This window comes from Pteropus vampyrus, unplaced genomic scaffold (genome assembly GCF_000151845.1).
Source record: "Pteropus vampyrus isolate Shadow unplaced genomic scaffold, Pvam_2.0 Scaffold541, whole genome shotgun sequence".
Taxonomy (NCBI): domain Eukaryota; kingdom Metazoa; phylum Chordata; class Mammalia; order Chiroptera; family Pteropodidae; genus Pteropus; species Pteropus vampyrus.
Window position 1 is genome coordinate 723,745 of NW_011889322.1, and position 144,179 is coordinate 867,923.

The window sequence follows — 144,179 nt, forward strand, 5'->3', positions numbered from 1 at the left end:
GCCATCTGCACTCCATCACTATTAATTTTATGTGATGGTTTGACTGGATCAGCATTTGAATCAGCAGACCAAGTAAAGCAGACAGCTCTCCCCAGTGTGGGTGGGCCTCGTCCAATCAGTCAAAGGCTGGCGTAGACCAGAAGGTGGAGGAAGGAGGACTCTGTGGACTTCTTGCCAGACAGTTTGAGCTAAGACATCAGTCTTTTCCAGCCCTCAGACTGAGACTTATACCATCGGCTCTCCTAGTCCACAGGCCTTCAGACCTGCCAAACTTTACTACCGGTGTTCCTGGGTCTCCAGCTTGCAGGCAGCAGATCGTGGGACTTCTGTCTCCATGACTGAGTGAGCCATCAATCAATCAATTATACATATATACATCCTGTTGTTTCTATTCCTGACTTACCACTCCTCTCTGGCACTCAGGATTTCAAGAACACAGTCTTGTTCCCCCTCAGGACCAGATGTACATTTGTGACTTTAGGGCAGAAAGAGGGCAGCAGAGTGTGAAATGCCTAAATGAACCAGTTGCACCCCTCTGCGCTTCCCCAGGCTCTCGGCATTTGCTGACCATTGCTGTTTCTGCTTTTCCACTTTGGAATAGACTCATCATATCCATCCTTTGAGACTCAGTTCAAAAATCACTTCTACTCAAAGCATTCCCAAATGTCACCAAGCTGAAGTGGATTTCCACAGAGCTTTGTCTACATAAACCTTCTAGAACATCTCATTTTACAAGGGACACTGTACTCATGGGTCTACAGCATCTTCCAGACCTCATGCCAGTGTGCCTGGAGGAAAGTCCTCCATCTGATGCAGGGGCATCTGCACACAGTGGCTACCCAGTGACATCGTGTAGTTGACAAGACTCGACTCTGTTCTCTGCAGCATGAGACCAGGTGTGCCAGCTTCCCTTCCTGGAATCTGGGAATGCTAATAGGTTCCAATCCTAATCATGGCAGACTTAATCGTTTGGACCCACCCTTCTAAAATTGTGCTAGGAATAGAAGGGGACTTCCTTCATTTGACACAGAAATATACAAAAAAAAGAAAGAAAGAAAGAAAAAGAAAGGGCTACAGAAAAACATCATAGTAATGTACTTACTGTTAAAATACTGAAGGCTCTATCTTCTGAAATTAGGAAAAAGACAACTATGCCCACTATTACCACTTCTATTCAACATCTTACTGGGGCCTTAGTCAGCCCAAATGGCCAGAAAATGAAATATTTAAAGATCGGAATGGAAAAAAATATTCCTGTATTTGCAGGTGTCATGATTGTGCTCACAGCATGTCCAGAAGCACTACAGATATTAGAATTAATAAGAAAGATGGCAAAGTTGCAAAAATAAAATCAACTTTATTTCTATATGCCAGCAACAAACAAAATAAATGTGTTTTAAAATACTGCTTAGAATAGCACCAAGAAATGTCAAGTACCTGGGAATACAGAGAATAAAAGATGTATAAAACCTGTATGGAGAGAAATATAAAACTTGGTTGAGGGAAATTTAAAGAAGATCCAAATAAATGGAAAGTAACATGTCAGAAAAGTTAATCTTACTTACAAAGATGTCATTCCCCCACCCCGCCCCCAACCTATAGATTCAGTTCAATTCCAATGAAAACCCCAACAGGGTGACATTGTTTTTACATTTTTGTTTTTATGTAGACTAACCATTTCTAACATTTACACAGAAATGCATAGGGCCGCAAGTAAGCCAAGATCCCCTAAAGAACAATCATGCAGGGGGTTTGGTCGACTCAGTGTCAAAACTCATAAAGCTTTATTTATCAAGTCATTGTGGGGTTTGTACAGTGACAAACAGACTGATGAATGAAAATAAAGAGGCTAGAAACAGATACATGCCTACACAGAGATTTTATTTATGACAAAGATGACAGAGCAGGGCACAGAGTAAAGGGTGGTCTTTTCAATACATGTTCAATACTGTGGAACCAGGGCACAGTGGTCAGATTTCTGCTTGATTAGATCATTAATTTATTGATTGAATAATTTTTAATTGGCTAATTTGATAAGTGAATAATTGGAATATTGAATAATTGGAATATTGAATAATGGATAATTTGGATAATTGAATAACTGGAATACTGAATAACAGGATAATTGAATAATTGGAATATTGAATAATTGGATAATTAAATATTTGGATAACAGGATAATTGAATAATTGGATAATTGAATAATTAGATAATTGGTTTATTGGATAATGGGATAATTTAATAATCAAGTAATTGTATAATTGGATAAGAGAATAATTGGAATATTGAATAATTGGATAATTGAATAATGGATAATTGAATATTGGAATATTGAATAACTGGAAAGTTGAATAATTGGATAGTTGAATAATTGGATAATAGGATAATCGAATAATAGGATAATTGAATAATTAGAATATTGAATAATAGTATAGTTGAATAATTGGATAATCGAATATTGAAATATTGAATAATTGGATAATAGAATAATGGATAATTGAATATTGAAATATTGAATAATTGGATAGTTGAATAATTGGTTTATTGGATAATGAGATAATTGAATAATTGAAGCTCATGGCTTACTTAACTACACTAGGAAGCTCTGCATTTTATCATGCATTGGATATGCTCATGCTCTTGACCCCTCTGGAGCCCCCAGAATGCTGGCACACACCTCTCTTGGAGCAATCGATGTGTTCTGCATTGAGCTTTCATGATTGGAGTTCTCTGGATAATTCCCTTATCCCACCACAATCGACCTGGGTCTCATCTCTGAATCCACAGTGCCTTCAGAGCCACACAGTAGGTCCTCAGAAATGTTTATGGAGTTGAAATGTCTGGCCCAAGGAGGCCACACTACACCTGCAAACATGCCTGGATCTGCAGCTGTGCCATCTTTCTCACCCCATCTCCCTTTCCACCCTGCTCTAAACTGTATCAGAACTGCTCATACCCCACTTCTGCTCGAAACTCTCCTCTGCTTTGCCTCTCACCTCTGCCCTCTTTCCTCCTCTCTCAGTAGTGTTCTTAGCTCTGTCACATACCTTGTCACATAGTCATTCTCTGTACTTACTCTTTACTCACTCATTTAGTCAACAGAAATTCCTGAACATTTACTATGTGCCAAGAGTGGAAATAAGAAGATTCAAGGAACAGATTCAGTACAAAGTGATCTTAATAGATACTTTAGGGCTCTTTGCATGCTACCATACAACCTGACATAATGCAGATGGTGTTATGCATGAGAAACAGGGCAGAACCTGCATGCTCTCTTGGCAGTGGCTGCAGTGCCCACTTTTTGGTGCAGCTTTCTTACCTTTCAGCTTCAAGAGCCCAGTGAGCTCTGGGAGGAAGAGGGCAGGTGCTGTGGGGACAAGATGAACAGCTGCGATGTTGGTCCGTCAGAGAGTCTGGACTGACTTTGCAATAACACAGCACATAGAGCCCCTTAAAGCAACCAAGAAACCGGACCAGTGAAAGTTTGTTACCCCTAAGGGAAAGCAAGTAACTCCCACAAGGCGGGGCAGGGCCAGGTCAGAGTGGTGTGGCATCACTCGTCCTCCCTTGTCCTCTCTTAAGGGTTCTGATGTATCATCAAGTCTGGCCTCCAATGCATAGCTCCTGGTATGGGCAGCAGACCTCAGCGACATCCAGCAATCCTTGTAGACAGAAGTTGCCCAAGTGAGCTGGTGAGGTGCTACTGGTGCAGAGCCTCCCCCAGGGGAAGTGAGGACTGTCTCCACATGTCACCCGCTACCTCCTCACCATCCCAGAGAAACTTTCAGCCTTAACCTGTCTCTGCTAAGTGTGCATCTCCTGAGCTCTCGTGTTGACATGAGCAGAAACGAGACTCAGAGGCGTTTGTTTAGCTTTTGTCTTTTGTGGGTATTTCTCCCTTCGGTTCCTTAGGATGTGTGCACTTCGCCCTGGCTCAGCCCTATTTGTTCAAGGCTGCTGAGGTTACAGAGCCACCCGGGTTGCCTCTCTCCTGGAAGCTCGGCGACGATTGGGGGATGCTGTGCCGGAGCCAGCCGGCTGAGATGAATAGCACCTGAGAGAGGGAGTGAGGATTAAAGAAAAGACAGAGACAAGAGATAGAGTCGGGAGGGCGCACAGTGAATACTGCAGCCCCGAGTTTATTTACAACACACTACTTATAGCATCGCAATGAGAAAACAGCAGTCACAACCCAAGGTCAGCCAAATTACTTATCCTGCAAAACAATGAAGTTCTCACAACTCAGAACTCTCTGCTCTGCTATCAAGCTCCCTTCTTTGAAAATACTGAGTGCTTCAAATAATTGAGTGCCATTTATCTCAGAGCTTGCCAAGTTAGCTCAGCTCCCAACAATGCTGCCTCCTGGTGGTGGCGCTGCAAATTGCCTTGTGTGGGAATCTCAACCAGAGAGCGTGAAGATGCCATGAAAGAAGGCTTTTGAAAACAATGAAAATACAAAATGCAAAACTTGCAGAGCGAGGATGAACAGAATAGGGAGTTTTTGAGTTAAGCATAGGTGGTAAATGAATATTCACTCCATGTTTGGCTAATCAAAGCAAAAGCTTAATATTTGTTACACATTTCTCTTTCCTCCTTTTGTTAAATTGCTACTTAGTTATCACGGATAAAAAGGAAATATATGCTTTGTAATTGATACATTTGTCTGTGTGATACAGGAATTTAGAAGCTGTATTTTTGGGAAATCGTTTTTACTAGTTTTAACTTGTTTGCTAAGCTGGGACACCTGAGGGAGGTCAATTTTATATTTGAGGAAATCACGCTCAGGTCTCTCAGCTGATTTCTGAGGCTTATGTCTCCTTCAGCGTGCCGCCTTCACCCTCGGTCTCTGTCATGGACCTTCAAGCTCTAATGAGGTTTTTCTCATGTCTTGTAAGCAGGAAGGGGTACAGGGAACAGAAGACTTTGCAAGAATACCCAGGCACAGAGTTTAAAGGGAATCCATTTCAAGATGCCTCGCCTGTCAATCCCAAATCTGCCTGAGAACATGTCAGAATGATCAGGAAATCCTCTTCCACCTTCCCTTCCACAATGGCCTTTTTTACAAAAGAGAGGAATGCCGTCACTCCTCCCTAACCTTACTGCTGTACTTTGCTCAGAGCTGTAAAACACTGTGTGGCACCAAACACAGAGACAACCGAGAACACTGCCTTTGGAGACGAGTCCTGTAACTACTGATTGCAGCACCACAGGCCATCTCTGCTGCAGACCTTGGGGTTGGTGCTGGAAGGGCTCAGTATCCCACAGGCAACTTGATAGAGCATGGTGGCTGGGGTCCCCCTGCCACCCTAGCCCATTTGCAAATAAGCCTAAATAAGGTCCACAAAACTAGCCATACTTCTTCCAGAAATATCCTTAAATCCCCAAATCCTTGTTCATCAGGCAGGCAATTGGGCAGGTGTGTGGCAGAGAAAGGCTGGTGTGGGTCTCAGGCCTGGCTGGTCCCAGGTCTGGCTGTGATCCAGGCTCGCAGCTGGAATAGGACCCGGATTTAGAATGTTACATTAGTCTAGGAGGGCACTTAAAATATGTAAACGTACTCCAGCTTATTGTATCACGCATGTGTGGCTGAATGCCACTATTGTACTCTGATATGTGTGGAGTCATGTGGTCCCCTGGGGAGCAGAAGGGAAGCATAAGAAAGGGGAGCAAGAAGAGCTGAAACAGAAGCCCACTCCCCACAATAGACTACACTTCCTGCAACAGAAGTGTGCTTTCCACAATAAAGTTGATGCCTGTCTTTCATTCTCATATTGGCCTCTGGTGCATTCTTCCAACTAGGCGTCACACCACCGAATCCTTCCCTTGATTAATTCAGAGCTGACAGCTGATGACAAGAGAGAATAGATTTGCATTTCATCAGTTTCCATCTTGGCTTTATTCTGTTTTCCACGTGAGAATGTTTACCTGAATCCATCTAACCTTCTAGCAATTTCTAGCTGCCCATCAGCTGGAAGAGGTCATCTTGCTCCAAGCAGGACAGGCCTCAGAGCGACCATATGGCCCATATAACCCAAAGCCAAAGCTGAGAACAATTAGAGTAGATGGTCAGGATCCATTCATACTTGAGATCACCTGATGCTGAGTGATAAATTTTACTTCTGCCATTTTGCTGTGATGTTTGTCTGCATCTGAGTCTTTCTGTTTTGTTCTATGTGGAATCTCTGGATTTACTTTTAAAATATGAAAAAAGGTATAAAATATAAAAAATGTCACTCTGAATGTACAATGTCACCTCAAAAGTGGCTATTGGCAGAAGTGAATCGCTTGAAAATGCATTTAGTGCAGTACGTGCTTTTTTTTTTTACTATATTTGATCATACAATTTCATATAGAAGTCTATCGTCTAGTAGGTAGTTCAGAAAGCCAAATATGTATAATCAAATGAAAATCCACTTTTCAATCCTCCTACTTCATTTATTCCCTTCCAATCTTTAATACATTTTTTGGCGTGTAGCCATCTAAAACTTTTCCTATACTTAATTTTGTTATCAGAGAGTGGGGTCCTCTCCCGGCACATTGTCCAGGTTCTTGATGTCTCGAACAAAGAATTGAGCAAGACGCCAAAATATAGTAGAAAAGAAAAGTTTTATTAGAAAGGAAAGTATACTTCCAGACGTGGAAGCAGGACTGAGCAAGAGAAACATGGCTCGAAAAGGCCTGGTAACAAAGACTTCAGGGTTTTTACCCCTTGTTGCTGTGGGTGGTTACTTTTCTTAGAAGAATGGCCTTCCTTGATTGACAATTAAGATCCACAGACTCAGTGATTCATCATTTTGCTTTCTGCACAGGTTTGTTCCCAGAATTCAGTCTGTTATAATGATATTAATGAACTTCCGGGCATATGCCTCATATTATAATGATGGTATAATGAGGCTCAGGTGAGTTGAAGATCGTTGGAGCTTCACTGCACAGGTGCGAGTGACTGGCTTAAACTGGTACCTAATTCTCTGCCTACTGGTTTCTTAGTGTGAGTTAAAAGAAATGCCTTCTGATTTGCTTAATTGTGGGCGGATTAGGGCAAACCCCTTCTAGGATAGGATGACCTCAGTGTCTTTGCAGGCAGACCTGAAATCCCCTAACTTTTCTGCCTATCTCTTTTCTAAGATCCATGAACCCCCTTATTATTAGTATGGATGTTGAGGGTAGGGAGGTTTCTTCTTCCATATCTGCTTCCTGCTGAGAATGGCCATAGTCCCTGCCTACAGGAGTTTCATGGAGCTCTTTCTCTTTCTGCTTCAGTCAGGGTGGGGTCTTAGGTTTCTTGCTGAGGTGCAGCCTGCCTCAGTCCCTAGACAAGGAAAAGATACAAACTTATTATTTAAATCATATCTATTAATTTCTATTATTGATTTGCTTATTAAGTGAGTAAAGAGAAAAATACTTGGTTAATACTGTTAAGGATGTGGTTCTGGGCAAAGATATGCTAACAGCCAACTTCTGCTTCTGTAATCTGCTTGCTTCTTTGATGTTAACTAGAGTATGGTTAATCTGTTTGCTTGTTTGATGTTAAACCAGGGTGTGGTTCTAGGCTTTATGAGCTGCCTCTTTTGGGAGCTCAGGACTGATCTCCTCTAACCCTGCGTGGTAGAGAGTCAGTCGCCTGCCGGCTAATAAAGGCTCATAATTCATCTCAATTGGCCCCGTGGGTCTTAGAATTGATCACGCCACAACATTTGGAGGCCCCAGTGAGATTTCTCCAGAGGGGGAGATCTCCTAAGACCTGCGACCTCGGCCACCTTGGGCGAGGACCTGCCCCGTCCAGGGCACAGCCACTGAGATGTTCCTCAGCCCTGGACGCCAGGCTGACTCGTCCAGGAGAGCGGGTGGACAAAAAGGTTTAATTCTCTAACTGGGCACGAGCCATCTGGAGCAGCTTTACCGGTGAGTAAGACTGCGCTTAGATCTGTCTGTCAGTGGGCCCTAAAGAAAACTAATGGAAGGCTAGACGCAGCAATACTTCCCTAGTTCGGACAAAGTCTGAGACATCAGACTTGACTCCAGGTATTCAGGTTTCTGGTTCAGGTTTTTGGGTACGATAGCGTTTTGTGTTACCTGTCTGTATAGACTGGCCAAATGTACTGTTACCCTCCTATTGCTTTGGCCTTCATAAGTTTACTTAGTTTGATTCTTTCCTTAGGTTTGGCCTCCATGGCCCCGCCCGACTGGATGTTAGGTCAGAGGCTGATCGTAGCTCTGGCTTATTTGGCTTTTGTGGGGATTTTCTCTTTTCTTTACTAACATGGGTCAGGCTTCCTCCTCAAATCGTGTTACTCCCCTGCAATGCCTCCTTAACCAATTTAAGGATTTTAAGAGACAAGCCCAAGCCTATGGAGCTAATGTCACTCCCTTCGACCTCAAAAGGTTCTGCCAGTTAGAGTGGCCCACATTTGGAACAGGGTTGGCCACCCTGTTCAGGCTCCATATATCAATGTGTGGGTCGATATCGTTTCTGATGACCCCAAGTACTTGAAGGGCTGCCTCTGTGGTCAAGAGTCAAGGGCGACTCCCAAGCCTATCCTACCTCAGAGGAGCGGGAACGAATCCTGAGGGAGGCTGCAAGGATGGTATTAGAGCCCAATGGGCAGCCTTCCACCGACCCGGCCCGTGTCCGGCATGTTTTCCTGAACACCTGTCCGCCTTGGGACCCCAACACTGACCAAGGTAAGGAGGCTCTCCAATGGTATCACCAGCTTCTGCTCCAGGGCCTCTGGTCTGCCGCCCAACGACCCATTAACTTATCTAAGGTAAGTGAGGTCATCCAAGCTAAGGATGAATCGCCAGCAGCGTTCCTGGAACGACTTTTAGAGTCGTACCAGTTATATTTAGCCTTTGTCAGTCAGTTGGCCCCAGATATTAGAAAGAAACTGCAGAGGATGGAAGGGTTTTGTTGTGACCGAAATAACCAGGCCCAACTCGAGTGCTCTAGTCCAAGAGACAGTTTATTAGCCGGCGGCTGTCCTTGCAAAGGAGCAGCCCCGAGACGCAGGGGCACAAAGGTTTTAAGCCCTCGATTCCATCCCCCACAACCTTAATCTTTACACAAAAGACTATATCTCCTCCATTCATTAACTGATAACTAAGAGGTGGGTAAGCAAGCAGGGGTACAGAAGCAGAATGCGTCATTGTTAAAATATTTTGTACCTATAGGCAGTGATCCGGCCAGTAAATCCCTTTAGTTAATAAATTTTTAGCAGATAACTAACTAGAAGTGAGACATGGCGGTTAGCACGTACCATGTCTTATCCTTAACCTATTGTTTCTAAAGGTGAGGTCCCTACAGGTTTGAGATATAGTACAGACCAAGATGACCAAGGTCCCGCTTACAACCATGCAAGGAGCCAATCCAAAGGGCCTTGTCCTCTAGTCGGATCGAGGCTATTCTGAGAATACCTCAGCCGCACACCAAGTGACAGGTTCGAGAGTTCCTGGGAGCAGTAGGTTACTGCGGGCTTTGGATTCCGGGGTTCACAGAAATAACTAAGCCCCTGTACACTAGTACCGGAGGGAAAGGAGAGGACCTAGCCTGGGGAAAAAAGAAAGGAAGGCATTTGAAGCCCCAAAGGCAGCCCTAACCACAGCCCCTGTATTAGCCCTGCCCAACCTGGAAAAGCCATTCCAGCTCTTTGTTATCAAGGTGCGGGGAATCGCGAAAGGGGTCCTGACACAGACCCTAGGACCCTGGAAGCGACCAGTTGCATACCTCTCCAAAAGACTGGACTACGTGGCAGCAGGATGGCCCAACTGTTTGAGGGCGATCGCTGCCACTGCAATCCTCACTAAGGAAGCCCTAAGATTGACAGTAGGGCAGACCCTCAAGATCATCGTCCCACACACAGTTGAGTCAGTGCTTCGCAGTCCACCGGACCGGTGGATTTCCAATGGGGCACAAGCCCTAAGCCACGGAACTTCAGCTCAGCGGGCTGAACTAGTAGCAGTGACTCAAGCTCTGCGGTGAGGTAAAAACAAAACCGTTAATATCTATACGGACAGCAGGTATGCCTTTGCCACGGCACACATACATGGGGCGTTATATAAGGAAAGGGGGCTACTGACGTCGAGAGGGAAAGAAATCAAGAATAAGGAAGAAATACTAGCCCTTCTAGAGGCAATTTGGCCACCAAAGAAAGTGGTAATCATCCATTGCCCAGGGCACCAGAACTCAGGCTCAGAGGTAGCACACGGCAACTCCTTCGCTGATCAAACAGGAAAGGAGGCTGCCTGAAAACCAGTGGGGCCAATTGACATTCTGCCGGCCCTACCAACCAGGATGCTAACGGACACCCCTACCCTACACTCCAGGGGAAGTTGAACTATGCAACAAGGTGGGAGGAAAAGCGGAATCTACTGGGTGGGTTAGGCTCCCGGATGGCCGCATTGTAGTACCTGAGGCCTTGGGCCGAGACCTTATAACCCAGGTTCACCAGACCACTCACCTGGGAGGGACCAAGTTAATTGAACTGATGAAAAGAGACTGTTACATCCCGGGGCTTCAATGAATGGCTAAGTAGGTATTGGCCCGGTGCCACATCTGTGCACAAGTGAATCCAGGGCCCTCCGAGGAAGTACAACAGGGGTCGAGGCTTCATGGACAGGCGTCAGGGGAACACTGGAAGTTGGATTTCACTGAGGTCAACCCGGAAACCTTCGGATTCAAGTACTTGCTTGTGTTCATTGACACTTTTTCAGGATGGACTGAAGCCTTCCCCACCAAGCAAGAGACAGCTCAGGTAGTAGCAAAGAAATTAGTCTCAGAAATAGTGCCTCGATTTGGCCCATAACACTGGGGTCCAACAACGGCCCAGTGTTCATCATCCAGACCAGCCAATCTCTAGCAAAGGTGTTAGGGATCAATTGGAAATTGCATTGCATTTATAGGCCGCAGAGTTCGGGGCAAGTAGAAAGAATGAATAGAACCTCGAAAGAAACCTTAACTAAGTTCAAGGTGGAAACTGGTGAAAACTGGGTGAGTCTCCTCCCCTTCAACTTGGAGGGGGGGTGACTTAGAGACATATAGACTTGGGTAGGGGAGAGACTCAAAGAAACAGACTCAGAGAAACAGACTCCAAAATATAGAACTCAGACACTCGGAGTGATAAAGGAGGAAGCCAGCCAGGCCAGCCAGACATTCAAGAGGTAAAAACATCTAAATCTAGAGAAGTTTTATAAAAATTTATTTGAGTGAACAGGATATACTTGGAAGCAAGATCTCAACAGATCGAGATAAATACTTCAGAGAATAACCTTTGCAGTTTCTTTAATACATAAAGAAGATTACATGAAAGTGGGAGAAAGCAAAGCATGGATTGGATTACAAGATAATTAAGATTATGTACTCTCTTGGAAGCTATAGAAGGAGGAGTCTGAAAGGGTGGTCAGGTATTAGAAGGAAGAGTTTTAAAGGGAACATTTCAAAGGTATGTTAACCTAAATGCGTAGAAGCAAAGGACAGAGCTTGATTAAGGCATAGATAAGCCTTTTACTAAAGAAGTTGTAGGCCTGGGGCGGGACCACCCACCATGACCTGCCCAGTGAGGAATTTATGATCAGATCACCCTGTGAGGTTACTTTCCATAGGACCCCTATTTTGGTTCTATCTATCATCTATCTACCATCTATCACTTGATAAATTTTATTGGGTGAACATACCCATAAACCAGCACTCATATTAAGATACAGAGCATGGTGGCATCTGAGAAGCCACCCTCATTTCCACTTCCAGGTACTATATACCCTGACTTCTAAGAGATTAGTTTTCCTGGTTTCGAATTTTGTATAAACAGTTATACCATTTGTGTATGATGCTTATTTTCCCTCAATAGTGTACCTTCCAAGATTTGTCCATGTTGCTGTGTGCAATTGGACAGGTTTCTTTGGATTGCTCTATAGTATTCCACTAATTGAATATAACAAATGTACTCCATTTGGATCATTTCTAGTTTTTTTTTTTTTTTTTTTCACTATTAGAAATAGTGCTGCTGTGGGCATTCTTGTACATGTCACTTGGTGAACAGGCATGTACATGTTTGGTGAGAATAGGAATAGAAGAATTCCTTGGCTACAGATTGTGCATTTGCTCACCTTAAGTCAATACTGACAAGCAGTTTTCCAAAGTGACAGTACCAAATTTTACTCCCAACAGAAGTGTAGCCATCTTGCAATATTTTTTACTTCCCACATAAATATGATTTGAGCACAGAATACAACAGTAATTTATTTAAGGGCATCTCCAAGTAATGTTCATTCTGCTAAATCAACTAAATCTCCCCTTTCTGCAGTCATTCCCAGAAGGATGCTGATTTTAAAGAAAGATGGAACTCTATGAGAAATCAGCGGAATCCTGAGGTAGTCAGGCAGGAAAGAACATAGGGCCTGGCTCTGGGTTGTTCAAATCATCTAACCTCTGTTTTCTCAATTTCTTCATCCAGAAAGTAGGAATTAAAGAAAAATTTTACATAAGTAAGTTTTTAGGAGGCTTCTCTGATTTATTTTTGACAAGTTATAAATGCATGAATTTAGTTAAAACCTTCTAAAATGTATGATTAGTAGCCATTTAAAATTTGTAATGTGGCAAACTAAATTTATTTATTTCAGGCTTCAGAGGGTACCCCTAATTCTAACATTCCAGGATTTAGTTAATTCATTTTGTCCCTACGAAAATGTATACAAGTAATCTAATCCACTTTTTCTGACTCACTTTATAAACACATAGTTCTAATAGGTAGCCAGAACACTAAAGACAGCCACTAAATTTTATAGCCACTAATGTAATTAACATGTGTTACTTGAAAATATTCCAACATATTTCTTACAATTCCCAATTTTATTTCTAGATGAACATGAGATGACATTCTAATGCTTTGAACTGATATTTTAGTCTATTAGCCTGCCTGAAATCATAAACTAAGATGTCATTTTTTTCATTTACACTAACAAAGCTGTTACCTCTTGTAAAAGTGACTGCCATGCATGAAGACATTATCTAAATATTGCTAAAGGTAAATGGCTTGTTTTTATAGATGATCATAAGGTTAGACTAGAGCACCCAAATAATATATAAAACAAAAGCATTTGTGAAAGTATTTTTTTCATAGGAGGTATATTTCAGGTCAAAAGTTGAATGGAGAAGGGTCAGGGAACATTCCAACAACTGGAGTGCCATACAGTGGCCACTACGAATGGAGCTGCATGTGTCTGAGCCCCGGAAAAGAGAAATAGTGTGAGAGTTAAGAGCAGAGAACGCTGGAACCAGTTTGCATGGATTCAAATCTCAGCAGTGGCCTTTTCTGTGTCTAAACTCTGTCTCAGTTTCCTCAATTTTATTTTTTACCATAAAATAAGAGAAAGAGGAAATTGGGGAGTTACTGGCTTTTATTAGTGGGGAGCTTCAGGGTGTGCTCTTGATCTTTGCTTTCATTAGGATATGAAGCATCAACACACCTGTCTAGGCGTTGTGTGTGTGTACACGTTCCCATTTGGGATCAGAGCTTTGGGGTTGGTCAGGAAGCCAACACAGATACCGCAGTGTCCCATCTGCTCACTGCAGCTTCTGCCTGTTCCTTTCTGTGGTCCCACCTATGGGGCTGGCTCTCCCTGACTGTTGGTACAGTTGCTTATAGAGTTGGTGAGCTAGTGTGCTGGGGTCACCAGCCTGAGCGAGCATCCAGGCTCTCGGGGCTGACTTCCCAGGCATTAAGTACCCAAGGGAGGGAGAGCTGTGTCACTTGGCTGGTGAGATCAAAGAGGTTCCTTCCCAGCTCCCTTAGTGCATGAACATGGTAGAGCTGTTGTTAAACACATCAGATTATTGAAAGCAAATGCTTTTGTCTAGATCATTAGACATAATGCAACTGGATAACAAGTCTTTGAAGTTAAATACACAGCACGTTCTAGTGTGTGCACATGTGTGTGCACAGAGTGAGGCATCTAGGCATAGCTTGATAACGAAAGTTCCCAGTATGGCCACTCTTTAGGGGCAAGCATTTGAGTCACTCATCTACTAGCTCCATTGTTCTACCAAGTGGAATCGGCCATGGTGCTTATGGGGGCACGTAGGCTTTGTGAGTTTAAGAGAGGTGAGACATTCATTTTACAGAGGTTTACTGGGTACAAACCACAGGGCAGGCTTCATGCTGGGGAGATCTGTTACCACCTTACACAAATTCACAGTTTTGTGAAGGAGACAGTCACTCGGTGGCAGATGGTGAGGGACCACAATGCGACTAGGTTGTCTTTCGACTTCTCATTAAGTCAGTACCAGGGCAGATAGCTCATGGTATCCTCTCACTTATATTTTTGAACTATTTAAGCAGTTTTAGGGTATTGATGTGTTCAAAATTTATCCCCTAAAGCAAGCTGGCCCAGGCTTCCATGTACTGGGTGTTCAACCTTTACCAGCATATACTGATTCTAGGATTAAATTGAAGAACTTGCATTGTTTCAGCTGAGCTTTGTTTGTAAATGTAAGAATGAGGCAGGGCTGGGTACTGGTGGTGGCTGCAGAATCTGTGTATGTTACTGCCAGAAAAAATAAGAGGTGGGCTGCAAAAGCGTGGTGACAAATGTGTTTTTAAATACTGGAACAGCACATATTCGTTTGTTTTAATTATTTTTATTTTTAAATATGAATGACTTCCTAGAGGATTAAGCCTTAATAATAATTCTCTGTCACTGCACATGAGTGACTCAGAATGAATATGAATACTTTACTAATTGGATATTTGAAGGCGTGGCATTTGGAGAGGTGGTGGCCAGCAGTTCAGTAAAACATTTTGAACAGGAAGAGAAGTCATAAAAGTAGGTAGTAAAGATTCACCAAATAATTCACCCAGGTGCTGGCTCTGTTCCTTTCTCACAGAGGTCAAGTTCAGAGATTTAACCAATCCTATCCCTTAATCATCAACCCCTAAAATCACACCAATTAGAGTCAGTGAATTAACAATCAAAATTCCCAGAAAGAGTTGGAAAAGAAAGGAAAGGAAGAGTGAACAGCAATTATTTTAATTAGATTAATCTGCACAAAGAGAATGGAAATTTCGATTGAATGAAAAAGGTAAGGATTTCTACAAGGCAATGTTTCTTAAAACTGTCTTTAATTTTCAATCTATTGCGGCTCTACAATTTTGTAATTCAGCCACCAGAAGACAACTACTTTTGTAAAATATGATAAACAAATTACTAGAAAAATGAAATAACTGAAGATGTCTAGTATTTGAAGCAAATGTTAAAAAAAGACAAAATACAGTGACGATTATTTCTAATTTGCTTTTCATTTATTGGGGAGTGTGGATGGGGGTGCTACTGTCCACATCTGTAACATTGTTTTACAGTTGAAAGTTCTAGTAAAAAGTGAAAATTTCTGAAAATTTCTTATCTGGTTGTCTAGGAACAAAACAATTTATAGATAGAAACTTTGATTCTTTTTAAAGTACAATACTCAAGAATTCCAAAACTAAGACAGAAACACAATTCTTATGTATTCATGGGCCCAAAAACATAATTAAATAACAATCAACACTTCAGTACATATTCATTTCTGAGAACAAGAACAATGTGCCTTTTTAAATTTGTAAACAAATCAGTCTTTTCTTACATAATTAATTAACATAAATTAGATGATGTCTCTCTAATATTAGGAAAACAGTATTTTTCTTTACATATTATTTTATAAATGATATTAAATCAATTTCATAATACGATTTAAAACAAAATTCTGTTCTTAATTTTTTTTATCCTTAAAACATCTTTTGCTCCTATGTTTTGCAAAAATTACATCATTTTAAGATGTCCTAAAGGGAGTCACACAATGACCACATTTCCATGAAAAGTGTTCACTAATAAGTTTAGGAACCATATCATAGAGGATCTTGCAATGAGAGGACTGGCTGTGTCAGGAAGGAACAGAGTGGAGCCCTGGAAGGGAGTTGAGTAAGGAAACTCACACGTGCAGGAGTCCTTTATTTCCATTCTAGCTAACTATTGGTTCTTTTGAACACTGAACTCCCTCTCGGCTACCCTCAAGCATTTTCCAGGATGCAAATACCATGACAACTTTTAGAATGTACAGAAAAAAATCTAAACATTATATTCTCCCAAAGATATTATAAAGACATTTCATAGATAATTTTCAGTTGAATCTTCATAATTATACTAGAAAGAATGTATGGTATATTATTGCTGGTCTCTTTTCATACAGGAGGGCACAGGGAAGTGAGATGAAGAGCTTATGATGATATAAATAATTAGAAAGGAACTGTGAATAAGAAGATAATAGCTGGAAAAAACCTATCGCAAAAAAAAAAAATAAGTGTTTTAACTTATTTTACAAATAACCATTAATATAAATATTCTATTTGCTGGCTGCTTCTTGGAACATGACATTCATTTGGAATATATTATTAATACCTTCTCTTTATGACTCGTACCTTTCATTCCAGTGCTTTCAGGCATGACACATCACAGCCTTTAGGATATTATTATTTGTAATTGAGGAAATAATACTGCTTGCTAGATTATCTGGAATTAATTACAAAGGTAAGTGGTCTTTTTCATTCCAAGAGTTTCCTAACCATCAGTTCCTTAAAAATAAATTTCTAAATGTAATGGCAATCAGTTCTTGGAAGTCTCATTTGCCTTTTTCAGTTATCCTTAATGATAGTGAGTGCCAGATGTTTATTGCTTTGTTTGAAATATCAAGAAGTACTCAGTACTAAAGAATTAAGCAAGATTGTTTTTTATATTTTAATTTTAGGGAAGTAGGGTGAAGTTGCATACCATGTATATATTTAACAACATTATTTTAATTCAAAAAAGAATAAAGTTGAATATCATATTTAAACATGTATTATAGTTTTAATGTAAAACATAATCCTGTACTCTAGATAACTCCTAATTTTTTTTTAAAAAAAAAGTAATTTAGATGCATATTTTTCAAAAACATCATCCACAAATATATAACAAAAAGCCCTGTCTGTGGAAAAGGCCTAGAAACAATGCCCTGCCCAGAAGCAGCGAGCACCCCTCTGGCCAGACTGTTTTCTGAATATTATCTCCCACAAAAGGAACCAGGCTTCTTGGAGAAACAGCTGGATCCAAACCTGGGACAGAAAATGTACAAAATGAGCTGATAATATCTTATTCCAGGATACGGGGAAGCTCTCAAAGACCCCCGAGGTCGTGCCCTCAAAACTTTTGAACCCAGCTCCAAGAGGCTTCTACTTGGACAACTGGAACATCAGTAGGGATTATAATGGCAATGGATTGAAGTATATCAAAATGTTTAAATCTATGTGTTTAAAATGGTTAATAAAATGCTGTTTATCTTTGGAATATGCTTGTAAACTAACTTGTTATTTTATACTAATAAAAGAATTCCTATTCAAATTGTATCTTAGGGTAAACAGATAATGAGAGTGTTTCTCTTTATAGAAGTATAGAAGCAGGATCTGAGAAAGTACCGATAGAAATGAAAATGTTACCATTTGACAATTCTTATTAAATTAAACTTAACCTGGGCAATGATCATCAATGGCTACTAACACCACAAAGAAGGACAAGCAGGCATTTTGTGTCTCCTAATGGAAATATACTGTGTCACCCATGGAGTTACTCTTGTAAAAAAGAAAAAAAGAAAAAAAAAAAGACTCTGAATTTGATCAAACTGCAAGATCCACCTTTAGCAAGTGTTAGTAGTATTAGCATTTCGTATTTACTCGATGGTGGTATTAACAGGAACTATAGGAAACAGAAGTAAAAGGCACCACAAGAATACAGGCAGCAAAATTCAGACTTTATAGAACATATAATCTGAGCTCTTTCTTGAAAAATTGAAAAGGAGAAAAAAGAACATATATTGAAAGAAACTTAAAAGATATCAACCAATAGGAATGTATGGACATTATTTGAATTCTGATTCAAAGAAAGAAAACTTAAAAAAATAAACAATTAGAGACAACTGAACTGACAGGATATCAATTGAATTCTGGTTAATTATTTTTTTAAGTAATGAAATTATGGTAGTTTCTTTTTATGAGTCCTCATCTGTTGGAGATACATGCTGAGTTATTCACAGATGAAATGCTATGATGTCTGGGTTTCTGTTGAAAAGACAGGGGAGGGCAGAAGTGGAAAAGAGGCCAGGGCATGCGTTGTCGAAGCTAGGAGATGGAGTTTCCATCTCCCATGGAGCTTCCTTACTTTTGAAATCTTCTATAATAAAACACTTAAAATATCCTTTTAAACAAAATACAATTTCACTCTTACTCATTACCTTTTCTCTGCCCTAGTAGTTCCATCAGTTTTTTCTTCATATGTTTTGAGGCTCTTTTATTAGTTGCATTCCTGCTAGAATTTATCTTCACAGTGAGTTGAACTTGTTATCATTAGGTGTGACTCTAACACTAATGATGTATTTTGCCTTAAAATCTATTTTATTTGCTATCAACATAGCCACTCTAATGTCTTTTTATTAGTATTTACCTATTTTTTTCCATCTTTTTATTTTTAACTTATATTTGTCTTTATAATTTAGGTGTTTCTTTACAAATTGAATATTTTCCCAGTCTGACATTTTGTCATAAACTGGTTAATGTAGTCCTTTCATATTTATTGTAATTATGGATATATTTGGACTTATTTTTGTCATCTTATTAGTTATAGTGTTTCATTTAATTGCCCCTTACTTCACTTTTTAACTTTTAATATTCGTTTCTTTTTTTTGTTTTTAACACGATAACCATTCACCAATTTTCCCCTTGTTTTCTTAGTACTTTCTGGGTTTATTCTGTTGCTTTTTTCTGCCAACTTTTTGAGTTGAATGTTTAGCGTTATTATTTTTTGGTGTTTATTATTTCCTAATATAAGCATTTAAGACAATTTCCTGCAAGATATATCTGGCTACATCTTACATATTTAAACCTTTTTTAAATTTTTAAAAATCTCTCTTTAAATCTACATAGATTTTAAAACAACACTATTGAGTTATAATTGAAATATAAAATATACATGTTTAAAGTGTGTAATTTGATAAGTTTTAACACATCAGTACACCCCCGAGGCCATCAACGCAATCAAGATGACGGGCACGCATGGTCGCTAAAAATCTCACCTTTGTAACCCCTCCTCCCAGCCCCACGTGACCTGTGATCTGCTTTCTACTATTGTAGCTTGTTTGCATTTTCAAGACTTTTACAGAAGTAGAATTATTTATATGTATATGCTCTCTCTCTTCTAGTTTCTTTCACTCAGCATAATTATTTTGGATTTCATCCATGTTCATCCAATGTATCAATAGCTCATTCCTTTTTATTGCTGAGTAGTACTCCACTGCACAGGCCACAATTTGTTTATCCATTCACCTCTTGATACACATTTGGATTATTTTCAGTTTTTGACTATTACAAATGAAGTTGACATGAACATTCACGTACAACTCTTTGAGTTGATATATGCTTTCATTCCTATTGGGTGAATACCTAAGAGTTGAAAGGCTGGGTACTATGATATGTATGCATTTAACATTTTAAGAAACTGCCAAACTGTTTTCCAAAGTGGCTGCACCATTTTACACTCTCATCAGCAATGTATGAGAGTTCTAGTTGCTCCGTGGACTCAGCAACACCTGGTATGGTCAGTCTTTGTAGGTGGTGTAGCTCATTTGGTTTAGACTTGAATTTCCCTGATGACTAATGATACTGAGCATCTTTTCATATATCTATTTGCCATCGATATGTCTTCTGTAGTTAAAAAACTGTTTAAATCTTTAGCTCAGTTTTCAATCCAGTTATGTGACTTATTGAGTTCTCAGAATTATTTATATGTATTTGATACAAGTCCTTGATCAGATATATTATTTATAAATTTCTTCAAGTGTGTGGCATAACTTAAAGATGTCTTCTGAATACCAGAAGTTCTCAATGTTGGTGCATCCAATTTATCAATCCATCAATGCCCTAGTGCCCCAAACCATCAGGAACACTGGGTGTGTTTTGGTTTATTACTCATTGCAGTGAGGGAGAATGCTCGCCAGGGGGAACTACGGGGAGTCTTGGTAAGAGGATATTGGAAAGAACCTGTTATGGAGTTTGGGCTTTGGTTGGGTAATTTTGAGAAAGATCTAAGGAAGTGGGATCTAATCGGGTGCTGTCAGAGAGCAGGTGCAATTCTATCATTGGTTGCCTCAAATCTTATTTATAAGGAAGGCAAACTGGAGCAAGAATAAAGCTATGAAGCTGATAAGTAGTAGTCATTCATTTTAGCTGAGAGAGGCAGATGGTCAATATTTTGTGGTTTGCACAGTGATCTTGTTTTTGTCTCGCTTTATCATGGTCTCAGAGTGACTTTGATGTTGGTATTCTATGAGGATGTTTATGTCCAACAGGAGAACAACATTAACTAGTTGTGAACATCAGGCCATATTTGTAATAGGCCTTGCTGTGAGTGTCAGACCAGTTCCCGGATTTAAGAGGCCCCTTTTTCTTTTTCTCTTATGGATTATGATTTTGCTGTTATATCTGAGATCTAAAGTCACAAAGATTCCCTCCTACACATTTTTTTCCCTAGCAGTTTTATGATTTACTTTTAAGTCAATAATCATTTTTAAGTTAATGTCTCTGTATAGATGAAAATTTTTTTCATCTCCTCCTTTTTGCATATAGATATCCAATTATTCCAGCATCGTTGGTTGAAAATACTGTATTTTCTTCACCGAATAGCCTTTGTTGAGAATAAATTGCTCATATATATGTGTGGATCTATTTCTTTGGAATCTCTATCCTATCCCATTGATCTACTTACTTATCTTGACACCAAAACCACACTGTCTCAATTACTATAGCTTTATGACTCTTGGAGACTATACTTTGTTCTTTGTTTAAATTGCTTTGGATTTTTTAAGTGCTGTGCATTTTCATATGAATTTTAGAATCAGCTTGTCAATTTCTACAAAAAGGTATGCTGGAATCTTGGTTGAGATAAGAGTTGAATCCATAGATCAACTTGGGGAGAACTGACATCTTGACAATACTGAGTCTTCTGATCCATGAACATAGTGTATCTCTCCACTTGTTTAGGTCTTTTTTGATTTCTCTCAGTGACATTTTGTAGTTTTTAGTGTATAGATCTTTTATATATTTTTTCATATTCTTAAAATTTTCAGTTTTTATGATTATAAATGATATCATTTTAAAATTTCAATTTCTACTTTTTTCTAGTATATAGAAATTCAGTTATTCATTCCATGGGCTATTTAAAGGTATGTTCATAGTTTCTAAATATTTGAGGACTTTCTAGATACTTTTCTATTATTGATTCCTATTTTCAATCCACTGTGATCAGAGAACATACTTTGTAAGACTTGACTCCTTGAATTCTTTTAAATTTGTTGAGACTTGTTTTATGGCTCAAATATGCACTATATCGGTAAATGTTCCAAGGGCACTTGAAAAGAATATGTAGTCTATTGTTGGATGTAATGTTTTATAAATGTCAGCCAGGTCAAGCTGATGGGTAGTACTGTTTAAGTCTCCTATATCCTTACTAATTTTCAATATACACATTCTCTTGATTGTTGGGAGAGGAGTACTGAAATCTCCAACTGTAATCATGAATTTATCTATTTCACCTCACAGTTTTGTTTTTGCTTTATATATTTTAAAATTCTATTATTAGGTGCAGGCATGTTTAGAGTTGTTATGTCTTCTTGACTAATTGACCCCTTTATGATGATGAAATTCCATCTTTTCTCCTACTAATATTTCTGGCTATGACATATACTTTTTCAAATATCAGCTAGTCGCTCTGGCTTTATTTTGGTAAGGGTTACGATGGACCATCTTTTTTCCATCCTCTTACCTTTAACTTATTTGTATCTTCTTATTCAAAGTAGGTTTTTTGGTAGGCAGCATATATTTGGACTGTTGAATATAATTTGACAATCTTTACCTTTTAATTATGATGTTTAGACCATTAATACTTAACTAACATTAATTGATATGGTTGAATTTAAACTACCATCCTGCTATTTGTTTTCTATTTGTCTCATTGTTTTTGTTCCTTTTCTCCTTTTTTCATCTTTCTTTTGAAATAATAGTTTTTAAAAATAATTTCATTTAATCTGCTTTATTGGCTTTTTAGCTATAGCAGTTTGTTATTTAAGTGGTTCCTTTATGGTTCAGAGTATACACATCTTTAGCTTATAACAATTTTCCTTCAAGTGATATTACATTTCACATGTAGTGTTAGAACCTTACCAACAATATCCGTCCATTTCTCTACTTGATTTTGTGCTATTTTTGTTACACATTTTATTTCTATATATGTTACAAACCTCACAATACAGTAACATTTTTGCTTTAAACACTTCTTGCACTCTGCAAGCATACCTCCAACAGGCTCTTCCTTTCTGTTCTTTTGCTAGAAATTTGTCTAAAATAAGAATGGATCCTGAGATCACAGGTTTCATAATCTTTAGTGTATATAGTCTTTGTTGCACCAATTTAACAATTTAGAAGCTTTTTCTTCGTAGCTCTTGGTTGTTGGTTGTGACTTTTTTGGATAAACAACCTTCAACTATAAGTGAATCATTACTGTGTGAGGAAAATAGATAAAAATCTCAAAAGTGATTAAAAAGTTTGAAATAATTCAGTAATGAGAAACATCGAAGCCTAATTTGACTACAACTGTTAGTCAAAATAGACAGCTGGGGGAGAAATTCATAGAAAGGACGGGTGGGGTGGGAAGTGGGGGGCGCTCTTTATTTTAGGACTACAGAGTTGGCCAAAGTTACCTCCTTTTTCCTTTAACGAACTGTTCTAACAATATCTCTCTTCACTTAATAAGGCATTTCCTCTTGTCCAAAAATTTGAGATATACTTTCTTTAGCCAGAATTTTGAGATGTAGAAAAACCTTGCAAGCTTCAAATGAAGAAATTTTGACTTGATATAATGAGTATAAATTCTGTAATATCGTAATGTGTTTTACTACATTCAAATACATAGAAATAAGTGGAACAATGGGGAGAGAAATCGGGCTACGTATAGTGAAAATTCGGAAAACTAGTTTCAATGAGCATAGAAGGAACGCTCAGTCCTTGCTTATACACCAATGTAGCTTTTAACTCCCTCCTTCTAGCAACTTCTATGTATAGTAAGTACTCCATGTTAGGAGACACTTAAAAATCTCTTTCTGCTTTCTAATCCAGGGCACAATTTCCATTTCTCAAATACTTCCTCTTCCTAGCACCTATTTTGGTATTTCTTCACGTTCTCTATTAAAATGATTATTCTGTCTAAATTAGAGTTCCAAAACATTCCTGTCTAATTGAGAATTCCATTAAGAGAAGCTTGTGATCATCCATTCCTGCCCACTTCAGGGTTCCCGTCATCTAAGACAAGTTTCTAGGGATGCGTGATGCACTTAGGAACTTGTCCTCTGTTCTCTTTTGTAACCACAGCCACGGGTTGTCTAGGCGGCCAGGTGTCCCGGCACAGGCTGGTGCCGCGGGGCACGAGGGCTGGGCGCCCCACAGTCTCACGTGCTGTAAGCGCTGCGCGGAGGCTCGGGGGTTAGCTGCCTGGGCTGCGGGGAGAGAACGTGTGCACACACAGACGCGGGGCCGCCCGGAGCTAGTAGGAGGCAGGTTCGTAGGAGACGCGGACCCGGAGAGGGTCGTTGCGTTCCGACTGGTGACCAGGTTACATAAGGCAGTGCAACGAGGAGGGCGCCACGCGTGGGCAGGGCCTGGCCGCGCCCGCCGTGCCGGCCCCGCCCCTGCCCGAGTGGGCTGCTACCTCGCTGGGCCAGGCCGCCCACGCGCGCGGGGACAAGCCCCAGCCTTGCGCCCGCCCCCACTGTGGTCACCGCGGCTTGGAGCGCGCCGCCCCCAGATGCGTGTGGGTTTCGGCGAAGGCGGCTGAGCATCCTTCCTCCTCATCTCCTTCCCTCCCGGACTACGCGGCGGCAGTCTCGCGGTTATGAGCCCCGAGCCGGTTCCGCCACCGCCGCTCCCATGTCTCGGCTGCGACCATGGGGAGCCTCTGGCCAAGCGAATAGAGAAGGGAGACGAGGCCTTTCGGGCGGGCGAGTACGAGATGGCCGCCGAGCTCCTACGCTCCGTGCTGGCCGGGCTGACGCAGCCCGAACGCGGCCTGTGCCTTCGGCTGGGGGACGCGATGGCCCGCGCCGGCCGGTTCCCTGAGGCCCTGGGCGCGTTCCGCGGCGCTGCGCGGCTCGGGACCCTGCGGCCCGAGGAGCTGGGGGAGCTGGCGGGCGGCCTGGTGCGCGCCCTGGGCCAAAGCGGGGTGAGACTGCTGGCAAGGAAGCCGGGCTGCGTCCCCGGGGCGCCCAGTGGGGAGCCGGCAGCTTGGGCTCCCGCCGAGCCACGTGACCTGCTCCGCTGCCCCGCGCTGCCAGCGGCTGCTCCATGAGCCAGTGACCCTGCCATGCGGGCTCACGGTGTGCAGGCGCTGCGTGGAGCCGGGGCCCGCGCGGCCGCAGGCGTGGCGCGTCAACGTGGTGCTGAGCGGCCTGCTGGAGAAGTGCTTCCCGGACGAGGGTCGTGTGTGCAGGCTGGTCGGCCAGGAACGGAGTCTGCAGCGCCAGCAGCAGCCAGAGGCCGCGTTGCTCAGGTGCCACCAGGCCCTGGATATGGGTAAGTCGCCCTCTCTGGGAGCTGGCCCGCCTTCCCGCACACCTGTCGACCGGTGGGGCTGGGAGTAGAGAGCTTTGTCACGCTCGGGGGTTATTTTGCTTTCTGAAGCTGGTAAGGTGCAGATGCTGCCGAGGTGGCTGGTGTCAGAAGCCAAGGGCACACCACTCCCCTCAGCCTCACTCCCGTGTGTATTTTCTTGGATTTCCGCAGCCTTCCTGAGCAGCCCTGTAAGGCCAAGACGGCCTATCAAGCCATCTCAGCTGCTGAGTGGTAAAACGAAGTGTTTTCACTTGTCCTACAGGAAAATGCAAATAACTACTACCCTAGAGGTGCAAAAGGAGTGCTTTGTAGTGGGGCAGGATGGCTTTGAGGTTTCAGCTAGTGAATCCAGGAAGGGACCACTTCTACTCTGGTTTTACTACTTCATTCTGTCTGGTGCTCTCTCAGGCCATTCCATGTTATAATGGCGCAATGAGCTTATTGTACTAACCTAGTATGTGTGGGATTTTTAATCTTTTTTTTTTTTTTAAACTAAAGTCTGTGACCAACACTAGGCTCTCTCTTTGCTGCTCCCCTCCCCTCCTCCGCTCCTCCCCACTACCTGTTAGGAATATGTAATTTAAAGGAAGACCAAACTTAGGTCACTGTATTTGAGTCTGAATGAGGATGCTCTATTGACAGTTATTTTGGATGCAGAAGTGTGTGTGTGGAGGGTGATAATGTTTTCTGAATTCACCGGTTTTGAAACAGGGTATATATGATTTAAATCACTAGTCAAGAAGACTTGTTTAATCTTTTGTTACCAAAAGAGTCTTGTGTGTTATAGTCGGTATGGATTTTATTTTAGACTTAGGATTAAGGTTTTCTCTTTTAGAAGGCACTCCTATATCAAAATTGGGGAATTCTTTGCTAGACCAGAGCAATTAAATTTATGTAACAAATATCTGGTAGCATTTTTGCAGTACACATCTGTACTTTAACAAGCTGTGTATTTTTGAGTTTTCAACTGTCTTATTATATATGGTGCAAAGTAGCACTGTTCATTAGAAATATTGTATAAGCCACATATGTAATTTTAAATTACCTGGTAGCCATATTTTATTTTTTAAAATTAATTTTAATTTAATTTAATGTAATTCTTTTATTCATTTATTTATTTATTTATTTATTTATTTATTTATTTATTTATTTAAATTTTCCTCTTCCCTCCTCTCCCCTCCCTTCTGGTAACCACTAGTCCATTGTCCATGTCTATGAGTCTCTGTTAGTTTGTCCTGTTCATTTGTTGCTTTTAGGTTTTTATCTCACATATGTGATATCATGTGATTTTCAACCTTTTCTGTTTCATTTATTTTATTTAGTATGATCTGTTTTATTTATTTTATTTAGTATGATTATTTCAAGGTCCATCCATGGTTTTGCAAATGGCAGTATTTAATCTCTTCTTATGGCTGAGTAATATTCCATTGTATATATGTACCACAGCTTCTTTAGCCAATCATCTATCATAGGACATTGTAGCCACATTTTAAAAAGGTGAAAAGCAGGTGAGGAATCTTTTGAATCCTATTTATCCAAAACATTATTTCAACATATCTTCAATGTAAAACGTATCCATATTTTACTTTTTTTTTTTTAAATGAAATCTTTGAAATCCATTGTGGTTTTACATTTACTGCCCACCCCAATTCAGGCACTAAATTTTCATCAGAAGTACTTCCTCTCTATTAAGATTTCACAAAATTTAGAGTTGAAAAAAGTAGACTCACATATTGAAGTTGTTCTCAATTAACTTAAAAGCTTTCCTCTAATTGAATAGAGAATCACAGAGAAAAAGAATAAGCAAAATAGAACCTAAGAGATATGTAGGACACAGACAAAAGATCTCAAATCTATGAAATTTGAATCCTGGAAGAGGGAGAAGGGGCAAGAAACATATTTGAAGAAAAAATGACTGAGAATTTTCCAAATTGGTAGAGAAACTTTAATTCACTGAATCAAGAAGCTCAGTAAGCCCAACAGGATAAACACAAATACTCACCCAATGGACAAAACATATCTAAGTTATAGTTAGGTTACTGAAAATCAAAGATAGAGAGACATTTAAAAGCAGTCATAAAAGACAGGACATTTTCCTTCAAAGGAGCCATAATAAGACTGACAGCAGACTTTACAACAAAATAATTAAAACTGGAAGATAATGGAATAATATCTTTAAGATGCTGAAACGGTAGGGGGGGATAGCCTACCTGGAATTCTTTGCTTGGCTGAAAATATCTTTCAGAAATGAAGACAAAAACCAATATGCTTTATTCCAAAGAAATACATAAGTAAAGCTTAAGGCTTTTTATCGCCACTAGAATCGCACGACACAAAGTAGTAAGAGGAATTCTTCAGGTTACAGAAAATGAACCAGATGGAGGCAGGGAACTAAAGGAAAGCGTGAAGACCACCTGGAAGCGTAATTATAGGAATATTCATAAGAGAATATTGATTATTTCAAGTAACAACAATATTTTGTATTTATAACATATGTAAAAGCAAATTGTGTAACAATAGCACAAAGCTAGGATGAGTGAATAAAGTTAAATTGTTATGTGGCCTGTGCATTGTTTTGGGTGTGGTAAATATACGGATTTAAAGTATACTGATAAATCAAGTTTGCATATTGTCTCGGGTAGCCACTGAAAGGATTATAAAATATAAAATCAAAGAGCTATGGTGGAATAATAAATATTGATTAATGCAAAAGAAAGTAAAAAGAATAAAGCAGCAGGGAATAAGTGGGACAACTGAAAAATAGAAAAGTGAGCTCGGTTTGCATTAAATATAAATCATCTAAATATTCCAGTTAAAAGGCAAGTGTTAACAAACTAGATTAAACAAAATACGACTGCCTGAGATACACACGAGGTTAATGTTAGATATAAGGATATAAAAAATTTAAAGTTAATAGGATGGCAAAAGATACTATATAAAGACTGACCAGAAGAAATCTGATATGGCAGAAGTACTATGGGACAAGGTAAGTCTTTAAAGCAAGGATTGTCATGAGAGATGGAGATGTTTATGATAAATAGGTCAGTTCAACAGAAAATATGTAATAATCTTAAATTTGTATGCCAAAATCAGGTATACACACATATATAGAGAACTAAAGATGACAAAACTAATAGAGATAATTGGAGATTTTGAAGAAAACTCTTAGTGAGCTGATAAGGATAGAACATAGACTGGAACAATATACTTCACTTTGATTTAATTAATATATGGCAGCACATACAACTACTGCAGAATATACCTTCTATTCATGTTCACATGATGATAAGCAGTGGGCTGGATTTGGTCTGCGGTTGTATTTGCCAACCCCTGGGTTAGGCCATAAAACAAGTTGAAACAAACATTAAAAGACTGAAATCAGACAATATATGTTTTTTGAACACTGCGGACTTAAACTAAAATTCAGTAGCAAATAACTAAAATATCTTCAGATTCTGGGAAAATATGGCAGAGTGAGAGATGTCCTCAGATCTCTCCCCTTGAAACAACAATAAGAACATCTAAAACTGAACAAAAAACACCCAAAATGCACATCTGAGCCTAGGATCTGCGCATAAGAGCTACCACAGGTGAGAAACTTGGGTGTCGGGCAGTGAACTGAGACAAATAAGGAAGCTGCCTCTCGCATCCACCAGAGCTCCTTGCAGGAGGATGGTGCAGCGACTTCCCTGATCAGCCCTGCCTAGAAGTGCTGGGACTTTTCTATGCAGCTGGCAGCAGGGCTCAGTCGTCAGGGCAGAAAGCAGAGAAGCGGGATGGGACAGCAGAGAACATTTGATTTCTACCAGCCTCAGTTGCAAAACCGAGGCTGAGCTGCAGCCCCCAACCCCGAACCCAGAGGGCCCCTCCCCCCATACCCTCTGAGACCAATCACCGCAGAACCCCAGGGGAATCTGAGCAAATACTACCAAAACTCTTGCTAATACTGACAAAGACTGAAACTGAGAGTAGTGAGTGTGATTAAAATCTACAAGAAAATAAAAGACATTAGGCTTTATATAAAGCAAGGATCCAAGAGGAATCTAACCAAAAGAAACTAAAAGAAAAGCGCCTTCTTTGCAGCAGGCTAAAGGGAGACCTTTATATAATAAATCTTCCTGGAAAAACAACAGAATACACTTTTATTAATGCCCACACGGAGAAATAGTCCATTAAACACCATGAACAACCAAGGTGACAAGGCATCTCAGAAAGAAAGAGAAAAATCTCCAGAAAATGAGCTTAAGACATCGAAATATGCAACTTAAGTAACAGAATTTAGGATGATACTTCTGAAAGAACTCAGTGACTTCTGAAACGAGTCATATCAACAATTTCAGAAATTGCAAAAAAAGCTAGATGAGCAGAGCAAGGAGATTGAAACCCTCAAAAAGAACCAAATAGGACTTCTAGAGATAAAAAAAACACACTGTAAGAGTTGAAAAATGAAATAGCAAGCTTGGTTCGACCAAATGGAGGAAAGGATCAGTGATATCAAAGACAGAAATCTTGAAATAAATCTGAAGAGAGAAACCAAAGAATGAAAAATAATGAAAGAGAAATACAAGAACTAGCTGATACCCTCAGGAAAGGAAACATAAGAATAATGGGCATTAATGAAGTAGAGGAAAAGGAGCAGGGACTAGAAAGCATTTTCAGACAAATAGTGAATGAAAATCTCCCAAATCTAAGGAATAAGCTGGAACTTGGAATTCAAGAAGTCAACAGAACACCCAATTATCTCAACTCAATAAGGCCTTCACCAAGACACATTGTATTAAAGTTATCAAAAATCAGTGACAAAGATAGAATTCTCAGGGCAGCCAGGGAGAAGAAAACAGTAACGTATAAAGGAAAACCCATTAGATTATTCTCGGACTTCTCGCTCAGATCTTACAAGTCAAAAAGGAATGGAATCAAATTTTAAACTATTAAGTGAAAGGAACTACCAGCCTAGAATAATGTATCCAGCTAAGCTCTCCTTTAGATATGAAAGAGAAATTAAGACCTTTTCAGACATACAAAAATTTGAGAGAATTCTCCACTATGAGGCCTGTACTACAGTAAATTCTGAAAGGGGTCATCTCACCTAAAACAAAATAACGACAACAACAAAATACATAATTAGGAGTAAAGTGACTGTCAAGCAAATAGAAGCAGAGGAATGCAACCCTTACTAAGAACAGGGCATTATAAGCTTAATTAATAAGAGAATTGCTATAGCAAGATAGTAATGAACATTCAGCATACGTAGAAACAAATTGAGATAACAATGACTAAAAACGGGAGGATTCAAAGATCCAAATTTGCAAAGAGGAATAGAGATAAGGCACGTGCAGAAGAAAAGGGACGACTGTATATATACAACTGTCCTTTTCATATTCGTAATGGTAACTACACGCCATAGAGTCAGAAAACAAGAATCAGAAGCAAAACCCACAAAAACCAACCAAAATAAAGAAAACAGAAACACAAGGACAAGGAAACAATGGAAACACAGAGCTACCAGAAAGCAAAAGATAAAATGGCTATAGAAGACCTCATATTTCAATAATCACCCTAAATGTAAATGGACTGAACTCACCAATAAAAAGACACAGAGTTGCAGAATGGATCAAAAAACAAAACCCAACCATATGCTGCCTCCAGGATTCACATCTCAGCTCCAAAGACAATTAAGACGCACAGTGAAAGAGTGGAAAATGATATTTCAAGCAAATGGCATTCAGAGAAAAGCAAGAGCAGCGGTACTAATGTCAGATGAAACAGACTTCAAAATAAAAAAAGTAAAGATACTGAAGGACACTTCATAATGATAAAGGGAATCATGCACCAAGAAGACATAACACTTATTAATGTCTATGCTCCCAATTAGGGAGCCCTGAAATATTTAAAGCAATCGCTAACAACTAAAGGGAGAAACAGTCCAAAACACTATCATAGTAGGGGACTTAAATACCATACTGTTGGATGTGGACAGATCATCTAAACAGAAAATCAATAAGGAAATAACATTCTTAAATGACACATTAGACCAACTAGACATAATTGACATTTACAGAGCCTTCTATCCCAAAACAGCTGCTTATACATTCTTCTCTAGTGCACATGGAACATTCTCAAGAATCGACCACATACTGGGACACAGAAATAGCCTCAACAAATACAAGAGGGTTGAAATCATACCAACGATATTCTCTGATCGTAATGCTTTGAAACTAGAGATCAACTGCAAAAAAAATCAGGAAGAACCACAAATACATGGAGATTAAACAACCTACTACTGAAGAATAACTGGGTTAGAAAAGAAATAAAAAGAGATCAAGAGATACATAGAAAAGAATAATAATACAACATATCAAAACTTTTGGGACATGGCAAAAGTGGTCATAAGAGGAAAGTTCATATCATTACAGGCCTAGCTTCAAAAACAAGAACAAGCTCAAATAAACAACCTAATGCTTCATCTTACAAAACTAGAAAAAGAAGAACAAATGAGGCCTAAAGTCAGCAGAAGGAAAGAAATAATCAAAATTAGAGCAGAATAAATGAAATTGAAAAACAAAACAAAAAAAAAAGAAAAAATAAGTACAACAAAGAGCTGGTTCTTTGAGAAGGTTAATAAAATTAGCAAACCCCTGGTTGGACTCACTAAAGAAAAAAGGGAAAGGACACAAATAAACAAAATCCCTGCCAATGAGATGAAAGAGAGGATGAAAGAGAGGAAATTATGACTGACATTGCAGAAATACAAAGGATCATGCAAGAATACTATGAAAAATATATAACACCAAATTTAATAACCTAGAAGAAATGGACCAGTACTTAGAAAACTACAGTCTTCCTAGACTGAATCAAGAAGATCTGGAAAATCTAAATAGACCAATCAACAGTATGGAAATTGAAACAATCATCAAAACCCTACCAAAAAGTAAAAGTCCAGGACCAGATGGCTTCACCAGTGAATTCTACCAAACATTCAAAGAAGATTTAATACCCATTCTCCTCAAAATCTTCCAAATAATCGAAGAGGAGGCAATACTTCCCAACTTATTTTGTGAGGCCAATATTACCTTGATACCAAAACTTGGTAAAGATAATACAAAAAAAGAAAACTACAGACCAATATCTCTCATGAACACAGATGCAAAAATCCTAAATAAGATACTAGTGAACTGAATACGGCAACGTATTAAAAAGATTATACATCATGATCAAGTGGGTTTCATCCCAGGGGCACAGGGATGGTTCAACATATGCAAATCGATTAATGTGATACACCACATAAAACAAATTAAAATATAAGAATCATATGATCATATCAATAGATGCAGAAAAAGCCTTTAACAAGATACAGTATCCTTTTATGATCAAAACACTTAACAAAATTGGTATAGAAGGAAAGTACCTTAACATAATAAAGGCCATATGTGACAAACCCTCAGCCAACATTATACTTAATGGTGAAAAACTGAAAACCTTCCCTGTAAGATCAGGAACAAGGCAAGGCTGTCCACTATCGCCACTGCTATTCAATATAACATTGGAGGTCCTAGCAAGTGCAGTCAGGAAAGAGAAAGATATAAAAGGCATCCAAATAGGAAACGAAGAAGTCAAACTGTCACTTTATGCAGATAACATGATTCTCTCTATAGAAAACCCTAAAGACTCCACAAGAACACTACTAGAAACAAAAAGCAAACACAGTAAAGTTTCTGGATATAAAATCAACATTCAAAAATCCATAGCGTTCCTATACTGTAATAATGAAGCATCAGAAAAAGAAGTGGAAAAAATAATTCCTTTTGCAATTGCAACAAAAAGAATAAAATACCTAGGAATAAATTTAATGAAACATGTAAAGGACCTATATAATGAAAACTACAAGACCCTATTAAAAGAAATCAAAGAAGATACAAAGAAATGGAAATATATTTTGTATTCTTGGATTGAAAGAATGAACATAGTTAAAAGGACCTTATTACCTAAAGCATTATACAGGTTTAATGCAATCTCCATCAAAATCTCATTGGCATTTTTTAAAGAAATAGAGCAAAAAATCATCAGATTTGTATGGAAGCACAAAAGGCCCTGAATTGCCAAATCCATCCTGAGAAAAAAGAATGAGGCTGGAGACATCACTCTGCCTGACTTCAAATTATACTAGAAAGCGACAGTAATCAAAACAGCATAGTATTGGCAGCAAAACAGACACACTGACCTGTAGAACAGAATTGAGAGTCCAGAAGTAAATCCATATTTATACGGACAAATAATTTTTGACAAAAAAGACAAAAACATACAATGGAGAAAGGAAGGCCTCTTCAATAAATGGTGCTGGGAAAACTGGAAGGCCACCTGCAAAAGAATGAAATTGTCTATCACCACACACCAAAATTAACTCAAAGTGGATTAAGGACTTGAATATAAGACCTGAAACAATAAAATGCATAGAAAAAAACATAGGAACGAAACTCAGGGATCTTGGACTTAAAGAAGATTTTATGAATTTGACCTCAAAGGCAAGGGAAGTAAAAGCAAAAATAAATGAATGGGACTTTATCAAAGTAAAAAGCTTCTGCTCAGCAAAACAAATCATCAACAAGGTAAAGAGACAACCATCTGAATGGAAAAATATATTTGCAAGCAACACCTCCGATAAGGGCCTAATATCCAAAATATACAAAGAACTCATATGACTCAATAACAACAAAAAAACAAACAACCCAATCAAAAAATGGCAGAAGAAGGACCTCAAGATAATCATGCTAAGCGAAATAAGCCAGACCGAAAAAGTAGAAAATCACATGATATCACCTAGATGTGGGATATAAACCTAAAAGCAACAAATGAGCAGGACAATCAAAAAGAGACTCATGGACATGGACTATAGACTAGTGGTTACCAGAGGACTATAGACTAGTGGTTACTGGTAGGATTGGGGAGGAGGGGTGAGGTAGATGGGGTAAAGGGGGTCAAATATAGGGAGATAAGGAGAGGGCGAAGTGGGTAAAGGGGATCGAATATATGGTAGCTGAAGGAAACTGGACTTTGGTAATCACACAATAGAATATATAGATGTCAAGTTATAATGTACACCTGAAAATTATATAATTGTATTAACCAATGTTATCCCAATAAACTTAATAAAAAAAGAGAATATCTTCAAATATTTGGAAATTAAGCAATAAATTTTTATGTATCTTATAGATCAAATCAGAAATCACAAAGAAAATTAGAAAATATTTTAGCTGAATGATAATGAAAATGCAAATATCAAAAACTATGGGATGCCATTGCAACTGTGCTTAGAAATTTATTGCTTTAAATGTCTATACTACAGAAGAAAGTTAGAAAATTGGTGATCTCCAGACTTCTATTTCAAGATGCTAGAAGAAGAAAAGAGAATAGAATACAAAAGAAGTAGAAAGAAAGATAAAATGGTAAGAGGAAAAGTCAATGAGAAGAAAGGAAAAATCTAGTCCAGTATTTCTTATGAGCATAGATAGAAAAATCCTGAACAAAATATTAACAAATTAATTCAATGAATCACAGAGTAACGTCATGATCAAGGGGAATATTATTTTGTTTAACCCTTGTAAATCAACCAATGTAATTCACCATGTCTACAGAATATGGGAGGAAAATCTTATGACTCTAGTTTCTCAGAAAACTAGGAATAAAAGGAAACTTAATAAAGAGTATCTACAAAAATCTATCACAACCATCATAAGTAATGACAAAATGGGGAATGTTTCCCACTGAAAGTAAATGTGACGAGGATATTCACTGTCATCACTGCCATTTGGTGGTGTACTGAAGATCCTACGTAGCACAATAAGGAGAAAATAAAAAGGTATCAAGATTGGGAAAATAAAATAAAACTAGTATTTATATGACATGGAGTACACAGAAAATTGAGAAGAATATTGAACTATTAGAAGTTGTAAGTGAATTAGCAAGATTGTCGATATAAGATCAATAGAGAAAGATCATTGATAACTGTACACTTAGTAAAGGAGAAATAGAAAAGGTTTCAAAACAATCCATTTATGTAACAAAAAAAGTTCCTTAGAATGAATGCTGAAATATCTGAAAGATGTTCAAGACCCTCTACACCAAAAATAAAAAACATTTCTAGGAGAAATTAGACAAATTAAGTGGAAAGATATATTATGGATTGCAGAATTCCGTGTTGATAAGATGTCAGTTCTCTGAAGACTGAACTATAGGTTCAGTGCAAACTCAAGTTAAAATCTCAGCCAGTAGTTTTAGTGGAAATTGATAAATGGCCAAGGTGATACTGAAGAAAAATAACAAACCTGGAAAATTTACACTATAAGATACCAAGACTTACTATAATCCTGCTGTAATTAGGGCAGATTTGTGTTGGCCCAAGGATATACACCCCAAAACTGACTGTCACATGTACAGTGACTTGGTTTTCTACAAAGATGCCAATAGAATTCAATGGGGAAAAAAGTCTTTTAAAGTCTCCGAGTCATTTGCTTATCTGTATGGAAGAAAATGAACTTGGACACCTATCTCATATCATATGTTGAAATTATAATCAGATATCTAAAAGAAGTCATAGGAGAATATTTGGGGTAAACATAACCATGAAGAAAAAATAAATATATTGGATTTAATTAAAATTAAGAACTTCTGTTTCTCAGAGACCCCCAAAAGTGAGATACATATTACAAACACAAACACATATGTGTTTGTAATATGTGTCTCACTGAGAGTACAAATCTAGAATATTGAAAGAATGTCTACAGTTCAAAAACAAAAGTCTGTCTAAATGATAGGCAAAGACTTGAACAGATGCTTTATAAAACTAGATCTCAGAATGGGTCATAAACATGAAAGGGTGACCAAAATGGTGATCAAATGCAAACAAACTAAAATAAGATATTACTACATATCCTCCAGAATGGTTAAAAGGAAAAAGATTGACAATACCTAGTTTTGGCAAGTATTTGAAGCAAATGGAACTTTTATATTGCTGGTGGAAGTATAAATTGGTACAAGTTAAGAAATACGTTTGGGAGTATCTACTAAAGTGAAACATGTATAACCTCTGGCACAGTATTTCCCCTTCTGATTATATACCAAGTAAAAATGAATGTTATGTCCACCAACAGACATATACAGGCAGTCCTTAAATAACATCATTTCACTCAAAGTTGTTTTGTTATAATGATGAGATGCCATAGGAGCTCAACTCTTGTTTGTATCAATTAGCCTATGGTAAAATTGGTTTTGTTATATGTCATTTCACCACAGCTCCGAGAATCTGTTAGCATTAAGTGAGGATTTACTGTGCAAGAAAGTTCATAACTTTATTTATATATGCCAAAAGCATTTGGGAAACAGCCCACCAGTAGAATGAATAAATAAGTCATACACTATAATATTACAAAGCAGTTTTTTTTTTTAATTCTACTCACACATTCAGCAATATGGCTAAATCTCACAGAATGATATTGAGTCCAAGACAAAAGAGTACATTCCGTTTATATAATTCCATGTATAAGAAGTTCAAAAATAGGCTAAAGTAACCTGTAGTGATAGAGGCCAGAATGGTAGTTACCTCAGGGGAGGTGCACTAACTGAGAACATGCACAAAGGAGTTGCCTTGGGTCCTGGAAATGACCTGGGTGGTAATTACACAGGTGTATGTGTGTAAAAGTTGAGGTCATATACACTTAAGACTTGTGGACTTGTAAGTCCAGCATCAATTGGAACAAATAACCTCTGAGGAGTATTGCCATTTATTCTTTCTAATCACAGGGAACACTACCCAGTTGTTATTGCTTTATGTGTCAATTCACTCAGCCCTTTTAAAATAACACTTACACAGTTCTTCAGTTCTCACCTCTGCCCACTCATTTGGCAGATTTTACAGCAGTGACCCTGGCTTCCGGCATGACAATGGCTCTGAATTGGAACTGGAGGAGAACATTTGATCAACCCTGAGCACAAACACGGAATGGACTCTTACCCTCCTGAAGTGTTTAAAAGATTAAATTATGAAGTGCCGCCTTCATAAATGGATTGCCAAATGGTGGAAATCAGCAAAGAAAACAGTTTGATTCATTTGGGTTCTGCATAGGAAGTGAATTTTATTGCTTTCGGACTTCAGTGAAAGCAGGCTTTAAAATGTGAGGAGCTGAGGCTTCATTCAAAAAGGATTAAAAATAAATGTAAATGTGTTTTAACTTAGGAAACTTTGTCAAGATCAATTAAGCTAACAAAGTATAAACAATGGAATAATGAAGAAGATATTAGTGAAGCAAGAAAAAGGAGTGGGTTAAGAAGTCAGAAACTGGTTTATTGCAAAGACCAGTAAAAGACAAATGTTTAGCAAATGCAATGAAGAAAACAAAGCACAAATAGCATCAAGAACGAAGATGAAGCATTATTGCAGATATAAAAGAATATAACAGATTTTAAAATCTATATAAAAAGGACAATTTTAAGGGAACTATAAATTACCAAAATTTATCCAGGAAGAAGCAAAAGCCTGACATGGACCACTAACCATAAAAGAAATTGAAATGCTACTCATATATTTTCTTGTGAACAATTCATTAAGGTGAAGCAAGTCCTAACAAATCTTCAAGGAAAATTAACTCCCATCTGATTTCAGATCATGGAAAAATATGGAAAGATTTTCATTTCAGTTCATAAAGTTAGTATAATCTTGATACTATAATCAGGGAACATATGCACAGAAAAAAATTTATAGGCTACTACATAAATACATAAGTACATAAATACCAAAACCTTAATTAAATTTCTTAGAATTTTGAATCCAGCAATGTAAGAAGTCAGGAAGAACTTTTCTAAAGAATATAAAGATAATTCAGTGTTAGACAAATCTTTGAATGTAGTTCATTATAGTAACAGATAGAAGATCTATAGGTAATCTCTCAGATGCTGACAGAGCATTCCATAAAATTTAGCACCTATTTGTTATAATGCCCTCATAGATTATTAGCAATAGGAGAGAACTTACCAAATTTGATAAATATTCTCTCAGAAACTTATAGCAAACACACTTCAGGTTAAAATATTAGACACATTCTAAAAATTCGAGAATAAGAGAAAAATGTCTACTATTACTATTATTGCAACATCAGAGTCAAAGGAAATACTAGGTATAAATATTAGAATGCAAGAGTCAAAGCTAATTATTCACATGTGATGTAATTGCTTAGAATATTCAAGAGAATCAACTTTAGCAAAGTACAAACAAGATGGAAAGTCTTCATTCTCACATAAATATGCAGCAGACATATTTTCTAAGCTCAAACTATAGTTCCAACAGGATTTTTTTTTTGAGACTTGCAAAAATCTCCAAATGAGATTTCTGAATTTCAAAATGCATTTAACTGTGTGGCAAGGAGTTTTACTTAATCTTCAGTAGGAAATAGTTAATCTGCAAATATATTTAGTATATAATGACATACTAAAAAGACAAATATCATGAGAAGAATCTAACAGAATTCTACAAATACCTTCCAAGCAATGAAATGCTCAATTTAAAATCATATGCTTATGAATCGACATCAGTATTTCATAGTACATATGTGTATTTTCAAAGGTGAAATATGCAGAATCTCATTACAAATCATAATCATCAGATGAACATTTTCAATTGATTTTTTTATTGAGATATAATGACATATAGCAGTTTCATGTTTACAGTATAATGATTCAATATTTGTATATATTGCAAAATGATCACCATAATAACTCTAGTTAACATCTGTTAGCACACAGTTACAAAAACTTTTTTTCACATGATAACTTTTTCTCATGTGATAAGAACTTTTAAGATCTGAACATTAAAATATACAATACAGTATTTTTATGTATGGTACAGTACAATACAGTATTTTTAACTATAGTCACCAGGCTGTGTATTTTGTGCCTATGACTTAATTTATTTTATAAATGGATGTTTGTACCATTTGATGCACTTCACTCATTCCTCCCACTCCCCACTCCGGCAACCACTAATTTGTTCTCTATTTCTGAGTTTGTTTTTTTGTTTTGTTTTGTTTTTAGATTTTACATATATAATTGAGATCATATGGTATTTGTCTTCTTTGTCTGACCTATTTCAGTTTATATAATGCCCTCAAAGTCCATGCATGTTGTTGCAAATGGCAAGATTTCCTTCTTTTTCTGGCTGCATAACATTCCATTGTGTATATGTACAGTTTCTTTATCCATTCACCCATCAATAGATATTTGGTGGTGAATATCTTTTCAAGTTAGTGTTTTCATTTTCTTTGGATAAATACTCAAAAATGGAATTACTGGATCATATAGTAGTTCTATTTTAATTTTTTAAGGAAACCTCCATACTGATTTTCATAATGGCTATACCAATTTACATTCCCACCAATAGTGTGTACAGGGGTTCTCTTTTCTCCACATCCTCACCAGCACTTGATATTTTTTGTCTTTTTGATAGTAGCCATTTTAACACGTGTGAGGTGATATCTTTTTGTTTTGATTTGCAATTCCCTAATGAATGTGATGCTGAGCACTTTTTCATGTGCCTGTTGGCCATCTGTATGTCGTCTTTGGGAAAAAAATATCTATTTAGATCCTTTACCTATTCTTAATTGAATAGTTTGTTGCTGTTTTTTTTTTTTTTTTGCTGTTGAGTTGTATGAGTTCCACATATATTTGGGATATTAACCTCTTATTGGATATGTGGTGTGCAAATATTTTCTCCTATTCCAAAAGTTGCCTTCCCATTTTATTGATGGTTTTCTTTGCTGAGCAGAAGCTTTTCAGTTTGATGTGGTCTCACTTATTTGTTTTTGCTTTTGTTGCCATTGCTTTTGGTGTCAAATCCAAAAAATCATCTCCAAGAGCCTACTGCCTATGTTTTCTTCTAGGAGTTTTATGGTTTCAAGTGTTACATTCGAGTATTTAGTCCACTTAGAGTTAACTTTTTATGTATAGTATAAGACAGTGGTTCGCTTTCATTTTGTTTCATGTGGCTGTCCAGTTTTCCCAACACCATTTATTGAAGAGACTATCTTTTCCTCATGGCTCCATTGCCATATATCAATTGACCATATATACATTGGTTTATTTCTGGGATCTCTAGTCTGTTCCATTGACCCATGTGTCTGTTTTTACGTTTTGATTACTATAGCTTAGGAACGTAGTTTGAAATTAGGGAGCATAATGCCTCCAACTTAATTCATTTTTTTATTAAGATTGCTTTGGCTATTTAGAGTCTTCAGTAGTTCCTTGCAAATTTTAGGATTATTTGTTCTATTTATGTGAAAAATGTTATTGGAATTTTGATAGAGATTACACCGAATCTGCAAATTGCTTTGGGTAGTATGGACATTTTAACAATATTAATTCTTCCAATTTGTGATCATGGAATATCTTTCCATTTGTGCCTTATTCAATTTCTTTCATCAATATCTTATAGTTTTCAGTATACAGGTCTTTTACCTCCTTTATTAAATTTATTCCTAAGTATTTTATTGTTTCTCATGCAATTGCAAATGGGATAGTTTTCTTAATCTCTCTTCTAATAGTTTATTATTAGTGTCTAGAAATGTTACAGATTTTTATATTTTGATATTGTATCCTGCAACTTTACTGAATTTGATTAGTCTAACAATTTTTTTGGTAGTCTTTAGGGTTTTTAAAAATACATATCACCATGTCATATGTGAATAGTGACAGTTTTGCCTCTTCTTCTATGATTTGTATGCCTTTTCTTTTTCTTGCCTAATTTCTCTGGCTAGGACTTCCAGTACAGTGTTGAATGAAAGTAGCAAGAGTGGGCATCTTTGTTTTGTTCTTCATCTTAGAGCAAAAGTTTTCAGCTTTTCACTAAGTATGATTTGGTTGTGGACTTGTTGTGTATGCCTTTTAATGTTGAGGTAATTTCCTCTATATCTGCTTTGTTGAGCATTTTATTATAAATGGATGTTGAATTTTGTCAAATGCTTTTGAGATTATCATATGATTTTTACCCTTCATTTAGTTAATATGGTGTATCACATTGATTGATTTGCATCCCAGGACAAATCCCACTCGATCATGGTATATGATTCTTTTAATGTATTGTTGAATTTGGTTCACTAAAATTTTATTGAAGATATTGCATCTATGTTCATTAGGGATATTGGCCTATAATTTTCTTTTGTGTCCTTGTCTGGTTTTGGCATCAGGGTAATGCTAGCTTTATAAAATGAGTTTGGAAGCTTTTTATCCTCTTCACTATTTTAGAAGAGTTGGAGAAGGATAGATATTAAATCTTCTTTGAATGTTTGGTAGAATTCACCAGGGAAGCTGTCTGTCCTGGACTTTTGTTTGTTGATTCGTTCTCCTTATAGTAGTTGGCCTGATCGGGTTTTCTATATCAAGATTCAGTCTTGGTAAGTTGTATGTTTTTAGGAATTTACCCATTTCTTCTAGGTTATCAAACTTACTGTTATATATTTAGTCATTGTACTCTCGTAGGATCCTTGGTATTTCTGTAGTATCATTTGTAACATTTCTTTCATTTCTGATTTTATTTATATAAGTCCTCCTTTTGTTCTTGGTGAATGTAGCTAAAGGTTTGTCACTTTTGTTTATTTTATTTTATTTTAAAGAACCAGCTCTTAGTTTCATTGATCTTTTCTATTGTGTTTTTTGTCTTTATTTCATTGATTTCTGCTCTGGCCTTTATTATTTTCTTCCTTCTGCTTGCTTGGAGTTTCATTTGTTCTTATTTTTCTATTTCCTTGAGGTGTAAAGTTAGGTTGATTAGTTGAGATTTTTTTGTTTCTTGATGTAGAACATCTACTGTTATTTTCCTTTTAGAGCTGCTTTTGCTACATCCCATAAGTTTTGATATGTTGCATTTTCATTTGTCTCAAGGTATTTTTTAATTTATCTTGTGATTTCTTCTTTGAGCCATTGGTAGTTTAGTAGCATATTATTTAAATGGCTCATTTTTGTGCATTTTCCAGTTTTCGTCTTATAACTGATTTCTAGTTTCATACTATTATGGCCAAAAAGTTGCTTGCTGTGACATCATTCTTCTTAAATGTATTAAGACTTGTTTTGTGTCTAACATATGATCTATCCTGGAGAATGTTCCATGAGCAGGTGAGAAAAAAATGTGTATTCTGTCTCTTATGGATAGAATATTCTGTATAGAGCTATTAAGTTAGTCTGATATATGTGTTGTTTAAGGTCAGTGTTTTCTTATTGATTTTCTGTCTGGATTATCTGTGCATGGATAAAAATGGGATATTAAAGTCCCTCTTCTATTATTGTAGTGCTGTCTATTTCTCTTTTTAGGTCTGTTAATATTTACGTTATATATTTAAGTGCTCCTTCATTGGGTGCATAAATATTAACAAATATATCCTCTTGTTGGATCGACCTCTTTATCATTATTTAATCCCTTCTTTGTCTCTTATTAGAGTCTTTTTTAAAAAAATTCTATTTTGTCTGATATAAGTATAGCTACCTAGCTTTCATTTAGCTTCCGTTTGCATGGAATATTTTTTCCATTTCTTCACTTTCAGTCTTTGTGTGTCTTTCCACACAGAGATCAAAAGAAGCTGTGTAAAATATATGTATCAAACTACTAAACTCTAAATAGTATTGGAGGGAGAAATTATTTATTTTGCCATTATGTTTATTGTCTAACTTAATATTTCTAATGAGTTGTTTTTAAATTCAGTCATTTTTATTTGTTTCTATTTCTCTCATGTCTTTCAGCTCCTGGGGATATTTCCTTATTGCTGTTGCGAGCAGAGTTATACTTAACCATGAAGAACTATGAGCAGGCTCTACAGGATGCCAGTGCCATTTGTCAGAATGATCCTCTCTTGACTAAGGTACTTGTATTGGTTGACTTTGAGAAAATAAATGTAAGTTTATGAGATTTTCTTAAGAATAAAGTAAGATAATTGTGATTAAATACCTATAGACCATGTACATTTCCCTCAAATTATAGTAGTCTAAATGTAGTAATCACTTTATACTAAACCAACTTTGTTCAAAAGACCAAGTCTCCAATTAGATCTAGATAAGAAACACAAATTTAGATGTGTTTGAAAGGCTGAATAATATGCCTTATACACAAAATAAATATATGAGCAAAATAACAGAATTGTATAAATTTGTGAGTGAAAAGGAAATGTTTAAAATTATAGTTTAAATAGAAAGGTCATATCATGATTAACAACAGGTCCCTAATATGCATGGAGCATATAAATGGTGTTAGTAAAAGGGTGACTCTTTTGTATGTGTTTTTGAGTAATTTAAGTCTTTGTGTTGGAAAAGTCTAATATTTCTTCCTCTGCTGACACAAAATAAGCTTTGCTAACCTGATAATGATAGCTTACATTGTCCTCGAAGAAGATTAAGAAGCCAAGCAATAAAAGTTGTAGCTTTTTTCACAAATCTTTGAATTTGAAATCCCTGTAAGAGATTGTAATGTTTTAAAGAACTTGTGATGAAATTAATACCTGTAGTATGCTCTATTAGATAAAAATTAAAAATAGTTTTTCTCCTGCTATATTGCTTTTTATCATCTTTATTTTAGAAGCATTGAAGAGGCACTAATCATAGTTAATAGAGAAGATGGGTGTTGCTTGCCCTTTGTCCTTCCTTTCTTCCTTCCTTCATCTTATCCAACCATCAAAATATTTTCAGATTATATTGAGTGTTAAGTTGAATTTGGGGATGAAATGAAGGATAGGAATGTTTATCGGACCAAGTCTAGAAATCTCTTTTGTTGCTTGCTTGCCTCACTAAAAACATTTTTTACTCCATTTTCTAATGATTTTTTTCCTATCCCTGGATCTGTTGTTCTTCTGAGGTAATTTCTGTGCATAATGATTGAAGCTTAATTGTTGTGAATTAAGTCTAGTGTTTCTGACTGATAGTAGACCTACATTGCCCTCTGAAGCTAGATTCCCCGCCATGATATTGATCTCTGAGCTAAAAACTTGGCAGTGTGTTCCTAAAAAAAAAAGACAAAGTTAATTACTAAAAAGTTGCATTGATAATTATAACTGTTAGGGAGGCAGCAAATAAATCTTTAGCCTTTGGGATTTTGGTCATATCTTTAGGGTTTATCGCAAATCTGTGGACCTCAATTTTTGATAAATGCTTAGTGAAGAACAGCTTTATCAGAAATGTACCCTGATAAATCACTTTAAGATAGTAAAGGATAGAAATTTGTTTTTAGGTTCATATTATTACTAAAGGATTAAGGAAGAAGTAACATTGGAAGGTAAGTTGAAAGGACTGAGGGGAGTGTAAAGTTGGCCAACTAAAGTTAAGAGGACATGGAAGCACTTGTAGGACCAATGTTAGGATTCCAGTTGGGGGCTATTTTAGCATGTGTTTCCCCATGTAAAACTATTTTTTTAAGCAGTCAGTTGTGGCTGATACTGATTTAAAACTTTGGTGCAAATGGAGACAAGCCAGTGGTAACAAAATATTTGCCCATACACAGAAATATAAATAGGCACATGGTAATTTTGATCTTACCCAAAGAGGAAACCTGTAGGATTAAAAACTATTTAAAAGTTAGTTAATTCGATTAATAAACATTTATGGATACAATGTCAAAAATGCAAATATTGCTTGATAATATATGTACTTCTGTAAAAAACTTCAAACTGTGAAGAGCTTTGTGTATATAAGATGGTATTATTCTCTTAAAACTTTTGATAAGCAGAGCAGATTTACAAGCTACTGAAGCTTCAGAGTCAGGGCCCCTTATCTGTATAATGCCTAGGAAGGGCCCTGGTAACTATTTATTCATAATTTAGTACTTTTTCTTAAAAAGGACATTCCAATTGTATAAGCTTCAGGTTGCACAAAAGCTAGATCACACTGTTATAAGGAGAATAAGAAAATTAGTTAAACTTCGCATGTTTACACAAAATTAAAGTCGTTGCATAGATGAATCGCTGAAGGCTGTAAGTATACCTGAGGCTTTTCAGGGAGCTCAAGGATGATGTTGTTGAACTTGTGTCCAAATGTTTGCCACGTCTTTTGAAATGACCAGTCTCACAGGGAGCTGGGAGATAAGTGGTACAGTAAATAGACAGTAAATGTTAGAAATGTTGATGCTAGAGATCAAAACTGGTCACATTTATGGCATTTAAAACAATCGAGAAAGAAGTCAGGTAAGATAGGGACCTGAAAACAGGCCTTTGCATTTGATCATTTGTGAATACAGTGGTATGAAACTAGGAGAAAATAAAGGAGGAAAACTAGAAAATTCACACATATGTGGAAATAAAATAACAGACTTCTGAACAACCAATGGGTCAAAGAAGAAATCAAAAGGGAAATCAAAAAATATCTTGAGACGAATGAAAATGGAATGACAACATACCAAATCTTATAGAATGCTGCAACAGCAGTTCTAAGAGGGACATTTACAGTGTTAAACACCTGCATTAAAAATAAAGTTCTCAGACAAACAATTTAACCTTAAACCTCAGGGAACTGGAAAAGGAAGACCAAACTAAGCCCAAATTTAGTATAAGGCAAGAAAATAATAATTATTAGAGCAGAAATGAATGAAATAGAGACCTGAAAGACAACAGAAACATCAATGAAACTAAGAGTTGAGTTCTTGGAAAGATAAACTAAATTGACAAATCTTTAGCTAAACTAAGAGAAAAAGAGAAATGACTCAATAAATGAAATTATAAATGAAGGAAGCACTATAGCTGATGCCACAGAAATGCAAAGGATCACAAAAGACTATAATTATGTGCCAACAAATTAGATAACTTAGAAGAAATGAATACATTTCTAGAAACATACAACTTACCAAGACTGAATCATGAAGTTAATAGAAAATTTGAGCATACCAGTAACAAGCAAGGAGATTGAATCAGTAATTAGAACTTACCTAAACTTTCCTAACAAACAAAAATCCAGACCAGATGGCTTCACAGGGGAATTTTACCAAATAGTCAAAGAGATACAAATACTGCTCCTTCTCAAACTATTCCAAAAAACCAAAGATTCGGAAAGGCTCCCAAACTCATTTTACGAGGCCATCATTTACCTTGATATCAAACCTTGACAAAGACACTACAAGAAAATTACAGGCCAATATCCCCAATAAACATATGTAAAAATCTTCAGCAAAATACTAGCAAACTAAATTCAGGAACACATTAAAAGTATCATACACCATGATCAAGTAGGATTTATCCTGGAAAGTAAGGGCAGTTCCATATTTGCAAATCAATCAATGTGATACACCACATCAACAGAATGAAGGCTAAAAATCATATGATTGTCTCAATAGATGCAGAAAAAATATTTGACAAAATTCAACATCCTTTCATGATAAAAACTTTCAACAAATTATAGAAGGAATGTACCTCAACATAACAAAGGTCATATGTGACAAGCCCATAGCTAACATCATAGTCAGTGGTGAAAAGTTAAAAACCTTTCCTCTAAGATCAGGAACAAGACCAAGATGCCCACCCTCACCACTTCTATTCAACTTAGTACTGCAAGTTCTAGCCACAGCAGTTAGTCAAGAAAAAGAAATAAAAGGCATCCAATCAGAAAGAAAGTAAAATTATTTCTGTAGATGACATGATATTACATATAGGAAACACCAAATACTCCACAAAAAACTGTTAGAACTAATCAATGAATTTACTAAAGTTGCAGGATACAAAATCAACATGTAAAAACCATTTGCATTTCTGTATACTAAAAAAAAGCTATCCAAAGATAAATTAAGAAAGCAATCCCACTTATAGTAGCATCGAAAACAATAAAATAGTTCAAAATAAATATAACTAAAGAGGTGAAAGACTTGTACACTGAAAACATTGAGATAATGATGAAAGAATCGAAGACACAAATGGAACCTACCCCATGTTTTTGAATTGGAAGATTGGTATTCTTAAGATCTGTACTACCCAAAGCAGTCTACAGATTCAGTGCCATCTGTATCAAAATTCTAATTACATTTTTTACAGCAATAGAAAAACTATCCTGAAATTCAAATGGAACCACACAAGATCCCTAAGAGCCAAAGCAATCTTGAGAAAGAAGAACAAAGCTGGAAGAATCATAGTTCTTGATTTCAAACTATAGTGTAAGCTATAGTAATCAAAACAGTATGCATAAAAACAGGCATAAAAACAGCCACATAGACCAGTGAAACAGAATTGAGAGACCAGAAGTACATCCTCTGCATATGCAGTTAACTAATTTTTGACAAGAGTGCCAAGAGCACACAATGAGAAAAACAGTCTCTCTAATAAATGACGTTGTGAAAATTGGATATCCACATGCAAAAGAATGAAACTGCACCCCTATCTTACACCACTCACAAAAATTTACTTGAAATGTCTTAAAGACATAACTATAAGCCCTGAAACTATAAAACTCCTAGAAGAATACATAGGAAAAAGGCTCGTTGACACTGGTCTTGGTAATGGTTTTTTGGATAAGATGCCCAAAGCACAAGCAGCAAAAGCTAAAGTAAACATGTGAGACTACATCAGACTAAAAATTTTTCCACAGCAAAGGACAAAATCAATTGAAAAGATTAACTATAGAAAGATAGGAGAAAATGGGAGAAAATATTTGTAAACCATATATCTGATAATGGGCTGATATCCAAAATATATAAAAAACTCATACAACTCAACAGCAAAAAATCAAGTAATGAGATTAAAAAAAGGACAAAGGACTCAAATAGACATTTTTCCAAAGGAGATGTACAGATGGCCAATAGATGGCGTGAAAAGGTGCTCGACATCCTTAATCATCTGGGAAATGCAAGTCAAAACCATAACGAGATATATCTTTGTACCTGTTAGGATGGCTAATATCAAATAGCCAAGAAATGACAAATGTTGGCAAAGATGTAGAAGAAAGAAAACACTTGTACATTGTTGGTGGGAATGTAAATTGGTACAGTCATTATGGAAAACAATATAGAGGTTCCTCCAAAAATTAAAAATAGAACTACCATATAATCCAGCAATCTCCCTTTATCCAAAGAAAACGAAATCAGTATCTTGAACTGATATCTGTATTCCCATGTTCACTGCAGCATTGTTCACAATAGCCAAGATGCGGAAACAACCTAAGTGTCTGTGGATGAATGAAAGGATAAAGAAAGTGTGGCACATACACACACAGGAATATTATTCATTCTTAAAAAAGAGGAAAATACTGTTGCCATTTGCAACAATGCAGAAATACTTGAGGGCATTTTGTCGAGTGAAATAAGATAGAGAAGATAGATACTGAGTGTTAATATTATATGTGGAATCTAAAAATGGATTTTATAGAAACAGAAACTGGAATGGTGGTTGCCAGGACCTGGTCGGGGAAGGGAAATGGAGAGGTGTAGGTCAAAGGAAACAAACTTTCAGTTATAAGAAGAGTAGGTTCTGAGAACCTCACTTATACAGCATATACAGTGTGGTGGCTGTAGTTAATAGGACGGGTGTTACATACTTGAAATTTGCTAGGAGTAGATCTTAAGCATTCTCACCACATGCAGGGGAGTTAACTATGTGAGGTTGTAGATGTGTTACTTATTTTGATCATGGTAATCATTTCATAGCATATATGTGTATCGAATCATTATGTCAGAGACTACACTTTTTACACATTTATATTTGTCAGTTATTCCTCAATAAATTTGGATAAAAAACAGAGTTTAGCTAACATATAGAAGTTAAATTTTTAGTTGTGGGCTCCATGACAGTATGTTTTCTCTAACTCCCCTAACCTGTCAATCCTGAGACATTTCAATGAGGTAAACAGGCAAACTGTGCGATGCACACGACCCATTGTAACTGCTGATTTGAGCAAAGTTACAGGTCAGCATATATCAGGTAACTTAAAATTTTCTTGTTCATCATGTGATTTACTTGCCAGAAGTGCTCTGAAACTAACAGAATTTCTTTCTAAAAAAATGTAAATAAACAAATGATAATATTTTGTACAATGGAATGCTGCTTGGCGATAGAAAAGAATGAAGTGTTGATCTATGCAACAATGTGGATGAATCTCAAAAACATCACATTAAATGAAGGAAGGCACACAAAACATACATGTGTGGTTTTGTTTATATGAAATTCTCAAAAAGGCAAAACTATAGTGATCAGTGGTCCCTAGACTTAGAGAGAGGAGGAAATTGACCTTAAAGATTGTGAGAGGCATTTTTGGAGTGATAGAAATATGCTATAGCACAGGCATCCCCAACCCCCAGGCTGTGAGTCAGTACTGGTACTGGTCTGTGGCCTTTTCAGAAACAGGCTGCACAGCAGGAGTTGAGCAAGCGAAGCTTCATCTGTATTTGCAGCCGCTCCCACAGTGCTAGCATCACTGCCTCAGCTCCACCTGAGATCATCAGGCATTAAATTCTCATAGGTGTACCGGTCCCTGGTGCCACAACAGTTGGGGACTGCTGCTATATTGTGAGGTGGTTGTAGTTACACAACTGCATACATTTGTCGGAACTCTCCACAGTATACATTTACAATTTTATTTTATATATATATATATATATATATATATATATATATATATATATATATATATATAAAAAATTTTATATATATAAATAAATATATATATAAAATTTTATTTTATATATATATATATATATATATATATAAAATAATTTAATAAAAATGGGACAGAAAGTAAAAACCATAAGTTAACAACTGAAGCGAGTGGGGAATGTTTATGGAGTTAGAGCAGCACATTTTTGGAATGTGCGTGAGTGGAGGAAAGAGCAGAGGACTTTACATTCCAAATGAGAGGTGAACTCGGGTCATAATACACATTCCAGAAAGGATTTAATTTAGGCGTTAGGGATAGGAGTAAGAAATGAGATTTATTTGGCAGTGCCAGTTCACTCTGCTATGCAGAGCTGTATTGGAAAAAAATCACGGGATCCCCCTCCAAAGAATTTGGACAAAATACCTGGGAAAAGTATGGCTGCCAATGCATGTGGTGGTTCCCCCTGAGTAAGCCCCTCTCTATCCTGGTATAAGGGGCTACTAGCTAAGGCCTAGTCCTCCTGCCACACATCTGAAAATGAAATCTCCCAAATAGGTCTCACCCGTGTAGACAAAGGACCCATAAGTCTTCCATTTAGCAAGGGAGTCTGAGGACAAAGGTTCTAAGTTAGTATGAGAAAACCTGCTGGAAATAGTTTATCTTTCTTAACTATGAAAAAGGAACCAGGGATCAACAAGAAAAAGTCTAATAGCACAGAAGAAAAAGATAACAACTGACCCTAATGGAAATGTAACACATGATCTAGGAAAACAAACCAACCATGGTATTTTTAGTAATTTGAGAAAATATAGCATCCATAAAACAAAAGCAAAATGCTATTGGAAAATACTGCTTCACATTGCATTTTGTTAATTTCTGTTGTGGTACTTCATATATTATGCTTTATGCTGTGGTTATTTCTCATCCTGTCTGTCTTCTCTCATGAGACTGTGCTCCTTAAAGATGAGAACCTGGTAGTGACCTGTGATTACTGAGTGAATTTAAAATTGGTAGACAGCCAGTTCTTTCTTAGCCTGCCCCTGGGACCTGCTTTGGGCTCAGATTCCAGATATGGTGATTCCTGTGTTCTGATTATAGATTCTATTAATGAGACATTCAAGTTTGCTCTGTTTCTGAGATGGCAGAGCTAGAGCCATTCTTGGTGAGTTTTTGTTAATTCTACTTAATATGAAAATAAAACTAATAGTTCTAACATTTTGTTTTAGGGCTGTTCATATGCAAGTATATAATTGTGTGTTTTTTAAACGTATATCTAATCCTTTGATGAACCCAGGGACATCACATGAAAGCTCAGGCCCTCTCTGGATTAGGAAGAAGTAAGGAAGCGTTGAAGGAGTTTCTTTATTGCCTTGCTTTGAATCCTGAATGTAACTCAGTGAAGAAAGAAGCACAGAAGGTGTGGTTTTCTATAATTGACTGTTTTTCTTAGTCTTATTTACAGCTTTCACGTCCATGCTGTGTCACTCTTGTATGTAAAATAAACAGAAATACAATTCTGAATATTCATGGTAATATGATTAAAAACCCACAATTTAATAATGATAAGGTTCATACATTCAACAACTTTCATCCATGAATAAAGCAGAATGTTTCGTGAGATAGCATACACATATCTCAATTCTGTTGAAAATGACATGCATTTGGTGAGGCAAGGTGGATGCATGTGTCTGGGGAGGCAAAATGTTCTTTCCTAGCATTTGTAATTTTAAGTATTATAGTTTGTATATGAGCTCTATAAAATACATTGTGATACATGCAAAATGTATCAATTCAGCTTCATAGGTTGATTGAAATTTTCAGCAAAGCTTCACCAACACAATGTAGAAGTATCTGCTCTTTTATATAGATCGTTAGCCCAGTCTTATTAGAGTCAGCTAATTTCACTATCCCAGCCTGCTTTGTCCCACCCGCAAATTTCACAATACCATATCTCATCTCAGCTGATCTTTCCAGCAGTACCATGAGGCATTCTGCCTGAGCTCAGAGAGGTTAAGCAGATTCACGATGGTCCCAGGGCCAGGATTTGGGCTCTGTGGGTTCTTGTCTTTCTGGTGCTTTGTTCATATGTGATGTTTTTCCCTCCCAAATTCTGCAGGTAGTAAGAGATCTTCTGTCACAGACAGTGCCAAAATCATACTGGCTTGGTGATGCCCGTGAAGCATGGTGCCCTCCCTGGCAGCCTCCCGCAGCTCTGCTGAAGCTCCTCAGAGCCAGTGCTGAGGACACTGCTGTTCCTCACTGTTGCAGAGGTCATGGATCATGGCACACTCTCCTGTCAGGTGAAGCACAATGGGGGGATTCTTTGTTAGGGTTCAGTCGCTCATTTTTGCCTCTCGTAAGCCCTTGGATTCAGCGGGGTCCCTGAGGTTCAGTGGGATCATCAAGTGATATAGTCACTTACCACCATCACCCAAAGCTGGTCCATGGTTCTTGAGAACCAGAGTTATAGTCCATCACCTCTTCCTTTAAAGTTCTTTACTAGGTGGCTTGTCTGGTTTCTTGTAAACTGAGTAGTCCTCTATGAATATCTCAACCTTGGAGATCACAGCTTAGATTTAGTCCGGGACCCCTTGCAACCTCTACACCCCACTTTTCTCTCTTATCCATTAGACTTTTGGGGGAGATTTGCTGTAGCAGATGTGTGAGGACCAGATAGAAAGGAATTGTGATGGTCATATTTTGTAAGTGGTAAGACTAAGATGGAAGTGGGCAGTGAGATAAGATGCTTAAAACATTGTGGTTTTAGAAACGTTTGAATTCTAAACTATTGGCAGTTGGAATATGGTAATTATTGTTTTCAATATTTTAGGCATGTTTGGCTTCATAGCTTCTTCTGAGTCGTTAAGAAATATATTTTTCAAAAGTATTTTAAATATTTTTTTTCTTCTTGCCAATTTTATAGGTTATGTGTGGGGTGTTTTTTCCAGCTTCAGAAAATGTGCATCAAAATTTAACACCTTCCATCCAAAGCAGAATGTTGAACACCAGATTGAAGGCTCAGTGTCACAGCCATACAAACACCCAGCCTCTTCTGGAGGAAGGTGGTGAGGTGGAGACTTCTAAGGTATGAAGTACATGTGTTTGTCAGTGTTATCTTGCTTCAGCTTTATGTATTTCCTCGCTTCTGAATGTTTGCAAGTTATTCAGACTGTGGCATTATGTTAGAAGTATTTCTCAAGACCAGTTCTATCTCTTCAACCTGAGGGTTGAAACATTTAAAGAAAGTTGGTGAAGTAATGAAAATGGTTGAAGATTGAAAGAAAGTTTGGAACATCTCCAAACAACCCAAAGCATCAGGACACTTGAAATTATTTTGTCTCAGAGAAAAGAAGGCAGAAGGATGATTTGAGTATATAAGACCAATGTTTAATTGGTCTGTCTTAGGAAGAAATTATCATATATCTTACCACGAAAAGTATATAAAGTTCATGTTAAAAGTTAATAGATGAAACCAATTGTGAAGGAATGATATAAACCCTCTTTTTTCCAAAGCTTTCTAAGGGCGACTACATGAATTTTTTTCTTTTATGCTATGATTTCTTTAATATTCAGGATTCTTTTTTCCTACTTAACCAGAACCCATTTGAGAAATCTGATGTGATTAGAAATACCAATTGTTCAGTTTTATATTTTATACTGTGTCTGCACCAAGAGGCGGATAAAGCAGTGTTAGAAAGTATTCTTCCAATAGCACCCAACACCGGTTTAAAGAGACAGTTTCCAAATGACTTAAAGGATGCTCATGACGTGACTGACACCCCTGGAAAAGTCCCCAAGAAAGGTCAGTGAGCTGTTTTGTCATGGGGTGTATGACTCCAGAGTGATCGAGTGTTACCTAATATTCAATATATTCTTAAAAATTTTTATACAGTTTAAAATTAATAATGAAATGACTATATCAGCTTCAAGATTATAGAACAGTTAAATGGTCAATCCTGTAAGGACTTCATAGTCAAAAACAGCATAGAATATTTTAGCATAACTTTAACTTTTAGTCATGCTTACTGTACAAATAATTATTACTACATACTGTTAATTGGACTGGAACTATTCCTGTCTGGCATGGCTTGTTACATTGCGGTGACACATTTTATCAAGAGGAAATACTTATTGCGTGCTGCGATCCAGATGTGCAATTATTAATTATAGCATTTTCAATTTTTTCAGAGACAGATTCCTTACCTCAAAGGAACATAAACTCTGACATAGGAGGACGTCCAAGACTCTTGGTAGATGTAACTGACTTTGAATGTGCCCTTTGCGTGAGGTAGGATGACACAGGATCTGTGCAACTCTGAAAAATTCAGCTTTTCTAAATTTACGTCCTAAACGTAATGGGCTTTTCATTGTCAGAGGAATTATGTATACGTCAGCAATAATTGATTTATTTTCCAAATACTTGATAAGAAAGATATAAGTGAAAATAGATATAAGTGATTTCTAGAACTGTAAGGGAATAGTTATTACAAAACTATTTATTTGAAAGTCTCTTCTGGTCTCTATTTACTGAAATCTCAGATATTTTCTCCAGGTTGTTCTTTGAGCCTGTCACCACACCATATGGACATACATTTTGCCTAAAATGCCTTGAGCGCTGCCTCGACCATGCCCCACATGGCCCATTGGGCGAAGAAAAACTTTCAGAAGTAAGTATTTCTTGCGAAATGATAGACAGTTCAGCCCCCCTTCTCATCCTCCCTTCGGTGTCCATTTCCAGAGAGTCTGTTAGCTTCCAGTACCCATTAAAGAAAGTTGGATTTCTGTCGTCAAAGACAGGTCTTTTTCCCATCTCAATGAGTTCTCAAAACATACACAGGAGAAGTTAAGTACAGAAACAACTAAATCTCAAGGAAAATTTCAGGCATGAACTACAGTTGAGATATATTAAAAATAGCTGGCGCTATTGGGGCTCTTCCCATGTGTTAACTGTAAGCAGTCGAGATGATATTACTGACTTGTCACTGTGTGCTCATCATCAAGGCCTGCGATGATGTCATGGCCACTTAATTGCACTGAGGACCCTGTCCTTTACCTCATCTCAAGGTGGAGCCATGTTACAGTATTCAGTTTTGCAAAGGATGAAAGACTTGATCATTTCTGACTACTAGGAAGTCTCATGTGGTGCACTGGCAATTTTAAGTCTTTTTTTTTTTTTTTTTTGTCTGAACTCAAACCCAGTAAAACTCATATTCTATGGGAAGCTATTTAATTATGTCTAACTCAAATTATAAGCTATTAAATCCATGCATTAGGTATAGTAAACACAATAAACAACATTTAAAAGCCAAAGGCTTTCTGATCAATTTTTCAAATAGTGAGTTTGTATTAACTGTATTAGGTTCTGGCTGTGCTGGTTCCACTAGCTTTCCATGAAGCAAGTTATTTAATTTCATGGGCGGGGTGGTGGGTAGGAGGGGTTTTTTTATTCCATAAAAATGATACTAATAATATTTGCTTTAATTATCTCCTAGAGATTAAACACACAATGCATTTTAAGTAGGCTAAAGTGTTTTTTTTAAAAAAATAAAGTAGCATTTATTTTTAACGCTGACATGGCAAAAGAGATTATACTTACATGAATATTTAAATATTGTGACTTTTTAATTTCCTACTAAAACTTGTTAAAATAAGTTGTTGAAATGTTTCTAAAACATTTTAGGTACATACTCGCTTTGTTAAGTTACATACATCCTGAGTCTTTCTAAGTTATTCAGCGTTCTCATGAATATCTACCATTGTACTCTGTACCGTGTGTCATGATGGTGAATGCTTTTTGAGTATTTTTTCTGACTGAGGTTCTCAAACAGTTGTTTTTAGAGGTTGACCTCCTAGTTCATAGTCAGTTCTAGCAATACATGTAACTTGTTTGATACAACCTGCATGCTGGAGCTAAAAAGGCACACACAAGGTGATAGTTTTTCAGGCACATGTGACATTTCAACCCATTGATCCTGGTACTTTTTCATTCATTTTCCGCCTACTTTCTCTACACATCTGGCTTTAATTTCTTGGTCCCTCACCCTCTTTCTCAGTTCCAGTAAAGTGAGCTCTGCCTTTAGCGTGTGTCCGTGTAAATATGTAGCAAAGCTAGAGAAAAACAACAAAATTGGGAAGATAGGTTTCAGTTTAAATTCACAATCTTAAATCTTAGACTCAACACATTAGTAGTCATTCTTACTATTCTTCTGTAGTTTCACTCACCAACATGGTTATTTCATATTTCTCTTCTCTCCCAACACATCCCACTCACTTCTTCTCCCCTCCCCGGTATTATGACATTTGACTAGAAGTGTAGAAGCCATCAGGATTGGACACCTTCGCTACAGGTGGACACCTTCTCCTGCCCTTTTCTCACAGCGGGGAGCTGTCCTGCCCCATCCACCCACCGGCTGACTTCCGTGCTCTCAGCTCCCATCCTTTTTTGTCTTCTCAGACTCCACTCCTCTATCTTCTAGTTGACTTTTATTCTTGGAAAGAGAGTGCTTTGTCCTTTAGAGTTAATTACCATGTGGTATTTTTTAACATTTTCTTTTGTTGCAGTTGTTGGCAAGCAGAAATTTTAATATAACTGTTCTGGCTGAAGAATTAATATTTCGATATTTGTCAGATGAACTGTCTGATAGGAAGAGGATTTATGATGAAGAAATGACGGAACTGTCAAAGTAAGTCCTCAGGCTGTATGTACTTGATCTTGAGTTCAGATTAAAAAAGAAAATCCTCATTAACCTCATAGCTCTATCTCAGTTTTTTTTTCTTCCCTTGGCAGAGAAATTAGCTTTAAATAAAAAAATAATAATTGTAAAGAGTTTATGGAAATTTAATTGAAAGAGGTTATAAGAAATAATTCAGAAGTGTGTTTTAACAAAATTATATGTTTGCTTTATGTATCTAAATAAGTGATATTGAATATTTTAGAAAACACACAGTATATCAGTATATAGAAATTGAAGTGAAAACAGGATTACTACTCAAAATAGGCTCCACAGTTGTTTTTTAGTTTTTAAAGTAATTAAAGTTTTATGTTGTACTAACTTTTAACTGCTGAGATCTTATAATTCTACTTTTTAAATTTAGAACTCGTTACCTTTGACTACTCTGTAGTTTTTGTCTTCATCAAATTTTTTTTATGGTGGTCATAAGTTATAACTTTTTTAAGTAAAATAATATATTCAGCATGTTTTCTCTTGTCAAATTAAATCGGGCTTGGCAGGAAGTCCGGGTGAGCTGAGTACTGTCTCATGCTATGGTCCTTGGCTTTCTTTACCACTTAAGACTGAGGCAGGCCCGAGAGTTGTTTCTGCAAATGAGAGAATCGAAAATGACTAGCTTTTGCTATTTTGTAGTGCTTAGTATTCCCTTCCATTCCTGGCAACTCCTACACCTAAGTTCACATTTTCCCTCACCCTACAGTCTGACCAGAGATGTCCCCATCTTTGTGTGTGACATGGCCTTCCCTACCGTCCCCTGTCCACTCCAAGTCTTTGAGCCCTGCTACTGGCTTATGATAAGAAGATGCATGGAAACTGGCACCAAGCGGTTCAGCATGTGTTTATCTGCTGAGCACGCAGGGTAAGAATCATCAGCCTTCAGAGGGTCCTAATTAAATGTATAATTTGTCATTTTTCTTGAAGAACAATTTAGGATGTTGAAAATCTCCAGTGCTTCCTACTATATCACAAAGGATAAATTCCAGGTCATCCACAATGTGATCCCAGCCGCCTTTTCAGCCTTATCTGCTCCTTCCTTTCATGTGTCATACCTTCTGGTCCACTTCTCTAAATACAGTTCATGTCTTCATACCTTTCTGCTTCCCTCTGCCTGCCCTTTTCTAATAGCTCATCATTATACAAACGAGTCTGGTCCAACTTTTATGGTCTAATAAAAGGCCACATCATCCATGAAACCTTTCTCTACTTCAGTTTACCTCCCATTGTTTACATCATTTGACTTGGGAAGAGCTCTGATTCATCAGGCAGCTCCTCTCCCTGGGCAGCTGTGAGGACTGGGGAGCCTTCCCATCTCCTGGCTTCCTGACTCCCTAGGGCTTTGTCAGCATTGCATAGTCATAGCATGTTCACTGCATCCAAGTTCTAACTGGTAGAAGAGGCACATTTGCTCTTAAAGGGCTCTAGAGAAAAGGGTATGTGACTGTCACTCACCAACAGCAAAGGAGGCTGGGAAATGTAGTCTGCCATGTGCCCAGGAAGAAAGGGACTCCCACTAGTTCCCACCAGAAATACCTAGGAATACATCTCTAAGGTATGTGTAGTTTTATGAGAAAACTTTTACAACTTTGTTGAAAGACACTCAAGAAGATCTAAATAAATGCAGGGAAATATCATGTCATGGATACATAGACTCAATGTCAGAGAGATGCTAGTTTTTCTAAATTAGTGAATAAATCCAATGTAATTCCAGTAAACATCCCAGGAGTGTTTTTGCATGGAATTGCTTAAGCTGATTTTAGAATCGGTGTGGAGAAGCCTAAGACCAAGACTCTGATAGTTTTGCCCAGCTGAGCAAGATGGGAAAATATTCCTATATTGTCAGACTTATAAGTCACTATAAGAAGACCACTTATACAGTATAGAGATAAGAAACAGGTGGGAAAAAATGGCATAGGTGATAGAGGGTCTGTTCATCCCTCTTGTGACCAAATCAAAGTTGTGACAGAAATACGGAGCAAACAGCAAGGGAAGTCGCCTAGGATCTAGATGAACAAGCCCTACGACTAGGGAGAGAAATAAGAAATCACCCTGCAATGGGAGGAGGTAGGAGAGGATGAAGACACCAGGCTGCCTGGTCCCTAGTGGCTGAGTGTGACAGAGGTGGCAGCTGCGGTCACCTCTTAAAGGGGCCCTATCTATGAGTGGACTTTCGTGGTGATGGACCTGCCTGCTCTGAGCACCAATGCTGGTTAGGCTGGATAGGGGGCACCAGGAAATTACAGGAGCATGCTGAGTTGTTGGAGCAAGGGCAGAAGGTGAGGCTCTCTCCTGGGCAGAAGTGCCGGCGGTATCCATTGTTTCTCTGTTGACCCCTGCCTGCACCAGTGTGCAGATGTAGTGCCACCATAGCCAAGATGCCATCAAACTGGATAACAGAGGTCTCTCTGCCCAGAGGATTCCCTGAAACGCCATCTCCCTCAACTTGCAACCCTGCTCAAGCCACATCTAGGTGTGTTCTCAGTGAGTCAGGTGCTCCTTGCCAAGCCAGCACCAAGACTCCCACTGGTGGCAGCTGACCATGGTCTCTGGTGTGGCCTCCTGAGGCACCTATAACCACAGCATCTATGGATTGCTTGCTGAATCCCAGAGGAGCACAGGGTGGGGCCACACTTGGCCTGTAGCCGAAGCCCTCTCAGGACTGTACCACTGGACACCTACTACACAAAGCCATCTTAATAAGACCAGGAGCCTTAGGAGCTTTACTTAGTTCATAGAAACAGACACAAGAAAGGCAGCCAAAATGAGAAGAAACTATATGAGAGGACAGAACAGACATCTAGGAATAATGGAGTCAAGCAATCTAACAGATGCAGAGGTCAAAACACTGGTTATAAAGATACTCAGTGAACTTAAGGAAATGTAGATGGATTTAGTGAGAACTTCAACAAAGAGATAAAAAACATAAAAATGGAAATGAAAATTTTAAAAGGAAACCAGTCAGAAATGGAGAAACATTATCTGAGATGAAAAGTATATTGGAGTAAGCAGAGTGGATAAAGAAGAGGATCAAACCACAGATACAGAGGATGGGGAAGCCAAGGACAGTCAGTCAGAACAGCAAGATAAAAGAAGCCAAGACTATAATAATAATTTAAGGAGCCTGTGGGACACAATTAAATGTAAAAATATCCATGTCATAGGGGTACTGGAAGGAAAACAAGAAGCTGAAAAGCTATTTGAAGAAATAATGATGGAAAACTTCCCTAACCTGGCGAAGGAAATAGACATAAAACTCCAGGAAGCTCAGAGTCCCAAAAAAGAACCCAAAGAGGCCCACACCAAGACACATCATAACAAAATGCCAAAGGTTAAAACAACAAGAGAATCTTAAAAATAGCAAGAGAAAAGCAGTTATCTATAAGGGAGCACCCATAAGACTGGCAGCTAATTTCTCAAAAGAAATTATGCAGGATGGAAGTGCTTGGCACAAAATATTTGATGTGTTAAAAACCCAGGATCTATAACCAAGCATACTTTATCCAGCAAAGCTATCATTTAGAGTCAAAAGACAGATAAAGAGCTTCCCAGACAAAAGTAAGCTAAAGGAATTTGTCAACACCAACCCAGTATTACAGGAAATGTTGGAGGGACTTCTTTAAGAAGAAAAAGCATGTATCAAAAACATGAATAAAGGATGGTAATAACTACATTCCTGTCAACAAATACTTCAAATGGAAAAGAAATAAGTGTTCCAACCAAAAGATAGAGTGGCTGAATGGGTAAGAAAACAAGATCCCTACATATGCTGCCTACAAGAGACTCACTTCAGATTAAAAGACACACACAGATTAAAAGGAAGGAGATGGAAAAAGATATTGCCTTGATGGACCTAGAGGGTATTGCACTGAATGAAATAATTCAGATAAAGACAAGTATCGCATGATTTCACATACACGTGGAATCTAAAGAACAAAATAACAACAAAAACGGAAATAAACTCATAGATACAGAGACTATTTTGAGGGATACTAGAAGGGAGGGGCGTTAGGGGGATGGTGAAAAGGGGCAAAGGGATTAAGAAATACAAATGGATAGTTACAAAATCGACATGGAGATATAAAGTGTAACAAAGAAAATAGTTAATAACATTGTAATTAATATGTCAGGGGAAAGAAGGGTACTAGGTTTAGTGGAGTGACCACTTTGTGAGTTGTATAGATCTCTAATCATTATGCTGTACAACTGAAACTAATATATTATTGTATGCCAACTATAATTGAAAAAACAAATTGTACAATGTAAATATGAGCAACTAATTGTTTATTATATTTCAATAAAGCTGGGATAAAAAAGAAACATCCACTAACATGGACTCCAAAGTTATACATTACTTTTGAGAAAAGGGAAACTACTTAATAAAAAATGCTCAGAAAATTAGTGGGTAGTCCAGATGAGGAAAGAAATCTCTGCCTTACACCATACTCACAAAAGAACACATTTTATACTCCCAAAGTGAAATGTGAATATATATATACATATGTATATGTGAATATATATATGTGTGTGTGTGTGTGTGTGTGTGTGTGTGTGTGTGTGTGTGTATTTGTATTTATATAAATTTAAGAGAAAATATTGGAGACTGTCTTTATAATTAGAATAGGGATTATTTATTTATTTATTTTTTACATAAGATGCTGAGAGTAGCATAGAGGAAGAGTTTAATAAATATGAATATATCAAAATTTGATTCATCAAAATCAGCAAAAGCAAAGTGAAAAATCAAGTTCCAGAAGTCCTACTTCCATAAGGGTACAGAACACTGCAAAGAGCATTACTCCAGATAAACTACAAACATAAGTTTCTTGAGCCTTTCAGAGAGCAGAGGCTGCTCAGAAAGATGGACCCCCAGGGAGAAAGTAGACAGGAGTCCTGGCTCACCTGTGGCCGAGCCCAGGAGAAGGAGATATTAGAGTATGTAGGAAAAATTCAGCTAATTTAAAAAACAAATTTCTAATGGCCTTATGTGGACAAGCATGAGAGCCTAGATCCCTGGGAGCTACATGTGCAAGGGGAGTTTGCTCTCAGGTGTTTTTGTTTACAGGCAAGATGAGATACCCACGGAGAGACAGCTGCAACTGATACAGACTTTGGAGGAGCTGACATTTGGAGGTCTCTGTTAATAGCTGTGGCTAGTACAGTCTCCTTAGGTCATCAGGAAGAGATAGTTTTATCAGAGATCCCAGTGGAGGTATTTAGTAGGCAGTTGGCCACACAGGCATGTCACTTGGGAACCATCACTCATAATTAGAGGCGTGTAGTGAATTGTTCACTCAGTTCAGAATCACGTAGCCTTGGGATCAGATCTTGGCTCTAAATTTTACTGGGGCCTTAGATAAATTGTTTTATTTTTATGTTTTTGTGAGCCTTGAATGAGCACATGTTATAAACTGCCTTGGGTAGAGTTTGACACGCAGTAGGCACAGTATCATCGGGGTACAGAAGACAGTTAAAACTATGAGAGCAGGTAAGGTACCTGAGAGGGCTTTAAAGGGAGGCTACATGAGTAGCCAAGGATGCCATCCTGGGTAGCCCCAGTGTATAAGGGACATGTGCGGAAGGACGGGTCAGTGGGGGTGAAAGAGCCGCAGACGATGTTGGGTCAGTAGCAGGTCAGCAGGGTCAGGGTCATACTGAAGTCATTTGTGATTTTTGCTGGGGTACGGAGGCATGGAATAGAGACAAAGAGATGAAGGCAGTGGATATGGATGACTCTGCTTAGGACTTGGTGGGAAGGGCAGAGCTGGCCAGTGTCGTGGAAGTAGGGGAGGAGAGGCTGAGTCCGTGAGTGGCCTGGGGGGCCAGCAGGTTGTGTGGAGCCCAGGCAGTGCCCCTGGCCCAGGGGATGGTGATTTGAGATTCTGTCTCTCTCCATCTCTCGGGTCCACCTGAAAACACTGGCCGATTTGGATAGCTAAGGCATGTTGCTCTCTCAGCTCCAGCCCTTCCTCTGTAGCCACTGCATGCCAGTGTGTGTCGCATTTAACAGAAGGAATCGCCTACAAGTGCCTCTTAGAGAATAACCATGCTGGTCCAATGTGGCAACACCATTTGTTTTGTTTGTTTATTTATTACAGTAAGACCCAGACTCCACATCTAGGGAAAAATGAAGACCTCATGCACTTTAAAAACCATGGTCATTTCTCCTAACTGTCCTTTCAGGATCTCAGAGTACGGCTGCATGCTGGAGATTAAGGGCGTCAGGACATTTCCTGATGGCAGCTCAGTTGGGGACGTAATTGGCATTAGTTGGTTCAGAGTCTTAAGCCTCCGTCACCGAGACAGCTACAACACAGCAGACATCGAGTATCTTGAAGATGAAAAGGTGAGGTTTGTTTTACTGGGGTATGTTAAAGAGGTCAGTCACCTTAGTTTCCTCTGCATTGTGGAAAAACTTGGCCAGATTTTTAATGACAGTATTACTTATCTCCTCCTTAATTCAGCACTTAAGCTCTCTATTATTAGTGGCTTTTTACCTGAGTTGGAGCTGGTAGTTTTCCTCTCCTGAAAAAAATCACCTTATTGCCGCGCATTCCAAAATGGGCTTGGGTTCATTGTTTTGATGTTCTAGTCTAGGGGTTGGCAGACTTTTACTGTAAAGGGCCACACGGTAAACACTTTAGATTTTACAGGCCATGTGGTCTCTGTCACAATGACTAAACTTTGCCGTTACAGCAAGCAGCAGCCCCAGACAATATGCAAATGAGTTGGCATGACTAGTTTCCAATAAAATTATTGACAAAAACACTTGATGAATAGTAGTTGACTTGTGAGCAGTAGTCACTCCCAGTTCTGGATACTGGTGTTAGTTCAGAAGGAGACGCAATATAAAACAATAGTGCTTAAAAACACCTTCTAATGCTAAATATAAGAGGCTTGTCCATCTTACCCCTTAGGAACTATTTATGTGTCTAATAAAAATATCAAGCCACATAATTTGACGGTTTAGCAAAATGTTTTGAAGGGATCATCAGAAAGACTTGTTCGAGGATGTTCTTAGCTGTCTTAGTCATTAATTGCCAGAAACTAGAAACAGCCCAGATGCTAACCAACAGGTGGTGGATAAACAGATTGTAGTGTGTTTGTACAGTGGGATACTACTTGTCAATAAGAAAACAATGAACTCCTGACCCACAGAACAGCAAGGAATAATCTCAGAGACATTATGGCAGATGAGAGAAGTGAGACAAAAAAATACATGCTATGGATCTCCATTTATGTACTTCCAGGAACAGGCAAAACTCTGGTGATGGAGGTCAGAGAAAAGGGTGGGGTGAGGTTAAGGCCAACAGGAATCCTTTTAGGTGATGGAAGTGTTCTATACCCTGTTTAGGGTGGTAGTTACACTGTAGTGTACAGTTGACAAACCTTTTTGAGCTCAACAATTAAGATCTGTGCATTTTTTATATGTAAATTATACCACAGCAAAAACATTAAAAATATTTAGGAGGAAGAGATCCTTGGAATAATTGTATCCCTCTTTCAAATTCTTTGGTTCACATTTGAAAATGTGGAAAGCAAGAGTCTGGCAAGCTCACATCACACTAGATGTCACTTTGGGGACAGCAGTGTACATTCATGTCACCTGTGAGAAGGGCCCCAGCTCTGTCCCTTTGCCAGCTGCTGTTTCTATGAGCACAGGGCCTCACCGTATGGAAGAGCAGGGCACAGCGAGTCACAGTCCAAGGCCTGGGGACCAGGCTGCTGGGCTTAAAGACTGTGATCCTTGTGATGGTTCTCAGGGTCCCTCTGCTGCACTGAGAGGGTTTGTCAGCTCTTGTTGTGGTTGACGGCTTTGAATGATGTATGTATTTCTTTTGAAATGGGAGTCTAAACTACAACATAAAATCATTTTAGTGTCTTTTAAAAGAAAATCTTCTACTATATATGAATATTTGATGAGTATAAATCAAATTGAGAATGCTTATATGCATTAGAATTCGATCCTTCAGTTTACCATAGTTTTCATAGATACTAGAATTTTATAACTAGAGGGGACCTGAATGGTTTATTCCCATTTTACATGTTAGAAAACTCTATCCTAAGGAGGCTGGCAACTGACTAAGATTCACAAGTGAGAGTCAGTGATGAAGCCAGAACAAACCTGGGTCCCCTGGTACCCAGTCCATTGTGTTTCCCCTCGGCTGTCCTGAGGAGAGCTGAGACATACTAAAGAGAGTGACTGGGCAGCAAGATAAGTACCCAGAAGCAAAGCAGGCCAATCTAAAACGTGGGCCCACCACCAGCATAAAGCTAATGTGGCGAACACATGTTGCTGCCACGTGTCTTTTGGAAAATAGGTAACTCGGAATACAAATTTTAAAATGTCTAACTCTTTGACTTGGTAATTCTGCTTCTGGAAAGCTATCTTAAGGGATCTATTGCCCCTTCTGTCACCATAGAAGAAAACTTAAAAAACCAAAAATCCACTTTTGCATAAATATTTATAGTGCCGTGTTATTTTTAAAAATAAAAACTTGGCAACAGTGTAAATGTAGCTATGTGAATGGTTGAGTAAATGTTGGTATAACTCAAATACATGATTGCACGTTGCCATTGAAAATTATTCATAACGACACAATTTAGGTCCTTATGGTACAGTATTGACCGAAAAATCAGGATATTATAAACAGGGTAGATCAATCTCCACTATGTAAAAAAAGTGGCAATTACTGTGTCGAGCATATATTTTGTTTACAAAACACTAATGGATGATCAAAGTAATAAATACCACAGATCCACTTAGCAGATGCAGCAGAGGTTGCTAACCATATTCCATGTGTAATAATGAACTGTTAAATGGTCCTCACTTTTTTCTTGATCAGGCGGAAGGCCCAGAGTGTGAGGAACTCACTGCTCTTCATGATGTGGTTTATCAGCAGTCCATGTCCTGGTTTACTTCACTCCCGGATAACACGAGAGAACAAATTTTAAGTCATTTTGGGTTAATGCCAGACAGGGGACCTGAGCTGCAGGTATAGTCTCCTTTTTTCTTTTATAATATTGTTACTTCCTGCCGTACTGTGCTAGACACATTATGCTCCATTATGATCACTTAAGAACCAGCTCATTTATTAACAATCCGAGGAAGCACTTAACAGTAGCATATGCCTCTTTGGAGCAAAATGATAAATGGTTTCTGATTAATACTACATAAAGGTAATTTCTATAAAAAATCAATTTCTTCTGATTGACTATCAGCTTTTGTACCTTCTCTCACCAACATCATAAGATTTAAACAGGAATTTTAGTTTATTGGCATCCACACTGTGTTTTGTATGTTATGTCGCCTTGTACCTAATTCATAGGTGTTGAATAAATGAGTAGACAATCCTAATTCTTGTTAAATTAGAGGCTTTCCTTTCTTGGATCTTTTCTGCCACCATGGGCTTTCTCAGAGAGACTCCCCACGAGTGCCTTCAGTGAAGCTGGTTCTGTCAGCAAAGGATGGACTTTGGGTTTGTGAAGCATTTCTAAGTGCAGACAACTCCTCTCCTGCGCATTTGGGTGGCAGCAGGCAGGGACGGTTCAGGGTTGTGGCCGCGAGTTCATTTCTCTACTGTGCATACACATACCCGTCTTGGGGAAGGTGATGAGCAGGACTGGCTCTCAGCGGGCTTAGGGGAAGATGAAATGCCTTTTTTTCCCCATGCACTGTGTCATTTTTTCCCGTCTCTTGAGGGTGTTTATATTTTACCTTCACTAGAATTCTTTTTCAAACTCAGAACAGTGCTTTCAGTCAAAAACTGCCTCTAAGCCTTTCCTCGCCGTCTGCTTTCTTAACCTGCAGCTCACATTCAGGAAGCCTGGTGGTCAGGTTAACTTGGACGACGGCACGCAGCTCTTTTTTTGTAGGAGTTATTGCTTATTAGCCCAAATTAATCTCTAATTAGGAGATATATTAACTTCCTATTTCTGCTGTAACAGACTACTCAAATGTAGCAGCTTAAAACAACAGAAATATTATATTCCAGCTCTGGGGGTCAGAAGTCTGACACAGGTCTCAGCAGGCTTTGCGAACAAGGATGGCGAGTCTGCATTCCTTTCTGGAGGTCCCCAAGGGGAGGCCATTCTCCAGCTCCTGAAGGCCACCTGGCATTCCTTGCCTCTGCCCCTTCCTCCATCTTCAAAGCCAGCAATGCTACTCTGTATGACCCTACTTCCCCGATCGTGTCTCCCTCTGCCTGCAGCCCAGAAAACGCCTCTGCTTTGAGGACCTGTGTGAAGACACCAAACCCACTGCGATGTTCAAGCATAGTCTCCATCCCCAGGCTCTTTGTTTACTTGTGTCTGAGCAGTCCTTCCTGCCATGTAGACCACTGCACTCACAGGCTGTGGGATTTGGGGCGGGGGGCAAAGGGTGATGGTTTCTCCCCAGCAGAGAGGGTTTTAGGTGGTATGTGGGAGGCACTTTTATGCTCAGTCCCTTTCCATTAAGCACGCTGCTCAGTTTTTCCCACTGGAAGATGGCGAGGGAGTCATGAGTCATACAGAAGGTGATTTTTTCCAACATGTGTGCCTCTTCCCTCAGAAGGGAAGTTGTTCCCTTCTCACAGCCACTTGGCTACCCCTGTGCACTTCCACCTCAGTGTCACCCCTAGCTTTTCAGTAGAATCTATCTTCCCCTAAGCTATGGGGGCTCCAGAATCCACCTTCCTTGGTTCCCAGTTGGGGTTCTGGACTTTTGGGGTGGGAACAGAGGGTAATCCAAGACACTGGGAGCAAGGAAGCCTGGGTATCTTGATTCTAGCACCAGGAATTTGAGAATAACTTTATAATTAATTTTTGCTTAGAGCTCAATCCAGAAGTGTCAATTTGCTTATGTGAAATAAAGGCTGTCAGGCTGCATAGTAATCCTTATATATAGTTAATAAAACTCTCTCTCTCTCTCTCTCTCTCTCTCTCTCTCTCTCTCTCTCTCTCTCTCTCTCTCTCTCTCACACACACACACACACACACACACATACTAGACTCTGAACAGCACAGGAGTTAAGTGTATCAACTCTCTGTGCAGTCAGAAATCCACATACAACTTTTGACTCCCCCAGAACTTAAGTTGTCCCTTAGTATCTGCTGTCAATTGATTCCAAGACACCCCACCCCCTATCATGATACTAGAATCTGTTCTAGTCCCGTGTATGAAATGTAGACCAAGGCACACAGTCAGTCTGCCACAACCACACACTCCCACCAAGGATTGAAAACAGTACAGGTATTTATTGAAAAAGATTCACATATAAGTGGACCCAGGCAGTTCAAACCTGTGTTCTTCAAGGGTCAACTTAATAATACATCATACATATAGATGTTTCATATATATGCACGTTTGTTACATTGATTGTATTATAAGATTAGTTATAATAGTTATAACACTTATACACAAATTTTAACCTTTGTCATATTATGCTTTATATAGAGTTTTTAAAACTTAAGAAACAATAACACAAAAGAGGTAAGAGGAGGTAAAAATTATGGTCTCTTCTGACTGGTGACTTTTCCTTGAAGAACAGAATCAACTAATTAGAATTTCTCCATTTGGTGATGCTTTTCTTTACAAGTTCTTTAGTGAGTTCTCCCACATTTAAATGTGTAACATAAGAATAAAAACTATGTAATTTGAGGGCTGAATGCATTGTGAAGTAGACCTAAATTAGGAGTTGACATTTAATTCTTGCTCATATTTCTGTTGGTGAAACAAAAGATAATATTGGGGGAACAGGCTTGTATTTTAGGCCATAATTTCATGTTTTCCTTTTTTTTTTCTTTTTTTTCCTTTTTTTTTTTTTTGCAGAGCAATCCTAGTGGTCCCGCTTGGTCCTGGTCGATCCTGGCAGTGTTGCCATTGGAACGCAAGGCTCAACTGGCTATACTTGGCATGACCTCGCTTAAGGAGCGTCTGCTCGCCATTAGACGAATATTAGTCATCATCACACATAAGATGAATAGTCGGCAAGAGCTGGTTAATAGCAGAGAGAGAAACAATTGATTCTCTTTCCAGTCAAGGTTTCTGGAAGCCCTCGTACTTCCATGAGGATTGCCAAGCATCGACGAGCAGCATCCCATTCATGGCGCTTTGTAAAATGCTTGTTAATAGGTTATGAAATGGAACACTTAGCAAACATTGACTCCTACTTAAAAGTTAAAAGTCTGTGCCTGGTGGAATCTGATTCTGTATAAGGATAGCCTGACATTTGAATGGAGCCCATGGTTGCAAAACAACCTAAGAAAATCTCTTTGAAGCAGATACTTCTGGCTTGCAGTTCCCTGACAGCATGGACGCCACAGGTGGTTTAATGTGGTTTAGGTTTTGCAAGAAAGAAGGACTCCCTCCCCAGCACAGCACCTTGCTACACCTGATGGGAACAGCATGCTTCAGGGGCCAAACAAGAAGAGGGAAGCCACATTTTTATCTGGAAGTAGATTTCTTAGAGCATAGGCTAACTAAAAATTCATTTAGGCTTTGCGTGTCACTGTGAAGTTGTCTTTGAAACTGAGGAATCAAACCAACTGTTCAGCGCAGGAGCCAAAATTAAGCCTTACCCAAGAAGCAGTAGCCACCGGAGAGAACTGTGTTTTATATCCTGCAGTAGTTCAAGATGTTGTAAATTGCACGTTGTAATCAGGTGTCAACATACAAGAAGGTGCACCTGGGATATAGAAATATTTGAGGCCAGTATAGTATTTATACACAATAAAGAGTGAGCCAACATGAGTTAAAACTATGTGCATTGGGATATGAAATGTACAAACCAGCCCTTGAAAGCACACCCTTCCTTGTCTCATGGAGTCAATGCTACTGAGCATTTGGGAAATAGTTATTTTTTTCTACTAGGATTTGGATTAGAAATTAGGCCCATCAGTAAATTTGCATTCACCATCCATCCATTCACTAGTATATACAGATATTAAAAAGCTGCTATGAAATGGGAATCTATGGATTCCAGGAAAATATACCAGGAGGATTTTCAAGGAGTGGGAAGCTGGTATGGGATGTAAATACTCAGCAAGTTTTTCTCCAACATCAACCTAAAAATTGCTTTTTGGCGGGGGCGGGGGTGGGGGGCGCTAATGGTTTCCAATGACCAGAGCAGGTCCTATCCATTAAAGAACAATACACATAACTTCCAACCTCTAATGCAACCTCTAATGCATGTTGGTAACATTGATTGGAATAACCATTCGAACCCGACATATAGAACTATTCTCACTGACCTAATGAGCTGGTACGTTTAGTTGGCTTCTTGGACCATGTGGTGGGTGTTCTTAAGTGAAAGGTGACAGGGAGCAACCCACAGATGTGAGTTTCTCTTTATTTATTCAAGGCATAAGATTTTTAAGTTTTAAAAGATATGTCATAATACTAAATGGTAGTTGATCAATTCATCATGCATTAGAAAGACGTTATAATCGTAATTTTAAAAATCGTAGTTTTTGATAGCTATAATTGAGTTTCATCATGGAGGTTGAAAAATACTATACTCGTGTGACCTAGAAAATTTGATAGTATTTTCCAATCAGATATTTCCAGTGCCTTGCATAATTGTGAATTTTAGATCTCATCTTGAACATGATTTAAAGGCCATTTGGCCAAGTGATTTCTAGAAGATTTTATTCATGTACTGTATTAAAAGTAGTACTCAGCTTTCTTAGGCATTATAAACTAACCTGATCATTTAAAAGAAGTAAACACTTTGTCTAGCATGCCAGAAGACTTGTATTAGAAATGGTTCATGAAAACAGCTATGTGTTGACCAGTCTCTTCCTCTTTTAGGAAGTCTTTTTCTACCTGAAAACCATATCTGGGTAGTTACCATTGCTGTTTTTATTTGGGGAGCCTAAATAACCACGCTGTCATAATTTCTCTAGGATCCTCCCTGAAGTTTCTATACTCAGAGTATTAGGGCTTTTTCCATAACAACCAGGAGCTATAGCTTTCTCAGCCCCACTCTTCAAATGCCATAACTCACATTCTTTAACCAGAACCATTAAGTTATCCCTTCCTGATTCTGTTTGCTTCTTTCTGAGTCATCTTCTGAGTATTCTTATATAAAAGCCTGTTCAGCTGTAATGATGCAGACTGGAGCAACAAAAACCTTTGTTGTTTTTGTTTTTTAAAAACAGAGGGAATGACTGATCACCTCACACTCTGTCCAGGATCCCACCTCCACGTAGTGCAAAGTGGGAGTAGGTGGGTACTTCCTAAGCACTTAGGCTACGTTATTTATTGGGAAGTCAAACCAAGGAAATAATATCCCAAGCCATATTATGAAGGAAGCTTCCTCGTACAAACTTAAGAGACCCAAACACCAGTTTGCTGCAAATCTAGTTAAAGCAGGACAGTGCCCTTTCTTCTCCCTGCCCTGCCAACCACACCACTTTTCTATGGTGGAGATGTCATTTCTAAGGATTTCTCAGAAAATAGTGTAATCTCTCCTTCAAAGTCAGAGCATTCCAGTTTAATTTTACTGAAAATGTTCCAGCACTAAAGCTCTCCTGACATCAGAATAAAAACAGCATCTATTAGAGTAAGGACGGTGCAGGGGGAAACCTTTCCTCAAGTACACACTCGAACTGTGGTACACTCTGCTTGGCATTTCCCTTCACACCCCTAAGTGTCTTGACCCATAATTCTATCTCTGTCTGTGTCTTTGAAATGCAGCTGATACCCTGGCAGGCAGTATTCTGGAAGCCCATGAGATTTTTAGGGTATCATATCTCCTCTGTCCCTGTCTTCAGAAAGTTAGAATATATTTTTTTAAGTTCCTAACGAAAACAATTTAAAAATATAAGTTTTATCCATGTAACCACAATCATTTTTATCAATTTACATACCAAATTTTTGAGTATTATCCCATTTTTATGACCACAAAAGATGTCCTCTCTTTTCTAACCACCCCTTCCCCTCACCCAGACCAAAAAAAAAAAACAAAAAAACAAAAAAACAAAAAACAAAACTGTTTAATAAGTTGTATCTCAAATTGGCAGTTGTTGTACTCAATATCTCATTGTCTGACTTAGAAGTCATGATTTTTAAGCTGCTTTTTAAAAAGTACTCATCTGTTTCTTCTTCCTTTCTCCTTTTGTGTTGTCTCTTACCGCTTAAATTACTTCAGTTAAATACCACTCTTTAAAATTTAGATGCTATCTATCAAATAGTTAAAAAAAAGGAATGTGAAAGATACAAAAAAGATAGCGTCTCAGGAGAAAAATAAATGCAGGTCGTATTTTTTGTTGTTCAAAGCAGGAGATTTTGGTTTTCTCCCAGTACGCCAATAGGACAGGGTGGGGCTGTCCCTGCCTCCCATTTTTAACTCAGGTAGCAGTGGCAGCAAGAAGCCCTTCCTCCTTAGCACTGTCCCTACTGAAAGGCCCCTTCAGGTTCTAGGTCCGAATGAGTGGAGTGAGCTGTGCCAGCCACACACACGAAGGAAACAGCCCTGGCTGTTGCTGGGCATCGCGCCTCTCTACCAGGGCTGGACACTAAGTTCTGAACCATTCACTCCCGAAGGTCTTTTCACTTTTACAGCTCCTCACCCTAACTTATCACCTTAACTTTCACCTTTCAACTGCTAAAAAAACTTTACGAAAATCCGCTGAATCTTATAAAGTAGCTTTTAGTAGTGGATCTGCTCTTATGTGAACATTAGAATATCAAGTATTAGAATATTGCAGTAGCATAAACTAAAGAAGAAATTAAAGTGTCACTATAGCATTCAGTCGAGCTTGAGACATTAGTTCTGATTTGTGCCAGTGCCTTAATTTATAAAGGTGACTGACAATACGGAGAGGTTAATGCTGTTGAAAAAAAGTTTGTTGTTACTGATAGTCCACTGGAAACGGAGGCATGGCGCAACAGGTGGGCCATATGGGGAAGCCCCAGAGCCACTCAGGAAGTAGAAGCAGGACGAAGGGTGGAGACCTTTCATTGTGTTTCTGTGAGGAAGGCAGAGCAATGGAAGCGGCTTAGAACTGGTGAGGTTGAGTAATGTAATGTTGGTGAACTCCGGGCTCTCAGGGGGTCCCTAGTTGTCTGGTGTCAGTCCTGGGGGATCAGGGCCCAGGAGTATTGGCCCTGCAGTGTCAGTGCTAGGCAGAGAGGGTGGCTCAGAGTGTGGGCTCTGGATTGGTTACTTTTCATGTGAAAGGCGTCCTTCTTCTATCTCTAAGAATTCAACAGGAAGGACAGTCTCTCCCTAGTCAGTAAAAGTGTCACAAAATATGAAAAAAGATACCAACCCACGATTAAACAAGCTTGTTCTAGCATTTTGGCAACAGACTCTCTAAGAGGTCTGTACTCTCCAAATGAGTAGGTATCTCTGCAGAGGGGTGACCTGGGCCTGCGGGCACAGCCCTGTGTGTGCAGAAGCACTGCAGCAGTCCTGCAGCAGAGGGACAGCCCTGCAGAGCAGGGGCACCCTGGGCGTGTGACGTCCCGGGAGGAAAGGTCAGACCCAGTCATAACAACACACTGAGGAGGTTTGCCCAGATCATAAGGCTAAGTTGGCATATGTGGCCCTTAGGACAAATGGAGTTTGCCACCTGGATTTTCTCTAGCCTTTCACTTTTAGGGATCATTTGACAACATTGTGTTAGGACCTTCGTTACATAAATACTCTTTTAACTTGAATGGTGTGGTCAAGTATTGCACTGCTAACAGTGTGATCCATGACTGGCTTATCTTACCTCTCATCCAGCTTACTCCATCCCATCCCCAATACACACAATTTTCCCCTGAACTCTGGAGAAAAAAAAAAAATAAGTTGATAGGTTGTAAAGCTCTATTTGTATATTGCTGTTCCATGCTAATAGGGGATGTGTCATTAGCATCTTGATCTTTAGTCGTGAAATGATTTTATCAGTTAAAAATTTGATGTGTATTTTTTCTATTAGAAGAGCAGGTTTGAACAAGTAAGTTGATATAGATAAACTTAAAAACCATGCTTTTACCTATTTAGCAATAGGCAATGTGTTATTACATTCATATAATGTAGATTGTTCCTCTTGCCTTCCTTTTATTTCCTAAGTTCAAGTCAAGGTTAAAGATGTAAAAACCATATTTGGCATTTCTTGCTGCTTAAGTGAGGGCAGACTGAAATGTTGCAATATTTACTTTGTGTATTCTTGTACTATTCATTTTCATTCATTGGAATTGTATATCTAATGTGTGATATTTGGAGTAAATAAAACATATGGTGTTGTAAATGTTCTTTAATAAGTAATTTCACCCAAGTAATAGAGTAGAATGACCGGAAATTAGATCGAATTAATGTATAGGATATTGTATTAGTTTTCTATGGCTGCTCCAACCAATTTCCACAGACTTAGTGACTTTAAAAAGCAGGAATTTATTCTCTCACAGTTCTGGAGGTTAGAAGTTCACAATCAAGGTGTCGGCAGGGCCACACCTTCTTCAAAGGCCTTGGAAAGAGTTCTGTCTTGTCTCTTCTAGCCGGCAGTCCTTGACATGTGACAGCGTAACTTCATCTCTGTCTCTGTCGTCATCTGGCCTTCCTCCCTGTGTGTATCTGTGTCTGTCACTGAATTTAGGGCCCACCCTAATCCAGCATGATCACATCTTAACTTGATTGTATCTTTGAAGACCTTATTTCCAATGAAGGTCACATTCACAGGTTCTAGATGGATGTGAATTTTAGGGGAACACTCTTCAGCCCAGTACAGATGCGGGGCTGTTCCGGCTTAGTTCATTAGTAGAAAAGTAAGGGAGGAGACTTTGCCTTAAAAACAAAAATTACTTTTTAAGATCAGTTTTATCCAAGGAAGAAAAGATTTTATAACTGAAGCTTGTATAGTTTTTTGTGTGTGTAGGGTGGGGGGAAGGGCAGGGTGAACTAGTACTTCTTAAGGAAAAAAATATAAAATTACAAATACAGAGTTAGGTATGAATATGTGTGTTTATTTAGAATTTTAAAAGGGGTAAATTGAAATTTTTTAAAGCTGGGATACCACACTCATTACAAAATACTTTTTTTTTGGTTGCATATACTGTGATGATCTCTTCTATGACAATTTTTAATTAATCCCTCAAGAGAGAATGGTACTTAAATTCTTTCAGTTTTTACAAGTTGTTGGCAATATCACTTAAATTATTTGGATTGTTGTAAAATTTAGAAAAACCTAAATTGAGATGCTTTTATATAAGAGCTGTAAGACTCAAGAATTTTCCAAGATATCTCATGTAGTGACTAATCTTAAACCCTTCAGCACCATCTAGTAAAACATTCTGTGATGATGGAAATGTTGTTTACCTGTGCTAATCAATACAGTAGACCTCAGCCACAGGTGTCTATTGAGCACTCAAAATACGCTTAGAGTGGCTGGGGAACTGAATTTTTAAATTAAATTAAATTTTAACCCTTGACTTTTTACCCAGAAATCTGCCCACTCTCAGCCCTGTGGCCCATCTCAGTGCCCTCCCTGGGCCTCCCTGCAGACCCGGTGACTGTGTCAGCAGACTGGGGCCTGAGCCAGGGAATTTGGTGAAACTAACCAAGGATGTGGAGGTATGAAAAAAATTGTCTGCCTCACCCACCTGTGTGTGCTGAGAATGGCTATTGAATCAAGTTTAAGAAAGAAAAGGCGTGTGGTTGCAGAGCAGCTTTCTTTTTATACTCTGAAGATGTGAGATCTTTTTCTTACTTTGAGCAGGAAGTCAAATGTATCAGTCAGGGTAGATTACATGGTGTGACCCGCTACCCAATCTCATTGTCTTTTAACAGCAAATGTTTATTTTTTACTTACATGCCGTATCTGTCCATAGTGGGCACCAGTGATATATGTGACCCAGGTCCCCTTCAGTGCAAGACTAGTGGCCTCACCTGCTGGGAGAGCTTTTGACTGTCAGTTTCTTTAGAGAACCACCTCACCCAAAGTTACATGCCTTCCTGGGGAAACTCACATTCAGTGACTGATCAAAGTGATAGAGTGCAATTGTGTCCACAGTACATACAGTTGAGTGTCTCCTTTTGTCTCCTTGTCTTCCTTGCCTAGATATGACTCCCACAGGTTTTATTCCCAAGTGCACCCCTTGATGAATATCCCACAAGCTAAACTTTTGTCCCAGAGTCTGCGTCCCTCGAGCCAACTTGCAATGCTTCATACCACGAGTGGGCCAAGAAATCAAGTGGTGAAGTGTGGTTCTGGGGTTGGGTCACACACTACCTTCTGCGGCAAGAACTCCATTACTGGCTAGAGAGCCCCTGGTGTGAAGCAGCCATCTAATTTTAAAACTCTCACCGGTGGTGAATTGTGATGGTCACCAGTAGGGAAATGCACTAGTTCATGTATCGGGCCTTTGACGAACATGGAGTAATAGTTGTGAAGAAGGACAGTGGAATTGGGTGGCTATTGCTAAGGCTGATGGATGCTTCAGTTAGAGGTAAGATGCTATAGACAATTGATCGCTAACAAAAAGCCCTTGAAAGTTTTGAATACTCGAATTCTCCTGAGCCTCTGAACCTACAGGGGTAGCTTAGCGGTGACATAGGCTCTTTCCCACAGGGGCCAACACCGTGAGCCCTTCAGGCTTCCCCGACCCTCCTGGTCACCGAGCCTGTGACTGAGGCTAAATCACAATACCCTGCCTCAACTCAACCTGATCATGGGAGGCTAGGGGAAGCTCGCCTTCAATGGAGCCATAAGACCCAGCCCACGCGTGCTTGTGACAGGAGGCTATCTGTGCCTAGGATGGGATTCTGAGGTGCTTCGTCAAAGGGACTGGAATAGAGATGAATAAGAGAGTTGATCAATTTGGGAGTAATCTCCTAGGATTCGGGATATATTTAACATGCTGGTAAGGACCCCAGGAGATGGGAAGGGGGCCCTGGTGAAAGGAGTACCAGTAGCCCTAAAACCCATCCTGGAGCTGCTGATAGGAAAGGCCATTACAGAGCCCAGCCTGCTGATGGCAGTTGGGTTTATAGAATTCTAAAGCAGGGGAGGCCACGTGACTGCGCGTAAGTGCCAGAAGCCAGGTGAACTGCTACCGTGAAGTGTGGCAGTGCCTGAGGGAGCGGTGGGGAGTGCATCTGACCCATAGGTAGTTACAAGAATGTTATCAAACAAGGTGTCCCTGGGCAAAATAGATGGACAGCCAGCAAGGGGCTTCTCAGTCTGTACCACCGAAAGGGATCAAGGAGCTGTGATCAAGAGGCAAAGGGGAGCCACCCCCCCAACAAAAATTCACATTCCTTTGCTTAGTTTCCATATCTCAGTCAGTTTCAGACCCAGAACTCAAGGAATGGAGACCAGCTCCCAGCAAGAAGGGGACTGTGACACTGCCGTTTTCCCTGGCCTTTTATCCAGAGGTACCTTCAGCCATTCATTCAGCTAACGGTGCTCCAGGCAGAGAGGAACACTTCACATTGCCAGGTCTCTTGAACACAGGGTCCAAGTCTGTGTTGTTACCCAGGCACACGGAATGCCACCCTGGCATTCCGTGGGGTATGAGGACCAAGTAACAAATGCGTCCCGCTTAGACCCAGCTCCCCGTGGGTCCACTGGCTCTCTGACACCCCTGTGATCCTTTCCCTGGCCCCAAATGTGTAATTAGAGTAGACACACTTGAAGATCCTTGGCCTGAGAGGCAAGAGCTATCAGAGTGGGGAGGGGCCATGGCGCCCTGTGGTCTCACAGTCCCATTGGTTGGTTGCTCAGGAGGACACTGGCAGATCTGGGGAATGCTGATCCCGAGAGGGAGGACCAAAGCCTCTTTTGTAAGGTCCAGGTTCTGCTGCCAGATCTGAAGGGGGTCTCAGGGAAGCGGGCAGTGGTGTCCTGGCTGTGGCTTCAGGGGCGGGATTAGTAGTGGGTTCAGATCACCTCTGGGTTGGATACCATCATGAAGCAAGGTGGCTCTGCATTTGTTGTTCCTAGTCAAAAATGGAAGTGGGACTGGGGCATCAGGGGTAAGAAAGCAGCGGTCACTTAGAGGTGGACATGATGGTGTTTTCCTGCCGCAGTCTGACCTTGGCAGAAAGGCGGTGCCGGTGGACTTGGCAACTGGTTTTGTCTGAATGTCCTCCAGGCCTGGTGAACAGCAGGGCTGCTTTTTTGTCTTTTCAGTCCAAGATGATTTTTGCTCTTTCAATCCTGACAGAGCTGTACTCTTTTATTGGTGTTCACAAAGATATTGAACAAATATTTACCCCAGCCATAATTCCCCATAGCACAGGAGTATTTCTTGCATTTATTATGTATTTATTATGTATGTAATATTATGTAGATCTTGCATAGAGCTCAGCTTTAGACTTCCATAGATATTTAACAAATCAATGAATAAAGGAAGAGAGAGAGGAACAGAGAGAAGGGAGAGAGAGAAGGGAGGAAAGGAGGAAAAGAGGGAAGGAATGGGGAAGGGAATGCCTGGAGTGTCCCGACAGTCTAAGGACAGGAGGTGTTTTGTGCCACCTGCGGGACACTCTGCAGTACTGCAAGGGACAGGTGCAGGGTGTGAGGGGCGGTTGGTGTTCCCATCAGGCACTCAGCCCATGCCCAATGGGTGGTTTTCCAAAATAATAAAATTTTCAACAAAGCTTTTTGTCCTTTTCATCAATATGATAAAGCCTTAGCCGAGATCCCATGACAAATGGCTTCAAGAGAACAAAGCACAATCACCATTGGGCAGGCAATTGATCGTGCAGCAAAGTGCTCCACTGGACATTTCTACTCATTATCAGAAAGCCCAGATAGAGCTGGACTTCTAAGGGGAGAGGTGAGCTGGACGACTCTGGTTACAAATGTCGTTCCATCCACACTGATCTACACTGTGACATGTAGTGACTCCCAGTTGATCTTCAGCTGGCAGTATGTCACACAACCTAGTTTTAAGTTTCTCTGGCCTTGGGCTATTTAGTGAACTAGTTAATACTTAAAGTGATTTTATACTTAATTCTGGAGACCTCCAGTTAAAAGAACCCCGGAGTGAGTTCTTTTTATGAACCCAAGAACTTTTTTACAAAGCAAAAGGATTTATGTGTTTTATATATTTACATGATTTTTAAAGATTCTGGACCCAACTGTCTAAATAGTAAAGGAGGACAGACTGATGGGATGTTAAACCTTCCAGAGTCATGTGGAAGGTTTCACTCGCACTCACAAAGTCAGCAGCAGGGCAGAAGGATGAAAGGTCTGGGTGAAACGCACTTGGCGAACTTGTTTATTTAGACTCAGGTTGTTCTGTTTAATGCCCTGCCCTTCCCAGCAGTTAGCAGCAGCAGCACCCTTCTTCTCCAAGAGAATGTTTTTAGTGTTCTTTCTATTTGCAAGTCAGAATCAAAGATAACTCTGCCAGGGGAGCAGCTTTGAAAGTTGCCCATGACGCAAAATCCCTGAGTGAGTCCTGTGGTTCTCCTCTGTCGATTGATGCTATAATGGTAAGACCACGGAATTTGGAGTCAGTCTAGGTTCAGATTTTGTCTCCATCATTCTCTAGCTGTAGTGCAGGTAACGAGCTCACTAAGCTTTATTTTCCCTCACCTGTGAAATGGGAATAATGGACTAGCTGGCAGGGTTATTATGAAGATAAATGAGACAGTGCAGGTAAACAGTAGGCACTGAAGGCAAAGTAGCTGTTATTATCACTGCTAGTTACAGATGTGGCTTCTAGTTGTTGATATCGTCATTCTCTCCCTTCTTTCTTAAGAATATGCCAGCTTACAGAGCTATAGTTCCAAGCTCCCTTTACAGATAGGCATGGCCAATAAAAGATAAGGGAAGTTATTGAAAAATAGGAAAAGTTACTTAAAAGGAGGCCTACAACTTTGGCAAATCAGCTTTTGACCTTGCTCCATCTTTCCTTTTTCTGCCTAGAACTCAGAATTGATTGATTGGGCTCAGCAGCCATGTTGTTCTTGTGACATAACCTTGTGGATAGAAGTTGTGCTTCAGGATTGATGAAGTAGAAGGCAGAGGAGTTGAGGTCTGAGATGACACTGTGGGGCCACCTCAGCAGCCCTGGCCCACTTACCTCTGAGGGACTTTGGGTAATGTGAGAGAAAACAATCCCTACCTTGTTTAGGCCACTGTGACGACATATATTAATAGTGGTTATATGCGATTCCTTGCTGGGTGGCTTTGAAAAGAGACCCCCTCAACTTCTGGCCCTCACTTTCATCTCTACAATCACTGGGTGGCTTAGATAACCCCTATGGACCTTCCCAACTCTCACAAAGTAGGCCCTCATTTCCACCTCTTGAGTCTTGAGGTTACACCGAAACAGTTTTGTTGGTCTCACTCTGCCTATATCTTTTCTCTAAGATTGAACGGCCTTGTTGCGGGGAAGAGGATGGGGAAGGTGGGAGGGGACAGAGAATGCAGAAGTAGACCTTAAGGTTAGCTGTCCTGATGCCTGTGTTGCTGTCCCCCAAATACTGCTTTAAGGGGACACTCCTAGCCCACTTCCTGAGCCAAAGGTTCCGTGGTCAGTGCACCAGAAGGATGTTTGTCCTGGCAAGTTCAGCATACCTCTTGCCAGTCGGTGCTGCTTCTGCCACCTCTCCTCGGTGGCACAAAAGCAAAACTTCTAACAGAGAAATCAATCTGCTGATTTTTTTTTAAACGATGAAGAGGTAGAATCAGCAAATGGCTACACCAAGGAATGGCCACAAGGGGTCACTACACACTCAGGAATGAAGGGACACCAGCCGGGGGCTGGTCTCAGGTTTAGATTTCAGAAAGGATCGCTGCCTGTGGAGGGGATGGGAAAGAGCAAAGCTGAGAAGGGACAAAGCCAGGGACAGACTGAGTCCCTCCCCACAGTTGAGTCTTAGTGTAGCCTTTGCCCCAGAAGATAGATTTCTTGAAAATTACTGTTAGTATTATTTTCATTGTTAACAGACTTTTGGAATTCCTACGTAATCTTTTTTTGGCTCACAGCTGATGAAAGCTATAGATCCTCTCTCTAAAAAGGTCAAATACCCAACACAATAAACCAAGGCCAAAGCCTGTGCCATCACGGGCCACCTGCTGCTGCTGGTGCCCGGCAGCGCGGGGTAGGATGAGGAATGGCTGCGCCGTGTAGACGGGCCAGAATCCCGTGCAGGTTGGAGAGCTTGGGTGAGCCGCTTCACTTCTTGGAGCTATGATTTTTTTTTTTTTAACTTATTATATGGGAAATCTAATATCTATCTTGATTTGAAGTTAATGTGCACCTAGAAGCATGAGATTGGGCAGCGGCTAGCTCTGTCCGCAAGCAGTAGTTCAGGGCCCTTCTGCTCTGCTCCCCGGGGCAGCTGTAGCTCCCGCCCCGCCCCCAGCTGTGGTGGGTGCAGGCTGCTCTGTCACTGCAGGTCTCTGGCATTCAGTCCCCCTTCCCCTGGGAGCCTCCTTCTCCAAGCTTGGCTGCAGAGCAGGGTGTGGGCTCCCAACTCTCTGTCCCTCCTTCTGATGCCAAAGCATATGCACAAGACTCTCCTGTTTCCAAAACCATTTTGATAACATCTGCAACGAGAGATAGGGTTACAGGAAGTATGAATGTGGTCAGTATACAAAGGTTCCTAATTTTGTAAGTTCTTGTAGTTACTAACTTCTGCTTGGGATGGCAAATGGAAAGTTGACGGGGCCCAGGGACTGATTTTTGAAAGGAAATGTTACATAATGCAGAAAAGCACTGATAAATCTTCCACACCATCGGCCCCATTGTCAACTCAGTCAGATCCTGACAGGTTTCCATATTTGGTACATATTTATGACAAGTAATAGAGTGGCCTTTAAGTGCTGGGGTATCCTTCCTCCAAAGCCTGTGTGTACACATGTGTACACACACACACACACACACACACACACACACACACACACACACGGCAGTGAGCACTAGGATCTGGCCTCCCCTAGCCTGGCAGACCCCTCACTCTGACAGCTGCTGAGCCTGTGGATCGTGTGGGCTCCTTTGAAGAACAGAACAGGTAAAAATGAACCCTAGCCACCCACTTTGTCCTTGAACTTGGCTACAACCTTTGCACCATTTCTCAGTAAGACGAAAGAAAGTAACCTTCCCCAAGCATGCGTTGGTCGGCAAACCGGGGCTGGCCCTCCACATTGTCCTGTACATGCCCTCGAGCTAAGCGCGGCCCTGCTGGACTTCACAGATGGTTCACATTGTGTGACTGTGCCTGAGTGTACATACTTGTTCTCATCTGAGGTACATCTAGGTTCTTTCCATTTCCTGTACCAAAGGAAGCTATAATTAACATTGTTTACCAGCCATGGGTACCGCGAGGGCGATCTGATGTGAGTTCCCCTGCTTCTGGTGATGCTGAGGGTCAGTTCATATGCTCTTGGTCTTTCTGCTTTCTTCTTCTGTGGGTGGCCTGTCATGCCCTTGGCATGGGCCATTTCTCCATGTGAGAAAGTGTCTGTCGGTCATGTTTATACCCCAGAGGAAGCACTACTGAGAAGGAGAGGGTATAGTACTGGCTGAGGTCAAGCAAAGGTCCTGACAAGAAAGGAGGAGCTGGGTCCCAGAACCCGGGAGGGAGGCTAGGTTCAAGTGGGAGAGGGGGACGTTTCTCTGGCAAGAAGGGGAGAAGGGATGACAGTTCACTAGGTAGAGGTGGCCAATGGGGAATTGCGGAAGCTCACGCCTGGTGGCCTCCATATTCTCCATTGGGGTGCTGGTGGCAGGGATGTGAGGGAGGCTTTGGGACTGGAGAAAGATGCTCTGGGGGTGTGGTGGGATAAATTAACCAGGCTGCCAGAGAAGGATCAGGTTGCTTGGAAGGGCCCGTGGGTAGTTGGACTTGGACCAGCCTCAGAGCCAGTATGCACTCCCGGAGCGGGGAGGTGGTTGTTATAAGACTATTTTTTAAGGCAAATAACTGTGTGATGATCTCCTGGGATGAACTGGATTTAGGTCCAGAGTACCTGTTGGCCCCTGACATGGAATGTTCATGAGATGTTCAAGAATCTTTCAATGGGAGTGAATGTCTTACCAACAGAACGACTCACCAAAGGGAACATTCAGTAAAGGTACAAACACTCTCAGTAGCCAGAGGGATTTGTTCAGCCAGTTCCTCAGGCACCTCTTCCCAGTGCTCTAACAGACTGGGGCTCGTCTTGCTTTGGAAACCTTTAGAGGAAGCCGACGTGTGCTTGGAAAGTGAACACGTGCCTCGCCGAGTTGTGTTCATGTAAAACTATTTGCATTTGTTTCTCGAACAGCTACCATAGCAAATTACCACAAAATAGGTGGCTTAAAACAAGAATTTGTTCTCTCACAGTTCTGGAAGCCAGAAGTTTCAAATCAGGGTGTCAACAGGGCTGGGCTCCTTCTGGAGGTTCCCTCTTTGCCTCTTCCAGCTTCAGGAGGCTGTCAGCACTCTTGTTGCTGCTGAGGGATTCACAGGGCCTCGCCTCTGGGAGCCTGAGTCTCTCCTCTGTGTCTCTTCTAAGACGCTTGTCGTTGGATTTAGGGCCCACTTGGGTAATCCAGGATGACCTCATCCCAAGATCCTTAAATTAATTTCCTCTTCAAAGATCTTTTTTCCAAATAAGGTCATGTTCACAGGTCCTCGGTGTTAGGATGTGAACATGTCTTCCGGGGACCGCCATTGAGCAGATGTAATCTGAAGCATCTAGGGGGCGTGACTCAGGAACCCCTGCAAAGAGCTCTCGGGGTTCTGCAGGTCTCGCAGGGCCCTGCTGTACAGAGGAGACCCCTAAGCCCCCAGAGGGGGAGTATTGGAGCCCAAGAGAGACTAGTGATGGTTCCTGTCCTAGAAACAAATCCTTGTACCTGGAAACAACACTCACTCACCCTTTGTGCAAAGAGCAGACTTTATTTAAATGTCTTCCCTTCAATCCAGAAGCCAAGATCGTGCGCAGGCCCAACAGCACATATTCAAGACAGGATATAGGGAAGAGCAGCCGACTGATTTTGGCCACAGTTCTTTACACTTCTTGGGTCGTACACATACAACCCAAACGGCTATCATTCTGCTTGGAACCCATTTAGTTTTTATTGACAAGCACAACTGATTTTAAATGCCATCTATTTCTACATTGCAATATGTTTCAGGACAAAAGTTTATTTGTCACTGTGAGGTTTCTGTAGAGGGAGATAGGTGTGTGTGTGTGTGCCGGCGACAAGCTGGAGGAAGGGCCTGTGTTTGAAATCATTCCTGCTCTTTTAACGACTAAGCCATGTGACCCAGAGCAATTAGCTAACCTTCCTTAGCCTCTTCTTCTCAACCTGTGGATGGGGCCAGTGAGCCCCAGCTCTCAGACGTGGCTTGAGGACTGGTGAGACAGTGGTTGTTATGAAAGCACCTGGCATGTAGTCATCGCTCAGCCAATAACTTTGAATTTTGCCTGCTAAAGGAAAGAGGCTTACAATCTACAAAGGAAGATGAGATACAGTGCTTAAAGTAATAGCTAAGACTCATATGTGTTGGGCCTCACCTAAGTGCATTGCATGTATTCACTCATTTAATCCTCTTAAGGGCTCTGAGGCAGGCACCATTATCAGTCTCATTTTACAGGTGAGGAAGCTGAGGCTTCATGGGGTGACGTGACTTGCCCCGGGTCACTGAGCTGCTCCATGTCAGAGCTGGGATTTGAGCTGTGGCGAATACATATGAAATGCCTCTTCAGCATTTCAGGAGGGACATGATATGGGAGGTGGAAGAAGCTCAGGGTGGAAGCGAGGGTTCAGAGAGAAAAAAACTTCTGGTTGGAAAAATGCAGAAAGGCCTCAGAACGCTGGTGGTATTGGAAAGGTTGGGCCGGCCTTAGCAGACGTGGGTGTGAAGCAAGAGCCTTTAGGTCTCTGTGTGGCAACAGGCAACCTGCTCGCCCCAGCTTCCCTCACCTCACACTGGCTTTTCCAGAGCTTTGGGAAGTAAGCCGACCCCTCTGCAGACAGGCCAGGTTTCAGAGGCCAGGGATGTGCTGGCCCTCAAGTCTTCTTTGCCAAGTAGGGTGACCATAGCCATTATCCAAATCAGGACACACTGGGATCTTATTAACCATTTAGCCAGGACAAGAGGTGTCCCAGCAAATTGGTAGTTACACAGACACCAAGCAGCCAGCTGCCTGGCCCTACAGAGCATATCAAACCACAGCCCAGTGTGGTCCTTGCAACACAGATTGGATACTCACAAGGGTTTCTGATGGCTGGCTCACTGGTGAAGGTCCAGACAAATAGGACGTGGCTGACATCAGAATCTCCTGAAGCCCCATGCTGGGGTCAGCAAGGGGAAGATAAGGCACTCCGCCTGCCTGGGCATGCGGTGACAGCACCCCCGCAGCCCTCTCTGCATTTTGGAAATCAAGAAGGCACAAGCAAAGACTTCACACCTAAACTTTCCAGTGAGAAGGGACTTTCTCACTTACAAAAGGAAGCCACCATAAGGTTGTTATTTGAGTAACTTAGGCAAGAAAACCCAATCACTAGAACTACACAGGCAAAAATAGTCCTGTGGGTTGTTTTTCTCCTTTTCACCACAGGAGCCTTTGAGAGGGTTTGTGGTGTGTCCCACGTAACGATGTGTCCCCAGAACTCTCAGTTCCTTCTTCTCATGCTCACCAGGGAATAGAGGTGTCCTGGGAGGAGAAGTGGCCGCCAGGGCCCAGACCCGTTCTCCTTGTCCCACCTCAGCATCTACTGCCCGTCCAGGAGGCCCTGACGTGCCCAGGAGGACAAGGCCCTTGTCGTTAAACCTTGTGTGTCCTTGAGGGGAGAGGCAGACACAGCAGGGCCCTCAGGATGCAGGGTGAGGACAGATTAGTTTTGTTGGGACACAGTGAGGTGCCACTGGGTGCATGGGCAGCTTACAGAGAGAGTGGAGATAGCAAATTTCTTTTCTTCACACCATGGCCCCAGGCAGGGGCTGCCAAGAGCTTGGTCTGGAGGAGAGCAGATTCCCAAGGCATCCAGCGTTTGTGAGGCAGAGGAGGAGCCAGCCCTGGGGACCCCCTGGTGACGACCCAGGCCTGCCTATGAGTTCTCGCCCCTGGCCCCACTCCAGGTCACCGAGCCCTTCCTGGGGCCATGCTACAGTGTGACTAATACAACAAGCACTTGGGCTTCTCTCTGGAGCAAAATTATCCACTTACCAGCGGCATCTTGTGAGTTTGCTTTGTCTCTGAGGGAATAATTAGCTAGTGTTGGTATGATAGCAGAAAATCACTAATTATGGCAACAAGCTAACAGTGATCTGGGAACTTGCGGGGCAGCAGTTAGTGATGGCAGAAAAGGACAATGTTTGACTGTTTTATGCTGCACCCAGGCATTCAGGAGGAGGTGAGAGATGAGGCTCAGCATCTTGCCAGGCTCAGGGCCCCTGGTCCCCGGGACTCTGTTTTCTTCATGAGAGTTTGAAGCTGAGGAGCTGGCCGGGGAGTCCAAGATGGTGTGAGGAATGAAGACGTTTGGAGGGCATGTTCCGTGGGGATCTGATGCCCTACCGGGGGCTGGGTGTCACCTCTTCCCATCCCAAATTCATACCTCTCATGCTCACACATTCACAATTCACATGGTCACACACAGTCATGTGCACACGTGTGTGAGCACACACGCGCGCGCGCGCACACACACACACACACACACACACGAAACCAAATTAGAGTTCTCTTCCTGGTCCTGAGTGAAGGTAGTTGCCTCCGTGTCTTAGGCTCAGAAGCCTTGGTACTTTGCTGACCTTGGTACTTTGAGAGAGTAACTTCTCCACCTTCCTTATTCTCTGGGTGTTGAGAGAAGGGACTGAGCACCAGGGAGAGACAGAATGCTAGCAGCACAGGGCATATGTTCTGCTAAAACACTTAAACTCCAGTAAATGTTGGCATAAACAGTATTTGCAAATTATTGCAAAAAAATACTTTCTCTTGAACACTCATCTTTTCTGGTAAATACTTTGTGATACGTGGTAGAGGGGTATATAATGTGGACCCCTTGGACCCAAGAGGAACCACCCACTGTGCTGCAGTCGAAGTCTGAGGTGCTTCTTGTGTGCAGTCAGGGTTGAGAACCACTGTGGTCTAGCTAGTGGCTCCCAAACAGCTGCACCTTAAATTACAAATCCTGAGGCCCAACCAAGCACTTTTGTTTCTAATACCATCCTCCAATAAAAGGAACCAGGGCTCATTGAAGAAATGATTGATTCTAGGGCTGGGGCAGGAAAGATACAAGGTGAGCCTGGAGCATTTTTACTGCCAGAGAGTAAGAAAGTGCTCAAAGGACACACTGACTGGGGCATGCCAAAGGGACACAGGTGCCAACTTAAAGGGCTCCTAGTGGCCCAAAGCTGGAATGATTTGAGCAATGGAATATTGTACCACAAGCAATGTATAAAATAGATGTCCATGAGTCCATCCTGTTATAAATGACTGAATAAATAAACAAGTGGGAACAATAGACAAATCTATTGTACGGAAGAATTCCAAATATATTATGTAGATAGTCCTTCTCAAGGAGGTGGGCTGTAACTCCCACCCCCTCAGTGTGGGCCGTGCACAATGAATTCCAAAAAATAAAGAATGGAAAGGGGGAAAAGAAATCACTTTCCAACGGAGAAAACTGACAAATCCAACCTCAGCGGGCAATCAAGATCAATCTACAGCGGTAAGTCGTGGAGCCACCTCTGGGGTCTTCCTCCCAAAAACCCAGTAGCCCAGTCTAACCATGAGAAAAACATCCAACAAACTCAGGTTGAAGAACAGTCTACAAAACACCTAAACAGCACCCCTCAAGACTGTCAAGGTCATCAGACACAAGGAAAGTCTGAGAAACTAGAAGACACTAAGGAGACAGAATGACTAAATATGTCACATCCTAGATGGAATCTTGAGACAGCAAAGGGCATTAGGTAAAAACCAAGGATCTCTGAATAAAGAGTGAACCTTAGCTAATAACCATGTACCAATATTGGTTTGTTAGTTGTGACAAAGTGACCATGGGAATGTGAGATGTTAGCAATAGGGGAAACTTGGCAAAGAGCACGTGGGAACTCTCTGTTCCACCTCCTCAGCTTTCCTGTAAATCTGAAAGTATTCTAAAACAAGTTCATTCTGAAAAATCTTGACTCCCAGCACACCCACACCACTGAAGTGGGAGTGTCTGGGGTGGAGCCAGGCCTTGGGACCATCTAAAGTCCCTGGACGATTTCGATGTGCATTCAAAGTGAGAAGCTTCAGGCCAGTTTGTGCTATAGCAACAGACAAGTTTCAGGTGCTTAAAACAACACAGATTTGTATGCTCCTTCAGCATCACAGCTATTGCAGGTAGGCAGAGGGACGCTGCTCTTCATAAATGACTGAGGGACCCACCATCTCCAACGTTGCCATGCTGGACATGGGGCCAGGGGGAGAGCAGACTTGCAGGGTCTTGCATGAGTAATTACAGGCTCTGACAGAAGGGACATGCATGTGCCACTCACTCTCACAATTCATTGGCCAGACTAGTCATATGACCCTATCCAATTACGAGGGGGCAGAGGATGCAACCCTACCACATTCTTACGGGATGGAGAGCAATGGTGTGTGGCAAACAGCTGTAATAGGTGCCACGAATGTGCAGCCAGAACTGAGCAAGAGAGATTTGAACAGAAAAGTTGTTCCTCCTGACATGTGGTAGTGATAGCCTGGTTCTGCCTTCTGCCCAAGCCCTGCTTCACACCTCCATGATGCAGAATGGCTGTCCATCTTCTGCCCCGAGCCCCCTTCTCTGTCTCAGTCCTATACCCAGGGCTACAGTTTCTCTAAGAGTAGGGACTCTCAGAGTCCTATCCAGACACCCCCTGCCCCACCAGCTGCTGGATGTGGTCTTGCCATCTGCTGACCAACTCCCCGAAGGCCCCATGAGACTCAGTTTCTGACGGGTCTACTCTGAGTTTCCTGTTCCCCTTGGGATTGTGGCTAAATCAGCTTGGCTATGAGTGCATTCAACTTTTGGGGAGAGGGCCCACCTGATTGAAAAGGAGTCTGGGAACTCTCTCTGAGAACCAGGGCAGTGCTTTACATTTTCAAAACTGTTTTATAAGCAGCCATAGTTACTCTGACAGCTAACGAGACTCACTCCTGACTGGGTACAAAGTATGCTGAACTTTGAACAATGTGGAGGTCGAGCATTGACCCTCTGTTCAGTCGAAAACCCACATATAACTTTTGACTCCTGAAACTTAAGTTGTCCCTCGGTACCTGTGTGGGGACTGGTTCCAGGACCCCCATGGATACCCAGATCCGCAGATGCACAAGTCCCTGTATAAAACGGAGCAGATCTACACGCGGCCGACCGTCTGTATCCACGGACTCCCAACCACGGGTCAAAAACAGTGCAGGCATCTGTTTTTAAAAATTTGAATATAAGCAGACCTAAACAAACCTTTGTAGTTTGCAGTTCAAACCTTTGTTGTTCAAGCATCAACTATAGATTCTTTAAAAGAAGAATTAAGGAAAGCAATAGCATTTGGGTTAAGAAGTGTGGGTTTTCCACTTATTCTATGTTGACTTAGTTCATCAAAATAAGCATTTTCTCATTGAGTTCTAAGAATTTGTAGGGTTGGAACACATTGGTAAAGATAAGAACAAAAAACAAAAATCCAGAGGAAGCTGACGGAACTGGGGTTCACCGGCCTCTCTGTCCAGATTGTGTTAAAGGCCTTGTGAGTTAAGGACCCTGGCTGTGCCTGAGCCTGTCCCCAGCTTGGGATTCGAGGTTGGGCCTCTGTGTCCTCTCTGGAGCAAATGAATGAAGGTAGGGAAAGTGGGCAGGATCTCGTGACCCTCCAAGCACAATCACCTCTGCCTCCAGGTGGGACTCTGTAGTCACCACCTGCGCCTGCACTAGAATCATCTGCGACCCTCACCCCAAGCCTTCAGTCAGTGCTCAGTGTCTCCCACAGAGAAGGGGGCTGTGCAGTCCTGAGGCAATTCTGAAATGTCACATCTTCTGGAAGTGAAGTGACAGAAGTGACAGAAGAGAAGGGTAGGAGAGCACCCTGGCCCCCACCCCACTCCCAGGTGGGTGCCCAGCTGCAGCTTTGTGCTCTTCTCTTCTCGAAGTGGTGGAGTTCACATCTTACACTCCTTCTGGGCAATGGAAATAGAGTATTTGTAACAGAGCAAGGCCTGTCCGCATTTGTGTTCTTTTCCCCACTCTGTCACATTTTGTCACACCAGAGCTGGGAGAAGATGGCCTGCTCCCTTGTTCATCCCCTCCTGTCGCCTGCTCATGTTCTTTTCAACAGGTCTCATGCACCTGGCTCCCAGAGTCCTGAGCACACACCGTGGCACAGCACCAAGATGGCTGCCTCCACCTGACCTGACACTAGTGAGGTGTGTGAGGCAGTGGATCCACAGCCCAAGGGAGGGTGTTCTGAGTCCCTGGGGACCCCCTTTCAGCTCAAGCACCAGCCAGGAAGCAGAGCATGAATGTCTCCTCTAGTCTTGGCAACAGATCAACTGGGTTTGCAACAAAAATCAGAGATAATCAGCCCAGGGCTGGACAGGCTGCACAGGGTGCCACGCAGGCACTCCAGACAGGATGGCACTTTCCAGAGAGTCCTGGAGGGAACCATACCTTCCCCACAGCCCTGCCCATGAAATCTCTGCAGCTCAGCTTTGAACCTGATCCTAGAAATGACATCTCAGGGAAGAGAAAAGGCAGAGTCCAAGAAATCTGGACCAGCTCAGAGCAAATACAGTGGTTCAAGATGCTCTCGTAATCAGTGGTATGAGGAACCCGAAATTACTATCAGAATCTTTTCATGTTACCTAGAGATGGTTTTAGATAGTTATGCTGAGTTAACTGCATAATAAACTGTCTTTTGTCCTCATTTTAGGGCAAGGACCAGCTATTTAATGGTCTTGATGAAAACTTATGTTAACTGAAGCTCTTCTGGGGTTTGTCACATATGTATTTCTAGTTCAGGTGGCCAGAGTTGTGAAATAAGCCAACAGCCAAGCTTACAAAGTGTCCCTCTAAGAAGCTGCATTCCTGTTGGATTCTCTGGAACTTTCTAAAGGTGGAACATTTAGAAACAGCTTATTTCTTCCTGGTTCCTCCGAAAGTATATCCTGAGACAGGGGCTGATGTAACTGGTTTACAGAGCTGAGGTCGCAGGGAGCGAGAGTGAAGGACAGGAGAGTGAACAGGGAAGAGGTGTGATATCAGGGTACAATTCTCGGAACTCTGAGGAATCTTCAGACATAAGACTCAGAACTGTCCCTCTGAGCACTGGCAGTCCCTCTCTATGCCTCACAGGTTAGTGGGTACTCACAGGGCATTAACTGCACTTCCAGGTGTCATGTGTGTGACAGTTCCTACCTGTCCTGTATCTCAGCATTGAAGAGAAGACATGAAGCAGGTGTGCAAGACACAGGCAGTTCATACCTGTGTGAAGCTGGTTGCAGCTTGCAGAGACCTGGTTCCCACAGCAGTGCCTGGACTAAGAAATGAGACACAGAAGCATCCCCGTCACAGGCATGGGCCCAGCAGTGGAGGGGAGGTGGCTGGCATTCAGACCATAGACCCCTTGCACTCTGCATAGAAAGAGTGCAAGGGGTAAATGGAGTCTAGCTCACCTGGTGCACCAGTTCCCAGACAACTTAAACCCCAACCTGGATGGGTTGCACGGTGTTGGGGGTAGCGGGGGGAGGGGCGGAGAGGAAGAGGGAGATGACACCATCAAGGCTGTTGCTATGGATATGACAGAAAACATCACAGTGGGTAAGAGTCTTCTGGAGGCTCATTTTGAAGGCTAGTGCTTGAGGAAGGCAGCTCTCCGCGGAGAAACGGATGTGGTAGTTAGAGGCTAGTCAGGTGGAAAGACACCTCTGGGTACTTTCTAGAAGTTTGGAGATGTACATTGGCAGAGCTCCCCATGGCAATGCAGGCACATCTCTTTCCTGGTTGTACTTGGATCAGTGACACCACTTTTTATGTCATTCGCCCCAATTTTGGTGAACATTTGGTTCCCAGATGGAAAGGAAGGAGGGTTAGAATGCGGGTAGAGATTTTCCTGGAGAAACGTAATGTGTTGCATGGGAAATAGAAAGGGGAAGAGGTCGGAGAGGATGCAGGTGGGCGTGTGAGCCGGAGCTGAGCGTGGTCAGGTCAACGAGCTCTGGAACATTCTCCACTGTGTTCTTAGAGACGGCAGGATCACGGCAGGAGGGGAGGGTGGAGGAGGCACCTAGCATGTACTGACTCTCTTGACTCTGATGGAGGCAGAAAGCCGGCGGGAGCTGATAGTGGCAGACATGTGGACGCGGGGAGCTGGGCCGCTGCATGGCCCACGGCCGGCTTGGGGTGGCGTAGGGGAAAGCACAGTAACCACTCGCATGAAAGGAAGCATGCTTCTTTGGGTGACAGGTCAGGTGTGGGAACCCCAGGTTAACTGGTCTTTTTCGGGATGTTCCGCGCATATCTCACGGCCACGGAGGAAAGGTTTCGGGTGTTCTATGGGGTCTTGGTTCTACCCCCAAATGTTCTCACAGGTTAAGGTTTACATAAAACACACAGAGGAGGCCGTGGTAGATTTTGATGCCTGTTGCATATTTCAAACATACTACTTGATCTCACCAACACAGTATTCATGTTTTATTAAACGTGGGTATGCTGTGAGAAAGGGAGACACCTCCACAGCCTCACCGTGAGGCTGGGGCTGAGATGGACCCACAGACACTGGATGGACCCATGTGTCCTTGGCTCTGGCGAGACTGTGCCTCCTTAGGTTTATGACCTTGGGGACGCCCTGCAGGGAGAGAACAGCACTCTCCTTCCTCACTTGGGCAGGCAGAGGACAGCAGTATTAATGACACATTCAGAGACAGAGGCCTCAATCTTATCGGAGGTAGAGAGGAGCCTGGCTCATTATCCAGTCTGCCGCCCTCGCTTATCTAAGGAACTACACAGTGCAAATTCAGCCTCAGTCTCCACGTTCCCAGCTCCCCAGCCAGCCTCTCCTCCTCGAAACCTGAGAAGGTTTGCTTCAAACAGGCCCTGTGGGCCAGGAACCCCATTGGCCTGGCTTCCCCCGGTCCCCTCTCCTGGAGCGGAGTCTGTGAGCAGCTGCAGCTGTAGTAACTCTACCCCTGCATAGCCCAGCTTTTCTTTTCCTGGACAAGATTTATATGGCGGGGTTTAGTCTTGCCGCAGACATTCCCGAGAGAGGCCTTGCACTCCCACCTCGCCACAGACCCTTCAGCTTCCTGCAAGTTAACTTTAAGTTTGGTTTTTAGATAGAGTTGGGTTGATACTTTAGGAAAATCAAATTTGCGTGTAATTGAGAAACCGCTTTACACAACTTGATAGATTGTGCTAACCCTTAGGAGGGAGGTCGGGGAGGACTGGGGAAAGAATCTCCCTGCCACCTGCATTTTCAGGAGCTTTGTCAACCCCGAGGCTGGGCTTGGAGTCAGGAACAAATCAGAGATGAGTTTCAGCTACCTCACTCACTGGCTATGTGACCTAGAGTAGGTTATTAACCTTTCTGTGTTCATTATCTTACCTGTACAATGAGGATAATAACCTCATAGGCTTCTTATGAAATAATGAAAGTTAAGCACAGTCCCTGGCACAGAGGGAGGTCAATAAATGTTAGCTATTTTATGAGGTCAGTTAGTTCATTTATTTAAACCATGGAGCCAACGGCTTTGCTGTTGTTTGATACAGGCCATTATTGACAGGTGGACAGTGTCACATGCAGAGAGGCCAAAACTCAGGAAATGAGTGAATCAGCCAAGAAACAGACTTGATCGAACCTGCCTAAGGCTAAGTCCAAATGGGCCAGGTATTTGACTGTTAAGTGTGTTGGGGAGGTAAGGGGGTGCTAAATAACACAAAATAATAAGTTACATTGTGCATTGGGTGGCCTGGGGACATTTTTACAAGATGGCCAAGAATTACTTCTTCCTCGGTGGGACATAAGGAGGTGCTCAGTCTTTAGCGAATGTCCTTTCATTTAACTGGAGATGTCAGTTACAGGCAGTGTGGACTGGCCGCTGATCTGAAGAGTAATCAGCTTTGTGTCTCCTTGTCTTTACAAGAACCCAGGACACTAATAGCATCCCTGGAGAGGGACTGCAGCTTCGCCAAGTGTCACACAGATGCAAGGCTTGCCTCCACAGCCTGTCCTCATAGCAGCCGGGTTAAAAGAGTTTTTCAACTTGGCTGACAGTTTCATCTGAAAAACAAAACAGAATAAACATTTGTTTCTGTGGCCACAGTGGAGGAACATTTGTATTTTTAAATAATAATTTGACATTACTGTGTATGGAACCTCTATTTCATTTTGTTCATTTTAAAAACCACCCCAGAAAATGCCTAAAGACAATTGACTTTTAATTCAGTACCCCGAGAAATTGTGACTCCCACTCCAAGTCTTCTATATTGGAGGGGCCTCCCTGTGTGTGCAGACGGCCGGAGAAAGGACCCAGGTTGTTCTAAGAATGTTTTTATTTTAATGTCCTTGACATTATTCAGTATGTATTTGCCATGCAAAGAGCAGGACTGATTGAGGCCCGGCCCTCAGTGGCTTCTATTCAAGGAAAGTTCTGGAAGCTCACACAGAAGATTGTTTGGGCCCTTCTGGCTGCCCAGGCCCTGCTCTCCAGCCCTCCCTGGTGACCCTCCACCGAGCAGGTCATGCTGGGAGGGCAGCCCAGGGGTGAGGCGAGATGGCCAATGGGGAGTTTGGAGACAGGAGGCCCCAGCTCAGTGAAGCTTGGGACTCCCTGTAGACTTCCAGCCTGTACCCTGCCTGTCACTGGCCCCTGGGAGGACACAGATAATTACTGCAGGAACTTGTGGAGAGGTTTCCATTCCCCAAACTAAGTTCATTCCATCAAAATTTTTTTTTTTGCCTAAGTAAGCCTAATTGGTACAGTCATTATGTCAGGGCGAGTGTTATTATTTGAGTCAGAAGCAGAAAACTAGAAAAGACTTGCTATATTACAGCTCTCCTCTCTATCTTGAGGCTAAATCCTTAGGAAAGAGTGAGCAAGACCTGATTGTGTAGTGTCACCACCAACCCAGACCTTCCAGAGACTTCAGAAAACAAGTAGGAAACTGGCCTCTAAGGTTTGCCCCAAATAATCTTAAGGAGGTGGTGAATACACACGTGTAGACAATGTCTGTCTGCATAGATAGCAAAAATAGTTCGAGGCATCTTTCCTTCTAGGGCTGTTATTTCATCCTGCAGGATTCCTCACTATTCTAAACGCTGTAGGGAGGGCAGTGTGTTTGCTGAATGATGAGTGAAATATGCAATATCCGTGTGTGTGACACTATGCCTTGCTTGTGCTGCAGGAAGCAAATTAAACACCAGCTCCACCTTTGGTGAGCTTGTGTCCTGACTGCCTGCTGGGTGTTGGGTGACATGTACCAGTGATGGGGGAAAACATATAAAAAGGAATTCATATTTATCCTTTTACTCAGCAAAATGCATATCAAATTACAGAAAAATCAAAATATCTGTAGGTAAAATTACAGTTTTATAAAGTCAGCAAGATAAATCCATTTTGCAAAATTGCCACAAAATTGTGTGTGTGCTCATGGCCCTGATTCAGAATAGGTTCTTTAAACAGAAAACATCTTGGTTTTATTCCATTTGTTTTAGAACCCATAGTCTATGGATTTTTTTTTTTCAGTAAGATATAAAATTGTAAGAATGGTTTGTGAAAACATTATATCATTTTGTCAGATGCATAGATTTCTAGTTGGCAATTACACAGAGGACTAAAACATGGTTAAATGTAATCAATATGCATTTAACCTAATCATCATCTAATATTTGAGACTTTATGCTCAGGGAAGTAGCTCTTGGGTTTTTGTTCTTCTTTAAAATCTGTCAGAACACAAATATCTCCTGCAGGTGACATAGCATGGCTGCCCTCAATGCATAGATGGTTTTTGGAAGGTTTCCTGAGAAGTGAGGGAAATGCCACAGAAAGCCTGTGGTCCCATTTTGGGTTGAAAGCACGTAACTCTGGCTTTGCCCTATTTTCATATGTAACTTCACACCTGAGAATTGTTGCAAATGGTCCAGGTTTCTCTTTGCAAAACTTTGAAAACGAGCTGTTATGTTCATTTGCAGGGGCTGCTGTAACAAAGTGCCACAGACTGGGGGCTTAAGCAACAGAAATGGACTGTCTCTCAGCTCTGGAGGTGGAAGTCCGAGATCATGGTCCCACAGGGCTGGTCCTTCTGAGGGCCTGAGGGCATGTCTGCCCCAGGCCTCTGTCCTTGGCCCGTGGATGGTTGTCTGCATGTTCACATGGCACTCTCCTTGTATCTGTGTCTGTGTCCTAACTTCTTCTTTTTGTAAGGACACCAGCTGTCTTGGATTAGTGTTCACTCAATCTACTTTGACCTCACTGTAACCAGTTACACCGGCAGTGACCTATTTCCAAATAAGGTCATGTGCTGAGGTGCTGGGGGTCAGCGCTGTAACATATAAATGTGGGGGGCATGGAGGGCTCTGCTTGTGCTACACAGTTTAGGAGCCTGAGAAGGCCCCACCCCACCATGTTCCTTCTCTTTGTCCTCTCTCTGCCCCCTTCCTAACCATGGGTGTCCGAACACCCTTGGAGACTTGTCCCTTGGCTTCTTGAAGATGGCTTGGTCTTCAGAGATCTCACCCAGATGGCAGTAATGCCCACAAAAGATAGCAGTACACCATTGTCAATCAATTCTTTGGCACTGTGGCTCTAGACCTGTGTGCCACAATCTTCATTGCCACATTCTGCTCAATGTGAGTTTTTATAAAACTGTGCATCCATCCTGTCACCTGACTGTCTCTCAGAAGGGACGTTGGATTGGTGGGACCAAGAGATGCAGGAGAGCTGGCACCACATGCAGCAAGTAAGAGCTCAGAGGCAGAAGGCAGGGGCCAGCTGGCATACTCGGCCTTCTGAGAGGATGACAGGAGAGTCAGAGCTTGGAGCGCAGATGGTCCCACCCATGGGGCCACAGGGCTGTGACCTGAACAACCACAGATGCTCTTTTAAGAACTGACAGGCGATAAGACATTGTAGGAGTGATTGCTTTGCAATTATCCCTGAAGTTCTGAATTGCTTCTTGAATACCTGTTAAGATTAAACTTCTAATGTATTCAGAAGGCACTGCAAACAGAGATAGATGAGGAAAGCCTGTTTTCAGCAGAACCAGCTTTCCAACTTGATGCTCACACTTGTGCTATAGTTCCATGGGCCCAGGGATGGAGATACCCCTGGAAAGAACCAAAGGCCACAGTATAAGAGCGACAGGACCCAGGCAGGCTTGGGTTTGAATCCTGAGCCAGTGTGTTTCTAGCTGGGTGATTGGACAAATAGGCTGACCTTTCTGATGGACTCTGACCTCATGGTTCAAGGCCCACAATAATGCCTGCCCCGCACGGTTATAAAGATCAGGCTGGCACAGAGGGCCCACACAATGCATTACAATGGCTCTAATATTGTTGGCCACTGCTTCTGTCTCCCTGGGCCCAACCCTGGCTGGTAGTAAAGGCATGAGCCCTGCAAGACCGTCCCACTCAATAACCACAAACTTGTTTTTGCCGCAAAAGCTGCTCTTACAGTGAGAAAGGGCTTGGAGCCCGCGCTCCTCAGGCTCCTGGCCTGCCTTTGAGTTCTGCATGCACAGCCAGGACTGCACAGCTTCCTTAGCAGTGGGGAGGCCGTGGGCAGGAAGGGGAAATGAGAGCGGCCGAGGCTGTGCACACCTGGGCTGGATCAATGACCACGTTGTGGAGCAGGCCCTCGGGGCAGCCTGGAACGCAGGCTCTGGAGCTACGTGTCAGTCGTCACCTCCACGGGCTTGGTTGGTTTTTCAAATGTTCAATAGTGTGCTTTGCACTTCCAGTAACTCATCTTTAACTGTCCTCCCCCATAAGTGACCCAGCGCCCTTCCCCATTCGTATTCATATTTTCTTCTTCCTAATACCACTCTCTCAATTTTATCAGTCTGTGAAGTATAGTTGGGGAAACAGAAGGCTTGGGATGAATGAGAGAAAATCCTGGAGTGGAAAAGACCACCGAGGTTATTCTGGAAAAGTCTGCATTGAGCTAACTCAGAGGAAGTCTCCCAGCTCTCACTGCACTGGTCTCAGCACATGTGGGCAGCTTATGCCTGCCGTTGCTAAGAGAATCACTTCTCTAGCTCCACTTACCTGAATGCTGAGCCCATCCCAACTAGACCTTAAAAAGGACACTTTGCCCAACTGCAAGTTACAGATAAGAAAACCAAGACTTCAAGGGATTTAGAATTACTTGTTCAAAGATCCACAACCAATAGCAACTCTTGATGTGGGAACCTGAATAAACGCAGGCCTTAATGCTCACTTGTTTAATTCACATGGGAAATCTGTGTCCTAAAGCCTCTATGAAATATTGCTTCATATGTCCACATCTTTACAAACATTCATTGAGTGGAAACACGTTTGAGAATTACGCTAAAATGGGCCCTAACTTTTTTCTGATTAAATGACACAAAGTTTTGTTAAAATTCCAAACTTTACAGGCATGTACATAATCTCACTTCTAGAGACACACTGCCAAAAATTGGTGCATAAATCTTCGTATTCTTTTTTACACTGATATTAACTCCATTATTGTTGCTATCGATTCATTTGGATACGGCCTCAGAGCATCAGTGCTTCTCTGGCACTTTTCACCTTCTACCTTAGTACAAAGAGGCCTCACTCATTCTTAGGACATGTACAGTACTCTAGTGTATAGAAGCCCCAACATTTATTTAATCTTCTTCAAAGTTCACTTGAGTTGCTTCTATATTTTTAATACTTTTAAGTTTTTAAACAAAGCCACAAGGAACATTCGTGAGCCTTTGAACACTTATAGAAGGGTTTTGGAGGTTTGAACCTTAAAAGTAGAAATACTGGGTCAAAAGGTAAGAACTTGAAGCGTTTTAGTAAATGTTGCTAAGTTGCAGGCCAAAAAGGCATTCTGATTCTCACTCGCACCAAAAACATCCTCAAGCGCCCATTTATTTCCTGCGCCCTCACTGATACGGCTCTTCATTGGCCCATTTTTGGCCCTGCGAATCTAATAACTGAAGCACCGTATCACTGCAGTTTAATTTGTATGTTTCAATTATCTCAGGAAAGCTGGGGCAGTGGCTTCCCAGTCATGGGCTGGTTTCTTCCTCCCAGCCAGTCTCTGCTTCTCGACTCTTTGTCACTCCCCAACATATGTGTGAATTCTTAGTAGAAGCCTCAGCAAAGCCTGACCAGGAAGGCAAGTTAGATGCAAAGTCCACACTCTACAGTTCAGAGCTGAGACTAAATGACTTTTAGACAAGGGGTACCACCAAGTGCTTCCATTAGCCCAGCTAAGCCACTAAACCATCTTCAGATCTCATCTCAGAGACACTTGCAACAGGAATGACGGCAAAGGAGATAAGAGCACATATGGATGATTCTGGTCCATGAGAAGGTGACTTTTCTCCAGCAAGTAGTCAGCTGTCTTGATAAGCATTCAGAGAGTGATGTCCCACTTCAGATCAAAGTTGCGGGGACAAAGTTGTGGCCGCGGAGCCTTAGGCCTGCCAGCCTGCTGCCTCCTCCACACTTCCCAGCCCGCCCCCACCTTTGACCTGTTCACCTGTTTCCTGCGTCAACACAGGGCATGCACTGGCTGATCATTTCCTTTGTTGGCTATGGGTCTTACTTCCCCGATAAGATTGTCAAATTCTTGAGGGCGGAGACCAGATTTTATCCTCATTTGTTGCCCAACCCACTCCAGTAAACCTCGCCCATGGCAGTGCTGGCAGCGAGGAGAAGGAAGTTGTAGAGTGGATGAACTCTGAAGCCACTGGATCTGATGGGTTTCACTGTGCTTTGGGTCCTCTCTGTACAGATTCCGCAGACAGCCTGATCTGTCCCCGTTCCCACTGGCTCCAATTTACCCTCATCTAATGAGACCTGAAAATGAGCCAGTTCCAGAACTGGCAAGAAACCCAACTTGTCCAGGTGGCCATAAGACCACCCCCAAAGCCAGCCTGGACCTCTGCCCCCGAGTGAAACTTCTCATAAAACATGTTCTATGTTTCTCCTCTCAGACACATATTCCTGAAATTAACATGTCATCACCCTGGCCAGGGTCCTTGCCTGAAGGAAGGCAAGACTGTGTATACTCATGAATCTGGCAACTATGTCTGATTTTTTTTTAATGCTCATATTTGTAGCACTTTGGATTTCTTTAACTTCTGAAGATTAGTTTTTGAGTACCATGTTGCTTCCATAGTTCGTGGCCTAAACTTAATTAAAGCTCCATTAGCTAAGAGTTACACTTGAAATGTGTGAATAACATAACTCATTCAGCCCCACCTATAAAAAGAGGAAACATATAAAGCTCATTAGAGTTTCTCAGACATTCTTGCAGGAATTAATTGCCAGATTTTATACTCCATTAGAATCTTTTCACTTCTCTTTAGGGGCCTTTTCTAAAATCAGGATTTTATTAACACTTTTGAACACATTTGTTCTATGACATCTTCTCTGAAAGCAGAAAATTCCTTAAATTTTCATACCTGCTGAAGCATACTATGGACTAGAATATAAATAAAAACTTGTCAAGGGTTGTAACGGGAGAGGAGAGACTGTGTTGCAAAGGGCTCAAAAGATGAGTGAGGGGTAAGTAAGGAAATGGACCAGTCAGATACGCCGGAGTAATTCAGCCTGGGGAAGGAAGACCTGGTGAGCAACTTAAAAAATGTTAAAGCTCGTTTAAGTTCTCTCCATTATAAGCCTTTTAAATCTTTAAAACTTGGTGAGCATTTTCACGACATTCTATGTATATTTTTAAATTTCTTCTGAAACTCTCTTTTTGACCAATGGATTATGTAGAATTATGTTGTTTAATTTTCATGTGTTTAGAGATTTTTCTGTTTTCTTTATCTTATTGAATTCTCATTTGAGTCCATTATGGTCATTGAACATAATCTGTATAATTTCAATGCCTTTAAATTTTTTGGTATTTGTATTATTGCCTAGGGTATGGTTGGCTTTATTAATATTTCATGAACGCTTGGGCAAAAAAACTATGCACGCTGCTGTTGTGGGGTGGGGTATTCTCTAGGTGTCAATTAGATCTTGTTCATTGACTGCATTGTTTAGATCTTTTCTAATCTTGCTTATTTTTTCCCCTAGAAATTCTATCAGTTGCTGAGTAGAGGGTATTGAAGTTTTCAACTATAACTGTGGATTTATCTGTTTTTCCTTGCAGCTTTATTAGTTTTGCTTGATGTGGTTTTAGGCGCTATTACTTGGTGTGTGCATGTTTGGGACCAGTGTCATTTCCTGGTAGATTTATCCCTGTACCTCTCCGTAAGGTCCCTCTTTGCACGGGGCTTTCTCTGCTCCGAAATTGACTTTGTCAGCTATTACTCTAGCTGCTCCTGTTTTTGCATTATAAATGCTTCCATGTTCTATCTTTTTCAATACTTTTGCTTTCAACCTACTTTTGTCATTGAATTTAAAGTGAATTTCTTATAAACAGCATATAGTTGAGACTTAATTTTATCCACTAAAGCAATCTCTGCCTCTTAATTATTGTGTTACAACCAAGTCTGCCATTTTATTATTTGTTTCTTATTTCTTTTCTGTTCCTCATTTCTGTTTCTTTTTCCTTGTCTTCCTGTAGACAATTTGCCCAAATTTTAGGATTCTGTCTTGATTTGCTTATAGCATTTTTGAATATGTTGCTTTGAACAGCCTTTTTAATAGTGTCTCTGGGTATTATATATACATATGTGACTTATCACAGTCTACTATTATCTTCGAGTTGGGTGTGGAAACCTTGCTTCTACTGGAGTCTCTTTATCTCCCGGACATTGATTTGAGTATCAGATAGTGTTATAATTTTTGTTTCCATAGTTATATATAATTTATGAAACTCATGAGGAAGATAGTCTATTTATGTACCTGTATATGTTCTCTTTCTATTGATTTTTCTTCCTTTCTGATGCTCCAAGATTTTTTTTTATCCTTACCTTTCTGTTTGAAGAACTTGTTTTATCTATTCATTAGGGGTACATAGGTCTGCTAACTGCAAATTCTTTTGTGTTCTGTCATCTGACAGTATGTTTATTTCTCCTTTCTTTCTGAAGGATAGTTTTGCCAGAGGTAGAATTTGCTGTTGGCAGATCTTTTCTTTCAGCACTTGAAAAATGTGCTACTTCCTTCTGGTATCTGTAGTGTCAGGTGACAAGAGACCCACTGTCACACACATTGGTGTTCTCCTACAGGCTATGTGTCATTTCCTTCTGGCTGCTTTTAAGATTTTCTTTCTTTTTATCTTTTATTTTTCAAAAATTTAATTATGGTATGTCTTAGCATGATTTTTTTTAGATATATCTTATTCGAAATTCACTTAGCTTCTTGAATTTGTAGGTTGATGTCTTTTGCCAAATATGGAAAGTTTTCAGCCATTATTTCTTTGAATTCTCTTTCAGTCACAGCCTCTTTCTTTCTCTGGGACTCTGATGTAAGAAACATTGGACCTTTTGTTACTGTCACGCAGGTCCTTGAAACTCTCTTCTTTTATCTTCCCACTTCCCCCAGTTTGTTTTCTCTGTTGTTCAGATTGGGTAAAGTCTATAAAATCTATTGACATTTCCTCAAGTTTATGATTCTATCTTCTCATATCTTTACTCTCATTGAGCTTTTTAGTTTTATAATTTCCCATTTGATTCTTTTTTATAACTTCCATTTCTTTGCTGAGATTTTTTTTCATTTGTGTCAACAGAATTTGTAATTGACAGCTGAAATATTTTTGTAATGATTGCTTTAAAATCTTTGTCCAATAATTCCAACAACTGATTCATCTCAGAGTTGACATCAGTTGATTGTCTTTTTGCACTCCAGCTGTGGTTTTCCTGAGTTGTGGTATGATTGGTGATTTTTTCTTGTATCCTGGGCATTTTAGTTATTACATTAGCAGACTATCATTTTAGATTTGGCCCTCAGGCAACTCCTGTGGCCTTTAGTTACAACAACAGTTTAATTTTCACAGTCTTCATGGTGCTATTGGGGTGGGTCTGCTTGGTTTAACCTCAAGGGATGGAGGGAATTTCCTGTGGCTGGTGCTGCTAGGCGATGGAGGGGAACTTCCAAGGCCTGGAAGTAAAGAGAGATTCCTGGGCAAGATCCCCACTGCCTTCGGGAGCAGGTGCTTATTGTGGCAGTTTCCCCCTTGCTCATGCCACTCTGCCACTTGGTGTTTCTGGGTGGCAGAGAGGAGTCTCAAGCCTATTTCAGGAGACAAAGAGGCTTCCTGGACTCAGGACACCTTATGCCAAGATCCCCCTTGCAAGTACTGTTCAGCTTCATGGTGTCTGTCAGTGGAGGAGAAGGGTCTCAAGCCAATAGGAGAGGAGAAGACTTTTCCTTGCCAATTTTTGTTAGCAGGGCTCCTGATCCATCCCACCTGGCATTTTTGGCTGGGACTCCTGTTCCTCCCAGGGGAGGAATGAGTCTACCTAGGCCATTTTCTATTGTAAAATTGGGAGTTGGGAAACATATTGTTTTAATTTTAAATTCCCAAATGACATATGATGTGGAGCATCTTTTAATATGCTTTTATGACATCTGGATACATTCCTTAGTGAGATGTTTGTTCAAGTTTTTGTCTGTTTTTTAATTCGGGTTGTTTATTTTCTTATTGTTGAATTTTAAGAGTTACGTGTATTTGTTGGATAACAGTCCTATATCAGATATAACTTTTGCAAATATTTCTTTCCATTCTGTGGCTTGTCTTCTAACAACCTTGGTACTACTGAGTTTTGAAATACTATTGCTCCATCAGATATGTGGCTTGGAAATAATTCCTCCCAGTCTGTAGCTTGTCTTTTCATTCTCTTCACAGAGTCTGTCATAGGGAAAAAGTTTTAGTTTCAATGAGGTCTGAATTCTCAATCATGTTGTGCTTTTGGAGTCAGGTCTAAGAACCCTTTGCATGGCCCTAGGTCTCAAAATTTTTTCTTTTATGAAAGAAGCACCTGAAAAAGAGCTCTGAAGGTCAAAAGAGGAGGACAAACTGATTAGAGAATGGAAACAAGAAAGCATGGGTATTTACTCAAATGAACTGAGAATTTATGTCCACACAAAACCTGGCACGCAGATGTTTAGAGCAGTTTTCTTTAGAACTGCCAATACTTGGAAGCAACCAAGATGTTTGTTTCTCACTAGGTGAATCGATAAATAAAACTGTGGTATAACCAGACCATAAAATATTATTCAGTGCTAAGAAGAAATGAGCTATCAAGTCATGGAAAGACATGGAGGACCCTTAAATGCTTATGCCTAAGTTTAAAAAGCCAGTCTGAAAAGACTATATGCTGTATGATTCCAACCATATAACATTCTGAGAAAGGTAAAGCTATGGAGAGAGTAAAAAGATTGATGGTTGCCAGGAGTCAAGGGGGAGTAGGGAATAATAGAAGGAGCACAGAGGATTTTTATGGCAGTGAAAATACTCTGTATGATGTTATAATGGTAGATACATGTCATTATAGATTTACCCAAACTGATAGAAAGTACAACACCAAGAGTGAACTATAATGTAAACTATGGACTTTGGATGATGATGATGTGTCAGTGTCAGTTTATGGATTATAGCAAATGCACCATAAGGTGGGAGGTGTTGAATGTGGAGGAGGCTGTGCATGTGTGGGCACAAGGGGTAAATGGAAACTGTGTACTTCCTGCTCAGTTTTGCTGTGAACCTAAAACTGCTCTGAAAAATAATGTGTATTAAAAATAAAACCTCAACAGTAAAAAACAAAACAAAACAATCAGAGTATGGGTAAAAGATGTGAACAGACATTTCACCAAAAGGTAGATAGATGGCAAATAAACAAGTGAAAAGATATTCAACATCATTGACCTTCAGGAAGATGCAAATTAAAACTACCTCAAACCTATCGGAATGATTAAAAGAAAAAATAGTGACAACATCAAATGCTGGCAAAGATGTGGAGTAACTGGATCATTAATATATTGTTGGTGGGAATGTAAAATGGTCCAGCCATTCTAGAAAAATAGTTAAGCAGTTTACTAAAATGCAAGGACCATACAACTCAGCAATTATACTGTTGGGCATTTATCCCAGAGAAATGAAAACTTAAGTTCATAGAAAAAACTTTACATAGATGTTCACAGAAGCTTTATTGGTAATAACTAAGAATTGAAACAACTCAGATGTCCTTCAGTAGGTAAATGGTTAAAGAAACTGGTACAACCATACCATAGAATAAGACTCAGCAATAAATAGGAACCAAATATTAATACATGGAACTACGTGGATGAATTCTTTGGATGGATCTGGAGGAAATTATATTGAATGGAGACAAAACCAGTCCTGAAAGTTTACACAGTGTATAACTCCATTTATATAATTTTGTTAAAATGAAAAATAAAGAAATGGAAAATAGATTAGTAGTTGCTAGAGGTTAGGGACAGGTGGGTCAGAAGGCAGAAGTGGGTGTATTTGTAAAAGGTCAACAGAAGGATCCTTGAGGTGGGGGAACTGTTCTATGTCTTGACTGTGGTGGTGGAAGTAGAAACCTACACATGTGTTAAAATTGTGTAGAACTCAACACACACGTGCGCACGCGCGCGCGCACACACACACACACACACACACACACACACACCAGTTCAAGTAAAACTGAGGCAATCTGAATAAGATCAGTGGATTGTATCGACGTCAGTATCCTGGCTGGGGTATTGTACTACAGCACAGCAAAATGTTATCATTGGGGAAACTTCACGAAGGCATCTCTTCGTGTTATTCTGAATATGACTCTACAGCCATTTCAAAATTTTTAAGTTGTTTTAAAAAAAAATCAGTGAGCCATTCACTTCTTTGGATGAACCGAAGTAAGGCTCTGCCTGTGCAGGCACACAAATGTGCAATGGAAAGCAAAGTCTCAGATTTCAGTATTTATGGTTTAGGGACTCCATGTGGCTAACTGGCACCTCTCCTCTGCTGTCCTTTCAGTTCTTTCTGGATACTGAGTGATGGGTAATAAGAACACTTGATGGAACCCCTCTTTTTCACGTCTTTTCCATATACTACTGATTCTAGCACTCCACACATAAAGCCCTCAGCGTCAAACCTAAGAAGAGAGAATTTCTTCTAGGTGAGGCTCTGACCGTGGATAATACTTTTTGTTGTTTTTGGTTTGTTTGCTTTAATGTAAAAGAATGGATGCATTGTGATAAAAAGCAAATTGTTTATATACTAATATTCATTAATAGATGTGAAATATTATTACTTATTAAAATGCTAATAATCTTTGACAGTTGAAAATCAAACCTAAAATTTCTGACATGATAAACTTTAATAATTCTGTATGGTACTGATGGAAGGAAACGGGAGGAAGTGCACAGTGAAATCTTTGTTGTTTATTTGTTGCTAAAAAGAGCTCAGCCAAAGCGTTATCTGAAGAGAAATTTAATGAAACCTTTGGAGACAGAAATAGAAAATATTAAGTTAGCAATTATGTGCAGAAGTCACAGTTCCTGAAGGAACTCTAGACAGCTTTCACTCCTTTTGTGGATAACTCGGTGTTTTCTCCAGGGCTGATTTCTAAAAATTTTGTATCATATTAGTTATAAACATTTCTCCACATCAATAAATCCTTTAATAAACATAATTTTAGTGGCTTCATCGTGTTCAGTGGGGTAGATACGTCACCATTTTCTTAACCATAAGACATGTAGATTATCTGCTTTTATATGTATATACATATCTCCATGGTATTTGTTATGTTCTTATGTGATATTCCTAGTAGAATTACTGGATGAAAAAGAATGAACATCTTGATGTAATATGATGCGTTTTTGTCCAACGTTTTCCCCCAAAGGTGTATAAATTTACATTCCCTAGAGGAGAGTTCACCGCCGGAAAGACTTTCCAGATCTGGTGGTGTACGTTTAAAGAGAAACATGTGCCAGTTTAGTAACGGGAAAATGGTATCCCGTAGTTCTTTTAAATTGCTTTTCCTTGGTTGCTAGGTGGGTAATACTTTTCCCCTGTGCGTCTGTTAACAATTTGAAGTCCTTTTTGAAATTTTTTTCTGTCCTTTGCGTAATACCTATGAGCAAGTCCGTCAGTTTTATTGACTACGTAAAATTTCTGAGAAGTGAAACTATAATTTACTTAATCATTTGTCCGCATTGTGTCCAAGTTGTTTATGAATTCTACTATTATAGATGAACTCTTTTATTCATACAGAAGATGTTAAAAGGGTGGCTACATGTCAGTGACTATTTATGTAGCAGTGAACAAATTCAACGAAGGGATTTGTTTTCAAAGAGCTTGCATTCCCCTGTAGGTAGGGGAGACAGACTCTAAAGAGATAAGTATATGATAGATACGTCAGTAGGACTGAAGTGCTAGGAAAAATAAAGAGAAGCGAAGGGGTGGGTAGGTGGAGTTTATGCTATTTTACAGAGAATTTTCAGAGAAGGTCTGACTAATGAAAGGCCTGGAAGACGTAGGGGAGCAAGCCCAGCAAATATCCGGTAGAAAGTATTCCTGGCAGAGGGTATAGCAGATGCAAAGGCCTTGAGGCATGTATTAGAGAAAGAAAGGACAAGGAGGCCAGCATGGCTGGTATGCAACAAGTTAGGAGGAGATGGGAAGAAATGAGGTCAGGGAGATTGCTAGCAACCAAATTTTACTGTGAGATGGAAAGCCATCACTGGGCTTGAGGCTGAGAAATGAAATGATACAAATAATGTGGCTTATATGTATTTCTAAAGGCCCATTCTGGCTGCTGTACAGAGAATAGACTTATAGAGGAGTATAAGGGGAAACAGGGAGAGACAAAATGGGCCATTGCAATATTCTTGGTACGGTTCTGGTACAGGTGGTGAAAAAATGGTTGGATCTTAGACGTAGTCTGAAGAATTCGGTGATGGGTTAGTTGTGGCATGTGAGGGAAAGAGAGAAATCAAAGATGGCTTGTAGATTTTTTTGGCTTAAAGTACAATTCATTTAGAAGGGGAAAACTGCATATTTGTTCCAGAGTTTTATTTGGACGTAGTAAGTTTGAGACAATAATTGATCTGGGGGCAGATGTCTGGTTGGCAGTTGGCTGTGAATCTGCCAGGGCTGGAAGAGGCCTGGACTGGAGGTGCACACTCAGGGGTCATGAGCAACGAGAAGCAATGGTACCTCCTTGGGCATGGGTGCAGAGGAGAGAGGAGTGGGGTGGACATCCAAGAGCCAAGCTCTGGGTACTCCAGGTTGGACTGACAAAGAGAAACCAGCAAAGGAGTCCAAGAAGCCACGATGAGGTAAAAGGGGAGAGGAGGAAGGGTGATGTCCTGGAAACCAGGGGAATGAAGTATTTCAAGAAAGAGACGGTGAGTAAAATGAGGGCTGGGAACTGAGATTTTGGTTTGGCACCAGGATGTCACCAGGGCCCTTAGCTAGAGCTGTCAGTGCAGTGGTGAGGCTGAAGATCAAGAAAGAGTGAACGGAGCAGAGTTGGCGGAGGAAATAGAGACACAGACTGTGGGCGACCCTGTGGAGGGGTCTTGCTGTAAGAAGGGCAGAGGAATGGAACTGTGGCTTTCAAGGGGTGAGCCAAAGAGTTTGCTTTCTTATTTTTAAAGCTGGGAGATATTTCAGCATATTTGCATGTTCATGTAGAGAGGGGAAAACTATGATTTATTGAAAAGAGGGGATAGTGGTCGGCGTGGAGTCCTTTAGAGGGGTCGGAATCCAGCACCCAAGTAGAGGCGTCGACTGGCATAGGGACACAGCATTATGGACTTCATATTTGTATTCTCTCAAAATTAACGTGTTGGAACCCTAACCTTTAATGGGAAGGTATTAGCAGGTGGGGCTTTAGGCTTGTGTGAGGAAATGAGGGCAGAGTCCCCATGATGAGATTAGTATCTTCATAAGAAGAGAAAGAGCCTAGAGCTCACTCCCTCTGCCATGTAAAGACACAGTGAGGAGGCATCCATCCACAAACCAGGAAGAGGGCCCTCAACAGAACTGTGCAGGTACTCTGATCTGGGACTACTCAGACTCCAGAACTGTGAAAAATGAAAAAATGAATGTTTGTTGTTTAAGCCACTCATTTTGCAATACTCTGTTATAACAGCCTGAATCAACTGAGACTCATGGTCAGTTCACCCATAGTAACAGGAGTGAAGGCAGAGGGTCCTCAACAAAATATTAGGGCATCAAATCCAACAACAAATAAAAAGGATTATAACCACAACCAAGTGAGCCTTATCCTAGGAATGCAAAGTTGATTTATCACCCCAAAATTGATCAATGGAAGAATGCCCACTCTCACCACTTCTGCTCAACATAGTCCTGGAGGTTCTAGCCAGGGCAGTCAGGCAAGAGAAGGAAATAAAAAGCATCAGATTGGAAAGGAAGAGGTAAAACATGTCTGTACACAGGTGACATGACCTTGTGGTATATAGAAGACTCTGGGGAGTCCACTAAAAAACCATTAGTGCTATAAATGAGTTCACAAGGCTTCAGGATAAAAGATTAATATATGAAAATCAGTTGCTATTTCTATATGTTTGCAATGAACAATCTGAAAATGAAATTCAGAAACAATTCCATTCATAATAGTATCAAAAAGAAGAGCCTCTGTTTTCTCAGAGTTCAGATGTCAGCATTCAAGATCATACCTGCCAGTGGCCCCAGCAGGTGTGTGGTGAGATGGGTTCAAAGACTGGTGAAAGTTACCCTGGGTTTCTGCAGAAAGCTGCTCTTTTCAGGTTACACCCCCGCCACCAATAGGTGTTTCCTTAAATAGCCACAACCAGGCAGCTGTCTATTAGTGGAATTTTGGGGTTGCAGCATGCCTCCCTGCCCCCATATTAGTTCCTCAGTCCACCACTCTGAGACTTTACAGTTCAGATTAAAGTTTTAGCTTCTGTAACCAAGAAAATGTCCCTGCGAGAGACATTTACACTTTGGTATGATTGAATTTATAATCCATTTCATGCCAGACACGGCGATAAAAATGGAAAGAGATTGAGTACCTCTGAGGACTAAAAGATAAACTGGGAAGCAAAGCATGATTAAAATGAGTCCCCCCCCGCCCCCATTCTCAGTGTTGACTTTGACCTCTACTCGTGAGTCAAAAATAAAGAAGCTCCCTTATCCGTGGATAAGGTTTTATAGTTCCTAGAGCACGTGCACAATCTTATTTTGTCTTTACAAATAACTCAGTGAAGTAAGCATGAATGTGATTCCTTTTCAGGGGAAGAAATTGGAACATAAAGATAGTGAGCACCCAAGGCCACTGTGCCGTCAACTGTTAACTATGGATCCAGGACTTAAGCCCAGGTCTCTGAACCCCAAATCATGTGCTCTGCCAGCTACATGAATGTGGAAGGAGCCTACTCCAGCTGCTTTTCCCCAGACATTCTTTAAAAGATTATGGTAAAGGAGTTTCTTAGATCAACTGGAAAATGAAGGGAAGAAGAATGACAAGCACTCCTTTTATAAATTCATCATTTGGATGCTTCAGTTCATTTTTTTCCCCCCAAAAGGCCACATCTGGTAGAAGATGTTAAAATTGCTATGCTGTGAGCCTGTGTTTGAGAACTTGTTTTAATTCAGGCCCTTGATGCAGCAGCCATGTCTGATAAGTGAATTAAGGTGTGTTACACAACTGGCCCTTGCTGGCGGGAGTGGGGAAGTTGATTGAATTACTGTAAATCCTAGGAGAAAGGCTAATGATATTAGCATTCATGCTGTTCACTGTCGACAGGAATCTGCCTCACGCAGGAGTACCTGTGTTGGTGGCCTGAAAGTGGGTCAGGGATTTTTTAAAAGATAAACATTCTTCTATTTCCATATTAAACACTATGTAGGTCATCGCCTCCCTGAGGGCTTGGTTGATACTGAAGCCTCAAGAGTCAGAACTGTGTGTGTTTCTGTTACGCAGGGGTTTGGTGGCTGAGCAAGTGGCTGCATTTGATGCAAAGGTGAGTGCAGTAAGGTAGAATGGGAAGAAGGACTTCCCATGATGAGACATATGGTTCTCAGGTTCTCCTCCCTGAGAAGGCGATGCTACTGGGACAGCATAGCGTCCCCAAGGTAGGGTCCCTCCCAAGTCTTCTTGAGCACACATAAACTGCATCCTCATATCAGGAGGGCTCGGTGATCTCCATCCTAATCTTCTGGCTTACATTCTTATCCTCTTGAGGCCAGGAGCAGGCCCCCATTGAACCTAGGGGTGGGCATTGAGTTTGCAGGTGCTGACTGAGCGGTGTGCTCACTTAGCAGTGTGATTTAGAACCTCTGCACTTCTGTGCATTGGAGCCCAAGGTGAAAGCTGGGGTCCTCCATCCTGGTTAGGACTCTGGCAATGAGGACAGAAGATGAGGTTGAACAATGTCACCTCCATGCCTGCTAATTAGTTTTTTTTTTATGACCTTACGGTTTCCTGCCTGCTCCTATTAAAACTCTCGGTGCTCTCGGTTGCAGAGAAAAGCCTTTCTGGGAAACAAAGATGTGTGACACTGTATTTTTATTGGACCATCTGGATGTTTTTAAAACATACACCTTGAAAGAGTCAGACTTCCAAGGAGTATAAGGTAACCTCGGCCGTGTGGCATCATTTCCCCGAGCCACATCTTCAGCAGTAAAGCAAGGAAGACTTGGGCTGGCTGATCCAGTACCTGGGGGTTCCCTGGAGACTTTCTTCTACTCAGGCAGGTCTGCATTGTAAGGGTATCAGAGGGAGCAGGCCCGACACTTTGTGCTGAGGCCGTAAGTCCCAACACAGTGAGGGGGCTGTAGCCAAGTGGACCATCGGGCCTCCTGGCTGCCGGGAGGGGTTTTTCTAATGACGATTCCAAAAGGAATGCTTGGTTCTCTGCCTCTGGTTTCCCCTTCACAGCTGGGACCTGGGACCTGGGACTCGGGACCTGGCCTTCAATGGAAACACTTCTAATGCTGGTGAGCAGCAGGTCATGCGGACCTGATTTTGCATCAGGTTCGACCACCAACAGGACAGCTTTCACAGCATCCTGAGTCTGTGATAGAAGGCTGCGCTTCATGAAGCAGGGCTCATCCCCGAGCCGTCTGGGGTGCTCGCCCATACAGCACGTTCCCAAGGTTGGCCTTGGTCCAGCCTTGATCCCCTGAACCAGGCCCGCAGGACTGCATCTATAACAAGCTCCGGCATCATTCTTCCAACCACTGAGGGAGGTAGACCTTGTGCTCTCGGTTGCAGCGACAGATACAACAAGGCAGTTCTTTCCGAGCTGTCCGAGACCAGTGAGGATTTGGCTGATGGTTTCCTGGGCCTAAAGAAAGAGGACAGGGACAAGCCTAGAGAGGAATCCTCCTCAAATGCAGCCTTCATTTAAGACAATGTCAGCCCCCACTGCCCACTGCCTCTTGGCCCAGCATGCTGTCCTCACATCATCAGAGTGAAATGACCTCCAGGTTTGAATGGTTTTGCTGTTCATACTTCCTGCCAGGCCTTTTAGTCCAAATGTATTTTCCTAAAGAGGTAATTTACATAGGTTATATTGAAAAGCATCATGGTCAGAGATCATTTGCAACTTTCAACCCCAATTATCAAAAGATGTTGATTCCCATCCAAAAATGGAAAAACCTCTAATCAACCACTAAACATTTATAGGTCACCTTATTATTAATTTCTTTCAGCAGGAACTCAGGAAAGCACCCAAATTTTATAGCTGAGCTAGTCATTCAGCTATAAGTCTGGCCATACAAAATGAGTATGAATCATTTCAGGAAGTTGTGCAGTGAAAAATTCAGATCTCTGTTTTACAGTTCCCCTATTCACATTTGAGCTGGCCTCCAGCCTTGTACCCAAACACTTTCTCTTGGATGAGATACTGCTTCACTGAGACCGTAGTCAGGGTGGCACGCTCAGCACAGGGTGACTTCAGGCAAGCTGCCACACTTCCATGAGCCTCATCTCCCTGACCTGTAAAATGGTCTAGTAAGCTCCCCCTGACCAGTTTCTTAGGTCTGAGCAAGTGGTTGCTATTCTCTTGTCTTCCAGTGGGATTAGCTGAGCCTAGGTGCACAGCAGGCGGTGAGCTACATTCTCTCGTTCACAATTTTAGGTGTGCTTAAATACCCACAGTTGAAGGGGGGGCAGGGAGAGGATAAGGGGGTTGCGAGGGTACTCACCACCTACCTTGGGAGAGAGAGACAAAATGACACACCACTGGAAGCAAATGCTAAGCACCAAGTGAATGGCAAAGATAAATATTCCAAGATTGATATTCCAGAAGCACAAGGTCTAAAGCACCCAAGATGGCTTTCTGAGGTTGTGGTTCCCAACCTCGGCTGCACAGTAGCGCAGAGAGACCTCAGTCAAGTGCTGATGCCTGAGCCCCACTCCATTTAATTGGCTTTGGGTGGAGCCTAGGCATTCGTACTTCTCCAGCTCTCTCACTGGATTCCAGAGTGCACTGGCTAGGACCCGCCATGCTAAGGAACAAGGTTTGCACCAGGCATAACAGACTGAAGTGACATTTGAACAGCACCTGACCGTCCCAAGCATTTTTGCCTACATGATTTCAAGAGATCCAGAAGGGAAGGTGCTGGAACAAAGGCCCAGAGGCCAGGATGACAGTGAGATTTCCATTCCAAAGAAAACTGGGGCTGCACCTGGGGCTCCATGCTCCCGAATGCTGTTCATTCCACCACTGGTTCTTATTCTCTGGAGAGAAAAAGACTGTTCCTACAAACAGGAAAATAGCCCATGCAAATGGGTAGAAATGGATTCAAACCTTCAGAGCTTATGCCGTTTGAGGGTACCTTCTCAAACAAATGATACAAAGTTCCAACTATGACAACCTCCCAGCCCCCGGGAGGGACAACATACATTCAGGCACTTTTCAAGTTAGTTAGTTACGTGCCCGAGGTCCCACTGCCATTAATGGGCAGGACTGGCACAGACATCCAGGTCTGCCCCCTGCCCAACCTCACTCCCTGACTTCCCCATTCACTGTTGGAAACCCTGGTGTCTGCCTCATTTTGAGTCATTAAGATACTCTTACTTGACTGCTGGTCCCACAGTGGAAACCGCCTCTGGTTTGCAGCGTTCCAGGTGCGACTCCGCAGCCCAGTCCTGGGTCGTGGTTTCCGTTTCCACTGCAGGTGCTGTCCCAGAACTGTTTCCCAGGAAACGTGCCAGAAAACATCTGCCACAGCACAAAGCTCATGTCTACACTTTGAAAGCAGCCCCAGGCACAGCTCCAAAGCATGCAAAGGGAAACCTCTGCTGTGGCTGACTGCTACCTCCAGCCAAGCTAGGGACATTTACGGGCTAGCCCTACCAGAAGATTTTTCAGGATATAAAAACTGAGAACTGGAACTAAGTCCTTTTAGGGTGGCAAGAAGCCAGTCAAGATGCTGCTGCTGGTGACAGGGGAGCCCCAGGATCCACCTGAAAGCCCGCATGATCTGGTGATAAGGGGAGAGGGAAGCCCAGGATAGGACAGGTAGGGGGTGGGGGTTGGGAAGGTCCTGGGCCCTGGGAACACAGAGGGCTAGGAACACAGGCTCACTCAGCGCCAGGAGCAGGGGAGTGAAGCCCGGCCCCTCACCTCACCCATTTGGCCTTGACTGTGTTGTATCCCTGCAGGTCAGATTCCTGCTTCAGCGTGAGTGAGGCTTGCAATTCCACACTTTAGATGAGTCTGCTTAGCTCTTTTGCCCTCAGGTTTTCCACTGAAAAGTAGGAGGTAATTCCAGCATTTCCGCATGGTGGTCGTGATGGTTACAGAGGTAGCAGGCAAGAGACCCCTCTGAGGTAAGGTCTCAGTAACCTGCAGCTACACTCATACCTAGCTTTCTGGAAAATTGTATTTATTATAATTTTTTAATGAGTAAGGAGTAAGACTGCTTACTCTTACTGTGAATAGACACTGAGGCCTCAAGGTAGCGATGAGGACCTTGTCTCTCCTAGAATCACCACAGCCCCTGGAACCTTGTGCCCAGTGGAGAGTCTTCAGTGGTCAAGGAAGGTTTACAGAGGGACTTGGAGCCAGTAGTGCACATGCTCAGAACTCGCTGAGGTCAGAGTACAGTGTGACTCCACTGACCTAGAGCTACCATCAGGCAACAACGTGGCTCCGGTGGCTGTAGTGAAACTGGTGAACTGTGGGCCTGGGGATGTGTGCCATTGTGGGCTGGGGCAGAACACAGGGCCTCCAGGTCACTTCACACTAGGAATGTCACAGCAAGGCTTTGGAAAAACTTTTCCGTTAAGAGGGAAAGGATTCTTTTTGGCGCTGCATCACACATGGTCCTGATGAGACTTGTATTATGTGCAAGGCTCTGAGGCCAAGGGCTGGAGTCCAGGCCTGGCTCTGCTGCTGGCCAAGTGTGTGACCTGGAGATGGCCTTCCCCTCGCTGAGGTCCAGGAGGCCTCATTGACCAAATGGAGTGGCCTGGATGATCGCCAAGCTCATGCACTTTATTTTATTCATTGCAAAAAGTTCATGAAGATGCATGTAACAAACTAACTTTGGCTTTATTATTGAACAGTTAATATAGTCAGTCGATGAATGAATCAATAGACCAGGTGTTTGTAGAGAAGCCATTAGAGTCTAGCATGGTTCTAAACACTTCTGGGTAGTCAGGAGAAACACTGCCTACTGCCAAGCCCTCAGCTGCTAAAGAACCTACAGCACAGCTGGTGCCCATTGTCCTACCCACTGCAGTGGCCTCTCCAAGTTCCATCACCCATCTCTCTGTTTGAAATCCTCTCGTGAACACTCATCTTGGGTTCAAAATGCCATTCTCCAATACAGGAAACCAGGGCTCCTTGGGAAAATGGCTGATTCCAGGGCCAAGACAGAGAAAGCACAAGATGGACCTGGATCCCCTTGTTATGCCAGAAAGGAAGGAAACACTCACAGAATGATGGGGACGTGTTAAGAGGACTCGGGAGCCAGCTTGGATGTGTTTCTTTTGATCAAATCTGGGACAATTTGAGCATCAAAATGAATAAAGACAGTAATAGCTTTCAAATCATTAAAATAATAGGAACCCATGAGTCCATACCTGTATAAATACATACTCACACACATACAGGAGAGAGAAAGGTACTTCTTATAGCGGAATGCCAACTAACAAATGTAGAAAGAATGATGGAGTTTTAAAAATCACCATTTTACAACTATCATGGTAATTGATTTGGGCAATGAGTCATCCATTTTGCTAAAATTATTAGATGAAAATTTGATGAACAGGCTGACAATACTTGCAAAGGGAAAATTGGTAAATTTACAGATGAGAAACCTGGTAGATGCTACCTTCACCAAATGATCAGAATTCCTGTCACCAATAACGGGACAAACTGAAATCAGGTGCTGATACACTGAGGAGGACAGTATCAGTATTATATGTCCTGAATTTGGTGACCGTATGCTATGGCGGGCAGACACTTAAGGTGGACCCTGTGATCCCCACTTTGTGGTGTTCTTGCCTTGTGTGATCCCCTCCCCTGAGAGAGGGAAGGAACTATGACCTTCTTCTAACCAATGCCACACAGTAAAAGTGACTGAAGATACATGATGACATGTCCATCATTGCACGACTGTGTCACGTAAGATAGCCCCATCTTGCTGGAGTTTCTTACTCCTTGTTGGTTTTGAAGATGCAAGCTGCCATGGTTTTGAGTGATGTGTCTTTGATTTCGTCACTTTCTACTTTTTCTGCAACCAAGAGATAAGTTAATCTTATTCTGCTGTCCTATTTTCTGACGTTTTGAACTTGAATTTGCCTTGCTATAGTCCATGGTGCTATTCACTTATGTTTAAGGGGCATAGGCTGAAAAGAACATTGAGGGCACTGTGGCGAAACCGAAGCACCTCATTAACTATGCTCCAAAGAGGAGACAGCACACATCCACTGTTTTTAAATGCGTGACTTCTGTGAAGAGTCAGTAGGGTTTGGCAGGGATGTGGCTACTTAATGAAATGGCCTGTAATTGTGGCGACGGTTCAGACCACCTACTGGCTCAGGTTAACCAGGAGGAGGCCTCCTCTGCCAGATTTGCTCTGGATGGTCACCAAACCCCAATCAGAGGATTTTTGATAATATATTTATACACGTTTTCCTCTTGAAGCCTTCTCAGAGCCATTTTAATGTGAAAACAAGATGATGATGATGCCATTGGAGGTCATTTGAAACAGCCGAGAATCGAATGTCTAGGGAAGAATCCCTGTTGCTATCAAAACTGAGGCAGAGGGGTCTGGAGCCAAGATGTGGAGCTTTCTGGCCAGTGGACAGAATGCAACAGGCACACACCTGCCTTTCAAAAAGATGTACAGTCAAATAATTTCGGTGAAGATAGCAGCTGGGGAAGGAGGGCCTCCAGAGGACTGAGCAGGCCAGGATGCTATAGAGTGAGCTCCCCAAGGTGACCTGTGAATGGGCCTCTCTCCTGGATGGGGAATGGAGATGAGCTAAGGGGTCTGCACCATTCTCAGGTGGAGCGGAGAGGGCTGGTGGACACTGCCCGTGTCACCCTTGCTCCTTGATCTGCACTATGCTGACTCGGCTGCCGCTGTGGGGCCCAGACACTACCCTTCAGGGGCTCCGAGAAGGGCTCGTGGGCCTTTGTGCTCCTATGAACCAGTGACTGGTTGTCCTTTTCTTATGGAAATCATTCCTTTATCCTCAATGGTTCAATATTCTGATAACTTTTAATGCATGGATGCTTTTTTTCTTTCTTTTCCCGGACAGATGACTGCATCGTCTCATGTGTATAGGAAGTGGCCCAGCGGCATCTTCCCTTGCTTAGCAGATGCCAACATGCTGGGAGAGCCTGGAGTTCAGAGTCTTGGGGGAGATTGATGAATGCCAATATCTCCGTATTTTTTAAAGGGAGACATGAAAATCTTGCATTTATACCAAAAGGTATTCCCACCTTACTAAAATTCAGGCTTGAACTATCTACCTGAACATGTCCAGAAGCCCTTTCTCTGATTTTGGAAGCAGCCATCTCAGGAGAGTTTTCCATCTGTCTCCTTATGATGCTACGCTGTTAGCGCAGTGTATTATTTATTACATCTCCCACTTTATGTTAAACTATGATTTTCTTTTTTTCCGCGATTGCTATAAAAATAAGGTTGGCATCACTTCTGCTGGCTGATTTTATTTTTTAAATAGCACTTTTGGGGGTAAGTTTGTAGTTATTCCCAAACTGCTTTCATTCTGCGCCAAAACTCAGTACCGACTCTGGCTATTCATAGTCACACTGCCTCGTCCCAGCCTCATCTGTGTGACTGGCGTGTGTGCACAAAGTCAGCAGTAAAGAGCTGTGTCTTCCGAGGCTCTGCACACATGTAGGGGCTGGAGGCACGAAGATGACATGGGAGCACGTCCACAAAGCAACGTGCAGGGTCTCACATTCCAGCAAATCCATAGCCTCTGAATGAATAGGCAGTTTGTGGAATATGTTTTTTAAAAACAAATTAATAGACAAGACAACCGATGTTCAAAATATCTCCTGGTCCTGCAAGGCAGCTAGTGCTGTGGCAATGATGGGTTTATCAGGGCAAAGCTGCTCAGACCCACCTGGGAGCTGGGCTTCAGGCCTGGGGTGTTCAGCTGGCTAGAACTGCTCGTCACCCCCCAACCCCCCGAGGGAATCCTATCCTGCCAGCCTGGCAGAGACACAGCTGCAAGCATCACTGTGGAATGGAAATGTAGGCCTACATTTTCCAGCCACACAAGTGACAGACCACTCGGGGTCTGGAGGAAAGAAATAGACCCATGTGTCAGCATTCTTGCAGTTAAACCCTTATTATTTGCTTCTACAAGCTGCAGAGTTCTCTTCCTATAAGCTGTAGAGTTCTCTTCTCTGTGGCCACTCATGGCATGCCAACAGAGGTTCGGCGGGGTGGTGGGTGATAGCTGTGGAGGACGCTTATTTCATTTCAGTGGTGAACCATCATTTTCCACCCAGCATCTTAGTTATAGAAATACCCTATCAGACACAGAAAGGAAAAGGTCAGTACCTTCTCCACCTAATTAAAGTATCACTTTTCTCAGTGAAACATTATCTAGATTATCCCCCACCCCCAAAGTGTTGTTTACAACAGTGACTGTAAATGTAAACAGTATAGAAAATGTCTGTTACTGCACCATCTCCCCACAGTTGGGGAGACTTTCTAGTTGGAATAAGCAGACTTATCTTTTCTGTCATACAACACTGTCTTTAATTTAATGGAGATGTTATTAAGATAAAATCTCTATTCAATTCCATATTGTACCATATTAACACACACAATTAGTAATGCTTTATCAGTTATGAAGAAAGATGATGAGTGCTTTTGAGCTAAATTACCTTTATCATGGCAGCACATGAAGGAAACTACAAATATTTACCCAAGTGTATGTTAATTCTTATTTAATTTTAGCACCTCTTTTATCAACCAAATTAACCAATGAATTTTATTAAAGGGAATGTTATTATAGGCAAGGGCTTCCAATACTGCATTCCATCTGCCTTTATTTGTATAATTTTGGAGTTTTTTTTTCTTCTTTCATTTCATTTTTAATTAAAAGGAACACATGGAAAATTGAACATTTGGGCCTAATTTTATCAGAATTTGGAATAATTAGGCCTATGTTCTTGTTAACATAAAGATCGTTGGAGTTGGGACCACGGGGCCTGTGTCTGTTCACTTGAACCCTTGCAAAAGACAAGGGAGGTGGGTGCTGGGGCACGGCCACAGACTATAGACAACATGTGGCAAGAAAAAAACACCTCGATGATTTTATGTAGGGAAGCCAAGTAATTCCTTTCTATAGCTTAAGAAATTCAGCTTATGGTATAAAAGGGGAGAATGCAGTGAGTTTTAAGGAAAAAACACCTTAAAATTCAGCAGGGAGCTTTTTTGCCAGCAAGATATAAACAAACCATGCTTCCCTTGGTTCTGTAACTACCCAGGGACTTAGAATCTCTGATTTTAATTGTGGAGTGTATACACAGGTGAGAGAGGCTGCAATAAAAAAAAAAAAAACAAAAAAAAACTTCTTGGACTGAGGAGTCACTTGACCTTCTTAGAATCAGAGTTTCTTTCTAAACTTCCTCAACCTTTTCTCCCAAGTATAGTAACAGCCTGTTAGTGGGAATTATTAAAACTTCCAGGTAGCAGTTTGCAGTTGGAAGATACAAGCTCAAACCTTAGTGTACTTTAGCATTTGAATTATGCTAAATTTTTTACTTGCTTTTTAGAAGTGAAGAGCTGGGGGACAGAGCTTATGCTCCCTTTAATGGCTTTTAGGAAGAAGGGAGGGGCACCTTGAGAGATGCTTCTTGGTACAGAGTCAGTGAGCAGAGGGCCCTCAATGCCCTTGGTGAGTGTGAGGCAGAGGGATGGCAAAGCTGGTGTCCTTGTAGCCACATCAAGTGTGTCCCACACACCAAGTGTTGGGCAGCGCCTTTGGCTGTCTCAGACGTCTTCACATTGACCTCATGGTAACTGTGTAGAACTAGACACCGTATCATGGCCCGCATTGGCCAGATCTAACACTAAAAGTCATGTGCTTACCTTAGAGTCATTCTCAAAGAGACTGTGACGAAAGTATATGTTTTTAAAAAGTTAGCAGTGAATGGAATGCTGTGCATTTCCCACCGTAGGCATTTCATGTCTCATGGTTGAAAGGCTGTTGAACAGTCCTTCTAATCTTAATGTGGACACTCATGTGACCTTGAGCAAGTCATGTGGTCTCTCTGAGCCTCAGTTTCTTATCTGTAAAATGGGCAAATAGCTGCCTAATCTATAAAGTGTAACACATAATACATGTTCTCTTAATGCTCAGAATCTTCTAAAGAGAGAGAAAATAAAATTGTTTTTAAATAGTTGAAAACAAATTGTCATTGTCATTTTTTAAACTGAGTTCTGAGTTATTTTTTATTCCCTCTAAGCCCAAAAGATTAGAAGATATTGCTGAAAAATGAGTTAGAAATGTCCGTGGATGAAATAAAACTCATTTCCAATTCCAGAAGGATCCAAAAGGGAGTCTCTGACAATCCAGCTTTGGTTTGGATGCTGAGAGCATAATGATCTTACAAATTTAAATATAACCAAAGAATGTTTTATCAAATTGGCAATAAATAATTTGAATAGAGTTCATATGTGTCGATATTCAAGTAGCAGTTTGCTAGTGGTGGAAGCATTGCTATTTTCATTGAGTTATGATAGCTACCTGAACGACAAGTTATAATGGACAGCCTTACAAAGCTTTACAGCAGCCCTAAATAACCATATAGCGTATCCACAGCCTCTCTACCTTTACTTAAACCAGCACTTCTCAGCTACAGAAGACTCATAAAATTCAGAGCTTGACAATTTATACTTAATCTCTATAAAGACTGTATGTTCAGGAGAGATCCCCATGGTGTGAGATGGCATTTGAGAAGCAATGTATAAAGTGGCCTATCTCTAATAAACATGATTTCACCCCGAGGGAGAAAAGGTAAGAGCAAAGCAACTACAACGAGCCACTTACATTCATTTATTTTCATCTTCTAATCAGACACTTGCCAAATATACAGAAATCTCATTTTCTGTCTCTACAACCCATGTGTCTCCTTACTTTGATATATCTTGTTTTTAGGAAGTGGTGATGTTTTAAAATTACATTTTAAACAGGAAAAAGAAGTCAGTCTCCATATAATTGGTGAAAGTAACCAGATTATTTGCAGTCAACATCTACTTAATGCCTTATTACCCTAATGGAAGTTATTGTAAGTGATGATAAAATTGTCAGAAAGAAGTTATACTAAAGGATGATAAAACTGGCATTGTTAAAGAAAGATGTGAGAGAGATGATGTCTCCCTCTCGACCATGTGAAGACACAGTGAGAAGGCAGCCATCTGCAAGCTGGAAAGCAACCTCACCAGGAACCAAATTCTCATCCTCAGTGCACTTTGCATGGTTTTTCCCATTTGGCCCATTTCTCTTTGTTCCTAATCTGTGGTTTTTGCTGTTGATCTGTGACTCCCAGGCTTTGTGTTGGAAAAAGAATTGGAAATGAAATGATTCTTTTGCAGGCATATGGAAAATAAAAGCAACGGTGTGCACACAGGAATGACGGAGGCCCTCAGGCCAGAAGAGGGGGCTTCTCAGCCTCCAGACCAGGAACTGGCAACTGCTGTCCTTGTGCCAAGTGACTCACTCACACATGTCTGATAGCCAGGCAACTCCTTCACCTCTGTTTATTGACACTTACTTGACAAGTTGGGGGGAAAATAAATACGATTCCTATGTTGGTTGTAACCCCTGACATCTTCATAGCAGCATGAGTAGGGATGATAAGGCAGGCAGACATGAGCCTGTGTTCAAGTTTGGATCCAGCGATAGCCTCTGAGGAAGGGTTGGTGGTGAGTCTGACTTGCAGCTCCTAGGTTACAGCGCTCTTTAAAGGGCAAGCCATGTTCCTTGGAATGCCTTCCCCACTAGAATGTAAGCAGGTGGCCAGTTTTGTTGATTTGTTCATTACTTTCTCCTCAGCACCTAGGACAGGGGCTGGGAGGCGCTCAGCAAATAAATACGTGTTGATGGAGGCACACGTGGTGGTCTCTAGCACCTCAATTTAAAAAGAGGGAGTGAAAAAGTAGTTGTCCCCCAACTTTAAGACCCTCTCGTCTTCGCATCACTCTTTGCTGCCCCTCTACCCTCTGAGAGCCTGACATTTGGAAGCTCCATGTTATTTTCATTCTTCTTCCTCAGCTTACCATCTCATCAGTTGGCAGATCTTTCCCATTCTGATCTGCAGTGTCCTTTTTGTCCCCTCCACAATGGTCCTGGGCCCAGCTCTCTGGCCTAGCAGCGGCTCCAGCCTCCTTGCTTGTGCAGCTGCCTCCACAATACACCCTACAGTCACAATGCACCCTACGGTCACAATGCACCCTACAGTCACAATGTACCTTACGGTCCAAGGCTGGATCCATCTCATTCAAGTGTGGCTGCAGTCCCCCCGCTTCTGTCAGGAGTTTGTAGAGGGTGCCCACGGAATGAAGCCCAGGTGCGTGAGGCCCTGAATTATGAAGCCCTAACTTTCTTAGCCTCGCCTTTTCTGGGTGGATACACGACATCTTGGTGAGGCTTCTTTGATGTCCGGGACATTTGACATGGCTGTTTTAAAATGTAAGTTTGTATTATTATTCAGGTATGGTAAGGCCAGTCAATTAGGAGCCCCACTGAAAAGCTAGTTTGTTGCAATTCCCCCAATGAAGTGGCATGCCACATCACAGGGGGCCACACGACACAGGGCCACCAGAATCAGTCAGGAGGCAGAGTGAGGAAAAACGTGGGTGGGCCAGTGCCTTTATTGTGGTTCCCTTGGGAAGGAATGGGCGGGGCAGGGAAAACAGAGTAAACATACTTAGTGTTGGTGGTTTGAATAATTTCAGAGGGCCCCGGTGTGTAGGGGCTGCCCCAGGTAGTCTAGTGCCTGGCCGTGTGGGGTGAGAGCAGGGGAATGAGCTTGAGGCCCTTGACAGGGGGGGTGGGTGAGAGCCTGGACAGGTTAGTTTGCATATGAAATGCAAGCCCACAGGCCTCAGGATTGGCCAGGGGACAGCAATCTCTCCAGGCTTATCCAGGCCCCAAGGTGTCAAAGCATCTGAAAATACAGAAAATCAAAAACATGATTAATGCAATGGTCAACCACCCCTCCCCAAATCACTAAACTATTGAACGATACCTAAAATAGTTAGGTCCAACACCCCCCCCCACCCCGCCCCTCTTTTCTAACAGCCACTCCAATGCAAGAATCCTCCCATCCATTTTCACTCCCAGTACCTTTAGTTTGCTAGAAAATGCTCAAGAATTGATGGGAAGTTACTTGGCTTTTTCTGTTCACTCCCTGGGGATTGGGGATTGGTGATACAGTTAGATGTGTCCCATAACCTGGGTCTCTGTTGCAGCCACTTCTGTGTCTAAAAGCCTGTCATAGTCCATTTCCTTTAAAATAGGCCATTAAGAGTCAAACCCAGTCATCTGTTCAGCTAGGTATTTGCCATTTGCCAATTCACAATGCTTAAAGTAGTCATCTCGAGTCATTTTGTTAATTTTTAATAGGCTCTGTCTGTGCTATTGGGTGCAGACTCCTGAGAGCAGCCACTGTTCTCAGCCTCCTGATTATCTGAGAATTTAGCCGAGCCCCTGAAGGCTTTTTTTTTTTCCATCCCATAGACTTTTATTCCAGCTTTAAAATAACATAAATTCCACCTGATTACTCACTTCCCTATTTTGTTCACGCTTACTCATTAATCACTTTTATTAAAGATGGTGACTGATCCATTGCACGTAAAAGTAGTTTACCTTCTGTATTTGAGGAGCATTCTCTTTTGAACACTTTTAAATTTTTTGTTGAGAACCTATGTGAATAATGAACAAAAATATGAGAGTGGGAGATCGTCATTCTTGGTATATTCCTCAAAATCTTCCTTAAAAGGGATGTATCATGACACCTTCTTGACCTGGGCTTCATTCATTTTAGTAGCTTTTACAAAACTTCCTATAAGTGTATGTGAAACAGAGGACAAATACTTGTTAAAAACTATAACAAAGGTTTATTCCCTAATCTGACATTTAAATGAAATAGTAGATTTAAAAGTCTTTATGATTGAATTTTTCTCCCCCAAATTTCTTTTCTGACTAAGCTTGAAAAACTTCTCAAAGTATACTTCTGATGTCTGCCATTCGTCTTGATGGTGTTTTTAGTGCTCTATAGGTTTCTAGTCTGTGTATAGATGCATATGTAAGAACAAAAGACATTCAATTTTGAATAGTTAATTGCATTTACTCCCTTAGAACACAATCATTGCACAAAACATGGAGGACTGACTAATGTTGAATTTGCTTATTACAGGAGATGGTCAGTGTGGATCAGAGCTTGCTTAAGTGGACAATAATAATAATTTTGGATACCATGCTACATTTTTCACACAGATGTTCTTATTTAATCATTAAGCCTGTGAGGTAGGCACTCTGATGATCTCCATTTATTGAGTGAGAAAACTGAGCTAAGGCTTAGAGAGCCTGGGCCCCATGCCCAGGCCACCCAGCTGCAGGGCCTGGTCCCCTGAGTCTTCCTAGGACCAAGAGTCCTCTCCACTGGGCCACCTCCCTCTCCACACAGAGAGTCAGCCCTACTCCTTTTCTCACTGCAGTCATATACATACAGCTCATCAGTATTGTATGCCCTTGAAGAAAATTAAATAATTGATTACAGAAAGTCTTGGAGATCCAAGGAATATATATTGGTGGCCATTTGGGCCAGGAACTGCAGATGTCACCTGCTTCCCCTAGACTGTAAGTCCCTCGGAGCAGGACAGTGGTAATCTTCCTTTCATGGTTCCCAGTGGAGGAAGGCCTGGGAGGTCACACACGAGTCAGAGGGTCTGGTTTTAACTCTTTGCTCCACTCTTTGCTGTGTGACATTAGGCAAGTTACCTAACCTTTGCGAATCTCAGCTTCCTCATTTGTAACAACGGGGGAGAAATCTGCTTCCTGTGGTGGGTGTAAAAACAAGTGAGAGAATTATTGTGAAAGTGTTTTGTAAACTGTAATTAATACAATATAAGCAATTAAGCAAGTTCCAGTTGAGTTGCAACACGCTTATGTCTAGGCACAGAGACTTCAAGCCACCTAGTCTCCAGGAACCTTTGCCATCCCTGTGGCTCCAGTTTCTGAGTCCATACTGGGCATGCTCTCTGGGAACGCTGAGAATAAAGGTGAATATATATGGAATGCTACAGGAATTCCAAGTGAAACTCCACACAGCCGAGCGATTCTGCTGGCCCTATTTCGAGGTGGCAGGAGCCATAATCATTGGCGCTCAGGGCATGCTGGCCCTTCTCGTGACAAGATGAGCAGTGGGCAGCATATACTGTTAGGGACCCATTTACAGGTGAAGGGACTAAAGTGCACAAAGGCTGAAGGGCTCGCTCAAGGTCATAGAGCAAGAAAGTGGCAAAGGCAGCCCACTGACCAGTGCAGCCTAACTCCAGGGCCCCTGCACCCAACCATTAGGCTGTGGACTGCCTGGCGCACTCTGCAAAGGCTGGGGGAACTTTGTAGGGGTGGCAGAACTGTCCGTCTTACCCACAAGGCCCAGTTATGTGTAGGTGGAATGCCACTGGCTCATGAAACAATGGTCCTTCCTCTGCATGCCACCTCTTCCTCCCCACTCCTCACCTAAGTCAATGGAACAGAGAGAAATGTCATTCTCTTCCTCTGATTGACTTTTACAGAGGGTGGATGGGTCCATGGCCAGGCCCCTTAAAGCTGATGCTTTTGGGGCCTTTGTGGGGGCAGGTGTGGACTCTCAGAGGGGAGGGCTGGCCTGGCCTGGGGGTGGGAGGTTGGGCTCTGCCCGAGGGAAGGGCTGGAGTGTGTGTGGAGGGCTTGGTTTTTGTTTTTTATCTAGGTGAAATTCATATAAGATGACACTTTAAAGTGCCGTTTATTGCATTCACAATGCTGGGCAACCATTATCTTGTTCCAAGATGTTAGTCACCTCCAAAGGAGATCTCGTGAGGTGAGGTTTTAAAGTTGTGAGCTGTGACCTATATAACATAACCCCCAATCCTGCCCCAACTGCCACCTCCTGTCAGGTCCTCCTATCAGGTACTCCTGGCAGCTCGGGTAGCTTTTACATAAGTGGATTCCAGTAGGGGACTCCAGGGGGTTGACACCTGGCCCCACATCAAGACAGAGGACACAGGAGACTAGGCAGGTAGAGTCCAGATTGAGAGTACCTCTGGGGGTGTTCAGGAGGCCGCAGGAGGCTGCTGGAGTCAGGGAAACCGAGATTACCCCTACTCCAAGATTGGTGAGGCCTCAGCTGACATCTAAGTTACAAAAGCAATTTGTGTGCCTAAGAGGCAGCTTCTCCAGCTCAGCACAAAACATGTCTGGTACATAAAATGCTCTCCTCAGAGCTGTACTCACTGTACCTTGCATCACAGAAGCAACTGTGCTTCAGACAGCTGCTGTAAATTGTCCAGGAAGCAAAGGCTGTTTTTCTATTGGTTCTAGGATCATCTCCAAGGCTTAGTTCCATCTCTTGCTATTTCTGCCTTGGGCTGATCACAGTGCAAAGTAGGCAGGAACTGGAGATGGGGGAGGAGCCTAGAGCTCCCAGTCTTGTTGTCAGTGGCCCCCTTTGGCAGGCACAGTCAGTCCTCAGTGTCCTGGAGCCACAGACAGGAGCAGGCTTCCTTCCACCACTAGGCTGTGGCCATGCCGTGGCCATGCCGTGCCCCTATCCCAGGCTGCTCCTCTTGCGGCCTCCCAGCCTTACTCCCTCCTGTCTGGAGGCTGAGCCACATTTTTCATTTTCCTTCTGGTGCATTTCTGGTATTTCTTAGTTGCTTTACTGAAAAGTCACTTTGAAGAACATTTCTATTCTTTAAAACAAGGCATACCTATGTCTTCCTGCACTAAAATTGTATTTTATCGAGGATTCCCTTATAGTGTGTGATTATTTAATGGACAATCTACCCTGCTGGGAATGGCAGCAAATATAACTATTGACAGGAAAAAAAAGATGCACTTTCTGAGACACATTTGGCAAAGTAAATCTAGCTTCTTACAAGAAAAGAATGTAATGAATTTTTCTCTATTTTTAGTCATGCATAAATCCTTTTGATACATTTGAGCTTAAAACTCCATATTTGTCTTGGTCTGAAGTTAAATCTACAGGATAAGTTTAAAGGACAGCGTATTTGTCCAACACTATGTATTGGGCTCTCCCAGTGCAAAGAGAGGTTTCCAGAGCCCTGGGTGTCATGGCAACCCTAGAAGTGGGACCTCCAACAGATGTGAAATGGCAAGGAAAAGGAAGCAGACTGGACTGGGACAGAGGACCCACAGAGGGCCTGGGAACTCCAGTTTTGATGTTCAAGCATCATAGATGGGAGGGAATCATTTTGAACTTGGCCTTTAGGGAATTTAAATGAAGGCCCAAGTGGTGGGGAAGGGAGGTGACTATATTCACATGAGAGACGAAGAAAAAGAAGTGTGTTCTTTGGTCATTGTCAGATTCTAAGTCTCTCTATTTCAGGATTTAAATTTTTAAAATTAATCACAGAGGGAGAGCAGTCACCTTACCCAAGGTGCACATCCAGGATTACAGAGAGTGGAAGAGGCTGGCCCAGCACTGGTGATCAGAGGCAAGACTAAGTAGACTTTATTAGCAAGGGAGGTCAAAGCCACAGCAAAACCTGAAGTTGTACAAGAGCCACACTGTGTCACTGGCCCCACAAGGGACAGAGGTACTGGGGCTTAGAAAAGTGACCAGGAAAGAGTAGTGCCCTTGACTTCAGAGGTAGAAGATCCCAAAGGACACACATGTAAGCAACCACTGAGCCCTGGTGAAGAATCTAAAGCAGTGGTCCTCATCCTTTTTGGGACCAGGGTTCTTATGAGAATCTAATGCCTGATGTTCTGAGGTGGAGCTGAGACGGTGACGCTAGTTCTGGGAGTAGCTGCAAATCCAGATGACGCTTTAATTGCTCATCACCCACAGCTTACCTCCTGCTGTGCATCCCAGTTCTTAACAGTACTCTTCCGTGGCCTGGGGGTTGGGGACCCCTGCTCTAGAAGGCTTTGCCAGTGTTGTGCGGAAGGGGCTGTGGCTAGGGGGTCCAATGGAACCGCGTCCCTTGACCACAACTGTCATGTTTCTGCTGGGGTCTGAGAGCCCCGCACGTCCATTCTCACATCATGGCAACGAGACTGGAATGGAAGAAAAAAGGTCTCCCCGTGTGTTCACCTTTTGCCATCCTTAGTGGTGTTAAAGAGAAAGCCACAGGCCCAAATGGCATCACTCCTGTTAAAAGCTCATGATACCAAAGCTGGATATAATGCCTGACCTAATCGCTGTTTTGACCTCTCCGAGAAACAATCTTAATCAACCAGTCTGGCATGTTCTGGTCAACACCAATGATGTCATCAGTCACGTGGGGGTCCCCCCATGGAGAGAAGAGAAAATCTGCATGATAAAAACCCTTGCCATTCTCTCACCACCCCAAATATCCTAGTCTAAAAATAATCCTGTCTTTCTTTTGTCAATAGCCCCCTTGCCCCACTCTTCTTCCTATAAACACCTTCCATTTTGTGCAGCCCCTTAGAGTACCCTTCGCGTGGTTAGATGGGATGCTGCCCAATTCAGATGTGCCTGGCAGACAGCCAAAAAAGCAGACGATACTGTGCCTTTGTATGATGCTCTGTGCTTCTTAAAGCGCCGGAACATGTTCTTATTCTGTCCCCTTGGCCCTCAATGGGGCAAGTGAGGCAAAAAAGCTCATCCTAGGTGACATTCAGAAATCAAGCCACAGAGGAGCTCAGTCACTTGGTCAGGGTCAAAAGCCCTGCCCTAGGGCACAGGTCCCCTACTCCCCTTCTGATGGATTTTCCAAGGCCTTGGGAATACAGACGTCCTGTTGGAGTGATGCCAAGAATATATTTTTTGAAATGTACCTGGAAAGGACACAAATAAGTATTTTTTTTGAATCTCCATAAACTTAAAGATTGCAACCTCCAGAGAAAATCCTCCATGGGATGGCCCAGGTCAAACACTTTAGTATAACCTTCCATTAAATCCTTTTCAAAAGGATCTTGCTACCTTCAAATCTTTAAATGCCTTCTTTGTCTTCTTCTCTGCATTGTATGTGTAAACAGCATCACCCCGAGCCCCTTGGATATGGTCACCAGATGTGTCTGCTGGTCCAGCCAGAGATTTTTATTGGGGAGGCAACAAAATGCACAACTGTTGTATAGGTCTCATTTTTCAGCCAGCTGTTTTGGTCCAGATAGGGTAGAGTAGGCTTTGAGAGTTTTCTAATGGAATCACAGTAAGGAATCTGTTCCAGATTTTACATTCGAAACTTGCACAGTCTGAATAATGAGCACCTGAATCCCTCCCCATCCACCACCATTTTCATTCCCTTAAGGGCATAAATCGACTGCCAGCTGTTCTTCCTATAATGATGGAGGAACCAAATCCTTCACAAATGTTCCTCCTTTTATATGAGCAAATAAAGGGCCAAACCAATCCAAATCTCACTTTTAAATTTTGAGATGAGGACTTTTAGGCAAGTTTTCTTTTAATTCAGAGCTACAGGAAAATCTACATTAATCACAGAAGTAGTGTCCGGCCTTCCAGTAGTACTGAAAACAACACATGCTACCTGCGCCACTGCTGATTCCTATACTCCAGCTGATGTGCCCGGTAATTGAAGAAATAAAACAAAACCCCCAAATCCTGAGTACATTTGTTTAGATTTTTATTCCCAAGGCCGATGGTTGGAGATCTTCTGCCTTAGTGAATGGAATGGGTAGCTAACTCAGCAAACACATTTACATGATAACTACAAGCAAGGCAGAGAGATCTGTATATACAAAAACTAACCAACAAATAAACCAAACCAAACAAACCAACAAAAAAACTTTACACTAGGTGAAAACATTTTTCCTCCTGGCTTCAAAGTCAGCTCCAGTATGATGTGTACTAAAACGGAGTCATTAATATCAGGGGGCCCTAAATGGAGTCAAGAGGTCATTAAAGAAATTAGGCTTATATATATTTGCACCCAGATAAGGTTTGGACTTTTGTCCTTGCCGTAGAAGTACACGCTGGAACTTCTATCTTCCTTTGTTTTCACTGGAGTGCAATTTGGGTTGCTACCTGAATATGTAGTCTCCTAGGTTGCAACTCCTTTTGCCCAAATATATGATTTTTGTTCTTTATTACAGTCCAAAATTAATTTTGGTTTACAGGGATCCCTTTTTGAAGACTCCAGGCTAGCTCTTCCCTGTTTGCTGCCCACCCAGGTTCCTTCTCTCCCTTCCTCCCCACTGTTTTGTGCTCCAGGAGGCTGACCTCTGTAGGATGCATCACCTTGGCACCCTATGCTCAGGCACCTTGATGGATTTCTGGATGGACTCAGCCACTGGGAGGGACTGGCAGGAGATTGGCGGGCAGGAAGACAAAAATAGTACATTTCTTCGTTATTCCGTATGTTGGTGCCAGGTGTCTAACCAGGTCCCACAACTCTGCTGTCATTTGTCCCAAGGGCACTATTCCCTTTGCTTACTCCTTAGCCCCAGGAGAGGTGAGACTTCCTAGTGTTATAACAGCATCCCCTTTCGTATCCTTAACTGGCCCACAGCTCTATGTCTGGCCCCTTCATCAAACTCTTTGTTTGAATCAGCTGGCATGAATTCTCTTTCCTGCTGGGACCCAGACACAGATTCTCTTTACCACCCAAGAGAATCAACTACCCTCCAGTGCCCCTCCACATTTTTCTCAGATCCCATTTCTATATACCTCCCTGTAGTCATTATATTTCTATTGGTCTCCCCATTACACAGCAGGCTCACTGAGGTCCAAGACTAACTCGTTTACCTTTTACCCTCAACACCTAGTACACTGTCAGGCCTATAATGGGCAGTTAATTGATACTTCTTGAAAGAACATGTAATTGTAGATTAAACAAATTGGGTCTAAATGCTCTTCTGAGAGAGACTATATACACTTAACTTCTCACTTTCCTCCGCACATTCATTAAGCACCTGTTACAAGCAAGGCAATGGGACAGAGTCATGAACAAGCCAGACACTCATGACCCTCAAAGAATTTATAATCTAAGGGAGTGCTGAAGGAGCAGACAAGAAAATGAGTGGTTACAATAGTGTGTGATAAGTGCTTTGACTAGGGGAGGGAAGGGTGCTTTGTCAACATCCAAGAAAAAGCCAATCCAAATTGGGAGTGGGCAGTCAGGGGTCATCTTAAGCCGGTGTTGGCAGACTCAGATGCCTACAGGCCAGACAGGCAGTATAAATGGGTTAATCCATGCAGGTGAGAGCTGAACAAACTAGGCAGAGCATGCCCTGTCTAAAATGGCTGCTGTCTTCAGCTTGAACAATGGGAGTCCTGTGGCCATGGGGGCCAGTGTCTGTTCTCCATTTTCAAGAGAATTCAAAAAGATAGATTTTTATTTTTAAATGTTCAGAACCAGTCCAAAATTATAAAAACACTTAGGGAAACAAAATATGTCAATAGACCAGATACTGTCAGCTTCCCATTCCTGGCCTAAACTACTGGTCAAAAGAACGAGCAAGAGTTAACCTGGTGAAGTCTGTGTGTGTGTGTGTGTGTGTGTGTGTGTGTGTGTGTGTGTGTGCATGTGTGCACATTGGGTGCAGAGGTAGGTGCTTCATTGGAAAGAGGGTTCCAGATAAAAAGGACAGCATAAACAGATATCCAAAACAGAGTCTGGCAGGTTGAGAAATTTAGTGTAATGGAAGGATAGAATGTGAGAGAGACATGGCAACAGAGGCTGTATAGACAGACAAGGCCGGATAATCAAGGGTCTTACAGGCTGGGAGTGGTGGGCTCTGCTGATTGCCTTACCTCTTAGCTTCCTTTGCTGCTGGGATCTCCATGTGGTTTAGCTATTAGGCAGCAAGTGATTGAGAGGAGGGAAAGCCCCTCCTAGACCAGGGTCTAAGCCAATCACAGTTACCTCCTTCGCTCTCCAGGGGTTGGTTTAGTGTTGGCAAGAATGAAATACCTGCCAATAAGACAGGGAAAAGAGTGCTTTCTACAAAGGTTTTCTTGCTCATTGAAAGAGTCACATTGAAGCAAACACACCCTTCCCCTTTTTATTTTCCCTGTGGATAGATCCTAGCTGTCGTCTGGGGACCAAAAGTAAAACCAACCCCAGAAGACAAATCAATATGCTGGAAAGACAGAGCAGCCAAATGGAGATACCCAATGTTCATGGTGAGGTCGTCAGGCCGACAAATCAACTGGGTCCAAAGCTTGTCTTCCCAGGGCTTCTGGTTGTGTGAAGCTGTCAGTTTTCTCATTGCTGGCCTATTGTGAGCAGTGTCATCTGCCGATTACTCCCGGAAGTGTATGAAGTGAATCTCCAAGTCAGGGAGCTGGAACTTTATTCTGAGGGTGTCAGGAAGCCACTGGAGGGTTTTCTGGAAAGAAGTGTCACATGAAGATCTAAGTTTTAGAAGGATCACTCTGGCTGCAATTGAAGATAAATGGTTGGTGCCAGGGAGAAACGGCTTATGTTTCATTTTGCCCAGGAAACCCTAGGTTCCTTGAGGAGAGGAATCCTGTTTCATTCCCGTTTCTTACAATGTTTTTTTTATAAGATTGGCACTTAATGTTTGTTCTGTGAATGAGGTCAACTGCTGAGTGATTATCTTCCTTCCCTAACTCCGAGAAAGGCTGCAGGTCAGTCTCCAGCTGTGTCACACACAAAATACCTCTAGGTTATTTCTAAGAATTGCCAGTTAACTTTTCTTTTCTTTTTTTTCCTTTTAAGGTATGCAGTATTCCTGTAGCCAGAACCAGCTGCATCATTTACAGAGCACAACGCAAATGAATACATAGAGCCCTTTGTCCAAAAAGAAAGGGAAAGTGTCAGTAAAGGTACTTACATATAAAGGTTTTACATGTAGCTTCTCTGCTCATGCGCATGTGCCATTGGACTACACTTACAAAACACAAATTCAAAGAATTGTCAAGAATTTAAAGACGGTGAGAGCCGAGCATTAAATCTCAAGCCAGGGACCCCTTTGAGATTGGGGCTCTGTGAGATGGCACAGGTCTGGTTTCTATGAAGCCAGTGTTGCCTGGAGCCAAGAGCCTCAGGCTATGGGGTACAAAGCAAGATAAGGAGGGAGCTGATGAGGAGGGGCACACAGGGGTGGGTCTTGAGGGTGCTAACTACATTCTACTTATTGACTTAAGTGGCTTTATAATTATAGTTTACTGAAAAATTGTTTTTATGCACTTCTATCTCTATGTATTTTTTCCAATTATACAAATTTGAGTGAATGATAAAGATAAATTCATTGTGAATCTAATGAATTATCTAAATTTCCCTATCCTGGGAACTTTCTCTTTGTTTCCATGATTGTTTCTGCTGTCTCATTCATTCCCTTCTAACTTCTCAGGAGGAATTCAGTCTCGCAAGCCCCAGACTGCACATTCTTTATGATCCTACCCATAATAAGTAAACCCAGAATAGAGTTTAGGGAAGAGTTAAAAGGTTAACCTTCTCCAGAAGCATTGGCAGACCAGGGAAGAACTGTATCACATATCAGAGGGCATGAACAATCCTGTGCACAAGCAACGTCCATTCTGCTATCTCATGGCTGGAAGAGACCCTCAAGTGTGATTCCCTCATAGGCCCGATTTTTTCATGAAGGACCAGAACCACCCCTCCTTCTCCCCAAAAGAAACAGGATTGGCCGTTATCCTAAAAGGATTGTGCATCCCCACCCCCTCCACGCCCTAGCTGTGGAGACAGCACTGTTCTAGCTGTGGGGATAGCACTGTTCTTCCTGCCCCTGCAGGTCTAGGACAGAAGGACTCTAGTCTCATTTGATGGGTGTACTCCTTGCTCACCTTAGTCATTAAATGCTAATTTCAAAACGGGGAGGCTGTACTATAGCAGAGTCTACATATCAAGTGACCCAGGTACAAAACATACTTACCTATCACATTTTATCAATACATGCCATCATTTTGGTGACACAAATTATTTTTTAAATTTTATTTTAACCTTTCTGGAATTAAGATACACTTTGTAGTCAGTGGTTATAGTTGCCATTGCCTGGGCAGGCACTGACCTTGAAAGCACCAGCATCAAAACTTGCAGAGTGGGCATCGGCAGCCTGAACAAAATCCTGAGATCACAGTGGAGCACTGTACTCCCAAGTGGCTGTCAGGACTTGGTGGGGAAGGTGGTAAACCAGCCAATTTAGACAAATCTTCCAAGCAGGAGTACAAGTAGGCTGACTCTACAGAAAAGAAACGTGAGCGGTTGTTTTTAGGGCCATTTAAAAAGTGCCATATCAACGAGGTTGATGGTCCTACATCATGACATTAGGTGGAAACACAGACTGAATGTGAAGAAGTTTTAGGAATGCCCGACACTATTGATTTCACTTATATTTTCCTTTTTTTTGGCTCCACAAGAATGATATGTGATTAAAATCTATGTCTAACTAGTATAGAAAAACAAACCAGAAAACAACAAGTGTGATGAGGATGTGGAGAAATTACAACCCTTATGCACTATTGGTGAGAACATGAGATGGCGAAGCCACTGTGGAAAATAGTACAACAGTTCCTCAAAAAAAATTAAACATAGAATTATCACATGATCCAGAAATTCCACTTTTGGGTATATGCCCAAAAGGATTGAAAGCAGGGATTTGAACAAATACTTGCACACCCCTGTTCATTGCAGAGTTATTCACAGTAGCCAGAAGGTGGAAGCAACCACACTGTCCTTTGACAGATGAATGGATAAACAAAATGTGCTATATCCATACAATAGACTATTATTCACCCCTAAAAAGTAATGAAATTCTGACATTGGCTACAATATAGGTAAACCTTGAAGACATTATGCTAAGTAAAATAAGCCAGCCAGTCACAAAAGGACAAATACTGTGTGAATCCATTTACATGAGTCAAATTCAGAGATAGAAAGTTGAATAGTAGGTACCACGGGCTGTGGAAAGGGACAAATGGGGAGCCACTGTTTAGCAGGTAGTGTTTCGCACTGGGAAAGTGAGGACGCTCTGGGAGTGAACAATGGGGATGGTTGCATAGCAAGGCGAATGTACTTGATGCCATTAAACTATACACTTAAGAATGTTTAAAATGTTAACTTTTATGTTATATATATTTACCATAATAAAAACCTGCCTTATTCAACCTCTTAATAAGTATAAAATATTTTTAAGTGAAAACAAAGCATTTTGACAGTTGACAGCTTTTTTTTTTTTTTTTTTTTTTTGCTAAGATAATGGTACGTCTTTCGGTCATTGGCACCCTAGATTCGTGATGTATGGCCAGATGCCTACTTTCATTTCCTTCCATATAAAAGAGGCCCATTTAAGAGGTTCTGCTTTGAAGAGGTAAAGCTGTACCCAGCAACTTCACCTCTGATCGACTGTTAGGATTTACTCCAGGCCCAACACTATTCGAGGAGCAGGGATTAGAGATTTAATTCTTGACCTTGATGAACATGTAGATTCTTGGTCAGGTAAAAATAATGCAAAATGCCTTTAGGTAAAATTGTAAACTCTGGAGCTACATTTCCCAGTGTCTGAGCAGATACATAGGGCCAGGTGACTGACTGTGGCCCAGCGACATTGGTCAGAAACTACTTGTAGCCATAAATGAGGTGTGACCCAATCAGGCCCGGCCCCCATCTTAGCAAGAGCCTTCACTCTCTTTGCCTGTCCGTGGAGCTCTCGGAGGCCACAGGTTGAAGATGGTATACCATGATGGAAGGTGCTTCCTTCCTGGGTAATCACCTGGAGAGGCGTTGCCCAACCCACATGGACTGTGAAGAGAGCAAGAATTACATAGTCATCACTAAGCTATCGATTTTATTTTATTTCAGTAATTAACCCACCCTGAATAAAATGAAAAGCAAACTATGAATACAATAACGATTCTTCAGATGGAGAAAGATCAGAGCAGAGATCACTGACATGGGCCCTGAGGCACAGGCAAAAAAAAGGGGTGGGTGTTTAGAGAGGCATTCCAGCCAGGAGGAGTCTATGGGTTTGGAATCTGGTGATTCAATGAAGTTTGTTATGAGAACTGAGATGAGTATTTGATGTACTAATTTACCTCCATGTCCTACCCCTCCCCCCACACACAAGGATCTCCATCATCCAATAATATCACTAGAAAATATGCAGAAAACTGAATATATCCAATACCACGGAAATAAAATATGCAGCACTGTGAAGAAGCCAAGGCATGGCACAACTGGGTGTATTAGTGCAGGTGCTGAGTTAGCACTCACCTGAGACCAATCTTCACAGAAGCTCACAAGCCAAGCCCAAGAAGAGGAGGCGAAGCAGGAAAGAGACTAGGTGAGTGGGTGGAATCCCCCGTGGTGTGTACGGTACTCCTGGTGCGCGTGGTCCTCCTGGTATGTGTTGCTTGGGTGCTTTCAGGAGGGAGGGGAGGATGAACTCAAAGGCCCCCATAGTACGATCAACAGGCAGTGTGAGCACTGGGGAGCAGAAGCCACATCCATCAAGCCCTGTGCTGGGAGGACCTGTGCACCAAAGCTGGGTCACTGCTTCATCCCAGGGGTGGGCAGGATGAAGGAGGGGAGACGAAGAGGGAGGGCGGAAAGCTGGCAGGAGAAAAGTTAATCAGAGGAATGGACTAGACGTAGTAGAGGAAGGCTTGTTAAGAATCCTAATGAAGGGACAAAACCGCCCTGGATGGTTCAGGAGAAAATGTTCAGGTCAATCAGCCTTCTCTGTGACGAGTTGATTTCCTTGTATTAGTAAGAAAGCTCAATACTGAGACAAAACAAAATGCGGGGTGGTTTTGGTGATGTACATACAAACCCCCGAATTTCTGCTTTTTCTGGGTGGAATGTCAGTCACCTCAGCAGGACTTGCCCAGAGCCAGACTGTAACCACAGACCCAGAGGCACCACAGGGAAGCAACTGCAGTGACATAGGTGAGCAGTAATTGCAAGGATTGGCCTTGGCTAAGAGTGGAAGGAGAGGTGGGGCAGTGGGCCAGGAGCAGGCTGGGAGCAGGGACTATGAACAGGCCCCTGGCGGGCTCCCCCTTGGAGCCTTTGCACTTGCTCTTTCCTCTGTCTAGAAGAATCCTCTCGGTTGCAGGGTTCTCTTCCTCACTTATTTCTGCTGTCTACTCTCCCCAGAAATTCTGTCTCCTTATCCTGCTTTAATTTTTCCTTCATTACGTACTTTCCCTATCAGATGTTAAGTTATGTACCAATTTTCTATGAGGGCATGGTCTTTGTTGTGTTTTCTGCTGTGTCCCCAGGGCCTAGAAGAGGTCCTTGGAATGTATCAGTGTTCGCAAATATCCGCTAGTGGCCAGTAGCTAGTGGCCATTGGGAGGGCTGTGTTGGTTTGGAGCATCAGAATGGTAATCAGTGACTGATATTGTGCCTGGCCATGGCACAGTAAATAGGTTGGCAACAGTGCTGCCTAGTATTGAGGTTGAAAATGGTGCTGAGTTTGGACTTTGCTATTAAGTCCAGTTTATGGGTGAGAGAAATGTTATAATGTAAATGTGGCAAGGGAAGAGTTTTCCACCGGCAAGGCACACAGTAGGGCAGAATGGGGCTGTTGTGGGAATTAGAGTGCATAGAGGAGGCTGCAGTGGGAAGTGAGCCAGGTCAGGAGTGGTGAGGTGCTCCAAAGAGAAACTGGGAGGCTGCTGTGGGATGTGGGGCTTGTTTGAGCTCTTGCCCAGAGTTAGGGAGAGAGGACTGAGACCTTGGCCTCCACAGTATCTTCACATCACCCACACCTATCCCACCATCTTGCTGCCTGGGAGCAGAGCTGTGAAGTATTCATGAAAGAGGAGGAAGCAGGAGTAAATAAGCCCATAGGTTAATGTCTTTAGGTGATATCCTTTAAATATTCCCTAAATCTGAACGTTTGGTGTGATTTCTCTTGGTCCACTAAGTCAAACTTAACAGAAAGGAAACTCTCCTCTCCTTTTTGGATTGGAGAGTCTGCCAGGCCAGGCAATGCCAGGATTCTTTTTCCACATAATTTTAATCATTAAGTGTAAGTTCTTAAGCGATTGTCCTTAGTGCTGTGCCAGAGCCCAGCACAATAGTGCTGGTTTCTCAGGGCTGAGCTGTCTTCTCTGGCTCTTTCCGGAGCAAATAAATGAACATCATTGAGCATCTTTGGAACTATGTAACCCAATTTCTGGGATAGGACATAGAATCGATGGGCACTTCTTTATTTTTCCCTATAATATTCTTGTGTAATCATCTCCTCATTTCCTAGAGTCTCTCCCAGCCAAAAGATGACAAGCATAATACAAACACCACTTGCAGAAGGGATGGGCTTTTATGCATTCTTCGAAAGGCCTTAATTTCCTTCCAGGCTCATCTTTGTAACTGGGAAACAGCTAATGGTCGTGAGTGAAACAAATAGATCAGAACACTAAACACCAGGTTTTAGAAATACGGTTCTGCTTCTAATAGTAAAATAATTATAAGCAAGGACCTTAAAGCAAGCTTTAGTTTACCCTCAGGAAGAATTGTATTATTACAGTTTTCTGCTGGATTAAGATTGGAGTTTTAAATGGTTTCATTGGGTCTCTGTTGAAGTAGTGCTATTTTATCTCCAGAGACAGAAAGAAAATAATACTTAGTTGCATATATATCATATTTTTTTATTCTGAAGGGCTGTTTGAATTCGAGGATCAACTTCTCATGCAGAACAGACATGGAAATGTCAGGAAACTATGCAGAGTTCCATTTTTGTGATCACTACACGGGACGATTTAGTTAGCTACAAGACCAGAGTTTCCGGTCTTATACATAGGTTCTCTTTATACAAATAGAATTGTACACAAACAATCCCAAATCCTAGGAGATTGTTATTTCTCATTTGTTTATCATTCACTTTTAAGCAAGAATTGGGTCCAGAAGCATCCCTGTTATAGACTGTACATACATTTCTTGCCACTTGCATGCCCCCTTTCTGCCTGAATGACTTGTTTAACCCTACTTGAAATCAGCAGCCTTTAAAGGTTCATTTCCTCAAATCTACATGCCTCAGCCCAAATACTGCAGATCACTAGTGGGCACATATTGAGGCTTAGGAAATGAACACCCTCCAGTGCTTGTCACTTCACTTTGACTGTTGCTTGGTCTGCTAAAATGGAACAAGCCAGCCAGTGGGGCTTTACTCCCAGCCAGGACATGAAAGTTAGATAAAGTGGGACAGTGTACTGGGCTGAGGCAGTGAGATATCACCGAAGAGAGGCATCTCCCTCTCTTTGTGCATCTCCTTGATCATTCAATGAAAAGATTCCAGGTGATAGCAGGAAGCCAAGTGACAAAGAAAGCTAAAGGCACAATGGGAAAGGCCCTCTGAGGCCATACCATGGAGAGGTGAGAGAGATGCTGACAGTGGACCAGTTACTACAAAGAAATCAAAGGTGCTGGCTCTGCACCTGGCACTGAATTTTGGAGTGATTTTCAGTGTGGAAAGGTGAGCCCAGTGTGCTTGTCTATCGGATGCAGGTGGTGCATGTGGGCATTTTCTGGTCCTTTACTTCTCTGTCCTCTCCCAGGCCTGATAGTGAGAGCCACAGGGAGAGTTCTTAAACAGTCAGAGCGGCTGGTCCTCCTGGAAGATTTCGGCCATGGCCTTAGGCCTTTCTCCTTCATGGGGAGCTCTCCCTCCAGTGCTGACATTCCTGCACCTGCAATAGGTTAGAGCCTAGGGATCCCTCGCCCACTCTCCTCCACTCAGCAACAAGGCAAAACCATCCCAGGACGCCTGGGAAGAAAGCCATTGCTTAATGAAAAACGAATGAGGCCGTTATATCTAAATGATAGTTATGAACTGATGCCAAAGACAAAATGCAGAAACGACTCTGGTGATGTTTTTGCTGCCAAAACAAAGTACCTTGGTGGAAGTCCACTGAGGCAGTTTATTCCTTCTAAGCACTGTCTATTTTAGTATGGCCAGCTGGTTTGCCTGGGATGTTCCCAGTGTCAGCTCCTAGGCAAAGGAGGATGGTTGGTTACCCTACTTTTAGTATCAGAGTAGCTGTTTGGGGATTAAATTTTTCAGACATGGATAATAAAAATCTATCAGATGATTCACTTCATTAGCTTTATCTACAGAAATGAATGTAGTGAGTGGAACCCCTGGGAATCACCTGAGTAGGTAGACCCTAGTGACTCCAGAGTCAGGCTCTGGGGTCTTGAACATTGGCTCCAGCACTTACATGCTGTACGAACTTTGGCAAGGTATCATTCAATCCCTCTGTACCTCAGTTTCTTATCTGTAAAGTAGAGATCGTAGGAAAACATCTCAAAGGGTTGTTATCTGAATTAAATGAGCTAAGACACACAAGAGGCTCAGAACAACACCTGGCACATAGTAGGAGCTTAATACATCTTAGTTGTCATCATCATCATCATCATTATTATCTTTTCATAAGTCCTGAATTACAGCCGAGTGCAGCAAGGGTTAAATAAACATAACTCCTAGGTGCACAGAAAGCCTTCATGTCAGTACTTAACTGTTGTAAACGCTGTGTCATTAGACAATGTCTTTGAGACCCAAGAATGTGATTTTTCTTCTTGACTCTGTGCTGGCCTGGAACTTTTCCCTAGCCTCTGGCCTCATCTGTTTCCTTCTGTTCAGAGAAAGACGTTAGTTAGCTTCCTGACAGCCCCTCTGCCAAAGCCTTCTCTTTAACCTGTAGCTCAAACTTCTTTTGCCTGCTATCTTCCTTCTCAACTCTAGGTCTCTAACTGCCCCTCCTACACATATACAAACATGCACACACTCACACACCACATACACACATGTATGTACCGCACAAACATACCTACATGTGCACAAACATAAACACATACCTGTACACACCACACATGTGCAGGTATATGCATAACACACATACAAGCACAGACACAGTGTCATTCACCACAATGCTAGTGAGCTGTAGACTCTAGCTCGTTCCCAGAGAGCATGGGAAAATGTTCCCACCATTTCCATATGGATTTAAAGGTGGATCTTTTCCTAATAAACCTTCAAGAAGGAAAAAAAGATGCCTATGAAAGGAAATCGTGTGTGGTTTGCTTCATTGTCACTTTACAGATATCAACCATATTAAAGACTATATCATGTGTCAAAACCTCGGTGTACATGCTGGTCATTTAATTTATTCAACAAAAATTCACAACTGTATTGTTTGTCTCTAGAACTTTATAGTTTACAAAATGCTTCCTCATATGTCATTTCGTTTAACGAGGAACTTCTATGTGCAAGGCGCTGCATTTGGTGCTGCGAATTTGCCTGGCCTCGGAGCTAGTATGTGTCTGCGTGGGGGGCGGCTCAGCTGTGCACTGCTTGGGGCTTGGCAGAGACCGAGAAATCTCAACTGGGGGTGGAAGAAAGAGGCTGGCCTGGCTCAGAAGGTAGGTTGGTGGGCAAGCATTATGTTGGACTGGGCACTGCGGTTCTGATTTTAGAAACGATTAGCTCTAAGTGACCAATAAGGCAGCCAAGGGAAAGCAGGGAAAGACTGAGTCCACCCCCTGCATCTAGAGAAAGAGATTTGGGAAACTTGAAGCCTTGGAGCTGGGGATGGAGATGGTGACAGGCAGGCTGGATCTTGGAGCAACACGGCAGTCATGGAGGAAAGCCAAGGAAGGAGAGGACCACAGAGAAGTGCCAGGCCAGGCAGGAAGTCGGGGATAGGCAGGTTGGGTAGATGCTGCTGGTTCTCCAGCCCCTTGTCTGATTGGAAGGCAAGAAGACACAAAGGGTGGCAATGGCATTTGTGGCTGTGGCCCCGTCTTCTTATCAATGGTCTAAGCATCCCTAGAGGGGGCTAGAAACTCTTCGTCTGTATGTCAGGAGGACACGGCATATGCAAACTGGGTAGGTGGACAGTCTAGTAAAGAACTATTTGTAAAGACTGGCAGAGTTTAGGGAAATCAGCAGTAGAAGCAGTACCTGGCACTGGAAACAGCCCCTATGGGCCTAAGCCTGACTGGAACCCAGGGAGAGTGTGTGTGTGCAGAGAGCGGCCTGAGGGAAGTGGTGGCCTTCTTCAGGGAGGGCTGCAGCTTCGCCAAAGGGGTCCAGCACAGGGGAGTTGGCAGGAAAATACATACCTCTAGTTCACTCTCTCCCTGCCTCGGATACCTGGCTGGTGCCGCCTGTTGGCCAAGTCAGCCAGAAGGCAGAAGGCAAGTGTGTCTGTCCCTGTAGTCCACCCAAGCTGGCCTCGGCACAGAGTGGGGAGGAGAAGCATGGAGAGCAGACCTAGAGGGACAATGAGAAATATCCAGAAGACTTCACGCCGTTTGCTCCTCAGCTTCCTCACCATCTTTTGTTTGGGAAATTGGTATCCTCAACCAAGGGATACATAAAATCCTTTCAGTGACTGAATCGGGGTTAATTTGGTCACATTCCTTTCTGAAATAAAAAATATCAGCACCACTAGGACTCATATCGGGGGAGAAAACAGGTAACAGCATTTGTTTAACAAACACACAGCTGCCACAGTCCCTGTTCTGTAGCCGGCCACAGGCCTAAGTTGACAGCATAGCATTTTCCTTCCTCCACGCAGTACATGTCCCCGCTCCCTCTGCCAGCATCTTGGCTAGGCAGCTGGGGTGACCAAAGTTTTTAAAAATTTGTTCTTAATTATAGTTGACATACACTATTACATTAGTTTCAGGTGCACAACATAGTGGTTCAACATTTTTATACCTTAGGAAGTGATCACCGCGGTCTAGTACTTGTCTGCTACCATATACAGGTATTGCAATATTACCTACTCTTCCCTATGCTGTGCTTCACATCACCGTGACTTATTTTATAAGCAGAAGTTTGTAATCCTTAATCCTCTTTACGTCCATTCTCCCACCCTCTTCCCTCCAGTGGCCATCAGTTTGTTCTCTGTATCTGTGAGTTTATTTCTGCTTTGTTTATTTGTTTTGTTTTTTAGATTCCACATATAAGTTAAATCATATGGTATTTGTCTTTCTCTGATTTATTTCACTTTACGTAATACTATGTTCATCCATGTGGTTACAATTAGCAAGATTTCATTCTTTTTATGGCTGGGTAATATTTCGTTATATATAAGTACCACTTTTTCTTTATTAATTTATTGATGGACACGTAGGTTGTTTCCATATCTTGACTATTGTAAATAATGCTGCAGTGAACATAGAGGTACATATATATTTTCAAATTAGTGTCTTAGATTTCTTCTGATAAACCCAGAAGTGGGATTGCTGGATTGTATTATAGATTTATTTTTAATTTTTTGAGGAAACTTCATACTATTTATCACAGTGTCTATATCAATTTACATTCCCACCAACAGTGCACGAGGGCTCCCTTTTCTCCACATCCTCCTTGGTACTTGTTTGTTGATTTATTTTAATAGCCATTCTGACAGGTGAGGTGCTATCTCATTGTGGTTTTGATTTGCATTTCAAATGATTAGTGATACTGAGCATCTTTTCATGTGTCTGTTGGCCATTTGTATGTCCTCTTTGAAAAACTGTCTATTCAGGTTCTCTGCCCATTTTTGGATTTTTTTTTTTTTTTGATGTTAACTGGTATGAGTTCTTTATATAGTTTAGATATTAATCCCTTATAGGCTATATCATTTGTAAATATCTTCTCCCCAGTAGGTCGCCTTTTGGTCTCTTCAATGGTTTCTTTTGCTGTTCAAAAAGGTTTTAGTTTAATGTAGTCCTATTTGTTCATTTTTGCTCTTGTTGCCTTTGCCTGAGAAGATGTATCTAAAAAAATAATGCTAAGAGCGATGTCAGGGAGTTTATTTTCTGTCTTTTAGGAGTTTTATGGTTTCAATCCTTACATTTAAGTCTTTAATTCACTTTGAATTTATTTTTGTATTTAGTGTAAGAAAGTGGTGTAGTTTCTTTCTTTTGGTGTGTGTGTATCTGTCCAGATTTCCTAACATCACTTATTGAAGATACTGTCTTTACCTCATTGTATATTCTTGCCTCCTTTGTTATAGATTAAATGATCACATGTGTGTGGGTTTATTTCTGGGCTCTCTGTTCTGTTCCACTGATCTATGTGTCTGTTTTTGTGCCAGTACCATGCATTTCTGATTACTATAGTTTTGTAACGTAGTTTGAAATCAAAGAGTTTGATGCCTACAATTTTATTCTTCTTTCTCAAGATTCCTTCAGCTCTTTGGGGTCTTTTGTGGTTCCATATAAATTTTAGTCTTATTTGTTCTAGTTCTATGAAAAATTCCATTAGTATTTTGATAGAGATTGCATTGAATCTGTAGACTGCTTTGGGTAGTATGGTCATCTGAATGATATTAATTATTCCAGTCCATGAGCAAGGTATATCTGTCCATTTATTTGTGTCTTTAGTTTCTTTTTTTAGTGTCTCATAGTTTTCAGAGTACAGGTTTTTTACTACCTTGGCTAAATTTATTAGGTATTTTATTCTTTTTGATATAATTGTAAATGAGATTATTTTCTTAATTTCTCTTTCTGATAGTTCATTATTTGTGTTAGAATGCAATGGATTTGTGAATATTAATTTGTATCCTGCAAC

General features: G+C 41.4%; 1 protein-coding gene across 1 annotated transcript; it reads left to right on the top strand.

Annotated features, from left to right (window-relative positions):
• The first annotated feature begins 23,871 nt into the window (after positions 1-23,871).
• LONRF2 (LON peptidase N-terminal domain and ring finger 2) lies at positions 23,872-73,234 on the top strand. The gene is given in 13 exon segments (XM_023525219.1): positions 23,872-24,414; positions 24,416-24,665; positions 42,477-42,595; positions 50,581-50,703; positions 52,210-52,371; positions 52,884-53,088; positions 53,475-53,574; positions 53,839-53,953; positions 55,848-55,969; positions 56,718-56,876; positions 62,195-62,357; positions 64,858-65,007; positions 67,824-73,234. Coding segments are annotated over 13 exon segments (2,289 nt in total). The 5' UTR covers positions 23,872-23,988; the 3' UTR covers positions 68,019-73,234.
• Positions 73,235-144,179: the final 70,945 nt, after the last annotated feature.